The sequence below is a fragment of the Rhopilema esculentum genome, unplaced genomic scaffold (genome assembly GCF_057945365.1).
Source record: "Rhopilema esculentum isolate cy_ngs unplaced genomic scaffold, ASM5794536v1 HiC_scaffold_34, whole genome shotgun sequence".
NCBI lineage: Eukaryota > Metazoa > Cnidaria > Scyphozoa > Rhizostomeae > Rhizostomatidae > Rhopilema > Rhopilema esculentum.
Window position 1 is genome coordinate 1,447,164 of NW_028300845.1, and position 117,323 is coordinate 1,564,486.

Here is a 117,323-nt window from a genome sequence, read left to right on the forward strand (position 1 = left end):
TGCAGACCGATAAATTGCTTTTGATCCTACCATCCACGTTATCATAAATTGCTTTTGAAATGTGGGCTTAAAACTCCTTAATAAAGGCCTCGCTACTAGATTCAGGTCCCTTTGCTGCCTTCCATCGAATCTCCTCATCTTTACTTTCGAGGTTTTCCCTAAGCTTCCTTATCTTTTGAACCCATTTAGCGCTCTTATGAAGGTACTAGAACTACAAAATTGATTAACTTGATTTGAACAAAATTTTTGCTCTTTTAGATTTTGTAAGTATATTGAAAAACTGTCTAAAGATGATTGCTTGTCAGACTTATTACGTCTCAGATTGAATTCACGACTTAACATGAACAAAGAGTTTAGTTTAGGTTTGCAACAGACATCCCTTTTAAAGTAGCCTAATTGAGGATAATAATGATAATGCTAATGTTTAATATAATCATGAAAACTATAATGGCACATCCCTGTTACCCTGGATATTCCTATGAGTTGAGATAAAAAATAGGTATATACATATAAATGTAGAAGATAAACTGGCCCGATGCTTCGAACACTTCATATCAAATGCAGAAAACGTAAAATGCTTTTTATTTGGATCTGAACATGAATTGTTAAACTTTCTCGGTATGGATATGGTTTGAAATTACTATGTAATTGAGATTCATAGTTTTAATAGGGACAGTTTAATTACCACCAGCAGCCCCCTCTTTCCTTACGGCCCTTCAATGCCCCCTCTCGGTGAGCCTTTTTTGCCCCATAAGTTTTTTTACTAGATCATGTAAATTTACCCTCACGATGATAATGCCAAGTTTTCAAGCAAAAATTTATCGATTTGATACTTTGGTTAACAATCTAAAAAACAGAATTTCCCTTTTCGCTTCTTTCGCGTTTTGCGAAATTGCGGTGGACAATACAACGAAGGAAAATCTTCACTGCCTCCTGCACAGCGGATTCTGACATTCATTTAGGAAATCAAAATGGCGCGTTGATGGGCGACGATAAATCTAACATCAGATTGGATTTGTCATTTAGTACAGCGCCAAGTAAAGTCCAGGAAGTTTGTTATAATGTCAGGGCTTGGCTAAAGTGAGCTGGTGTTAATTCAAGTTGAAGGAGAAAATGGTAAGTTCATTAAACAACAGACTGTCTTCGAATGAATATATGAAACCTCCCGGAGGTACTCAAACACCAAGATTGGTACCGATTGTATTTTAGATTTGAACTTCAGCTATCGCATTTAGATAAGACGAGCAGAAATCACAACTATTTGAACAAGTGGACTATTTGAACACACAAAAGTATCAAGAATCTTTCTTAGTAAACTTGTCAACAGAAGAAATATTTTTCAATTGTAACGCTATCTATGCATGCAGATAAATGAACGAAATGTCATTGTATTGCCATCCTGTTTGTTTGCAATTAAGCCTCAAAACATCCTTACATGTGTCGAGAAAAGCAAAGCCATGATTCAGTTTTCTCAGTGTATTGAATTTGGTATACCTGTTTTGAGATGCACTGTTGATTTTTTGCAGCTAGTTTTTTATCACTAGGTTAAAGGTCTTGCCTGACATTTTTATTTTATGCAAATATCTTTTAGCTGTTGGACAAAAAAAACATAAATTTAGCTAAAGACACATAAATATAAAGCAAAGTTGTTTGAACTCACCTATTTAATCAACTTGGACTACTGCACACATGAAATCAAGACTCATCAATGCATTAAACAAAATTGTAATGGTGATTATCTATCCTTAATCATCAGGACGTCAAGAGGGGGCCAGAGGGAAAATTGCATCAGGGCCTTGAGGTCTAGAGGGCCTCGTAAGATACAGATTCTGTTTTAAAATGGAAATAACTAAAAGTAACCGAATTATGCCTAAAAATAGTAAAGTGTTTTAAACGATTGCAAGAAAATTAGTGAATTAAAGCTAAATCTTAAGGGCATGGTTGCAAATAGTTTATGCTTGCTTCCCTCACAGGGGGCCATGTCTTTTTGTTTTTCCCCAGGGCCTGCAAAACATGTCATCGACCCTGTTAATCCTGTCCAGTTTTATCATTTTGCATAATCTTCATTTATACCTTGCACAACATCTGCATGGTAAATAAGATCATAAAAACAACTTCACTTACAAAAATTCAAGAAAAATTTATAAGAAAACATCAACATAGTCTATAGATCCATAACACAGTGGTGTGCAACCTTTTTGGAGAATGAGCCAGATACTTCAAGCCTTTTCTTTAAGCAGGCCAAATGTAAGAAAAGGGAATATGATAGTCTTGTAATAATGATAATAATAATAATAATAAAAAATAATATTTTAATGCAATTACTACAATCAAAAACCTCCTTGTTACATAGGTACCTTTCAACTGGGTTTACAAGATATGACTATTACAGTGGAAGTGGAAAACTGATATTTTGTAGGGTTTGGAGAAAACATCCAAGGGAAGCATAGTACTATCCATCAATCAGCGTTTAGTCTTTTAGCCCAGGCTATTAATGTTCGTAAACTCTATATTATCCAGTATGGGCTCCATTAGGCTGAATATTAAGACATTGCAAAATCGTGAAAAATGTGATCCCTTTCATCTTTTAAAGGTAGGTATCCTGTCACTGTGTGCGAAAAATGCTGGTACTCTTAAAATGCTGTTGTAGACTCCCTCTGTTTTATGTGCTATAATCAGCCTTTTTTGATTAACTAATTTTTAGCTGGTTATTTTTCAGTTGGTTAAGCTATTAGCCTGAGATTAAATAACTTGGCTGTGAAAATCCTTTTCTGGGCTTTTGCTTTTTGAAGTCAAAACCATGAAAGATGCATAATGTGCACTTTATTGCCTTTGCAGTATTTCCTGGAAGCGTTCAGGATTCTGCTTGGGCCTTCATTAAATAGTCATCATCATTACTTGGCTGCAAGCAATATAAATTGGCACACTAATTACAGAGAAACAAGCATGCCTTGCATAGCAAAAACGTTACGGGAAAGAGTCTATATATGCATATTTTTTATAAACTTAGTTCTTCGTACACAAAAATGGAGCATAAAGAATATGTTGCAACGGATAACAACTAAATATTTCCTTGATTCCTGGTTTTGAAGATCATAATCTCATTATGAATCCATATGTTTCATTCAATTTTTGTGACCGCTCAGAATATCATCCTTGCTAACCAAAAAAATAATATGATCTTTCATCTTGTGGGCCACAAAAATTATCTTCATGGGCCAGATTTCTGCCTGCAGGCTGTAGGTTGCTCACCCTTGTTATAAATGGTGATCATTATGTGAAACATCACAGTATAAATATAATATTGATGATTTGCTCATATTTATGTTTTATGGGAAATGTAATAATCCCTTTTTTTGTCAGAATAAACTCAAAACGTCCCAAAAAGAAAAAGTAAGGCAGTTCATTGCTTTCACAAACACAGGAGAAAAAACTGCCATCCACTGTTTGAGTATGCATGAATGGCGTATGGATGTTTCTACTGATAGCTATTTCCAACATCCTGAAAAGTATTACAGGGAGTCAAAACCATCTGTAGATAAGAAGAAACTGAATGCACTTTTTGAGAAATATAAAGGTTTGTTTCAATATTTTTTAAATTGCAATATAAATTCCAAATCCCCATTTTAAGGCAGTTACATACAATGGTTTAAACATAGAAATGCCAATACTCTGGATTAAGCCTTTCAACCAATTGCAAGAAAATTAGTGAATTAAAGTCAATCTAAAAGGCATGGTGGCAAAATTGTTTGAAAGCATGAAAGTGAAAGTGTATTTTAGAACAAATTTTGTGGACGAGTCCAAGTGAAAATAAAGCAGCTTGTTTAAGTATTCCTGAATTTAGTTTAACTGCCAGTTGTTTTGGCATCAGTATTTTTTTTAAAAGAAATTTTACATTGACACAACATTGCTGCTTTATTAAGTAAACATATGAATATTCATAATCTACCAACAAACTTATATGGGTCAGTTCACATAGGTTGAAAACCAGAGGATTAAGGCCTATTTTGAAGATATCCAAAATACTGATACTGAGGTTTTACCATTGTTTTATAGATCCAAACGAGGAGAAAATTTTGGTAGAAGGAATCAGCAGATTTTGTGATGATCTAAGATTAGATCCAGCAAGCTTTGATATTCTTTTGATTTGTTGGAAGTTCAAGGCTGCTGTGCAGTGTGAATTTACTAGAAAAGAATTTACGGATGGCATGTTAGATTTAGGGTGAGTTAAGACAGTCATGTCATAGTGAAAAGTTTTTGATTTAGATTTAATGATGCTGTAGGTTGTTCAACTTTTGGAATGTTCTTTCCCCATCAAAATTACATTTGTCTTTAGGCTTTCAATTAAGCCTTTGTAAAATTATGTATTCTATCTATGTAGTTTAGTTATTTGCATGTACTGTAGAATTTTAAATTGTATGTGGAGAATTTTAAATTATAAATGAACTAAACTGAACTTTCTGTAACCTAGTGTAAAGTTGACTGTGTATATTACGGAATGTTAAGAGGACCAATAACAGAGGGAGATAACTTGGTGTGATTATTGTATTTCCTTAAAATGAGCTAAAATTTGTTTGTAGTGTCAAAAATTTGTTAAAAAATGAAGCAATAATGCTTTGTTTTCATTAGCAACTTGACCTTTCATTCAGGAATACCAGTGTTTGTAGGAGCTAACTTTTCAGTTAATGCTCTTGATGTGTCTTGAGGGTGAAACCTGTTTTTTTAAAGGTAGTCAATAGCTTGCATCAATGTTTCAATAATGGTGTTGGTGGGGGTGATTGCCTGCATGAAACAAAAAGGCTTTGTTTTAATTGAATGAAAAACTTGTAAACATTTTGTAATAAGTACATATTTTGTAAAGTTGAAAATCCTGAAATAATGACTTATTTTTCAGTACTGATTCTTTGGATGGTTTAAAAAGAACTCTTCCAAGAATAGACAAGGAACTGTCAGATAAAAACAAATTTAAAGATTTGTATCAATTTACATTCAATTTTGCAAAAAATGTGGAACAAAAAGGATTAGGTTAGTTGGCCAGTTGTGATTAGTTGCCAATTTTTTTCAATGATTTTGAATCATAAAACTGCAAATATTCATTAAATCTATGTAAGACTGTTATGTTAGTTTGAGAGTCAGTTACTCAGGTAACAGTAGCTCTCTGAAGGCTTGAAGATAGAATATTTATTGCCTTTGGCAACTTGTATTTTCAAAAGTTTTATCATTTTCTACCTGTTCACTTATGTTTCTGCCAAGAGTTGAGATACAATTTCTTATATGTTCAAATTTTATGTATTGCCAGCTCTTTTGTATTTGAATTCCAGAATTCAACTGCAGTAGTTTTATGATAACAGAAACAAATCTAAATGTGACTGCTTGGTAGGCTGTGTAATTAAAAAGTATTTGGCTGTTTTCTTTTTAGATTTGGAGATTGCTATTGCTTATTGGAACATTGTTTTAAAAGGCAGATTCAAGTTCTTGGACCTTTGGGTTCAATTTCTGACAGTAAGGCTTCATTCCCAATTTCTTTCTTTCTTTGTCAACAATAAGTGTAGTGAGTGACGTTTGTGCAACATTTATAGCAGACCTTTGCATTACTTCACCAATATTTAAACAAGTTTTTTGTACCCTGATATTTTTAATAACCTTTTATTTTTAGGAAAATGAAAAGCATTCAATACCAAGGGACACGTGGAACCTTCTCCTTGACTTTAGTAATATGATATCCGATGATATGAGCAATTATGACGAGGAAGGTAAGAAAAGATATGTTATTGTTTTATTTTGAAATGCTATTTGGTGCAGCATGTATTGAGGTATCTTGAAAAAGTTAACTGCTATGTTTTGCACAGCTTTCTAGTTGTCCTCAGTGGCGTACCCAAGGGGGGAATAGTGGGGTCCGGACCCCCCCCCCACTTTTCTAAAATATGGTAATCGAGTATTGTCCAAAAACGATGTAAAACTCATTGGGGGGGGGGGGGGTAGTATATTGTATGCTTGTGTCAATAACAATTGTAAAATACTTTGCTATTTACCGTAGCTAAAATGAATTAAATAATGGGGGAAAATTTGCAAAAAGGGCGTTTCCCCGCATTTGCGAGTGTTTGAAGGGCGTGGTCCATTCTTTTTTGGGGGCTACGCCCCAGACCCCCCCCCCCCCCCCCTCTGCTGGAGCCCTGGGTACGCCACTGGTTGTCCTGTTGTTGTTGGGAAGGAAGTAAGGATGTACTAGTAATGAGGAGCAGACACGCCTGCCCTGCACTACGCCGAAGAAGCTTTAAAGTAGGGGAATAATTTGTTCATTTGTTCATTTGTTCATTCAATCGGTTACTCTTTCTTAAGCACTTAGCGATGTAAGGTTTTGCCAAAATTTTACAGTCCTTCAAAGATATGACGCCACCCTGACAGTTTATGACTCTAAAGTTTAAAGTTCTTTTGAAAGACACTGATAAAGAATTCGCTTAAAATGGATAGACATTTATTTTTACAGGGGCCTGGCCGGTGCTGATAGATGATTTCGTCGAATGGGCAAAATCAAGGCTGAAGCGAACCACGTTGGTTTGAAATAAATGAAAGAGTTCGTAATTCGAAGAAGAAATCAAATAGAAGACTGCACAGTAACTCTTTGCTACAAAAATGTAATGATATTTTGATGAGGGTGTAGCACCGATATCTAGTTGAACTGTAGCGTGAGCAACCATAACTGCTTTGCTTGAAGACTACGAAACGCTTGCCATCATTGCTACTTTTATTAACAAAATTTGCCAGTTGATAGCAAGTATTGGTCTTTTCAGGATTCTGTTGTTCTTTTATTATTACTGATACGTCTGTTGTTTTTCACCAAGACAAGATTTATTGTATGGAAAGGTTTCCGAAAAAGATTAGATACACAATGCAAAGTATTCTCATTGTGAAGTTTTCAAGACATCACTTTGTAAAACAGGGGAGTTGCCCTAATGAAAATTGACGCCAAAAAATGAAAACTAGTTTAGTAGTTTTGAAAGCTAGAATGATTTTAGCTTTTTGAAGGGCTAGAAAGCTAGAAAGATTTAGAATTTATTCTATGTCTGCTAGATAGGAACTCACTAAAGCCCTGGCCCATTGGCATAAAACATCATCCTACAACGATGTTTCCGATGTTTTACCAGATTTGATGTCCATGAAACATTTCGTAAAACATCTCCTTTGTTCTCATTTTTGTTCTCATTCGTAAAGCATCTCTAAAACATGTTTGACTCACACAAGGGTTCTGCGACTGGGGGTGTGGAGAGTGGGGGTATGTTGCTCCCCCTCCCAATAGTATCTCAATAGGAAACTAAAGGTAAAATCTGCTCTGTGGAAGAAATAGTTGGGTAGTTCAGAGACCTTCATTTCTTGAAATCAATAAAGGATCAAGCAAAGGTAGTTGCTCTGCTGGTTAAATATGATATTCTTTTATATGAATGACGGCAAACAAACTAAGCGTTAATGTTTTCAAGATTTCTTGTTGGCACTTAATCGAAAAATCCAGGCCCTCCTTAGGTAAAATTGTGCCTTGTGTCTATTGCCCCTAAAGTTTCTCGGTAGAAGCGTCAACTGCAATTCACAATGAGCTCCAGATATTTTCACATTCAAAAGGACTGCCAAGATTGAAAGAGGGATCTAAATTTACAACCAGTGGTGTTTGTTACCTAGCTTTAGAAGTAACGTGACAACATGATATTTTTCAAGATCACAGCGAAATTGTACCAGTTGTTTTTATCTGCAGTTCAATTCGTACGCAAAAATCAAATAATTTTCAATGAGATTAGGAGGATTGCTTTAGTAAAACTTACTTAAAAGAGTGCATTTTCAGGGAACTGGAAGCATCAAAATTTGAAAATTTTCTAGTCCTCCGGTGGCAACCATGGTGCTGCCGCGGTTAGTAACTATATCCTTTGTCCTTCCCGATATACAGATTTGACAAAACTATTTTTAAAGTCCGTCAGTATCATATAAAAATGGAAGTGCGAATTAGTGCAATCCCACGGAGTGGATTGACAAAATTTGTTGCAGAGGTCAGTAAATTAAGAGTTTTAGGTAATTTTTTTGAGTCTGCTAAATTCGTAGCCCATACCCTCTCCCAACAAGGCTTGCCTCGCGACGACCCTGGACTCACACAAGAGCAGTAGTTAAAATTTGAAGAAAAAACAGAGTAACTGTAGAAGCTGTACGGCAGCGCTTGGTCATTTCAAATGTTCTGACACTTTATTATTCGTTTGGTCATGAAGCATCGTCCAACAATGACAATGTTGGGCAATCTTTTATAGTTGCTTGATTTTTTTGGCAAGGGCAAGGCAAGATTTTTGCATTGGGGTGACATTTGCAATCCCTTTGAGACAAAGTTTACTGCTTTCAATTTTTTCCTAAATTTCTGGGTTTTCCTTTTGCCCTCAAGACCCTTTTTCCCCGCTTGAAAAGTCTGGTTTTTGAGTCGTAAACTGATCTCCCAAAGTGCCTCGACAGGTGAAAGGTCATACTCTAAATGTCAAAGGTTTGACACTACGGAGCTCGGGACGGGAGTGCTTGTTTGTTTTGTTGTTTGTTTGATTCTTTAACATGTGATCAAGTTTCACAAAATTAGCCAATCGTTTCGCCATTTACCATAAACATGACACAGCGATTTTGCCTGTGTACTCGAGAGCAGGAGCAACGGACAGGTCCTCCGACAATCAAACTGTTATACATTATTTGCCAATTCACGTTTTTGCTGTTGGAAGATTGAAGAAAGAAGAAGGATGTCACTTTTAGCAGTTCTTTTGACAAGCTGGGAATTCTATGCAGCCCTTTGTGTGATTTTTGCTATTTCAAAGGTCATAAAATGGCTGACTGATCCTCTCAGAAAAATACCAGGCCCAACAGGATATCCAATCATTGGGAATACATTGAATTACTCTAATGTTGGCGACAGACATCGTATTTTGCTTGAGATGGGCAGAAAGTATGGGAAGATCTGCAAAGACTACTCTGTTTTCAGTAAGTAAAACTTGCCTCATTCATATTTACTTTGAATTCATATTCATATTTACATTCATATTTACATTTGAATTCATTTGAATTCATATTTACATTGAAAGGAATTTCCAAAAGGTGATAGTTCGCAGGAAGTGGGGCGCGACAACAGACAATAGAATTATCGAACCAGGTCGAGGCCCTGGTTATCACCATACTCATATTCAAAAAATTGATAAACTAAATTTTCTTTTTGACAAATGACACTGAGATCTGCAACAATAACTCTTGCAACTCTTTGCATGCGATTTAGGTGAAAATATTCAACATAAACAGATGCTGATTGACTTTCCAAATGGTTTGTTGACAAACAGCATGAAGCTAAAGGATGCAAAATCTCATTCTATGTTTTTGACTCTTCAGTAATTATTGGCACAACATACCCTTAAAAACTATTGACATGAAAGTATTAAGTTGAAAATATATGCCAAAAACATGTCAAAAACTTCATGCATTTGCAAGAGTTGCCAAATTCATTTAGCTAGAAAAGCTAAAGACAGTTAGGACTTATTTATGCTGTTTAGGAACCTTTTTATGCTATCTCTAGTTATGAACTATTGTTCTGTAAATTTTATGTTTCACGATAAAAAGGTTAACATTAAAATCAATAATTATCCAAGGAAGACGGTCGTTAAAAATTGCTTTCAAGGATGCATCACCAAATTTTAAATATCTAAAATAAAATCAGATTCTGTCACCATTCAACAAAGAAACCTACAGTTGCTTACAAAAATTTATGTAAGAGCAAACTTGATCTAAATCCTAAATTTGTTTGTAAAATTTTTGTTGAGAAGAAAATATAGACTCACTGAGAAGCAATGACCACTTTTAACTGTGCAATTGGTACTGGTTCCAATTCCACAGACAAATTTATTTGGAATAGAAACAGTCAGGTACACTGGACTAAACCTATGGCATTCGTTGCAGCTAGAAATAAAAGAGTCCCTACTCTGACTGAAGTTTAGTGAAAAAATAAAAAGCATTTATGAGTTTAGTAACTGTAACCAGATTGTGTAAGAAGTTTATAAGCAGCTAAAGGTTTTTAAAGATTATCATTTTATTGTAAAAAGTTTTGGGGCCCTGCCCCTGCATGCCCCCAATCTCAGGGTGCACAGCTCAGGGTGATCACTTGAATTTTTTGTATTCAGAGGGTCTATCAGATAATTTAGGTTAAGAATTTTCCTCGTGATCTGATACTTTTGGACACTTGATTTAACAATATATCTTGTGATCTGATACTTTTGGACACCTGATTTCAACTAGCACATTACAATATCAGAAACAGAAATTAAATAACTAACCTGGTTAGTGGTCTCTTATGTGTTCTCAACAACAAGATTTTGCATTTTGATACTTCTTGGCTGTATCAACACTTTTTAGCTGATAATTTTGTGTCAGCTAGATATTTTGGATACTTTTGGGTGAATTTCAATAACACACGAATGAACCTCCCTGTCTATAAAATCTACATTTCATACTGGATTATCCATGTATTCTCTAATTCTCAGATCTAGTTGAGCTCTTTCAGTTATGATGATGATGTTGATCATATCTCCACAAGTTGTTTTTTTATTTCTTTTCTAATGCAAATCTAATAAAATTATAAGAAGGGTCTAAGAGATATTCTGACCTATTTTTGTTTAGGATTCTTCAAAACATTTTCTATATATATATATAACAAACTTTTTTCTTGTTCCAAACCAAGTTTGTAATTGTGAGATTCCACTGTAAATTCCATTGACATGGTCTACTTTTCACTGTTCCGATCCTATTGCAGCAACATACTATAAGCATTTTGAGAAACCCCTCTCCCCCTTGACCCCTTTCTATATACACGTTGCATGTGAGATACGATCTTTAATCAGTTTATTTATTGGCTGTCCATTGCATTGATTAACTCATGCCACTCCATTTTTTTAAACTTAATGGTTCTAACTGTTCTTGTAGCTGGCACCACTGTCTTCATCAATGATCCAGAATTTGCAAAACAGATATTGGTGACAAACAGTAGCAGATACCGACGGGATGATGTAATTCTCAAAATTCTACCTGCACTTGGCACCGGCCTTTTAACAACTTCTGGAAAGGCGCATGCAACTCAGAGGAAAACACTTAACCCAGCGTTCTCTTTGTCAAGCGTGAGAAAATTTATCTCGATATTTAATGAAAAGGGCAGTGAATTGTTGCAGGTACGTAGGGTTTTCTATGGCTAGAGATTTATCGACTTCTTTGTTTAGAATAATGTTTTAAAAATTGCTGAATTCTAACAAATTAATTGGAGTGGCTTTTGTCAGTGGAAGGGCATCTAGCATCGATCAGCGAAAGTTTTCATGAAAACATCATTTGGAAAATGATTTCAAGATGTTGCCTGTCAGAGAAAAGGAGCGGCTGCCTCTGCCTATATGTTGTGGAAATTATAAACATTGGCTCTTTCAATGGTTTTTTCAATTGCTGCTCTTGTCTCAGACTATCATATCATTTGTATCAATTTTTTTTACTTTATTTAAGAGATTTTGTGATTTTCTAAGAAATATTGCGAGCTCTGAGATCGTACAGGAGAGACTCTTGTCCACCTTTTTGAAAAACCTGTTGTTTTTGGGCTTGTTTTCGAACATTATTATGCCTTTTCATGTCTACTGTCCTTCCAAAATTTGGTACATCTAACATACATATTGTGTTCTGAAGGGTTCTTCGGCCTTCTGCGCATGAACTAGACAACCATATTTCCTCTAAAGAACGTCGCGGCGTTTATTGCAAACTCCAAATTTTGGATGCGGCGTTCAGTAGAGAGTGGCGTTTATCAGAGGCGGCGTCAAATACAAAATGAAAATGTTTCAAATGAAAAAAGATAAAAGCAGACTTTTAACAATGTTTTCTTTTCCAAAAACACGAAATAAAGATTGTGTGAACAATTTTTGAAAGTTCACAAAAGATGTTTTCACGTTATGGAAATGTCAAGGAATGTCAATACCCCTGCCTTCGTCAGAGTTCTCGTCTCTATGAGATAAAAACTTTCACAGCTTTCGAATAGTGGTGTGTTTTCTAATGAACGCCGCTTTTCAAGATGCGGCGTTCAATAGAGGACGGCGTTTTTTCCAAATGGTTGGCTGAAGGTGCGGCGTTAAATAAAGGGCGGCGTTTATCAGAGGGCGGCGTTCATTAGAGGAAATACGGCGACCCCTTACGTTTAACTAAAGGCTCGAAACAAAAAAGCCTGGCTTCCTTTGGCATGCGGGTCTTCTGTCCATGTCCGATGTACAATGTGCCCGATCGGTCTATCCGCCCCTGTTAGACAACGATTTTTATGGCTTTTAAAGAAAAAGACGTTTTTTTTCATAACTAGTTCTGTTTAAAACAGTATTTGATCTTTAAATGTCGTTGTGATGACAGGGGCGTAGTGGCGAATGAATTCTAGAGGGGGCCAGAATGAAAAAATTTCCCACAAAATTTCTTTGGTTTATTTCAATCAAATGGAAGCATTTCATGTAAGTGCAAGAAGAGTGGATGGGACAGTAAAACTCATAAATTTTGCCTTAGCTGGAAAGATATTTGAAATGCACTTTTATCGGGTCTTAGTTGTCTTGTCTTTTAATCTAATGTTTTAACTTCACCGGAAATTGCAATAAGAGCTATTGAAATTTGAAGCAAATTTCAATAGCTCTTATTCTTGAATTGAGTATCCATTGGGGGAAAGCACAAAATTTTCAAAAATCTGGTTACAGGCACAAAATTGGCACTGTCCCGGTCTTCAATTTATGACCAATATTGAACAATTTCCATAACCAAATTTGGTACTTGAAAATTCGGATTTTAGCTAACAAAATCCGAGCAGCAAATCACTCTATGGTAGATAATGGTAAATCCCGAGAAATCATTTTGATTTGTGGAAATCTAGTATTTCCTTTACAAAAGTGAATTGTCTTTCGAAACTTACGGTAAGTACTTTAGTTCAAGTAATTTATATTGCTAAAAGTTTAGGAATCACCCACAGCTAAGTTATCGAGTTATCCGACAAATAAACGATTTTTCCGAAAATCCGTCAGCTTTTGTAAGCAGAGGGGGTCACGGCCCCCCTGTCCTCCCGGCCACAATGCCACTAAATGATGACTTGATTTCAGTCAACGTTAAATTCAGCTATCTCTGTTCGATCCAATGTTATTGAATGATTTTATTTCAGTTTTATGAAAAGGAAATCGAGCAAAACAAAGGAGAACCGATTGAAATGGAAATGATGAAGAAATTTACTGACATGACATTAGACGTGATTGGCCTCTCTGCATTTGGGTATGATTTCAACTGTGTGCTCAGGGGTGACAGCAAGGAAAGTGAAGCATCGAGCCACATCTTAGGTGGCAGCTTCAACATTTTGCGTAAATCATTTGAGGAGCTTTTTCCGCCTTTCAAGCTCGTGCCCTCCAAAGAGCGAGATATGCTGAGAGATGCCGAGAAAATATCCTATGGTTTAATTGAGAAGGTAAATCTTGATGATTCTTGAAAGTTCTCCTTTTGACAAAGAATCAGTGTTACATTTGAACTTCAGCCTTTGGGCTCTAAGTGTACGGGAAAACTAGTTCCAATAGTAATATTCTATTCATTTGCGTTTTAAAAGAAATTTTGAAGAGATACAACCTGTGCTACACCAACATGATCTAATGTCTGCTGCGGAATTTTGAGAGTTAAACATAATCCGTTCCAAATTGGAGTGAAAAAGCAGAGTCAGGAAAACATTACGGTCGCACGGCCACTGACCGGAGGAAGGTACATGAAAAATATTAGAAGCTCATACGACACACCCAAATCACGCCCACTTTATATTGTTTTGTGAGGAAATTTTGCCTTCTGGGATGTTTTTGTCTAGAGGAAGGTTAACGACTTTTCTTGACTCTGTCAAAAAGCGGTCCAAAAAGTAGTGTGGCCATGTACAAAAATTTTTAAGTGCCCGCCCGATGATGGGATCGGTGTTATCATAAAGATTTCTTCGGATAAATGGTTGATGTTGATCGTCAAAAGCTCATTTTTTCTATTGCAGGTTATTAAATCACGGAGGGAGGAGATGGCAACTCACCCAGGAGAAACACTTGACAAGAATGACCTCCTACAGATTCTGATCACAATGTATGAAGATGCAGGAACAACAATATCCAACAAGGATCTGTTTCATCAGTTGTTTACTTTCATGCTTGCTGGGCACGAGACAACAAGCTTGACATTTACATGGACTATCTTTCTCCTTGCCAAACACCAGGAATTTCAGGAAAGAGTGAAAAAAGAAGTAAGGGAAATCCTCAATGACGCCACTGATGTAACGTTTGATGATATTGACAAAATGAAAACCCTTGATGAATGTATCAAGGAGACGATGAGGCTTTATCCTGTTGTTATCTCCTATGGACGCTTGTCTGTGAAGGAAGATAAACTAGGACCATATACTATTCCTCCTGGCACCAATTTTCTGATTAATGTCAGTGCTCTGCATCAAAATCCAAAATATTGGGAAAATCCAGAAGAGTTCAACCCGGACAGATTTTCTAACCAAGGTTTGATTTTACATTTAATTCTTTAACAATTCAATGTTGATTAAGGCCTCTTGAACAAGTGCTACGTTTTAAGGGGCCAGTGGTTAAATGATAGTTTTTGGCCAATGGTCACTTTACCAGGTTTATGACAACCAGAACTCATTAATCATCATCCAAGCATGAAGACAATTTGTAAACATATCAGACAACGTGGCTACAATCACTGCGAAAAGTCCTTGGAATGCCCAGCAATATATGTTGTTTCGTATTTGTCAATTCTGTTCCCGAATGCTCCCACTTCCGCACCCCTTCCCCCCAGACTAATGTTTATGATTTGGAAAAATATCATAAACATACTTCTTGATCCCCTTCGTCATTTTGTCCTAAACTAACATTGTTCAAACGGTGGAGCGGAATGGCTAAATTTCCTCTTGAAAACAGACGTTAGTGTACCGAAACTTTTGGCAGGCATTGTACACGTACATCTACAGTCTCAAATCAGAAAGCTCTTCAGCGTGTTTATTTTTATTTTTGATCAAACCAATAACGTTGGGATTTGTGAAGATGATGATGAACGTTGGGAGTTCAGCCATGTTTTCTTCTGCATCCAGTTATTAATAACAATGTTGTGGAATAACAATGGTTGTTGTTTTTTCGCAGCTGAAAATGACCCTCTGTTCCCGTATTACTACTTACCGTTCTCACGTGGTCCTCGGATGTGCATTGGATATCGCTTCGCCTTGTTGGAACTGAAGATTGTATTGGCCCTTCTACTGAACAAGTTTTCATTCAAGCTTGGAAAGTCCCAACCGGCAGAAATCGGAGGACGGCAACTTTTAACATACAGGCCATGCCCACCTCCTGTAATCAACATCAGCAAGTCATAGTGATGAGGTGATTTTCTATTTCATAACAACTTTGATTTCGTATAATGAATAATAAGCTATGTTTAGCGACAAATGCCATTATATTCCACTGCATCATTCCTATTCATTGCGAGCTGTTACTGAGTTTGATTCATTTACTGAAATAGGGAACTGAAGCAATGTAACAGGGGTTTTTTTATAGAATTTTTATCACTGAGCATATTCATTATTTCTGAAAATTTGTGTGATGCCTTCTGGATATTTTCATGACCACACCCATCAGACTGTAGCGTACAACATTTTCTTATGTGCAATTATCGAATTACGCCACCACTCAACCCAGCTTTTGCAAGAGATTTATGTGAAGACTAACAATGTTCCAGGTTTAAACAATGAAAATAAAGATCTCAAAGGAGGAGATTTAGAATAAAACAAACCAAATAGTTTCTAGATACTGAAAACATACTAGAGAAATTTGATCATGACACATGTAATGCACGTTTTTAATATTGTAATGCACTTTTTTAAGCTGTATGGGTCGACTGGTAGTTGCTGCAATTTTCAATACCAAATCTCTTCATTTTAGTTTTATCACTGCACAAAATTTGAGTTTATCACTGCACAGTTACGACATATCACTGCACAGATTATTTATCACTGCACGCGATAATAAGCCCTGTGAGGTAAGATCGTGTTCTTATTTTTAACTTAAAGAGTAAAAGTTACCTTGCTTTTCCTTTTGTTTGTAAATGCATGATGACACACACTTAAAACAATCCTTGACAGCCTCGTTTCTGATTCATGGTCTTACAGTGGATAAGAATATTCAATAAAAAACGCATAGCTCCTTCTTATCTTCTTATGTAATGACCAGCGTAGACTTTGAACACCTCTTCTGAAAACCTCGCATAATTCTTGTCATAAAAGCTTGTATTCCTATAGAGTCAGGTTGTTCTTCAATTCAACACACTTCTTCATCTCTGCAAATCTCGCAATCATCCTTCTATTGAGTTTTCGTCCTTTGTTTGTGCTGGTGCTTCTATGTCTACTATTAGTATCTCGTTAAAAAAATTCTATGATAATATCCTATGACATTCTATGATATTCTCGTCATAATATTCCTTTAAGCAATGACTTAAAATTCATTAGAAAGTGTCATTGCCATTCTAACAACAAACGCTGTGTTTCTCTACTGTCTGTCTTATCTCTATGGTCATCTTTCAGGAGCTGATTACGTAGTAGCATGTCGGAGGCATACCCAGGATGATGTATTATTATACTTTGGCCAGCCCCATAATTATATTCTCAGTTTTGAGGTAATTGGCATAGTGCTCAATATGATCTTCTACAATCAGGGATGATGTACATTTTTCACTTTGCTGACTATACTTGAAGCTAAATTTAGGATTCTCCTCCAAAAATATGCTTCGGGCAGGCACTCAAAATAAGATTTGTTTTCTTCTTTTGTTAAGAACACACTATAAATAGGGTAGGAATCTGAGGACACCTCCGATAACGTGACTGCCCCTTCCCCTATTCGCTATTTTCAAAACTTTGGTACAAAATGGTGATATGTGGAAAACGATTTTAACAGTACATGCTAAATCTTCCTTGCGGACACTAACCATAACATCTAAGGCATTAGACAGTGTAATCCTGGGACCATCAAGTTACTGAATCTTAGATCTAGATTGACAATAGAAAAAGAAAAGAACAATTGCAAATTTACAGTCATCAGAGACGCATACCAAATCAGTCATATGAATCACAATTTGTAATTTGATGTAATACAAACACAGTTGTCTCGAATTTTACTGATAAAAAATCACAATAATCATTTCTCTAGTACATTAGAACAATCAATCTCTACAAAAATCACATTTTAATTCTGTTTCACTTCAAAATTTCCTCTACGCTTGCTGAAAAACGATTTGCAGTCCTTTTCTGTGAGATTCTCAGTTTTTGAGGTACTTGGCATGATGCTTAATATGATCTTCTACAAATGTCGATATGAAGTAGTAACTATGGTCGTATCCCTGTTGCAAAAAGAAGATTATATTGTCAAAAAGATTCTTTCATGACTTTGGTAGAAGAACCGCCCATGAATTTGATTTATCATATCTAAATGACTGAACATAATGAAAATTATTGTTTTAATAGTCTCATAGCGCTGATACCGTGTAGGCAGAGATACTCACCTTTTGGTGCGTAAAACCAGACAGTCTAAGATGGAATTCAAAGTCTTAAGTTGTGACCCTTTGTGAAGTTATGAATCATCAGGTATTTGTGATTTTATATAACGTTTGGAGCTGTTGCCCATATCATAATTATAATTAGCATTAAGTTTTTTCTATACAACAAAGCATGTTCAGCTCTGGTGACGAATGGGTAACAAAAAATTAGGTATGCTAAGAGATGATACCAAAAATGAGCATCTTCAAAATATATCAATCACTCCCTGAAAATAAGTGGATAGACATTAGTTCAAGATCAAGGGCAAACCATAGACTGATTTTATATTTAGAAGAATAAATGGGCATTTACCTCTTGCATTCGTACAGCCACACTGCAGGATGGATTTTCCTTGCATGCATTGACAAAGTTATCCGGAAGAAGTTGACCATCAACAAAGAAGTTGTCACTCTTTCCCTTTAAAACCCACAAATAACCTATATTGATATGTATAAATTCTTTTGCTCATATTTAGTTATATAAAAGAAATTCTGAAAAATTGGCAAGCCAAATTAGCTGCAGACATTTTCACGATGATGATAGTAGTAATGATTTGTTTTGATAATAAAATAATTTTCATTTAAGTGAAAGCTCACCTGATCTATTAAAATATCACATCTTGGTCCTGAATAGCTTTTAGCCAACTCACAGGCATCATATTCCTATAACGATATATTTAATAATTGATCAAGAAGAAATGGATTTCCATTACTAATACTATCATCAAAAACCAAAAAAAGACAATAGATTTATTTCAAAGGAAAAATTCTGAAGAAGACAAGGTAAAGTACCGAATAATCATCTTTGCCATATCACCAAAACTAATATCATGGACTAAAACAGTAAAAAAGCATATTTGTATTGTATTGTTTGCTACCTAGCTTTTGAAGGTAGTTTTAGGACACTGAAAAGCTATAATAACGATCAATGTAAGTAAATTGTATCAGGAAAAATTGTTTCTAAAATAATTAACGATGTTTCAAGCATAGCTGTTATCAAGTAAGATTGAAAAGCGATGATAGAACTGAAAAACGTTAAAGGAATATGGAATTTGACAAATGGAATAGGAAGACGGATATAAGAGCATGGAAAATATATATATATATATATACATATACGCAAATACAGAATTTATGTATATGTATGTATATGCACACCAATATGAAGAAAATAAAAACCAAAGAAAAAGGAGGGGGAGGGGGGTTTATTGAAGATACTTAAACTGTTTATCAAGTCCAGAAGGATATAAAGTTCCAAGTTTAAAAATTATCCGTTTTTCCAGTGACTTTCTCTTTTAGTATGCATTTTAGTATGTTTATGAAACTGAAAAGCTATGCTTATTGAGCAGTGTCCTGGTCTTTCAACTCTATGTGACCACACCTTGTGATTTCTATACCTGTAATTTCAGAGAGCTGGCAACTCTCCTCATTCTGAGAAAAACTTTGATCATGTCAGGGGCTCAAACCACAACCCTTGGATCTGTAGTCAGCAACCCTAACCACTATGCCATCATCATACCTCCATAAACATAAGTGGTATGGTATGGCCATTTAATAAGGTTACAGGAAGACACACTTGTAAAAGTTTAGCAACAGTGGAGCAATATTTCAAAGACAGTTACCTTCCATTTCTCTTGGTCAGTGCCTAAATATCCACCAAAGGCTTTCTTTCCCCATGGGCAGTTCATTGGGTTACAAATAGGCGCAAATGCTGATACAGACTAAAAAGAAGACATCCTAGTCACTATTACAAATATGATACAAATAAAGGTCGGGTGTTAGAAGAAGTATTTAATATTTGACTTGTTTAGTATATTAATGGTAGTGAAAATGGATGACACAATAAATGATAAACCTCTACTTCCAAAAAAATATACTTTCTTTTTCTAAAATAGTTTAATCACACAAACCTTATACATTCCAGGGTTCTTCAAGAAACATATCAATGAACCATGACCTCCCATACTAGAAGACATTGTACCATTGATTAAGCATTTATTTTTCACTTAGTTTTAAAAGTCATATATTGTCTATCTATACTTAATTGGACAGCTAAATAGATGGTTTTGCTTCTTTAACATCATGAAAATATTTATTACTTGTGGGAACAGACTTTGTTTAAATGCAAGAAACTACCATCTGGCATACTGTAATACCTTTCAAATTGGAATCTTGCTATAAAAACTGAGCTGGTCACAAGCCGAAAAACAGCAAGTCATTTTGCTCTTGGAGGCAAGAAGAACAAATTCACAGTGATATCCATTTCTTCGGATGATAGAAAATCGCACATTTTTCAAACCATACTATTTAAAATGTGAATAGGCCTCAGGGAACAATTTGAGAGTCTGGATTATACTAGTCTTTGTGCAGACAAACCTATAAACAAAGACATCATCTATTCTTGAACAGTTGATCTTCATAACCTTGGTCAAATTCTTCAACTAGTGACCACTATCAAGACTCTTGTCTTTTCATTTTGCTTTACAACTTATCTTACTAAACTTGAAAGTAACTTTGTTTCTTTTTATAAACAAAGCACACCTACCTATGACCAAATATTGACTGGTTTCCTACTTGAACTGAAAAGTTTGCATTTACAAGGGCTGGCAGTTCCTTTGTAATGTATGAATACATTCGATAATTTGTCTTCCATTTTTCTTCTGTTGCATCGACATAAAAACCAGCGCCGCTACCAAAATCATAACTGTCATCCTCACCTTCAATATTGCATCCTCCTGGCAAAAAAATCATCAAGTTTTTGAAAAGGGTTTTAAAGCTAGGGCTAAACAGGGCAGCATTTTTTGCAAAATTTACCCCAAAAATTTGTATCCCTGGAAATCCATTTCTGATAGCTTTTCCCATGAAGAGAGGTGTCCAACTGTTTGGTCTGTTGTCAATTATTGAGAAAATGTGAACTCATAGCAAGCCATTGAAAGCATTCACCTCTATTGATATTGGTATGACAAATTGTTGAAAAACTGCTGATTTCGATCCCATTTTGTCAATAAGTCAGTGCTTTAATTATTTTAACTATAAAATGTTTCATATAATGCAGAATTCAGGGCAATATTTGAACTCAATTGTATGAATAACCAAAAACAATATCTTGTAGGACATACTTGGGCTAGTGTCAGGCATTACAAGCATAATTCCATGATCTTCGGCCACTTTCTGTGCACCAGCTTTTGTTGTGAAATTTTGTTCAGTGCAGGTGAGACCTATGAAATAATTTGCAAAACATGTTCTGAAGAGCACCAACAGGGATCAATAACATCGCCATAAAATTATAGCAAAGTTACTGTTGAGGAAACAGGTTGCGAATGAAATAATATGACAAAAGTCTTAATGAACAAATATTATATACATCAAAATGTATTTCTGCAAATCTTTGTCTTCTGCTTCTTCCAAAATGTTATGTTGCACTGGAAGAAAACCTTATGTTGTCTCGTTAGGTAGCGGAAACATTTGAAGGTTACATAGATAGCGCTCAATGTAAAAATGTTTGAAAGGGGGAGTGCATTAATAAAAGCCCTTTAATTAATATAAATTATCTATTAACCCACAATTGTTTGCCAAAGGATCTTGATGTCAGCTGTGGCAAGAACAATTCAAACAAGCAGGTCAAGGATCTGAATTAGGAAAAATTTTAGCACATGATGAGGTGGGAGCTTATTCTGGCTCAAATCACAAGGACTGATGGGCATTCCACTTTCAATCAACAAACCTGCTCTTGAGTTAGGATCTAGTTTTCTGTCATATAAATGCACATCAAACTTCCGACAGAATCTCAGCACTAACCTGATAGCCAATACAACACTGGAACCTTTCCTTGTTCTGCTTGTGAAGGGATGAAAACAGCAAACTTCATGGGACACTTCAACTCATCACTAGAATTGTTTTAAATTCAATGTTTATTACAATAAGTCCAATGGTAGACAGAGGTCGTAAGGTAACCAGCAATTAGAGTGGACATGGTTAGTAAAGTAGAAGAAAACAAGGTTTGATAATTCTGGTAGCAATACACCAAAGTCTTGTGGCAGTGAAAAATATTTGTGGTAGTAAAAATTCATTGTGGTTTAAAAAATAGTCAACATTAATAAGTCAAGATGCTGGCGCAAAGTCTTAAAAAACCCAGATTAATAATAAACCCAGGAGAGCAACATCATAGAAACAATAAAAATTGCCTAATTTTTTTGCTACAAACTTGCAGGGGCATCATTTCAAGAAACAGTATTGCTTGCATTATCACATCTTTTAAGATACATATGGATACTTTAATTCTTCAAACCTGTTGTGAGAGAACACCTTAGTGCATCCACCGAAGCATTTGTTACTCGAAACTTCCTGCATCTCAAAGTTTTTGGGTTAGCGTAGCTGGTAGAGAAGTAGTCGGTATTGTCACTGATGCAGGCCAGTGATAAACAACTGCAAGAAAGGGACAGGAACAGGAACAGGAACACGAGAGACCAATTATGAGAGTGAGGCTGAAGCCAGCATGCACGAAAATGTGACGTCACAAAAACAATTTTTAGGATTTTACACTTTTGTTCGCATAACCTAAAAGGACCTTGGGGGGGGGGGGGGGGTGGAAGGGGGGGTGGAAGGGGGGGGGGTGGAAGGGGGGGTGGAAGGGGGGGGGTGGAAGGGGGGGGAGAGGTAAACCACTCCTTAAAAAACTTTTGTTGCTGGCCCTTTCCTTAATGAATTAGCTTTTGTTGTTGGCCATTTCCATTCCACAACTGACGTTAAAATTGTCTCTCACGTTTAAATTCTGTTGAGGTGTCAGTTGAGGAAGTGATTTTTGTTAAAACTGATTTTTCAAAGTCCTGAGCAAATGTTCAAGCTTATTTAATAAGATGTTCGAGCTTATATAAATATTTAAACAAGTATTCAAAAGTTCTAAACTAAGTTTATTTTCTTAGGAGCCAGATCTGCAAAACATTTCAGTATCTAGTTTTTTAAGACTACCCTATTCTACACACATTACCATAGACCTTTGGAGTCTCTCTTGTCCTAAATATTTGAGATTAGTCAATAAAATCAAAACGGCCTATTTGATGCGTTTGCTGAACATCTGTTGAAACTGAAATGCATCATTAATAGTTTGTGAATAACACGAGCCTTTTTTACTCTAAGCTTTAATTATCAAATGATTCTTAAGCAACACAACGTGTAAATTTGGAAAGAATCGACAAAGAAAGGTGACTTATCACCTGGAATTAGTGATATTAGGATAGGATAGAAGGATAGAAGAGACATGAAATAAATCAAATAGATGATATCAAAGATAGTCAGACAAAACAAAGTAGAAAATTAACGAAAGATGCCATTGTAATACAACAAAATTTTCTGGCTTTTCATTTTCCTTTAATGTAGCGTAGTGTGAGAAAAGAATACAGGAAGACAAACACATTTAAACATTCAATGCGAATATTGACATTTTTGATGCACAAAAATACATGAAAATATAACATTTCTTAGAATATATATTAGAAAATATAGATACATACTTTGTATTTACAACGCTTTTTCACAAATATAATGAATACAAACTTCCAAGGTGTAAAAAACGTTAGCAGTCTGGCTATTTTAAAGAAAGTTCTCATATGACTCAACGCTAAGTTTGCTCTCCCTCATCACATACAATTACGATGTTCAGGAGAATACAGAGCCACTCTGCATGTTTTTTCATTTCCAACTTTTTCTATGCATTAAAGCTACCTTTCTTAGAAATGTACAGATTGAAATGTTGCTCAAAGTTTCATATATCGAGAGGATTCAATCCAAATTCTAGCAAAAGCATCTTATTCTCCTCTTGAATCTTGGTGCTTTCTGCCTCCCATCTACCCTTGGCCTCTTCAATTTTGTCACCCATTGCATCTAGAGCGTCCTAAAAAGAAAGGGAGATGCTATTAAAACTAATGAAATTAAAGAGTCGAAAAGAAAGATGGAAGAGATGTTCGAAATTTAAATTGGTGTTTTAGGTTATGTTTGTATGTGATTGTAGACGTAGGAACAGGGGAAAAGGAGGCCACGTGCAACAGAAACAAGAGGCTTAGGGCCTATTCGTTGCATACGTTGGTGTTCTTTTTTCGCCTACATGTTCCCACCCCACTTTTGAAAGTCTCAATTCTTTGAATTTTATTTGCCATCCCTTGACTTTCTGTGCCATTTTAAGGAGCATACGGAACGTCAAGCACATTTGCAACAAAGAACTGCCATCTTGAGAACTGACACGATCGATAAATGTAATTTCGATAGCGCGATTTAGTAATTAAAACCTCTGCCCTATTTCTTGCACAGCATATCATAAATAGAACGAAAATATACTTTTCATACATGTAAAATATTTTCATATGCTGTTTCCATATTATCGATCTTAAATTGCAGATCTTGAATAATCATATCTTTCTGCTCGATTATCTGAGCTTTCTCCAACTTTTCTTTCTTCAGTTCTCTTTCCGTTGCATCTGTAATAAATAAAGACAAACTCAAAAAGAAATTAATTTGCAAGTGATTTAGTAATGAGAAGCTTCTAATATCAAAAGCATTTGTAAATATATTCGTTGGTAAAATCACTACCAAAACACGCATCCCTATTATATCCTTTTTTAGGCACTTCATAGACTATCATTAATTTCAATAGAATAACATATGTGAAATACAAAAAAACACATAAATGGTTGGCAACAGCATTACGAGGTGAGAAAAGCACCTAAACTTTCTGTTATAGTAGATTCACCAAACAGAACATTCCTAGAGTTGTTTAAGCTTTTCGGCTGCACCTAAGCAAAATACAGGATAGTAATAGCATGTTGTGTAGTTAAAAATAATTGGGATTCCTTTCTTTCTTAAGGTGAGAAGTTTCGATCCATCTTTTATTGTAGCACATTACATTTCCAATTTTTCTTTAATCTAGATATCATTTTTGGTTCATACATCTTGCGTGGACTGTGGTCGTATGCTTGCGCGCTATTCCGTACCCTGTTACAAATGACTTTATATCTCATCTAACAAACGTGATTAGGACATACTTTGCCAACCCCTCTGCTTATTTGAAGTTTAACGTATACAATTTTTGAATACATGTGTATACTTCAGATTATAGAATTGCAGACATATGAACTTTTATATCAGTCTAAAACATTATAAAAGTAAGCAACTTAAAAATGAATTACCGAGTTTGTCTTGAAGAAGAGCAACTCTCTTTTCCAAAGTGTGAACTCTCAACGTCAGTTCTGTCTGCATTGTTTTATATTGCCGAGTTAAATCTTTTAGAAAATAAATTCACTATTAGTGTTAAGTACATTCATTATTCAGAAAACAAAAAACATACTAGAATATTTAATTTCCTTTAACAAAGATTATTCATTTGGATTGAACTGCTTCAAAACTGCTGATATTCCTTAACTTACACCAGATGCAATCAAAAAGATAACTTCTGAGAAATGTGAACTCATATTAGACTAGCAAACTGACACAGGTTTAAGAAAATATCGAATCTGTTTGATATTCAACTCATGGCTCAAAATGTCTCATAAAAAAGTTACAACACATGTGAGGAAAACAGCTCATCATGATGGCTCATCACTTGCCTAGCAAAAATCCCATTTTGTAGACATTCCATTCAACTCAAGCCTTTGTTTTTGAGCCAGACAGACATCGAATCAAGACAAGTTGATATAAATTCCATTCTTTATCCCTCCTTTGCCGTATTGCTTCATACCCTCATTGTAGTTTCAGTTTAGCTCATGTTTTAAATAAAGGCAGTAATTTATAATGGTTTTGGCATGGCTCTATGCTAAGAAGATGGCTAATTATCTAGGTTAATTGATGACGTGATTTCAATGGAAAAAGGGATTACCTGCTGAAATCTCAAGCTTTATCTGCTTTTCAGACTGGATAGTCTCCTTTGCTTCTAGCATCTTTTCTTTCATATCCTCAGACTTTGACTGGGCTCTTCTGGCTATTTCTGTCTCATTGCTGTTGAGTGGATAAGTAAATTAAACATTCAGACAAAAAGATACCCAAAAAGAAAAAAAGCAAATTCTGTATCAGAATAAAAACTTTCATTGAAAATTTAAAGCTGAAAAAAAATTGACATTTTTTCTGTTTTTCACTTACCCAGGTGTTCTTTGAGTGATTCAATTTCAAACATTGTTTTCTTGTATTTGTCTTCAATAGATAACTCATCTTTGTCTATCCATGTAAAACAAAAACATAAATAGCTTAAATCAATAAAATTCTGGCTGCAGGGACATAGGTAAAGGAGTTGTTTAGTTCAAATAACCCTGTTTAACTCAAGTTGCCCCTCTTATTTAAGCAGATCTAGTAAATTGCTTTAAAGTCACGAAATGGCAAGGATATTTTCACCATGAATATGTTATATGTTAATGGGAGCTTAGACCCCACTGAGGGTCTCTAACAACAGGCAAGCAAGTGCTAGCCTGGAAAACTTGCATATGCTCGCAGCGACTCTAGACTTCTTGTGCTCACACCTCGCACCTCTAGTGACCCAAAATATCAAGATCTTCATATACCGTACTATAGTAATGTATATATGGGCATCATTCCTCGCAGCTCAAATGCTTCCACTCGCAGGTCGCAGCTGATAATTTGCTGTTGGTTGCATTGACGGGTCCCCAAAATCATATGTTTTCCAACTTGGAGCAAGTGAGCAACTGCAGTGCTCAAGTCCAAGTCATGCTTTGGACATAACTTGTATGATCTATTCTTATCAGTTTCTGACTCTATTTTGAAATTCAAGCCTTTAAAATGGCAGAACCTTGAAGTGCAATTTTCTGCAAATAATGTTTTACAAATAGAATAATAAATAAACCACCTGGTGGTTTGCGAAATCAATGAATATAGATCTTTCTGATTTCTTATGTGTATGAAGATTAATATCTAGCCTGCATATAACATAACATCCACAATGGAATATCATACAGTAAATTGTTCCATTGCACAAGCAAGTTGAAGGGGGTTGAGGATGGGGGTTGAGGAGGGCTATTGAGAAGGGGGTGAAGTGCACCATCTCCTATAAATCCTGAAAAGAGACAATATCTTTGAAATTTTCAGGTACTTCTTTGCTTTCAACATCTTTAGCCATCTGACCTCCAACTATTGCACCTTGTGGTCATGGATACAGCCTTGACTATGCAAGATTTTGCCTATGGGATCAAGGGTGGCAGGTGCTCTTGCAAATGGAAAGGCAGGCCTGGATACAGGCAATCATTCAACAGAGAAGGGTGATTACTGGTTTGCCTCTCTATTAGTTTTGAAGTTAATAGCTTCCCTAAGACTTTTCTTTCAGTGATGCTTATAAGATGTTTTAAAAACCTTTATTATTTTATGTAGTTACCGAAAAAGAAATTGAGTTCCTCAGTTTTTGTCTGTAAATCAGCAAGAAATCAGAGTAATAAAGAATGTCAGACTTATGAAGCCACAAATTTAAAATTTTTATCTGCATAGCCAAGCTCGAAACAACAGAAATATTACTATATTTTGCCATTGTTATTGTTTTTGCACTCTCAAAAAGTTACAATTCGATAAAGTTACATTTCGATAAAGTTACATAAATATTAATTTCGATAAAGTTACAAATGTGAGCTGTTCTTTATTTTCATAAAGCTAGCAAAGGACTCTTTAGGCCTACTCTTGAAAATGAATTTGTTGAAACAAAAAGGTTACATGCATAGAATAAATAAAATACAAGGCAATTGTTTCGCTGTGATTTTCAGGCTCATTTTCAGTTTTTTAATGTGCCATCCAGAACTTGCATTACTATTAATACATTGTATTTCAATGAATAAATACTAATGTTAAGCATATTAATTAATATTATCATTTGATTGATACAAATTCGCAACGTAACGTTACCCAGTTTCTGTACAACCATAGAGAAATCACACTTACCATCCTTTTTCTTCTTTTTTCCTTTTCCTTTCTTAGCCTTTGGAGGCATTTTGTTGCTCAGATTGCGAAAAAAATAAGCATAAAAATAGGGCTTTCTTGAAGTTTACAGAAACGTAAAAAGAGCAATCCTGTTTACCGTTGCCGTGGTTGAATTGCATTTGTGAAAACATTAGATAGCCTCGAGTGCAAGCTGAGGCCGGAGGAAAGGAGCAGCCATGTTGAATTATTCGACGACCAGGACCAGGACAGATGATTGTGGAATCTGTTTGCGGTCGTAGAGCGTCATTATCTGAGCTTCAAGGAAAGGTAGGTTTTATCACAGTCTAAGGGTTTTTCTTAAACTTTTTCTACTCGCTAACATTGCTTGTGCGGGGAACAAATCCAGAGAATTTCTGTTTGGTATTTTCGATAAAAGAGCATTTAAGCAATTCTAGCAAACTTATAAAAATTTATCAAATCTTTATAATTTGGCAATTGTATATCTTTGACTTTAATTCAGATGTTCGGTTCTTAGCTAATAAAAATATTTCACTGAGGGCATATGGCTCGAAAGCTCTACACAGAGTTATTTTCATATGTCCATCGGCTCTTCTTGTTAAATAATCTTTTATGAAAATTGTAAATTATTTTCTTAAAACCGTATCTTAAATTTGCATCTTTTATTCACTAAGTATTATTGTAATAAATTGCTGAGAATTTTTAATTAAGTGAAATGAAATGAAATGATAAATTTATATGACTTTGCACTCTGGGACACGCATTCCAGTCAAGACTATTAATGCCATTATTGAATTTAAGATTATTATAATTAAACTTGTCTTAAAATTTGTTTGACTACATTGGATTCTCCTCGTTGTGTTGCTTTGTTCCTGACCATTATTTGTATTGTATTAATGCAACCCCATGGGAAAAAAGAAGAATTCTCTGTTTTTATACCTGTTGCAAATTGTAATCTCACTGTCAAATAATCAAAGATTGTATGTATACAGTTAGTTGATCAAATTAATACTACTAGGAAACATAAATAAGTAAAATGGATCACAATTGAACAGAGTAGCAATTTTTTAAAGACAACAGGATTTTTGAAGATAATGAATAGAGAGTGCGGGAAAATAACCGACCCGAGCGAGGCTCGAACTCACGACCCCTGACTTTGTACGTCAAGTACAGAGTAGCAATTCAAGATCAAGACCATATTAAATTATTGTATTTTTATGCGTGGGGAATTATTTTCTGTCGCTTGCGCTTGGGTGGCAACAAATAATGTTGCAATATAGCAGGTTAAAAGTTATAGGTTTTTATTTTTAAATAACATTTGCAAGGCTTATGGTAAGTCTATGCGTGGGATTGGACGCTAGACTCTTTGAAAACGAGCCAGTATGAAAAGTACGGCATTTTTTATGATTACATAAAAAATTCAAATGTGCAGTGTGCAACTGTCTGCAAGTGTGCACTTCAAGTATGCACTTCCTTAAGCTGTTCGAATAAAAATGCCTGAAGTCCTTTTTTAAGAGATTGTTGATTCATTGTTTGCAATTGCTAGTGCTCATTGCTGAATTTCTTTCTTTGAACCTTTGCCTGATTATTATAAGACAGAAATTGGATGATTTAAACTTAAAAATTTATCTATGTAAAAATCCGTTTTTACTAAAAAACTGTCTTTTTAAATTTACTTTATTACAATTTTAGGTAGCCTGCATGCAGACTTTCCTTTCTGTTGCAAAGGAGAACCAATACCGTACTTGTAAAGTCTGCAAATTAGCATCCACTTTTGAGTTCTGAGACCTTGCACAATAAATTTTGTCTTTTTCTAAGTATGGTCTTTTAGCCAATCAGTATCTGGTTTGAGGTTCAAAGGACCCAATCAAATTCAAGCACAATCATTGCATGCTGATAAATCTGCAAGAAACGAAACTACACAATCGTTCTAGAAATAGGAAAAACAATGGCCTTATTTTCATTCCTTGGGCCCAGTCAACAGATATAGCAACTGGGGGCTCAACTTTGCTTTTACACTGGTCATGATCACAAAATTGGGATTTTTTTGTAGAATGTTTGTCAGCATGACTTGGAGGGGAACAAATTATCAGTGAGCATGGGCCTATCACCTCTGCAGGCTTTGAATTCCAGCAATCCACCTTGAATGACTTCTTTAAATTTTTTTCCTTTGCTTCAAAACATTGACACAGTTTTTGCAAATACGTTTTGATAATGGAACCAAAAATTGAGAATCAAGGCTCAAAATTTCTGCTTTTGGATTGAAAATGCCGAATCCATCCACTGAATTTTGATCGCACTTCAAAATAGTTTCTTCATAGAAAGCATACACTTAGTCTAAATCAATATTGCCTGTGATGCTTTGTGTTTGCAGGTCAACTTATTGCGCAAGATTGCGCTCCTCTTCACAAAAGAGCTTTTGCTCGCAGAACTCAACAACGGGCACTAATACGCTGACTTTACAAGTTCTGTCCTGGCTCTCCTTTGCAACAGAAAGTAAAGTTTGCACGCAGGCTAAGTTTTAGGGTGACAAAAATTCCTGAATCTGATTTCTGATCACACCTATTATGTTTGAGAAACAACCATTTTATCAAGTACTCCGTGAAAATTTTCAAAAATTATCCCAGCTGTGCAGCTGCCATGCTTCCCATACTGGATAGCAAGTACAGTTGTGGAATGCATGTCCTTTTATTTTGATGTATTTATTTGAATGCACCAGGCTGTCCAACGGATGGTTCTTAAATTAGTATAAATTGCAAAAACATTGACCAATTAAGGTTTCCTCTTATTTTAATGGAAATGTAATAACATCTTAAGGCTACCAGTTACATACTGGACATTAACTACACTGGCATTTGTAGAGTTTTTACACAGTTAGTTCTGCTCGTGTAGGAGAAAAAAATTTGCAAACTCATAATGCTCTGTTGATGGTTGACAGCAAAAGGCCCAGGGTCACCAGAAGCAGAGATCTATAACACAAATAATTGCCATACTTTGTTTTTTGTTTTCTTTTTTACATAGAACTGGATGGGAAGCAACAAAATGGGTAGCCTTCCATATGAATTCATTCTGATAACACTTTGTAGTCATTCTGATAGCACTTGATATTGTATAATTATTTTGTTGCTGTTCTGTTAGCTGGTATTAATTAGCTCATTGTTCTTTTTTATAATTAAGCTAGAACATGTATTTCAACTTTTGATATGGTAAAGAGAAAAATCATTCAAATTCCAAAAGTATGCAAGAAGTTGTTGTTGTTTGATCTTGAATATGGACACTTCACCTCTGGCATTACTTGTATTTTTTTTAAAATAGATGTGATTTAGATTATTTCAATCTTAGGATCATTAGAATTTGAAAATGGCTTTGAAAAAAGCAAACATTTTACAACATACTTAAAGCTTTTTCGTCTGACACTCCTCAGAGCATAAAACGTCAGAATAGGTTCCGAAAAACATGTTTGAAAAATATATACCCAGTTGTGGATCGAAATAGGCCAATCAGAAAAACGCAAGCACAAGACCGGTATAGTTGACCAATCAGTGCCGCGAGCCTAAAGAAAAATTACCAATGGAGTCCAAGAGAGAAAACGAACTCCTTTTGTCTACACAATGGCGGCTTTTTCGTTTTTATGTAGATTGACTCCAAAACTGCTAGATGGAAGGACGACCGGGCTCTGCCAATTATCCGAAACATGTCGTCATTATAGAGTTTTGCACAATCTGGGTTGTCCAAAAGATGTTGACCAATGGCAGAATCACTTGTTTTAACAGTGTTTCTCGACCTACAAGATCGAGGAGGCTGTTCTCTTTGAGGGGCAGTTTTGTTTCGTATGTTGGAAGGAACATGCTGTTTTATCCTATCCCCCAATCTTTGGGTTGTGCGCCCTACGTAGCCAGAATCACACTGGCACGTAAATTCATAAATGACGGAACTTTTTTGGTTGGTAGGGACGCAATCCTTTTGAATGGATGGAAGGGCTCTCCTAGTGCTGTAAACAATCCGAGGATTGACAGCAAAGAAACAATTGGTTATGGCTTGCCTAATCTGACTCTCGAATCGCAAGGAAGTGTTACCAATCCATGGTAGTTTCAAATAAACTGGGCACTTTTGCGGACCAAACTTTTGAACAGCCGAAAAACTTGCGATCTTCTCCTTAGTATAAGATAAAATGACGTCTTCAGGATAGCCGTTGTCCAAGAAGATCGTTTTGAGTTTTTCCAGTTCAGCGTGCAGTTTAGATTTCGAGCAGATCATAAGTGCCCTATGTACTAATGTTTTGACAAGGTTGACTTTGCGTTGTTTTGGGCAAAATGAATTCCAGCGTATGTACTGACCGGTAAAAGTAGGCTTGCGATATACACTGGTAAGAAATCCAGTGTTAGACTTTTCGACCAAAACATCTAAAAATGGTAAGGAATCATTTTCTTCCTTTTCAAACGTAAACTGGAGGGCTGGGTGTAGGCTATTTAGGTGTTTTAGAAAAATATCACACTCAGCCTCTGTTTTGAAAATGGTATATGTGTCATCCACATACCGAAAATAGACACCTGGCTTTTGGTCGTAGTCGAACAAACGCTCTTCATGAAAGCCAACAAAGATATTGGCCAAGGCAGGTCCCAGAGGGCTACCCATAGCGACACCATCCTTTTGTTGGTACATTTCATTGTTAAAACTGAATTCAACTGAACGTGTTGCAGTTTCCATCAGTTCAATGAATACTTCCTCTGGGAATGGTGGGCTATTAAGCTCGCTCCGGTACAAAGCGTCGGCACATATTTTGATGGTCTCACTCAAAGGAACATTTGTGAAAAGACTACTAATGTCAAAAGAACACATGAAAGATGTTTCGTTTTCGATGTTCAAGTTTTGCATGAACTCAGCGAACGTAAAAGAATCCTTGATGCAATGTTTTGAATATTTTTGAAGAACAGGGTCCAAAACTTCAGAAAGCCACTTAGCCAGTTCGTGTTGTGCTGAGCCAATCATAGACAAGATAGGTCTAAGTGGGACGTTCGGCTTGTGTATTTTAGGGAGGCCATACATTTGTGGTCGTTGAGAGCCCGTGGGTCTTATCCTATCATAAATTTCTGTAGCCAACATTTTTGAGTTGACCAGTTCCAACAAACGTTTTTGGAGTTTCCGCTCTAGTTTGGCCGTTTTGTCATGTGTTTCGACATCACCCAATTTAGCAAATTTTTCTTTGTCGTGGAGAATTACCTCCATTTTATTGATGTAGTCCTTTTTGTTTAAAATGACCACTCCAGACCCTTTATCAGGTTTTGTAATAAAGATGTCATTGTTAGCCCGTAGAGATTTTAGTGCTTGGAAATGTTCTCTATGCAAAAGAAAATCTGAGTGGTCGATGGGAGAGCCGCTGTAAGCGTACGCCAAATCGCTTAGTCGTGCTCGTAATTTGTTAAACTCCAAAATTGAGCGCGCTTTTCTCCATGATGAGATTCAGAAAAGAAAAACCAATGTTCTGAACTTAAAATGCCTGTATACACGCCAATGGTCTAAAACGCGTCCATTTCTTTCATTCCTTGACAATTTTCGACTTTGCCGCTACATTTCTGAAATTGACCAGCGGACACTAAAACATACCACGGAAAAACACAATAGGAATATTGGCTTGCTAGTAAGGAAACGTTTCGGTGGCATGTTGAGCGACACCAAAAAACATATTTTTAATTTCTCGGATTATTCTCTCTCTGATACTGAAACATTTGTCTTAGGTAATGGACTTGAATTTTGTATCCCACCCCTAACTATCAACAGAGAGGAACTCTTTGCTGAATTCGAAATTTTACACGCTCAACTTGCTAAGCACGAGATTTCTAACCCTTTGGAGTTTAACAAATTACGAGCACGACTAAGCGATTTGGCGTACGCTTACAGCGGCTCTCCCATCGACCACTCAGATTTTCTTTTGCATAGAGAACATTTCCAAGCACTAAAATCTCTACGGGCTAACAATGACATCTTTATTACAAAACCTGATAAAGGGTCTGGAGTGGTCATTTTAAACAAAAAGGACTACATCAATAAAATGGAGGTAATTCTCCACGACAAAGAAAAATTTGCTAAATTGGGTGATGTCGAAACACATGACAAAACGGCCAAACTAGAGCGGAAACTCCAAAAACGTTTGTTGGAACTGGTCAACTCAAAAATGTTGGCTACAGAAATTTATGATAGGATAAGACCCACGGGCTCTCAACGACCACAAATGTATGGCCTCCCTAAAATACACAAGCCGAACGTCCCACTTAGACCTATCTTGTCTATGATTGGCTCAGCACAACACGAACTGGCTAAGTGGCTTTCTGAAGTTTTGGACCCTGTTCTTCAAAAATATTCAAAACATTGCATCAAGGATTCTTTTACGTTCGCTGAGTTCATGCAAAACTTGAACATCGAAAACGAAACATCTTTCATGTGTTCTTTTGACATTAGTAGTCTTTTCACAAATGTTCCTTTGAGTGAGACCATCAAAATATGTGCCGACGCTTTGTACCGGAGCGAGCTTAATAGCCCACCATTCCCAGAGGAAGTATTCATTGAACTGATGGAAACTGCAACACGTTCAGTTGAATTCAGTTTTAACAATGAAATGTACCAACAAAAGGATGGTGTCGCTATGGGTAGCCCTCTGGGACCTGCCTTGGCCAATATCTTTGTTGGCTTTCATGAAGAGCGTTTGTTCGACTACGACCAAAAGCCAGGTGTCTATTTTCGGTATGTGGATGACACATATACCATTTTCAAAACAGAGGCTGAGTGTGATATTTTTCTAAAACACCTAAATAGCCTACACCCAGCCCTCCAGTTTACGTTTGAAAAGGAAGAAAATGATTCCTTACCATTTTTAGATGTTTTGGTCGAAAAGTCTAACACTGGATTTCTTACCAGTGTATATCGCAAGCCTACTTTTACCGGTCAGTACATACGCTGGAATTCATTTTGCCCAAAACAACGCAAAGTCAACCTTGTCAAAACATTAGTACATAGGGCACTTATGATCTGCTCGAAATCTAAACTGCACGCTGAACTGGAAAAACTCAAAACGATCTTCTTGGACAACGGCTATCCTGAAGACGTCATTTTATCTTATACTAAGGAGAAGATCGCAAGTTTTTCGGCTGTTCAAAAGTTTGGTCCGCAAAAGTGCCCAGTTTATTTGAAACTACCATGGATTGGTAACACTTCCTTGCGATTCGAGAGTCAGATTAGGCAAGCCATAACCAATTGTTTCTTTGCTGTCAATCCTCGGATTGTTTACAGCACTAGGAGAGCCCTTCCATCCATTCAAAAGGAGTGCGTCCCTACCAACCAAAAAAGTTCCGTCATTTATGAATTTACGTGCCAGTGTGATTCTGGCTACGTAGGGCGCACAACCCAAAGATTGGGGGATAGGATAAAACAGCATGTTCCTTCCAACATACGAAACAAAACTGCCCCTCAAAGAGAACAGCCTCCTCGATCTTGTAGGTCGAGAAACACTGTTAAAACAAGTGATTCTGCCATTGGTCAACATCTTTTGGACAACCCAGATTGTGCAAAACTCTATAATGACGACATGTTTCGGATAATTGGCAGAGCCCGGTCGTCCTTCCATCTAGCAGTTTTGGAGTCAATCTACATAAAAACGAAAAAGCCGCCATTGTGTAGACAAAAGGAGTTCGTTTTCTCTCTTGGACTCCATTGGTAATTTTTCTTTAGGCTCGCGGCACTGATTGGTCAACTATACCGGTCTTGTGCTTGCGTTTTTCTGATTGGCCTATTTCGATCCACAACTGGGTATATATTTTTCAAACATGTTTTTCGGAACCTATTCTGACGTTTTATGCTCTGAGGAGTGTCAGACGAAAAAGCTTTAAGTATGTTGTAAAATGTTTGCTTTTTTCAAAGCCATTTTCAAATTCTGTACCGCAAAAAAACTGTTCATCATTAGAATTATTATTTTGGTAGTTTGCAAGTCAGGCAGGATTTTTCACAAAGAGTTTAGAGAAGTTTAATGGAATGTAAAACACTCCATATTGATTGATTTGACCAGAAAAAATTTCTGGCTTTATCAAATCACTTTGGACACATTTTGCTTATAATTTGTGCTAATTCAAAAATTTAAAAGGTTTTTCTTTAAATCTATTGTAATGGGCTGCATCTATTAAGATTTGTGTCTGTTCATTGTTTCTGAACAAACCATTTGATGGCAAGCACTAAAGAGTGTAAATAAGCAATTTTTTTAATTGTGTTTATATCTTTTAAGTAAGATTTGGTATGATTAAAAATAAAACTTAGTATTGGCATTTGCTAAAAGTTGACACAGATGCATATGCTTCTAACAATGCATTAATTCTTTACATACATTTTACAATGTCATTTATGCTTTTTAATGCTTTCAGCATATCCTGTGCCTATCAGCTTAATTATTTCTTATCTTTAAAACACCTTTGCAGATGTATTTAAACTACCAATTGGTATTATTTTGCTTAGTGGGGCCTAAAATTGAAGCTTAAATGTCACTCTGGTAGTTTTTAGTATGTTTGTGAAAACTTAGATTTAGGAAAATATCACTTTGAGTATAAACCTATGCAAGAAATCTAGCTGATTTTTTCAAAAATGATTGATTGATAGATTCATAAGCATATATCCTACTTATCCCTTCTCTGACAGGTTACCAGATCACCATGGATCACCAGCTATCTGTTGTGTTGAATGAAGAAACAATAGATATCCCATCAGATCTAATTGAAAATGTAAGTACTGTTTAAGCATGTTGCATTTTTACTCTGTTTTTGTATGTTGTTGGGTTTTCTACAACATGTGATTATTGTGTGTATTTTGTATTAAACAGAAGATGAAACAAAAACAAGTCCAGGCAGTTAAAATAGTTGCTTTTTTATTTTTTCACTGGTGAGCCACATGAAGCAGCAAAGCAAGGATTTGGTTTCGAATACTAGTTTAGGAAAAAAACAGCTTTTTGCAGAAAATTGTTTCAAATTACTTGTTGGCTCAGTAACTTGACATGAAATGGACCAAAGGGTTTTAATAGTGTGATTCTTTATATCTCTGACAGGAAAGTGTTTTCAAGAGTGTACTGAGCTACCATACTTGGCAAAGCCTGTCCCCTGTTGAGAAAGCACATTTGCAGGTTTGGATATGTTTCTAGTATTATTTTAACCAATTCTTATTGTAACAATAAACATGAAAGCTATTTTAGTCATTTTTATAAACCTGTTATTAAAACTTGGGGCAAATGATCACAGTCTTAACTTATTAATACATACCTTGCTATGTTTGTCTCACCACAACTCCAAAGCATTAAAAGTGCTTTACTTGGTCCATAATACATGTCTTAATTATTTTCATTACTGATCCATGTCAACTTTATAACAAATCTATCATTTTTTCAGAAATATTTGCCACCTTCCAAAGTTCAGCGTTCCCAAGAAGAAACAATAAGGTATGAGGAGACTAGTTGAAACTCATCGACTAGTTGAAAAAACTGTTTTAAATTATGTTGTCACTCTCACAATGTGTCACACAGTTTTACACTAACTGTGTTAAGTGGGAGACAATAGTGGAAGGCAATGAGTTGTGGCTACTACCCTAAAAACTGAAAAAAGCAAGACAATTTTTCTTGCATAGCAACAATCCACAATTAACTGGTTTCTTGTCTTTTTAGGTTATTATTCAGTGAAGATCCAAACTTTAAACATGGAAATGCAGTTGATGTCTTGTATAAGAACTTGAAAGGTAGGTGGCTTGTTTTTTGTCTTGAAAATTAATATTTCAACAAAGGAAAACTTTTGCAAATCCATAGTTGGCTTTTTGTTCTTAGTACATGTTTTAATAAAAATGACAAAATTAGGTATCTTCAAGATATTTACTATCTTCTAATCAGCATCATAAGGGGCTAGAAAAAATTTGTTTTATATTTGCTTATTGAATATTCGTAGGTGGTGTCAAATTATATGTATTTGAAAACAGTCTTAATATTTTCACTATACCCTAACTTTACTATTTGTAAAGATTTCTAGTCTGGAAGTTTCAACATTCAATTGAAAAATAGCCTAAAAGAAGGGAAAATTTCAAGACATGCTTAAGTTTTACTTCTATCGGTGTTCAAAGTATAAAACACCCGAACAATGATAAACAATTTTAAGTTAGGAAGTAGCTACCCAGTTTTGAATCAAAGTAGATCTATCAGAAACTCGAGCAAATTGTTGTTAATGTTGCTCGATCTGTACCACTTAACTGTAGAAAACTTAACCAAAAGAGTCCAAGGATAGAGGCAAACTCTTTCTGCTTGCACAAACCTTAAATTGCAACTGTAGTGTTAAAATAGATGGATGGATGCAGTGTTAATATAGATACAATTATTTTAATTGGTGTGGAAGTGTAGAATTATGAGACCCTTTTTATTCTCCAAGTAAGGATAACCTTCTTAAATCTTTCACTTCAGCTGGTCGCTGCTCTCCAAGCATTGCAAGAAAGTTAAAGAAATGCAGATCACTCAAGTATAAAGATTACAAGGTTAGTAAATCAATGTACTTAACAGCATAATTTGATTCATTTTAATCAAGAATCTATGTTTCAAAGAAAAGGTTTCACCTTCAAATCACATGTAAATCACAATGTAGATAGCGGGTCTCTAGAAATTAAAAAAGAAAGCAGTTATTGCTCCGAAAATCGATAGTTTCATTTGAAAATGTAATGACTTCTTATAAAAGCCCTTTTTGTTCTTTTGGTGCACTCTTGTTCTAATCAGTAATTTTTTAAAATGTTTCAAGAATCGTTTCCCAGCATTCTAGTATTATTTCAGCTCAGGGAAAAACAAAGATATCGCAAGCTCTTAAAGGATGTTCTTGTTTCAAGACAGGTATAACTTTAAGAATATTCTCCATCGAATTTAATTCCGAATGTTTCAAGTTTTTTTAACTTTTCTTGTTGATGGATTATTACTTTTGGTACTTTGCTGTTATTTTCATTAACTTAGTATAAGTATTTTGTGTAACTTTCGCCACTTGCAGAGAATATTGGACCAGCTTGCAAGACATGGACCAGGACAGCCAATTCAGACAACAAGGTTTAATCTTAGTCTTTTATTTGTTGATATAGTTCTTTTGATGTTAATCTTTATGCTTATTTGCTACATTCCGATAAATGATGCTTTGTCTCTAGTTCATTGACTATCTTGAAATATCTTTGGAAACATTGGTGATGAAAAAAGCACATGGTATTCTTAAATTAATAGAAGTGTCATGCAGTAAAATTTTTTTCTGATACTCGGCAAGAGTATTTGTTCGTGACGTTTTATTCTTCAACACCCTGTTTAACCTCCTATGATGTTGTTGTCACAGATTATTTCCCAAAAGAGTCTTCGAATACTACTGCCACATAAAGCATTTTTGTTTTTATACGGTGTTTTCTGTCGTTTTATTGATTTGACATTTTGATTAATGAAAGTTACTGTTTACTGTTACTTGTCTGTCAGTGAGTGCTCGATGCCGTAGGCAGAGCTATACACGCTATTTGGTGTATAGAACAGGTAGGTTCTAAGTTGCTACTCCGAGTTTTACGCTTAATGCTATTGGTGCATAGAACAGGAAGGTTCTAAGTTGCTACTCCGAGTTTCACGTTTAACGCAATCATTAGGAAACTGTTCTGATATTTTGATTAAATTAAGTACTTTATGATTATATGATATTTGTGCTTATTTTATAAACTTTACATACCCAGTATGATAATCTTATGGTATTGCGTTCAAATTTTTTTGTTAAAGAGCAGAAATTAAGTTTATTATTTCTAAATTGTTTCTTTTTTTTATCTTTCTCTCATATTGTCGTAGGCCTGAGCCAATTGACACCTCTGCAACAATAGATGAGCGAGTTCACAAAAAACTTCAAAAGTAAGTTCTTTTGTAACATTTCTCGTTTTTTTCTCCAAACCTCATGATAACAACACGTTCAAAGTTTTATAAGTGTGGCGAGCAGGTTTGCCACACTATATACACTATCATTTCTTATAATGTCGCAAGCTGTTATTAACCTCTACATATATATATTAATAGATATATTTATAGATATAGAAATTTGTCTTTTGATACTTCCGTAGCACAGTGCTCAATACGTTAGCACGTAGAGCGTGATATATCATAGATTGAAGAAAGTAAAACTACATGGTTTATCTCTACAAGCCTGTTTCGTGAGTAACTCACTCTTCAGGAGATGTATTTATAGATATATATATATATATATACACGCAACATTATGCTGAAAATTTTTACTCCATCTTTGCATTTGCTTTGCAGGGTTTTGAAGGACGTAAAGACTGAATGTAATGTATGTCATTTAGCAAATAAGATGTTTTTTTGGTGGGGGGGGGGGGAAGGGGGGCATGAACAACGACTCTACGATAACCCGTTATGATTGGCTATAACTATTCTTATATTTATAACGATAATATTATTCATTGTTTGTTTTTTGCAAGGCATTGACTTAAGTTTATCTTTTATTTTATTACCAAGAACATGCTTAACCTGTCACTGAAAGCAATTTCTATACACCATCAGATTATTATCTGTGTATGCTACTCTCTTACCAAAGCCCCCCAAGTGTCCATGTATGGTTGTTATAACGGTCACTCCCTTCTCTCAAACGCTATTTCTAATTTTGTCTGTATGAATGTCAGTAGTAAGGGTATTGAAATTGTGCTTTGAGTAGATGCAAAATGGCAGCATCGCCTGACTAGTATTGTTACCAATTTATTTATTTAATATGGAATTTCAATCATAATATTGTTTGTAACTATTTGAAAAACCACCAGTTTTAGTTATACGATTGGAGGCAAATCTAATTTAATGCATTCGAACGTTTTCTTCTCAACAATATAGTTATGAAATTTTTGATAAACTTTTTTGTTATTTGATTTTTATTGTAGGATGACACTATTTCTTCTGATGAAGAGGAATTTGATGCACGGAAATATGAACGTGAGTAATGTTCTTGCCACTTTTTAAAAAAAAGATTAGCTTTATCTTAAAGCTCCTGTTTACAGCTGCACTAAATTTCCATGTAACTATCTATCACTGCATTTTCATTTTGCGATGCCTTGTCTACAAGACTTTATTTTTTATCTCATTTTTTCATAAGGCCATTGTCAATGGTTATTTTGATATTAAGAAATAACAGGTTTGCAACCCGTAGTCCATATTTTTACCGGACAAAGGAGCCTTTGACTTTAATTGGAGGACAAAGAATCTTTCGAGCCTTTTTTGACTCCTTTCGTTAGCCAATATTATGATCGGTTTTTTCAAAGAAAGTCATACAGTATGTATCTAGGTGTTAGAGGTCCGCCATTAAATGTCAGTCTTTTCATCAAAAGTAACGATGACGTCATTAGATGCATCATCTCGGTTGTCTACTTTGAGTCCCGTACTGGCTATCGACAGGCTTATCTAGCTGTAAACTAAAGGAAAAAGTTGCACAAACATATACAGAACTGAGTTTATGTTACCTCTTCGTTCTAGACATTCCTTTTTACCCTAATGAAAATCAGTTTCCACACCATTTATTCAATTCCCCAATGCGACCGAGGATGTTTTCTCCACCAAATCCTGCGTACGGATTTCCACCGTACCGTTTGCCAAATACGGGAACTGAAATACCTGAAGAAATCTATAGATCGATGCTTGACAGGCATCGAAAACGAAGACTTTGCAGCGAGGTTTGTTAACTATGGTTAAAATTACTTTTCCAGTGTAAAAGTCTCAAGTTTAATAACAAACCTCTCAGTTACTTGGAATGTCTTGGAAAACAAATTCTTTGAAGCTTTGTACTTCAGACACAACCGTGCAATGGATGATAATTCTGATTCTTATGATAAAAGGTGTCTATTATGGAGACTTCATTATGAATAACTCAGTCAATCTATCAAATCACTGGTGTTCTTGATGTCGCTTTATCAGAGCCATGTCGCTTGATCACTACCAAAGTCGCTTAATGAAAATTCATTGAAAAAATCTGAACTGCATTAAAATGCAAAATCTGACTTGGATTTTTTGAAACTGATTTATTTTCTTCCTTTTCATTTTTTTTCTACGTCTTTAAAGGGTCTATGGAATGTAAATTTTATTGACATTAATTTGTTTTTGCGTCTGTAATCTCCAATAATGTTTTTCAGACTCACCCAGAACTTGATGTGTCAGCAATAAGTCTAGCAGATATAATTATGAGAGCAAACCCAGCAAAGAAAGGTACCGCGTTCTTCTTTGTTTTTTGTTCTTTATCCCTCTCGCAATTTCAGGTTTCCAATTTTCCAATCTTGAGACATTTTTGTACCCCTTGTTAGGGGTTTGGTTTTTGACAACCTGTTAAATTTTGTCAACTGGAAAATTATTTAATGCATAGTTTTATTGAATATTGCTTTTAACTTTCAAATAATTAAATGAAATCATAATGTTATGTAGAGCAACGAAGAATTTTTTCTGAATGTGTTTGAATTTTATTTTTTGAGGTTATCGGCAGACAAAATTATATAATACAATTCAGAGCCAATATAGAAGGATATTTCGCAACGCTAATTAGTTGCTTGGATAACGTGGACATGTTTCAATTTTTGATTTTTGTTAACAAAATAAGACTTTCAACAACAGATAGTGTCTTTGCTCCAGAAGTTACTACGAAGATTTCTTGGTTTTTGCAGGTGTTAAAAAGTCTAAGAAAGTTAAGAAACTAAGAAAGAATCGCGACGAAAAGGTGAAAATGAAAAAACGATACAGATCACAACTGCCCCCTCTGAGTGAAAAGGAGATCATAAGAATCAAACAGCTATCGTCAAAGCAAGGAGGTCCTGATAAAGATAGGATCACACGAGATATTAAGACAGAGGACCCTCATGAGTAAGTTTTGCTCAAAGGCAATCGACAGATACGTAGGATGTCAATCAAGAATTGACCAATCAGTAAATGTGATTCCAATCACGCACTTATTGATTGGCTAATATTGATTGGTAGATCGATTAAGCAACTTTTGTATCTCTCGATTGCTTTTAAAAGCATTTAGTGCAGTCTGGTCAAGAAAGACCCCCGTGTCCTTAAAAATTCCATACTTGTTTAGAATGGTAATTAGATAATGGTTTGTCACCCCATCTCCCAATTCGTCGATGTCTCTGCTATTAAAGGGACTACATTTAATCTTTAATGGGGAGAAGAGGGTGTTGTCTCAACAGCAGTGTCCAAGATTGCTATGTCTATTTTTGTTATACACCTGGGTCCGAGGTGGCTGCCGTAGGTTTTGCTCAAATTCAGGTTTATATGGTGTTCAGTAAGTCACACAAATCGTATGGTTGTTCAATACAGATTGTCAATAATTTTCAGAATTGCGGTCAAATAATTCGCCAAAAACGTTGTACTTTTGTTTTTATTTTGAAAATTTTTAAAATTCTACTGAAAATGCCAGTTTTCTTGTTTCAACTCTTTTTCTTTTATTTGTAAAATTTTATATTGTTGTTAAAAATCACCACTGAAAGCTATGTATAATCAAAGTTGTAGGAGTAATAAAAATTATAGAAACTTTAGGTCTTTATGATAATACATTGATATAGTTAAGAAATGGTTGGAAAGATGCGAAGAACAGCTTATAAGTATGATTGCTAAGATAGAAAGGTTGAATGTCCGTTGAAAACATTATGATAAAATATTATAAATCATTGCTTAGACTGCCTTTGGTTAAAACAGAAACTGCGAAAAGGTCCCTTTACTTTCAAGGACAGTACTGGTTTAACGAACTTCCACGAGCCATACGTTCCCTGAAATCGCTTGTTGTTTTTAAATCAAGTTGAGAGAGCATTTTTTATCGTAAGAGAGATCGTCAAGTAGAGAATAATTTTAAAGCTTTATTTTCAAGATTCTGATTGTAAGTAACTCCTTTTTAAAGTTTAGGTTTTTCTTACATTGTATATGTTCAAAACAGGGCCCTTATTGATAACAGCACCTTTGTTGCTGAAAAGGCAACCCTGTATAAATAATTATACTATTTTTATTATTATTATTATTATTATTATTATTATTATTATTATAACGTTATATGCTAAAGTTATTCTTTTTCACAGCACTTCGAGTGAAAATGATGAGGATCAAGGAGAACAATGCTTCTTTACTTTAATTAGAGGATTCTTTTTAGAGCGCGAAGATTTGCAGTGCTCTGCACTTGAGGTGGGTTAAACTTATGTAGTGTTGACTAATGTAACAAAGCGATAAGATCTTTTCAGGAAAGCTTTATAGGGGTCTTCTTTGGCTTCTCTTCATTTGCACGTGAAGCCATCAGATTCTAAAACACAGATTCTAAGATTCTAAGACAACATTTTTCTCATATTACAAATTTGATAAAAGATACACATGTGGTTGATCTAGAGCCGGCGGCAAGATGACTTTAATGTTCAAATATATGCGAGCAGACCGGGCAAATATATACTACGTGCGTCATCGAAACACGAGACAGATGGAACGAGAGCAACCTCGTGACAGAACCTACCCGCTTTTTTTATTCGAAATTTATCCAGGAAAAGTACTTGACTATTTCGCTGATTTTAGTACTATTTGTTTCATAAATACAAGATGCTAAAAAGCTGCATTTCAGAACAAAGAATAACAAACAGAAGAAAGCAAAGCAAAAAGCAGAAAATCTAATGAAAATAGGTCTTAAAGAATCATTTCCACTACGTCTTCTACACAGTCATTTTGGAACAGTTTCATAAGGTTAAAGGGTATCAGTGCTTTGGTTTCTAAACCTTTTTATCATCTTGAGGTACATGTATCATGAAACTGCGGTTTACGGGCATCTCCCAATAACGGTCACCTCAAAACAATGGACAAACAGTTTTGTTCCTTCTTGGTGTCCATGGACGGTACAAGAAATCTTTAGAACTGAAACTTCCTTTCAATGGACATCTGCTCTGATCTTAAAGTTTCCGCAATATGAGGCTCTCACTGAAGTACAAACAACAGATTTCACTAGACTTAGCTTCGGTTTCTATGATTTCAAAAGAGGCTTTATGGAGAGTTTAGGGATAGTTAGGATTTGCATTAACCAAGGTCACAACTCCAACAATATGATTCAGGTCAATTACAGTTCAGGCCCCAAAATACTGCACCACCACAGTATTATGCAATATCACAGTATGATGATATTATGCAATATATTATGCAATATCAATGCAACATATAGATTTAACCTAGTAAAACATTTAAGGTTGTTTACGGGGCATTTCTTTAAGCAATAAACATTTTTATAAGAATACCAAATTATAAGCCTAAGATTGTTCTTAAACGACCCTAGATGTAACTGAGTCGCATTCTAGTATTAATAATAACTTTAAGGCCGGGTATGTCCATTTCAAGACATTTAGACGTATTTCCAGACATTTAGACGTGAAATAAGTAAGAAACATAATTCTTGATGAAGCTTGAGCCTTGCTTGCTTGCTTGAGCCTATTCTTGAATTATACTTTAATTTCAGCGATTTTGAGCCTTATTATTTTTATAGACTATATTCTTATAAGTTTGCAACTCTCCAACTAGGATGCTAATCGAGGAGAGCATCCCTTTAGTTGAAGTAACAATTTGGTCTTTTTACTGACAATAAGACTGGCACTGACAAGGACAGATAAAGCAGTGTCAGTGCCCACCACCCCCAAACAACACGCCCTTACCGATCAACCGATGATTGAAGGCAAAGCAATACTTAGCCGGATGGTCAACGCACAGTTTGGGTGTAGTTTTAAGTAACGTTTTGCTCCTATTCATTCAAAGGGCTTTTTTCAATATAGATGGCTCAGTTGCCAATCAGTTGCATACATTCAATATCGTTAGGAAGATGTTTAACTATGTATTTCTTACGTTTTGTGCCAGAATTTTAACTTTCATGTGGCTCTCAATAAATGACATTTTTGCAGAATTTTCCAAAAATACTATTGGCTTTAATCAGAAGCTTGCGATCTATAGTTGTATCTAATCATTTGTAAGATAGTCGTACGCAACATCATGCGAAGTTGAAACTCTATTCTAGAAATACATTATTTTGATATTGTCTAAGTCAAAAACGATAGTCAACAAGATGTACTCTTCAATGTAATGGCATATGGATGCGGATGTCTTTCTCACGAGGTTCATCTAATACTGGAGTTTGAAGTCCCTGAAATAAATCAAAATCCATTTTCCTTAATATATAGTTCAAGGGTATTTGAGAAACTGAATAAGATAACGGAAGTAATTGGAGTTTTGACGGATTAGGTGTGGTAGGAGCCAATGGGCCTTCCAAATCGGTTTGATCAGGTGTTAATTCAAATGCTCAATTCCCCTTTGAGTTTAGCCATAACCATCAAGTTCCGGGTTTCAAATATCTATTTACGTGAATTGTAGCCATATTTCCCGTTTTTTCCAAATTGATTATCGTCCTTTGGCAACCAAACTTTATAAACATTAATCCCTATACAACTATAATCTGAATCCTTGCAAGCTTTCTGGACCTCCAAGTTTTTGAATGCTAACGGCTAATTTCCTATGTTTAAGTTTACTTATATGGCTGTGTAAAAACTTATTATACGGTTATTTTTTCAATTACCTGTGGGAAAATGTTCTAAAGCTGGCCCTTAATACTAATTTGCTGAAATTGAATCAAAATATTATTCGTCTAAAAACCCCACTCATATCTAAACAGGAGTAAAAATCAAAGAAATGATTTGTGTATCAAAAACCTTTCGTTACTTAAAATGTTGCGATGGCTTGTTTTCTCGCCTCCTACGCGTAAGGCCATGCAGTCGAGCCCACTTATCGCCTATTCAGGGATCAACTCCAAAGGCTAGCTTTGGGTCTAGGGTGTTAATAGCTCTTATTTTCTTTGCTTTTGGAAGATGAAGGGGCGCTCCCTTGACAATTTTAAGTACTCTGTGAAGGAATCTAGCTGCACATCAGAAAATGTTGGAAGCAAACATTACTTGAATCGATGTATTGTAGCAACCCAGAACTGATGAATCATAATTTTATCTTTTAATTACACTGGTCTGACAGAGTTTTAATAACACTGGTCTGGTGACATTGAATGATATTCCAACATACATTAGAGGATCGGACACACTCACCCAGTTTAAGAATGGGCTAAGAAATCATGTTTTAAGCTGAGAAATCATGTTTTAAGCTGAGGAAATGAAAATTTTTGTACACAAATCCATGAAAGAACAGTATTGGTTTTAAAGTTGATAATTTTTTCATATTTTTTATTTATCCTCCATTTTATAAATATATTCTTAACTAGGATTAATAATAAATTAATATCGTGGATAGATAAGATCAAATGAAAATGACAAATGTGTTTTTCATTGTGCAACCTTGACGTGCGATCAAAAACTGTGGATTTTGATTATTAAGCGTTGTCTACACTGAAAATTATTGATTTTTTAAAATGTTTTCTAGCTTCAACAAGAAATTGCTGCCTGGGAGGTGAGTCTTCTTGGAATTTTAACAAAACATTAGGAACTTTTATTCAGAAAACATTGTTTTTTTGAAGTTATAAATTAATCAAGTTAAGAGCGTTTCTTCTAATGCAGCTTTAGTTGTATGGTGATGAACTCCTTCATGATGGCGTTAATTGAACGTACTTGAACTAACTCTTAATTTTATCCACTCTAAATCTTAGGCCTTTTTAATTAAGGAATGTTTAATTAAATAGAAAAAGAGTTCACCTGTGTAAGTGAATGATTTTCGATTAAACTGCTCTGTTTGGTGAGAATTTGGCTCCTTTTGAAATATACACAATTTTTAGTAGAATGACAAGGAATAGGTCCCAGTCAATTTGCAATCAAACTTGTCCTGACCGTTTACCTTTTAATTTTCATTATTTTCAAAGGTTTAAGCAGATGCAGCCGAGATATTTCGTAAAATTTCTTCCGATTTCTTTCGATTGATATTCCGTGAGGTTTCACTAAAGTTTACTAAATTAAATGGTCATTAATTTATTTATAAAAATGATTACAAGCGTGATTGCGGAGTACCAACCTTGCTTCCAGAGACAAGAAGCAAATGGGATGGTGGTAATGCAGTGACGTAGACAGCTGTTCCGGTCTAAGAAATAAAGAGCTTCTGATATTGTATTTTCTCATTGCTTCTTACACAATATATGTAATAAACATCTAAAAATTAGCTTGAAAAAAATTTTAGTACGAGCAAGAAAATGTTTTTCTAAAATATTCCTATATTTTAAGAGTAGACAGAAAAATTTGAATTACCGAGCTTTAAATGTTGAATGCGATTAAGTCTCGTAATCAACTTTTTCTCAAGAAGCTGTTATTAAATTATCATTTTGGATGCAACTGGATATTTTAGAATTAATTGAAAATCGTCGATGTGAATTAAGCCCTTTCTCTGTTTGACTACGTTAGTTTGAATCATTTTTACAGAATTCCGATGAAGCTGCGGATGTTTCTTGGATAGGAGAAAGCTCTTCATGGCCTGGCCTGGTTCTTTCATCGCTGAACTTTCTTGCTGGAAGTAATAATGGTAGGTCTCACGCAAAACATATTTGCTTATAAGAATAGAAGGTTGAATGGTTACATTATGAGAAATCTGCGTTTAAAAGTTTTGAATAATAACTAAACTAGGTCGACCTGTGATGTTTACAAAGAATTTGCTGGCTAAAATATAACCGTACGAGACTCTTTCTTTGTCAACCCATATTTCAATTGTCAAATTTCGATGGAGACATTTCAATCTTGGTCAAATTTCATTAAGTTTGAATAGGATTTGAGCTGTACTTAAAGGCATATGTAACAGAATGTCTTGTTACAAGCAGTCATTTCATTACCAATTGTTTGTCTATTTATTTATTGTCACTTGTTTGTATGTTTGTTGTTTAGTAATGTTTGTCCTATCTCAAGCATGCACCTTGATGTGCTAAAATCAACAGCATTTTGATCTACAACATAACGTCTATAACATTTTGATCTACAAAAAATTTAGCCTTTCCGTCTCCATTCGCTCGTTCTTTCTTTCAGTGTTAGTTTTTCCTTCTTATTCTTTCCTTTGTAACTGGCAAAATGTTTCACAGAGCTTTAAACGCATTCTAGAAATTTCCATTTCTTCTAAGCATCTTGTTATTTTTGTTTGTAGCTGGTTTGTCCCTAGACTTTGTGCCTCTTGTTACGTTTATTCAGGAGACCAACACATGGAAGTGGACAGGTAAAAATAAATCTATAATATCTCTTTTTCAGAATTATTTTTATGAAAAAGATTCGAAGTTCTTGTCTTCCCAATTAGATAATGTATTGTATTCGAGTGAGATTACTTTCGTATTTTTTTTACAATCATTTTTCCTACTTTCTTTCCATTTTCTTCGCATGTTTTTTGCGAAAATTGGCACAAAGGCTGTCTAACTGATAAACAAAGCATCACCGCATAACATTTATATCAACGCTTATCAATTGCAAACAGTTGGCTTAAGTTAAATAGCAAAGGTTTTCTATGATATGATCAGTGAACAGAATCTATTCATCTTTTATATAACTGGAAATATGATGATGATATTTGAAGAAGATCTAACTTGTATTGAGAAAGTTATTCCAATAGAAAGTTGAAACGACATAGCCAAATAATTAGGACATACATAGTCAGAATCACTCGTATAGATATTCTCATCTCAATCTAGCTTTATTATAAAAAAATAGAATTTTAATTGGCTTTATAGAGATAAGGCAGCTAAGCATATTATATGAAGGTGATGGCTGCTTTAGATATCAATGGGTTATGTTTCTTGTTAAGAGAATCATCAGCAGATAAAGAATAAGAAAATGATTGCAAAGTATTGTCTGAAGAGGTTATGAAATTTTGAATATTAGGGACGTTTTGGAGAAATTATAGCAACTGAAATAGTAAATTGAAACATATCACAGTGGTGATATTCGTAATAAGCATTGCCTATGCTGTCTGTAACGGAAGCTTTTCAACCATCAGAAAACTTTGTGCTTATCAACAGCAGGTATAAAACAGACACTTCGATCAGGGTGGAGAAGAGACATTTGAAGAACCAAAGGACGAAAACAATGACGTTAAAAGTCATAAACGTCTTAATTGTCGTAAACGAAGAAGACATATTGCCTAGAAGGAGAAAATTCTATAGTTTGACCTAAGCATAAGCATTATGGAAACTGGAGTTTCTTCTTTACCGAAACGCACTTAAATCCCTTTCAAGTTCCTAATTTTGTTAAGTTCTTTCTCTATTATAGTTCAATTCATTGCCTTTCAGGGATAAGTCATGATGATGATAATACATTGACACAGATTTGCAGATATTGGCTTGATTCTCTACAGCAGGATGAGGTAAATAAATCGCGCAAGAGCTGAACAAAATCGAATTAAAATTATACTAGCCCTTAAAGGATTTAAAATTATACCTCTACCTTACGAAAAGCTCAGTCCTATCAAAGACCCTTAAAATAAAGGGTCTTTGATATACTCTTACAAGCTCTTACAAAAGTTTTTTTCAACCTTTTTATTTTGTATTGTTTTGCGACCTAACATCTGAAGCTAGTTTCAGGACACTTAAAAGCTGTGCCCTTTTAGCAGTGTCCAGGTTTTTCCGTCCTATGTGACCACACTACGTGATTCCTACGCCTGGAACTATAGAGAGCTGATGACTCGCCTCGCTTTGAATGAAGGTTTGGTCATGTCAGGGGCTCGAACCACGGACCCTTGGGTCTGTAGTTAGCGACCCTTCCTTTGGTATCAAATCGTAGCAATGCTCATGTCAAAAACTTTCTTAGCTCGTATTTTACAAGCGGGCTTAGAGCTTATGGATTATATCACCCAGCCTTTTGCCTAATGCTGTCTGTATAAATTACGTGTTGATTGGCCTATTCGAGTCGTGTTGAAGGCTCAAATTTCAAAATCAACATTGGTTATTAGCATTTTATTGTATGGAGTGCCAGAAAGTGCGATTGCAGACCAAATAGTGTATTTGTGTTTTTGGGAAAACAAAGAAATACAGCAGATTATTTATAAATTCTATAGAAGCTTTTATGTTCAACACTCGCTCGTAGTACGACTTCTCGATTTATAGTGGGTTAATGGGCTTTCTTTGGAAGAGTGCTATGGGTGTCATCAGAAAACTGGTGTACCCTGCAGGCTATATTATATTACAGTATTTTGATGAATGGTGCTGTTTTACCGGTCTTTCATATAGTGCTTAATGCGGTATAGGGAGGGTTATGCACGCTTTGGTGGATGTAAACAGACGGTTCGAAGTTGCAACTCCGATAAGTAGTAGGATACATAGATGCGAAAAGGATCCGGTCCTGAATTTTTCTTATACAAGAGCTTTAATTTCTACATTAAAGCGCTGTTTAAGTTTTCTTAAAAGTCTATTTATAATGTTTAAGTGAATTCAAGGAATAGGCGAAAATCATATGGAATCCACGATTGGAATATTTTCTACTGTCCATTTTACGACCAATGAAACCTTACTGGAAAATTGACTCGGTACCATGTTCTCATTCAGTTCCTTTTCCAATCTGTGTTTAAAGTTAAGGAGAATGTCATCATATGGGTGTTGCAAGTTCCATAAAACTATAAGCGGAATTATTTTTGGGGTGATTTGAAGCCTTTCAAACCACCCACGCAGCCAAGCAAACATTTGTACGACCTCATCTAAATATTATAAACTTCGAGTATTTACATGTACGCACAATATTTCTTTATCTGTTATTCAATTTAACAGAGTGAGCAACTTTCGTTTGATCAACAAGAAATTCTTAGCCCAAATACAAGCATTGGCCAACAAAAGTAAGTAGTTTTGTTTACCAAACTTTCTTATAACTTCCATAATGCCAAAACGTACGTGAAAGAATTGTTTGAGGGTTCATTAAATTTTTTCAAAGTGAGTCACAATGAAATTGGCTTGCAGAACAGAAAGCATACTTGAAGGGCGTGAGGTCATGGTCTTCTGACTTAGTCTTCTGAGTAATGGGTGGGGGTTTAATCGAAATTCAGAAATTTTGATGTAACTTGAACTTTGTCAGTCGAAATCAGAACACTTTCTTTCGTAACCTCTACATATGCAATTGCTAAGGCATTCCCAGCATATGCAATTTTTAAGGTTCCAATATATTATTTGAGTCTAACAGGAAACTGACAAGTATTTGTAATAATATGAGCTTAATGGGTACAGTAAAAGATATAAAGATGTAAAGAAGGCAGGGACGTAACCAGATACTGCCACTTGATTGTAGAGTGATTGACAAGATGGGCTCAGAAAATGCTTTAAACCTCTAAATCAATTATTATCCTTGATGTAAAGCTAACCAAAGGCAATTATGAGAATCCCTTACTGCTATCAAATAGCAGTGCAAGCCCGACTTAATGCTTATTTAGCAACTACTTTGTTTTATGAATGGGGTATTGCATCTTATATCATGATTCAAGGACATTGTGTATCAGAATGATGCTTGAGTAATGTGATTTGAAATATATTTTAATTTTTATGCAGAACTGAAGAAATACAAAATAAAGTACACTGTTTTTTATGTCTACCCTAAAGCGTGTCCAGCTTTAATTCCCAGCATTTTTCGTACTTTAATGCAAGGGTAAACCAAGAGTTAATAGCAACCCCTTATTTCAGTCTCGTTCATGTTTAGCTGTTTTCAATTATTCCACTTGATGCAATTATTTCTTGTGGCAGATTGTAGATTATTGTATCTCTTACGCAAAACCCTAACAAAAAATGGATTAGGAGATTTAGATAATCATTATCTCTAAATTAGTTATGGCTTTGACCCACAATCTTTTTAGATTAATTGTTATGTAAGAGTGCGTACAGTGCCATTATTGCCATTAGAAAACAAGGTAACTGTATTTGATGGCGTTTCTCGCGAAGATTGTTCGTATTAAAAAAAACTTGTATTACTGATGCTAATCACGGCCCATAAATTACAGTTCAGCTGTTCAAAATTTGGCAAAATTAAGAGCTAATTAGGCAAATTTCTTATAAAGAATCCGCCTGATTATGTATCTGGATGTCTGACTTGATGGTTTTAGAGCAGCATTTGTCATAGAAATTTTGTATTACGTTTTCTAAAAGGCTATCATACACAAAGCATTAAAGCATCTTTGAACGTCTCCAGGTTTACCGTCTAAAGGTCTCATTCTCACGTTTCTGTATTTACAAATTTGCATTTTCACACATTCATTTAGTTTTTTAATCATTTTGTTACAGGACCGATTTCGTTGTTCGACCTAGTACAGATCAGGAAAAGCTGGCTTTTCAGCTGCAGGTCTGTTTGCCCTTGTTTCAATTTATCATCACCATCTTAAATTACCTTTGTACCGAAGACTTTTAAATTCTTAGTGTTGACTGACGGTGGACAAACCTTCAAAAGTAAATAGAAATTCACTGCTCATTTCTGTTGGCAAAACATCGTTTTGTGTAAAGGCAGGCCTTCCTGAAGACACATAAACTACCTGTTTCAATACATTAAAACCCTGAAACAACGAACCTTGCATTTCTCCCACAAAATTAATTACTGCCTCCGACGAAGAAAAAAAATTAGTTTTCGACAAGGGTTTCTTGTAGGGATGATATTATCACTGGTAGTGTCTCGTTTGCCGTGTGTGGTTGATTAGCCTTTTTTCAATTAGCACTTGGTTCAGGATTGCTTGCTAACCAAAAAGGCTTGGGCAACCAGAAATGGTATGATAAATTCTATAATTGTGGCATTTCCCCGTGACCCTTTGTGGGTAGTTTTCAATACGCAATGCCCACTTGATTCACCAATCAGATCTTCTGTTTGCTTTTACGTCATTTAGATGACCACCTTCTCTTTGATCTCTAATCTAATTTCTGATGATATTGTCCTTTTCTCTGCAGGAAAGGAAGCGTTATGAAAATCCTCACAAGCCATTCATTTACAAAATGCATGGCTTTTCTTCAATCGTTGGACCTGTTAAGGTAAAATTTCGCTTCGGTTAAGTGACACAGTATGTCCGTTTGTATTTCTGGTGACAAAAACGATTACAGTGGATGTTCATGAAAGAAAATTCATGAAAGAAGATAACTACCAAGGTGTAAAAATGGTGTTTGATAATTCTGTTGCATGAATGTTCGATTAATAATAAACTTCAGTAGACTTGAGATTTCTTCTCAAACTAATCTTAAATGTTTGTCTGTGTATACCGAAGAAACATGTTCATTAAACAAAGATAAGCAATCAAAATTATGTGCTAGTAAACCAGACTTAAATTATCTTATTTTACTTAGAATTTCCAAACGTCGTCTCTTTTCAAGAATGTTTAAATTAATCTACAATTACGCTTAATTTTTTGCTGTATGAAGAATATAATTTATAAAATTCAATCTGTTTTAAGTTTTCATACCTTGGAGAAAAGAACTAGTCGCATCAAATATTGTTGGTCTCAATCGAAGACACCTATTGCAGTACCATTAAAAGGACAGGACCATTTTACTTTAGATGTAGCTAAATCTAAAGTCAATTAACACATATTTCTACTTTACTAGGGTGTTTTTAATAAAGATACCGGCACGAGCAAAGCCAGAGAACATGCACTTCTCATTTCAAATCGTCCTGCTTACGTCACAATTTTGTCTCTTGTTCGCGATGCTGTTGCCAGGTTACCGAACGGTGAAGGGACTAGAGCTGAGGTCTGTCAGGACTTTATTACACTAGTTAATATGGCATAAAATTGTTTGCAAAAACATTCTTATGGGGGAGACATTTCTGGCTGAACCAATATATTTTACCTAGAAAATCACATTTCTATTGAAGTCAGCTGCATTTTCAGAAATGGGTACAATACATGAAATGTTTCTTCAGCTTATTTACGAGGAGCTCTGTTTGTTTCACAGAACCTTTTATCGCATCTTCTTAAAAACCTTCGCGAATTTTGCTTATATGTATGCTCTTCGGGTACGTACTTTTGCAGTATTTGAACCTTTAGTAGCATCATGAACAAAACATTTTACACAATGATGTCTAATGAAAGACTGTTCGTAGCCAGTTTTTCATGAAAAAAGATACTTTACGATGGATCTTTTTATATTATTTATATTATCATACAATGCAATACAATTGTAAAATTCTTCAGTTTTTCCCGTGATGTCCTTTCTCTTCCCGTAGGTATGCCAGCTGCTGAAAGATTCCGCCTACATCAATCCAGAGGCTACAGATGCACAGGTAGGACAAAATTTTGCGATAGCACATGCGGTGCATATGCGATTGAAATCTATAATAGCGTCGTGCCAAAGCGATTGTAATTACTTTGTGCCAAAGCGATTGTAATGGATTCTTGCAAATGCCATGGTATCGGTTTTGTGCCACGGCGACTGTAATGCCAATGCGATTGCAATAGCTCCATGTTAGTGCCACTGTAATGGATTCGTACCAGCACCATGATCTACCACCGCATTTCTTACTAGAGCAAAGGAACACAAATAATTGGAACACAAATTTCAAATTGCAACACGACGAGAGTCTTTCAATGTATTCACCTAAGCATGTTTTTTAATTATTTGCTTAAATTCTTTGCGAAACCAAAGTATCGAAACTAATGTAATCTCCCTAAGTTAACAATAAAAACCAGGTCAGAGTTCATTTGCAGAAGCATTAGATTTTTTGTTTGTTTGAGCAAAGCAAAGTAAGGAATAAATTTGCACGTCATTGAGGTTTAACGTGGCTACCATGCGAACGTTGTATCTGAATTCGATCTTACAAGTTCAAGAAGGAATGACGTGATCTCTGGTGAAAGATACAAAACAACCATTTACGTTATATCTTGTGGTTGTTTTCCCGAAACTAATTGGCTTTTTGGAACAAAATGAACTCAATAATGTGATCATGTTAATTGAACAGGGCCTAGGGAATCTTATTTCTGAGACAATGTGATGATAATAATAAGTTGATAGCCATGTTCACGGGCTGTAACACTGACGTGAATCGTTTGTAACTGTTTAAAAAGAACTTAACATGACTTTTAGAAACTGCTAACTTGGTATGAAAAATCCATCTGAGTAGATGGGATATTAAGCAGGGCAGGGCATTTTTTAACATACTCAGGGTGGGGGAATTGCCCCAACAGGCCCTACGACTTCCCCCACCACTGACGAGTGAAATGCTACTTTCCTGCGATTGTTGGGCCCTTTCAAAGGAACAAAAAATAGTGCAAATATGCCGGCAAGTAAGAACAGAATATTGTCTTTTTTCAATTGTCACGATGTTTCTGTGAAATAGCTCTACTACTGCAATTGCTTAAGGGCAGTGCAGGTGTAAGTCAAAAGTCACACATCTTAACAAAATAGTTGTTTTCAAGATACGTATACGTGCGAAACAACCCATCTAGCCCTTGCAATAAGCCAGGATTTTTAGCGTAAGCGGGGTGTATAAACCCTAGATAATTCCTGATGGCGAGCGTTGGCCCTTTTGAGAAATGCCCAACCACTCAAAAATCCTTAAAAATGACCTGACGTTAAGAAGGGCGTTAAGGTTAAACTTTTTATGATGTCAAGATAGAAAAGACCAGGGGGCGCAAGGACTAGTGTAGATAGCCAACAGTAACGTAACCAGGTTGTGCTTAAATGTGTCAGTACCCCCTGATAACTCAATGGCAGAATGCTTTGGCCAGGAAAAGAACAGAAAGCACTGCATTCCTCACTCTCGCCCCCTATTAATTGATTGTCCATACAGCTACACTTGCTAAAGATAATAAGAATGCCATGCTCACGTTGAAATCATGATGTCCCACGTCTACTTCAGAACTATTCAATGTACACCCCTTAGAAAATGAATTTGGTGTATTTTCCTTGTTCAGAGCCTTTTTAAGCGTTCAAAAATCCCTCAAGTATGTTTTTAGGCGTATACGTCAGGCAATTATAACTGATCGAGCAATTGATCATGAATGGAAAGGGTTCTCAAAGTGTTCCTTTTTTGTTGCGTTTAGGACCTCAGTTTGCTTTCTTTCACACACTTGCATGCTGAATGGATTGGAATGGAATATTTTTATATTTTTTTGGTGACTTTGATTTTTCGTCACCCTTTAGCCAGAGAGGCAAGATGATAGTGGCCTTCCATAGTGAATACAGTTAGGCTCACCGACTGCGGTTGATTCTGCGTTTGTTTTTCTTGTTCTTCAATCTTTCTTTTTAAGAATAATAAAGCACGATTTATTCTTGATAGTGAACGATCTATCTTTATGAGTGCTAGGACTATTTCTGGCAGAGACGACTTAGCTAGCAGACCTGATTTGTGTATATTTTGAAGATCTTTTTGTGATTCCTTTGATCGTCTTAATCCGTAGATCCATGCAGTCGTCAGTGGGGCGCTAGATAGATTACACGCTGAAAAGGACCCATGTGTTAAATATGACATTACCAGAAAGCTGTGGGTGTATCTTCATAGAATCCGATCTGTAGAAGAATTTGGTGAGATACTTAAAATATACTGCTAGCAAAATGGGATTATACTTTCAAATGTCATCAAATAAACCGAATGCTCTGTTAAACAGAGCAACGTCTCTAATGAATGAATCTCCAAGCTTTCTAATTTATCACTTCAACAAAGATTCTAGATCGTCCGAAACAGGGCTATTTTGCTAACACATCAGCAGCTACAACTCCAAATGCTCATTAGATAGAATGCTGAATCACACACAACCCAAAAATTGTTACCACCTGTAAACAGCCACGGATTGAAAAGAGGCAATAGCTCGACCAGTGGCAGAAAAATTGTCGTCTGATTGGCTTTTTTGACAAAAGAACCTTCTCTTCCCGCTGAAATTATAAAAGAGTTAAAAAGCACCCTTCTTCTACGTTAATTGCTGCGTTACATTGATGTGGAGCCACATAAAAAGTTTTGCCAATCTTTAAAGCCTGCCCCACATTTAAATCAAGGTTATAGAAAACAGTCACTTGAGTATGCCTCTTTGGTTTTTGGGAGGTATCTGATACCTTTCTTTTAATACATTAACTCTGCCGAAAATTCACACTCGATAATAAAAGAAGGGTTTTGAAACCTTATCTTGTTAGCCAAATTATTTTTACCCCAGCCCACATTTGGGTACTTAACTTCTGCAAATTTGACTTTGCATTTTATAGATATTTTCGACTACTAATGCTTCTTGGCTTCAAAACTTCATCAGTATTTAAACTTTACATCTTCAGAGAGAATTCACCAAGCCAGTGCTGCCGCTGCGATGGCAAAAAAGCAGCTCAATCAAAAACAGAAAGGCCCCAGCAAGGTGAGGGTAACTCAAGTAATGCAGACATAAATCAGCTTTACCACGAGTATGCCACAGCACAAGCAAATGCTTTTTCTTCTCTAAAGTTCCTTGCGGGTTTATAAACAAAATGCATTTGTGTTCTTTAAGGCTTCTCGCGGTCATTGCAAATAGCTTCTGTACGATGGCCTTTTAAAGACAGCATGCCTATTAATTATTGTATTTTCTTGCATAACAAAAAACTGTGCACACCATAGGATGATCATGGTTTGAGGTAATTGAAAACTATGTAAAGCTAAAGCTGCCCTCTAACCTTTAAACCAAAACAGCTTTATTTTGCTATTGCGAAATGACAAACAAATGGTATTCATTTCACATTTAATGGGCTCACGGCGTAATTCGCCATTTTTGTTACATCATAGCACAAATCTTTTCTCTGATCCAGGTTGTCAATTTGTATCTTCACATTTGCTGAAAAAAGATCATAGAATTGGAATATTCATGTTTAAATTAGGCTGTGCCGAAAATTTCATGTTGTTTGGCAGTGAAATACCCCATTTTCAAAATTTGGTTTTTCCTAAACATTTCACTGAAGCCGCAATTTCTGGTCAAATCTTAAGAAAAACGTAAATATTCCAAACGAAGTAACTTGAGGCTGAACAGTCAAAATAACATTAAGTTTTCAGCATTGACTAACTTTGACATTAATACTTCGAAGCTGAGGTCCATTTTCGACAAAGGTATGTGGATAGCGAAATACTAAATTGATGACGTCAACCTGAGATCAAGATTTTTCTTCTTCTGCTCCATGTTGCTGATGCTGTATCCGTAAAGGGTTCAATTTTGTTTGCTTCCTTATCATGATACACAACACTTACAGCAATGCCCATACATAGCACTGAAGTTATAACATTTCAGCTAAACGCACACAAATGGAGTATTAGATCTAGATTTATAATTTTCTGTCGCACAGAAACGCCAAAGCCAAGAACAGGGGGATTCAGGCGAAAGCCCAAAGATCAAGCCCAAATCGAGTAAAACCTCGAACGAAAAGCCCAAAAAGAGCAGCAAAAAGTCGAAACCAAATGTGACGTCATCGCCTGCAACAGAATCGGCAATCAGTGCGGAACCGTCGGACTCGCAAAGTACGACGTCGTCGGGTCAGCTGCCATCACAATCTGAACGAGCAGCCGAAAAAGAGGAGACAGCAATTCCCTCAGCAGCCACAACAGCAACAACAAAACCAAGCCATTTCCCAGACCATTTAACGTATTTTGCTCATGTGCGGGGCGCACTTCCTGTCTCAAGCCAAAGTTTGAATCTGCAAAACGCTGTTCCGTTGAAGATAACGTTTCCACGTGGTGCACTGGGGTCATTCCAGTCAAATTCTATGACACTTCATATCCCCAAACCTGCGGAGCAACGGCTAATGCTAGGAGCTAATCGACAAGAACCTGCACGTCATTTAAATCTAACTGAACATTTAATGATAAATCGGAACGCTGGTGAGTTTTTGCCACAGATGGACTCATCTTTTGATGAAAATTTACAGTAACTGTCACCTTTTCTGTCGTCCAATTTTTTGAAATGTATATTCAAATATATAAATCTTTGCTGATAAATGGATGTTTTTCTTGATTGACTAGAGTCCGTCTACCAATCATTTGCTCTATATATCTTACTAAGCGTTTGCTAATGTTTCTTCTAGAAGGTTTCATCGCTCAAACCTAGACCAAGGTGTAAGATGGGGTCTAGCCAATGCCCTCTACATCACTATTAAAGGCATTGAGTCATGATAAAATGGATTGGGTATAAATAACTAAGTACCAAAATCCGCTGAGTCATGATTTTCATGACTGCGATGCTATTGGTTGACCTGGTACTGGTCACATGAACTCACCTCGTACTGATTGACAAAACCATTTTCATCAATAGCAAGTTGTCAACAACGGATGCAAATATCACATGAAACAGCAGCGATCACGCCGAAACCAAATGACCCCCTATAGAGAAGGTGATGACGTCACAAAAATCTGTTTTTAGAATTTTTTAATTTGGACCCCATAACCTGAAAGAGCATCATGAAATACCTCTAAATGTGCAAAATTAGGCAAGTGTATTACGAAATGGCAGAGATATGGCCACATGTTTATTGGTTCTCTCCCCATCAAACCTCTCTATTTTGGTCTCTGTTCATAACTTTATGAACAGAGCCAAAATAACAGTGATTCGTTAGCAAACTTCAAATCTTTTATTAGCCATATCTCAACCGATTTTAGACATATTCGGCCAATTTTGCGTATTTGAAAGTATTTCATAGTGATCTTTTACACTATGTGGTTAAAATTCAAAAATTCTAAAAATAGGTTTTTGATGACATCACAATTCAGAACTCTATGCCTTTAAGTATTACAGTCCCCCTATAAGATAAACCCATCTTTAAGCGGTGTAAAATTTCTTATAGGCAGTAGAAAAGACCACCTGAATAGAATTTTTTTAATTTTCAACCATGGAGTACCAAGGTGTGGCTCATCAAAAACCTCTTTGTAGGATTTTTCAATTTTGACCTAAAAGACCTGAAAGACATAACCTGAAAGAACAATTTTAAGTACTCCTAAATTTGCAAAATTTGTTAGATATGCCGAAAATTCGGAAGTTAAAGATTACAAGTGTGCCAAACCAACGGATTACTGTTATTTTGACCGAATTACAAGGGCTTTTATATAAATACTTATTTTAGTTTATTGCGAAGTATCGGATTGTTGTCAAATAAAAGATACTTAAAGTCGTCCTCCAGTATATTCAAAATATATATTCAAAATACACTAAAGTTTAAAATGTATTGTCCTCTGTTTGTGCCGCAAAGTACGTCTGATATTTGAACAGAAAAATTAATTTTGATTGCTAGCTACATGGAAAACTTCTGCAAATTCGGTAAAGAATTGATTCAATATATTGATCTTACAGCTAGAACTAGACAAAAATTTTGGATCGGAGTTTTCAGGTCGGCTAGGCCATCTTACGCGTGCGTGTTTCGAAAATAGTGAAACAAGTTTTAATGTGGACGTTTCTGTTTTCAAAATCGCCTTTGTACTGCCCGCTTGGAAGACGTTTGCCTGAAAACGGAAGCCCAATATACGGAATTAGTATTTCGTGGATTTTCAAATGAAAACGGTATAACGGGGAATCTGAAAACAATGAGATGCTGATTTTTAACTTTGATAAGAAACATTAGTCATCTGCTTCCGTTTGGTTTTGCATCTTGTGAACAGATTTTAACGGAAATCACACGTTTGGATTATTTGGTCGGCGGGGAAATTGCACAAATCTGACATGCAATAACACACATCAAGGAATATTTATAGAACATTAGCAATTGCGGCGCCAGCCGCTAAATATTGGGGAGGATTTGCGGTAGGGGCGAAGCCCCTGAAAAACTCTGGGGGTCTGGAATTTTTTTTGGATCACGCCCCCTACTCTCTCTGAGACAGAAGCTGATTAATTTAATACATGAGGAAACTACACTAAAAATCACTTTATTTTATACGAATCTTCAATTCTAAAAACGTAAACAATTCCTTAATTTGAGAAAAGCATATTAAGAAGCATTTTGAACTTTAAAAAGGCTCAGAAGAGGAGCCGGTTCTCGCTAGCCTGCACGCAGACTCGACTGGTTTTCCCAGAAATTAATTTAGTTTAATGGAAGATTTAGGGTTGCTCTTCCAATAGAGTCTGCGAATCAGACTGGGAGAGAAAACCCAATTTTTCCAATCAACTAAATTTATCTCTGGGTAAACCAGTCGAGTTATAAGAACACGAGCCGCAAAACTGGTCAAAAGTTATAAATGAATTAAGAACATGCTGAGGCTGAAGTATTGTAAAATGTAATTTTAAACCAAATTATAAAACCTTTAAGATTATTTAATCTGTAAAAGGAGGAGTTTTTCCATACAAGGGTGTCTTGTTGATGAATTTTCAAATTGTCGACAAAAAAGAATGGCTCATTCACTTTCTTGGGAAATGGGGCCTAAACGCTTCCCTTGAACACAATGTTTGGGGTTTGCACAACTTACAATGTAATAATATGAAAACATTCCCGCCCGAATAGTTTTGGAAGATTAAGAACAGCCAGCCCGAACTTTAATCTACTGGTTCTAAAAGGAGAGCGTATTTGACGAAAATTGCACTACAGAATTACAGCTGCCACAGGTTTTACTACTGTAGTCAGGTTATTAAAAAAGGGGGGGGGGGGAGGTTGTTTTCATCAACATGAAACATTTTATTGACTGGCTTTGTTGCCAAGAAGTAGTCTAATTTTTGTAATGACCAAAGGTGTCGTTGACAAAAACAGACTGGACTGCCAGCGATTTAGTTAGTAAAAATTGAAAACTTGCCTTCGTCAGTCTGTACCTTTGTCGTATTGAATAACACCAGTGACAACGTCTATGAGGAAGGTCACGAATCGCCGTTGATACTTTGTAACTCATTGTCACAAAACTGAAAGCACGTAAGTTGTTATGTACCATTGTTGCCGACCAAGGAGATTTTCACTTTTGATTTTACCATATTCAAAAACGCTTCGCCGAACCCCTTCTGGTACGAACGGAATTTTCAAAACAGTTGAAACAGAAGTGTTTCAAAATTATAGCTTGTATCCTAACCGGGTCTATACCGAGTTTCCAAGAAGGTTGAGGGGCGTAGCTTGCGTAGCCTAACATTTTTTCATCCAAGACTTTTAGAGCTGACCACGCCCCCGGACAATCCTGATAGGGTGTGGCGTCTGTAGGCTTGTATAGAGTGAAGTTAATGGTCCAAGTTTTTTGAATTTATACTGTTCTGCGCCCCTAGTAGGCAACATTTCTGCACAAAAATATAGTTCTGGTTACCGTAAATCTTCGGATTGGCCCCCCCTCCTCGAATAAGCCCCCACTGCTACCGTAAATTCTCGAATTGGACTCCCCCATTTGATGATTGTTGCCATCTGAGGATGCCTCTATGGCGTTTTTTCGAATGACCACAACGAATTCATACTTTTGGTAGTAATTAATTAAATGCTCATAAAGAAATTCCTACTAAAATAAACGAGGTCTTTTAAAACTGTCTTCTTAATGTCTACAATAATTATATAAGTCCCCCCTCGAATAGGCCCCCATCCAAAAAATATCAAAAATAAATAAGCCCCCAGGGGGCTAATTCGATGATTTACGGTAGTTATGTTGGGGAACTGAAAGACCAAAAGGAAGCATCATTAAATCGTGCTCTGGGAGTTTTGTTCTCGCTCCATTTATCAAGAAGCTGCAGAAAATTAATAGAGTAAAAATGCTAGCCTTGATTAAGTAAGTTGACATTCAAGAATAAGAACAAGAATTAGATCAACGAATCTTTAGTTATTTGTGATTTCTGATTGTCAAACTTGCTTGCATTACTTTTTTATAGGTGTGCATTGGGAACTCGTGTCCTTTACGTGTAATTTATTTATAACGACAGAGTCACACTAGATTTTTGGAAATAAACCACTTGCTTGAGAAAGCTGTATTATAAAAATTGTTAAAATCACAGAAAGCCTATCTGATAGACAATAAATCAGAATTCAATAAGTAATTGTGTTTCAAATACCCCATCGCCTAGTAAAGCATTTATTTTCCATTTTATACACTGGACATACACACATGCTGTGAAATTTAACAATACATGTTTGTACACTCTTCTATATGAACCAGTAAATTTTAGTTCAGGCTGGCTGTCCTTGATTATTCTAAAAATCTGAGGCTGGATTGTTCTTAATTTGTTTGAAATTATTAGGGTGTAAGCAGTGCAACTGCTAGCTATTGCGCTTTAGGAAGGTGTTCAGGTTGTTCTTAATTTTGACCAATTTTGAGGCTGGAATTCTTATAAAATTGCTCTTATAAAATAATGTAGTGGGAAAATGTCAATTTAGTCGCCTCTGATAAAAAATAATCATTTCTCTGTTACCGATGAATTCAATAACTACGCCATATGTTAGCTCTTTTAGATCCTTTCAACAACTTGGGTTTTAAGGGGTAGGGGCCTTTTCCTGGAAAAAAGCCTCTTCTTTTTCAAATGGCACTGTAGTTTTTGTTGTTAATAGCTAAATTTTCACTTATTTAATCAAAATTCCGTCCCCTATTTGCAAATCTAATACCAGTATCATTCATTTGGTAAATGAATTGCATCAGAGGTAGATAATTACCCTCGTGACGACATTCATTATTGTTTGTGTGACACACCCAATGGAGTTAGTTACGTCATATGACGAAGAGCTTCCTTGTCGGGAGGCAGGAAGCCTGTGTCTCTATTGTCTTACTTCCGAGTGATTGATACAAATGACCGCGCAAGGACACTAGACTTACACAATAAAAATATTGTGAGAACGGAGCTGCGAAACCCAACGATTTGGCAACTAGTTCGCATAAAGCTTGCAGTTTGAACTTAAATACTAAGTTGACGGTTCAAGTGATAGTTTCGTGGATTTAGATGAAGTTGTGAAAATAAGAAGAGAAGAGCAGCCAAAATTACGTGACCAGACATTGAGCCAAGTAAGTATCACACTTTTCTCGTATCCAAGTATGGTAGGATGCCATTGCTCCATGTTCCAAGTCACATTTTCTGTCATTTGTCCTTCTCGACTGGCTAACGGGTTTTCTGTAAAATTCTGCCTCCCATATCCACCAGTCTATCATAATTTCCGGATTAAGGTTTGCCCAGTACTTAGCACTATCAGGCTTTTAAGTATCTTTGTGTGACCATTAAGTTTCAGGATCAAAGCTTATTGTTTACATTCAAAATCTGAGAGTCCTGACAGCGAAGCTGGTTTGCAACCGTCCCCGCCGTTCTTGCCAGTTTTATATAGACAACATTGAATTCATATGCGAAGACAGTTGAATTACGGTTGAGAAAGTAACTAGAGAGCCTCTGCAGCGTTATAAATGTTCGGGGATAATGCGTTGTAGCTTTCCTAATGCTGCCCCTTAACATAAGGCTTAAAAACAGTTCCCAAAAATCATAGTATCCTTTTGACAGCGATTCTTAGCAATGAACATTTGCCAATTGTCCTCTCGAACTGTGGGGAAGGGCTGGTGGTTTGTCGAAAAAGTGCCTCGTTTCACATTTGGAAAAGCTTTCTCGTGGAAAGTGTGCTCCTTTTGTTTGTCTTTTCAGAGATCGCGAAGCATAATATTTAGTGTTAAAAATTATAAGTAGATGCCGAAGGAGTTTGAAATGTTTTCACTTTCAGCTAAGAACCAAGAGCGTCACGAATCAGATTACTTGTCCGAAATTTTTAGGTTCTGGGGGGGCTAAATGCCCCTATGATCCCTGCCCCCTTCGGTGCGTTCGATTCACGATTGATGGTATCCTATGATTTTCACATTGGAATTTGATACAGAGTAAATGTAGAGTTATAAGTTTGGAGACCTGAACTTAACTCTTACCAAAGTTGTTGTCAACCGCAATTTCGTAGAAGGAAATACTTAAAACCGCACGCTCTTTGCTCCATTAATCCCGGCGTCCGGGGCAAAGCATAGAAGGCTAGAGAGGAATTAGAAAAGTGCATGCATAAAACAAAATGGAACGGGCTTTTTCAGGAATCTGGAATTTGTAAGTGCTTAGACAGTTCATGGACATTGGAACAGCTCTCGGTTAGCATACACATTTTTTTTAAGAACAGTTTTATTAGAACACGACCCTCAAGATTGGCCAAAAGTTTAGAACAAAGAACAAGCTAAGGGTGAGCTGCTGTAAAGCGCAATTTTTATGCAACGTTTTATCTAAAAAACAAGGAATGTGTGGGTGCTTTTTCGGTGAATGTTGAAACTTGTCAGCAAATGAAGGTTGTCTCACTCACTTTGTTGGCAAATGAGGCCTGAACACCTCCTTAGAGCGAAAAAGCTAGCAATCGCACTGCTTACACCCTATTAGATTAAAAACAAATTAAGAAAAATCTAGCCTCAGATTTTCGAAAAAATAAGAACAGTCAGCCTGAACTTGAATTTACTGGTTTGTATAAAAAAGAGAGCGTAACTGCAAAATATCGAGCCCCGCGTTTAATCAAACACTCAAGCTGTTTTGTATTTCCCTCGAACCTTCCCAACTTCGTTCAAACGCCCGATATGATAACACGCTAGCTCGAACCACTTTCGAGTTGTTAATAAACTCTCAAAATTGGCAGAGAGGAAGAAACAGACAGAAAAATCAGAGATTTATGCTTTGAATGAATTGTTCCTAAAGGTGGTTTGAGTAATCTTTAGAATGCGTTATTTTTCATTTGCTAGTCTCTTTTGCAGAATGAAACAACAATATTTACAGTCTTTATTACTCAACATATTCCTTCCGTGGAAATCGGGACACTTCTAGTTCCCATTTGAATTACAAAGATTCTCCGCTTAAGTTCTAAAAGCAGTCCTACTTCTTAGTTGGGTGACCGTAGATAACGCAATTGAGCTTACTTCATTAGGGAAATATGCAAAAATTTATTTTGTAAGAGGACAATACTTGGTCTGTGAAAAGTTTGCAAATTATATTTGAGTTCTTTTTTATTCTTTGAGAATTAAAATAGCACCAGTCTTTCTGAGACTTTCGTCTTACTTTTTCATCTTTGAAGCCAATGGGAAATTAACTCCTTTAAATAATTTTTAGTGATAGCCAAACTAAACAATAGGATTTCCACCAAAGGTGCATGGGATTTCATGAAGTGATTTCCCCACGTTTTAAACAAGAGGTTAAATTTATCAGATATTAAACAACTGATATTATTGTGTCGTGTTCATTTTTCTGTATGAAACAAGTTGCATTGTAGGCCAGTAGTAACATTGATTTTCTCTCGAAGCAATCCATTGAAGACTTGGTTTGGTGAGACCTCTGGTTGACTGCCTTTTTTTCGCCATCGTTCCCCTTTCATTGTATTCAATTTCAATTCTAGAGAAATGGCAAATTTGGTGATTATTGCGTTATTGGCAACAACGGTCGCAGGGATGCCCCCTTTAAAGCAAGGTAACCTTGACTGCGACTGCGCTGCGAGAATCTGTGTCCCAGTTTTAAAGTGTGAGGATGGATTCATTGGAAAAGATGAGTGCAAATGTTGCGACATTTGCATTAAGAAAAAAGAAATGTCAAAGTGTGGTGGTATCGATAACATGGGTGGAGCATGCGACAAGGGGATGATTTGCCGGATTCGGCACCCAAATTCAGGCGAAAACATTCATTTGCCAATAGAGGCAAAATATGGCAGATGTGAAAAAGGTATGTCACCTGCAAGGGTAGTAAGCAAATTTAGTTATGCAAATGATTATTTGCATCATTGGAGTAGTAAATACGAACAGACCCCAAAAGGATGTTTGTTGCACCTCAAAGGGGTCGTGTCAGTAGGGTTACCTATAGGACATTTAATAATAAACTACACAATTTTTCCAAATAATTTAATTCTCCTCTCTTAAGATTTGAAAAAAGCAGCTGTATATTTAGAAAAATGAAGTGCCCCTTACTGTGAAGGAACAAAGTGGTGGTGTTATTTCACAAAGTTTTTTGTCTCCTTTAGCGGCATGCAGAGATGTAACCTGTGGAAAGCATCAATGGTGTTCCGTTATTAACGGCAAGCCTACTTGCAGCTGTCATTTAAAATGCAATGAGCGTAAAAAGGAGCCAGTTTGTGGATTGAAAGACGGGAAGAACTACCCTAACCACTGCGTCGTCAGAAAGCACGAATGTGAAACACAGAAAGATATCGGCTACCTGCCAGGCCCATGTGTCCGTAAGTGACCATTATGTCTCTCTGATTATATTGCGCAAAGCTAATGATTGTTGTTCCATATTTTTTAAGTAAGTGCACTGTGAGTATATTTAAAAGACTGATCCGATCCTTTACGTACTACCAGACAAAACGGTTGTGATACAGGCTGTCCCTATAGAAGCCAGCTTTGTGAACATGTCACTGTAGAACTATTATTTTTCTGATTCAGGCCTTTCTGCAACGCTATACAGAAACCAACGTTTTTAATATGGTAAGCGCATATAGACGCCTAGAAAAGGGTCTGTTGTACCGGTTGTATACCACGTGCGCAGTGATAGCAAAACGTTAATGTCAGTTTTCCTTGAGGAACTTTGAAAACTGTTTCTATTTGTAAATGTATGAATATAGCCGTAGTTGATGAAGATATGCTAACGAAAAAAATATTTTGTGACAACTTTGAAGTCGTCTTGTCATAAAGTCATTTTTTGAAGATATACACAATCCATGAGTAATAATAAGCATAGATTATTTGTCAGTATCTATTCAAAGTGTCCTAGGGTCATTTTTTCTGCACCTCCCTTTTTTATATGATTTCACCTTTCCTCGTGATTGATGCTTGTGAATGGTCACGCAAGCATACTTTAAACAATAATATTTCACCTTTCTAGCATGCCAACTAAACAATAAAGAATACAAGTTTGGAGATGTTGTTCCTTCTGGCGAACAGTGTGAAAGTTGGTACGCGTCTTTTTGCAGAAAAATTTATTTGCAAATAAATGTAATACCTTTTTATCATTTTGAACGCCCATGTGAGGACTTTATTTGAGTTAGGAACAAGGAATTATTTTCAAGACTTTCTTGTCCTGTCAGAAACATTTTGAAAAACTCCTCCTTTTTATCGTAATAATCCCGATGATACAAGCGCATCAGCAATGTCCCTATTTTGTTGTGCCGCTCCACCTTTCAGCAAGCTCCTTCGGCCTAACAGTCTAGAAAATTCGTATCCCTTGATTGGCCTTATATGAAAATACAGCTTTACTCAAGATCCGATTTCAACAATATTCTAAGCTTGCATACGTTTTTTTCCCAGCACTTGTAGACACGGTAGATGGATATGCTCTTTTAGCCTGTCTTGTTTGAAAAAGGAAGTTTACAAGGGCTACGAATGCACTGGATATACTAAGTTGCACGACGAAATACTATGTGGTGACGGGTTTAAGTGCAAGTTCACAAAGATGAGCGATGGAAAAGCTGGCCTACCAGACCTCGGTGTCTGCGAGAGACTGAACCCAGGTACTTCTTGCCTACGTCATTCTTAGAACTGCCTATAGGTTTTCTAATACTTTGAATTTTTGGCTGCGATTTTTCACATTACATGTATCTTTTCTTGTTTTGCTGAAAATATAAAATTTGAGGCGTTTATCTACCTAGTACACTGTGAAATAGCAGCATTTAGCAAAGATGCTCTGCCAAAAAACTTAGGCCATATTGAAAAGTAATCATAAAGAATCGGGGTTTTGAAACGTTTATTGTTATTAATCTGTCCCGGGGTTGACTAAAAATTTTAGCTCGTTTGTGCAATGGCTAACAAATTTTGCCTGTTTATGTTTCAGCCAAGACATGCGGGCTCCCTTCAGAGTCTGGAAGCTGCTACGGCTATTTTAAAAGATGGTATTTTGACGTCAAAAGCAGGGCTTGTAAGAAATTTATCTATGGAGGCTGTGAGGGAAACGACAACAGATTTAAATCTCTTGGTGTATGTAAACAAATTTGCAGTGGATACACGGGTTTGTTCATATATCTTTTTTAATTTACAGCTCATGCTACTTATAGTTAATTCATTGCTTAAACATCCAGCAATTCACTTGAGTTTTCTAGCTTTGCTTCACATAGCAAACTGTGTAACAATGCACTCACTTTTCATCGAAACATAAACTTTAAAGCTTCTTAATTATGACGTCATCAATTTTAACATTCGGGGTCCTATATTCAATTTTCATGCTAGGATATTTTCCAACAAAAACCTGTTGGGGGGGGGGTCTGTTGGGGGGATGTTCGTAGCTGTGAACAATGAGACTCGTCAATGTTTCTATTGTTTTCCATTGCTTATGGCGCTTCTGTCAATATATTCAATTTTCATGCTAGGATATTTTCCAACAAAAACCTGTTGGGGGGGGGGGGTCTGTTGGGGGGATGTTCGTAGCTGTGAACAATGAGACTCGTCAATGTTTCTATTGTTTTCCATTGCTTATGGCGCTTCTGTCAATATATTTGTTCCGGTTCTAATGCTGTGCATATATAATAATGATGATGAATATAAACAATTTATTTAAAGTTGACACTAGCGTTAAGCTGAATGAGGCTAACTATGCAAAAATGAATTCAAAAGTCTAACAACAAACGCCTAAATTTGAAATAAAAATTCTACACAACTTACAGCTGCAGTCAAAAGTTTTGATGGACTTGATATTTCTTTTAAAACTCGCTAAATATTGCTAATGATTGCTTTGATGAGAAAAGTATTTTTATCCTCTGTGCAAAAGTTTTTTGCCAACCAGCCAACCATATTGATGGAATATCATGAAATTTCGAAGTTTGGATTTCTTTCGAAAATCGATCGTTTCTTAATTCTTTTGCTTCAAATATATACTTATGTTTCTTAACTTTTTCTGATTGTTCAGTTATAGTTTCTTTTAGCAGGTTTATTATAAAGAATGAATGTAGATAGAAGGAGATACAGCTTTAGTATTTTTGTGGTTTTTTAGACGTACGAGGTTATTTTGCAACATTTGGTAGGAATTTTTCAAGGTTTACTAAACATTTCGTTTTTTACCATCAGGACCTGAAATAAATCCCGACATAATCATAAAGGATGAAACAGAAATTCCAGTTGTGCCAGAGAAGCCCCTTGTACCTGTAAAACCTGATGTAAAACCGGACATAAAACCGGATAGAAAACCGGATTTACCTGACGTCCCATCAAAACCGGATGTCCCAAAAGTGCCAGTGAAACCTGATGTCCCAAAAGTGCCAATGAAACCTGATGTCCCAAAAGTGCCAATGAAACCTGATATCCCAAAAGTGCCAGTGAAGCCTGATTTCCCAAAAGTGCCAGTGAAACCTGATGTCCCAGAAGTGCCAGAAAAACCTGATATCCCAGAAAACCCCAAAATGCCAGAAAAGCCCAGCGTTACCGAAATCCCTCCAATCGCGGCATTTGAATTATCTAAAAAAACAAAAATTGGCAATATTGGCAAATTTTCTGTGGAGTCGCCAGACGCTCCCATTCAAGTAAGACGGTCTGCACCTGCCATAAAAGTATCAGTCAAAAAGGGTTGGTTTTTTTAATTATTTTGCATTGTCATGTTGCTCATATTGTCATTTTTCTCTCAGAGTACAGAAATATCTATAACTCTATCTTTTGCCTCTTTTTCGACAATTTCTAGAAAGGATAACCTAGTTTTTAGCCCACAAGGGGACTTGGCACCAGAAAATCTCGTCCCTCGTCCTGTTTTGCAACACCATACAAAGTTGCTAATATAGAAGACCTGAAAATGTAACATAATCCGAGAATGTGAATCAGCATGAAAAGTGATCGAGAAATGTGGAAGGAAACAGTACTTATGAAGCATCAGAAGTAAGGAAGATGTATTCTCAAGTTTCTAATTGTAGGGGGGGATCTAATAAGGAGGGGGGTTGGCATTTTTCAAAAAACCCTAAGATAGGGGGCCATAATAGATTGGAATGCTTGGATTTTCCGAAATTATTTTTGGGGGGGTTTTAATAGGAATTTTGCATGAAATGCATATTTAGGGGGTGTTAATAAATGGAAATGGGTATGCAAAATTTGTGAAAAATGGAGTTTACCCCCCTACAATTAGGAACTTGAGAGTAAAGACAAAATAGAAGATGCTTGAATGATATAGAGTAAAGCCCTGTTTTTGAGTCAACTTTGGAGAATTACACCTTACAATGAAGCCTTATCAATTTTCTTAACAATGGTATCTCTAGACATGTTTTATCTTTTATTAGAACCACTTTCGGGATGCAAATTCCAGAACAATACTTACAAGGCAGGAGAGGAGTTTATTTCTGGAGACTGCAGAGGAAAGTGCAAATGTTATGGCGACAATAATTTGGGATGTGTATCGTTATGCCCCCCAGAGCAAGTTGTCTGTGGACCGAACGAAAAGCGTGTTCAAGTTAAAGTGCCTGTTGGCTCATCAAAGTGTACATGCACAAGAGACAGATGTGTTAAATCAGGTGCGTTTAAAACACGTCATTAACAGCTTCCAATCTCTGAATTTCTTTGGACAGTATACTCTTTTATGGATTGGAAATCAATTTGAAGCTTTAATTGTTTCTGCATAAAGCCGATATTTCATACATATATTATTTTGATTTTTGCCTTTGGACTGTACTGTCTGAAAGAAAATATTAGAGTTCTTCTTTCCATGTTAAATCAGTTTATGGGGCCGTACAAAATACAATACGGGCTCTCTGTGTGGAACCGCGTGGCGTGGTAACATTGGTGTTAAGGCTAAACACAGTTTGACAATAGTAATTAAGCAGTGTACCTGGAAAAACCCCGTAATTGACACTTTTATGGACACATAGATTTTGTAGCAAAGAATTATTTGAAGTACAGAAAGTACAGAACTTTTTCTGGAGATTTGGCAGAAAACTAGTATATAGTCAGTATACAATTTACAATTGAAAAGGTATATTTGATGATCTACCTTAAAAAGGGGCTTTAATAATTTTGTCGCTTTATCTCAGCCAGTTTTTGATACCTTCAGCAGTTTTTGCTTTTTCGTAATGCTTTTTTCACATAATTTTGGTCTAAATTCAAAGTTTCTTATGATAGCATCACGTTTTTATTCTATGTTCGCAATAGTTATTAAGTCAACTATAGTTAACGTTTGCTTACTGTGAACGCTATCCTATTTTCTTTTCTCTCTTTTTGATATTTCGTATTCTAGGAGCCTTTTGTGCTGATGCGAAATGCCAGGGACTCCTGCATATAGCGAACGAGATTTCCACCAAAGCAAAATGATTTGAGGGGATTTTCAGATATAGCAATGGGATTTCCACAAGATATACGATTACGATTAATTGAATTGCGATGATGTTTTCATCGAGTGATTTAGCCCCTCGGCGAAATATTAGATTTTTCTGCCTATAAGGTTCCGATCTCCATCTTGAAAAGTCAAAAGAATCTTCCATGTGATCCTTTTATTCAATCTAAAAGTGCGACTTACCACCCATCGCTTCCGTTAAGCTAGATTTTTATACAATATTCTCGTTATACAAACTTTCTATTTTTTTAATGCAGAGCTTGAACCAATGCCGTTTACCAAAGATCAAGGTAAGATCAGTTTGAGATCTGATGAATTGTCAAATATCATTTAATATTTCCTCGATCTTAGTAGACCCCGGAGTCAACTCTTTTATCGGCCTCGTTTCCCTATACAAATCGATATTATATGGTGAATCTCGTCACATTTTTTTAGCTCGTTTTCTATCTCACTTTATAGATAAACCACAAGATGTTACGAAGCCAGAGTATTGTACGTGAAGTTTTTCTTGATTTTTTTATTTTCTTGTGAAATCTTTTCCTTTTTCTGATAACTTTTTATAAGACAGAAAAAATCCTGAAAATTATTTATTCCCCCAAAACACAATTGTATTTTCGTTTTCTGATATTGAACTCATGTGGTTATGTGTATCTATTTTTTTCTAAATTGGTTTTCTTTAGACCTGAAATCATTTCATCTGTTTATCAAAGACATCAGTCCAATTACCCTGTAAGGAAAACTCGTAATTAGCTGCACATCTGATGAATTTTTAGAAAATTGTTGTGTTGAATTGATTGTTTTATATTTCATATTTACGTTTTTCTCCGATCGTTTCACAGCTGACGAAGTTATCACAATCCGTGGCAAAGTTACTTTCGAGAAATCACCGGGAAAGCTGCCTACACCATCATGTCTTCGTGTTGTCTTTGAAGACGTATCGGTACAAGATGACGAATCTGTCGTGTACAAAACCGAGGAATTCAACGTATCAAATTCAGACATCAGCGCCCATTATGACTACAAGTTCAAGACAAAAAAGCCAAAGACACACCATGAATTCTATGCTGTAAGTGCTGTTCTAAATGTAGGCTGGTGTGCCTCCCCAGACTCGAATGACTGGATCAGGAATTTTGATTTTCTGTCCGATTCAACAATTTATGTTCCTTTACGTGATGGTACAACAGATTATGAAGTCGACGTGCCAGTAATATATTATTGTAAGTGCTGATTTCTTTTTTCAAAACTGCAATATAATGATGGCCATAATTTCTATCAATACGTATTATTTTTCTGAATTTTGCAAATGTTTATCTGACGATTATGGTTTTTTGGAATGGAAAAATCGTTATGCAAGAAAGCAGGCCTAAAGCTTCACGCTCTTTCACGTATTTCCTATTTACTAGACAATGAAAAGCTCAAGCATATCATGCAGGCTTTTTTACGATCCCAGTTTGGCTACTGCCCCTCAGTGTGGATGTCCTGTGGCAGAAATCTTGATAACAAGATCAACCACATTCACAAAAAGGCACTGAGCATCGCTTACAAGGATAGTGTTTCTGACTTTGATACACTTTTGACCAGAGATAATTCTGTATCTGTACATATTATCGGAATCTGCAGTTGCTGATGGCAGAGATTTACAAAACTAAATCAATTATCACTTCAAGCTTTATGAGTGAAATTTTCATTGAGCAAAATCCCCTCTATCATCTAAGAAGCAAAAATCTTCTACAAAAGCCCAAGGCCCGGATAGTTTGGTTAATAGAGAGCGTTTCTTGCTTGGGATGTACACTGTGGCATGGAATCTCAACTGACATCAAACAGTCACTTAATATTTCCATCTTTATAAAACGTATAAAGGAGTGAAAGGGTGATGAATGCAACTGCCGATTATGCAAGACTTTCTTAGCACAGGTTGGGTTCTTTAATTAACCTTGTTTTTATCTAAATTCGAAACTCACCTGTAAATATGTAACATATGTATGTATATATAAAGATCATTTTATGTTGGATATAATTTAATAGCTAGATTTGTTAGATTTATTTTATTTTTTGCTTTTGTTTTAGTAGCCTTCAATTAGCAGTAATTTTGCTACCTCTTTAAGCGCCTACTATAAAGAAATTAATAATAATAATAACAATGATAATGAAAGCCCAATAATCAGTCCCCTTTACTCGTTTGTTTACAATCTTTTGAAATAGCCCAAAATCTTGTTCATGGCTGCGATGCCACTGTAAACACATTTTTACAAAATGTATAAAAAAATTCATTTTTAATAGCAAGTTTTAGAGAGTTTCCCAAGCATAACATGATAAAATTGCTCATGCGTCCTGTGTGATCAATCTTAGCAAATATTTGCATTAAGGAAGAGATATCAGTATTAATGTACTTTTTTGTTGTGTTGAAACCTATTTTATATTTGCAGACTGGGCAAACTATCTTTAGGCTCCACTTATTCAACGCTATTGTACGTACATATCATTTGGTATACAGATATATTTCAAGATTACATAGCATCATTTACCAGGAGAACCCTTATATTCAATACAGAAGTATATTCTGATTCGTCTTTACTTTAATTGTAGGTAGGGGAAAGAAATGTCCTGCAACGAACGAAAAAGCACAACCTGAAGCCAAAAGTGAGATTCTTGGGGAAACACCCCCCATACCTGATCTTCTAATAGGTAACTTTCACTTATATCTTCAGAACTTTTGAATGAATCTTTTAAGAGGCGCAATCGCTTTTTTATTGTAGCTAGAAATAAAATGAAATAACGAAAAAGCAAAATAGAAGTTTAAATCGAGAGAAACTGTCTATGCATTTTTAGAAGATAAGTACGAACTGGCCAGGCGTGTAATTATATTCGGCCCGCGAGATCATTTGATGTTTATCTGATTCGGCCCGCGACCTTAAGTGTGCAATTGAGTTTGACACCCCTGTTTTAGAGGATGAAAAGTCTTTTTTTTGTGTCTGCTTGGTTTCTGAGTCAAACATTTTGTGAAATTATCCCTTACCTGTCGAATCAGCATGGGGTTGGGAGTTTCATGTCAGAAAGTACGGGGTAAATTTATAGTCTTTCTTCAACACAATAAATAGATCATCTTATTATCATCTCTTCAGATCCCTATGAAAGCCCTGAACCTCCTCATGGAATTCTTGGAGATCCAACGGAAGGTGAGAACCTCTTATAGCTTTTTTATGTGCTTGACGTCTGGTTAGCCAGTTTAATTACCTTTTGAAAAACATCAATCCCAAAATGGAACATTACATCAAGATAGCCAATTGAATTTGCTCATGATTTGGTGTATCCAAGAATTACTTGTATTCAGCTTTTGAAAGATTCTAAAACAGAAGGTGTCATACTGAAATAACGTGGCATCCTAATGTTGCTCTCAACAAGAGCCTTTGAAGCCACTGTTTAGATTTTTTGCAATGATAAAAGCATCCAAGTTTAACGGAGCATTAAAGACATTTGTAACCTGAAATACAACGATCTTTTTCTATGCCGTTTACCGGGAATTGAAAATCCCAATAACCCTTGTATATTGGTACTGAAATATTGCCGAAATAACGAAAACACCTCACCATGTGATGAAGTCAAGTAAGGATGATTTGGAATGAAAGTACCTGAAAAATTTATGGTATCTCCAAGGCTATCTTTCGCGGTAATTTGGTTTGATTTACTTTGTCAATATAGTAATATAACAATTTTGCCCTTTGATATTAATTTGTATATATATGTATGATAATTATTTTGATGTGAATCATTGTGCATCTTTCATAGCGGACTGGGTAGATGATTATGTTCGGGCTCCAGAATACGGTAAGATTTTCTTTGAATGACTTAGTCGAAAAATTTCTTCTAATTTTGATAGGCCATTAAAAGAGTTTTGTTGCGCTGAAATTTTTGTTCAATGGGATAGTTACTTGTGGGCCCTTCGACGAAAAAAGCCAAAACCATTCACGAACTTAAGTTCAGTGACAATGATAGCTACATCTTACTAAGCAGCATTCTGGTAAAAAATCCATGCTCACCGTTGTGTATTTTGATTTTCGAAGAGTATTTCAAGAGAAAGCGTTTCCAGAGACCCAAATGAAAGTGGTGCGAAATGTTTTCCTTGCGACTCCGTTCTACGCCCTTTCAACTTTGATACCGTCTTATCTCTCGCAATTTGTTTAGCTAGAAAGTTAAGTATCACCCGATCGAAAGTTCTAAGTTCATGGTAAAATGAATTTTTTTCAGGGCCTGGGAATATAACTATCCATGGAAAGTTAAAATTCAACAAATCTCCTGGCAAGCTTCCTAAAAAGTCCTGTTTACGTATCAGTTTCCAAGATACTGGATTGGCTGATACTTCAAGTGTACCATACAAGGAAGATGTACTGGATCTCTCTGGTGTTGAAATTGGAAATGTCTATGAATACAAGCTTATATCCAGGAGACCACAGAAAACGTTTGGATTCAGTGTTAGCGCTACTCTCAATGTTGGCTGGTGTCCGGATAAGGACTCGAAACAATGGCTGAAAAATAAAGACTTCCTTACTGACACTATGTTTAACGTTAAGTTAAAACCAGATTCGGTTAATTATGAAAAGGACCTGAACCTGGTGTATTACTGTAAGTACCATGTCACTATAAAGTCATTATGTGCAATAAAAAGCTTTAGAATTTCCATGAGAACGAATGTGTTAATAGCACCGTGAAATATTAAATGCATAGGGATTTATTAGACAGGAAATTGTGAGCTGGCTTTGTTTACAGGACAGTATTCCCTTAAAAATAATCTTTATTCATAAAGGCTTATAGGGAAAATACTTTGGTATCAGGTCAAATTTTACGTAAAACCTTGTGTCTTTCATTTTCTTAGTTTTTGTATGTACATAATTTCTACAAGAAATTTTTGTGGCACTTCCAATTTTCTTTTAATGTTGACAGGATAAATGTTTTGTCATGTCACTTGCAATGGCAAGATTTTGTTCAGAACCCATAGATAAATAAAAGATTGCCACTTCAATTACAGTGTCTTTTTCCTCCTTTTTTCCACATCTGCCAGTACTCAAAGTGCATTACGAAAGTACCCAGACGAATTATGGTTTTTCTCGTGGCTTTCTTCAAAAGCCCCCATATTTTGTAAATCAGATGTTAAGATTCTCAATTTTCTATCCTTGTTTCAGGTTATGGAGCTGATTGCCCTGTAAAGAAGCCTAAGAAGTTACCTAGCAAGATTGAGTCAAAGGCAGACTTGAAAGACCAACTAAATATGCCACCAATTCAGTTTTCGAGTGAGATTTCAGAGAAGCCAGAATACCCGAAGACAGGTACGGAATGAGAGAACTGACCTTTAATTGTTGGCTGATACTTGCTAAATTTCATATCTGATTCTTTAGGCAACTTTGTGAGATAGAGTATGAATTGCCTTTTGTCATAGTTAAGTCGAAATTTTGAAATGGATATAAAGGGGATTATTCAACTAGCCTACTTTTGGTACTGAGCGTCATGGAGTTAAAGTAATCGGGTATGTTTCTCATAAATGCAGACTCCTTTGAATGGGGATCTTTCTCCTCCAGAGAAAGAGTATCAAGAAACTTTTTGCATCAGAAATTTTTTACAAACTCTTGATTAAAGAGTCAATTTCTTTTATGACTAACAATGTGTCACTAATGATGACATCACTCGTTTGTCTTCTTGACTCTCGAGTCGCTTACTAAGTTATTTGGAACTCGTAGAGGTATATACATATATTGGTAGATTATTGCTTTTCAGTAGCACTTAGCAGAATGATAACCAGAGCATGAATAAAATTGCTGAGTTTTTTCTGCCTAATTACCTGCACTGCACTTTGGTTTTCATGCACTTTGAGAAAAATTTCCAATGAGTTTTAAGACCCGAAACTTGTAAGAGCCATAAAAGTCAGCCAAGGTGTGAGGCTTTTTTGTTTACGCGGCATTACATCTAGTGGTCGATTGTAAATAGTGTTTTTCCGGCGTTGGGATGTTTCAACTTTATTTTCGTGCTCTAGGAGCTGACTTCCAAGATGATGCATTTTTTTCGATAGAATGCCTAATCAAAACAAAGCTGAGAAAAGTGGATTTATGTTTTCAAGATGATCGTCATAACGCTAAAGTCCCATTAAGCCATCTCACATTAAAGTCTCTGCAAACAACGCCGCAATGGTATCGAAGTCGCCCATATTTTTGTTCTTCCGACCTGTTCAGTATTGCGTTTGCAAAATAAACTACTAGCTTTAAAACAGAATAACAAGTTTGAAGCTCTTTAGTTTTGATCTGCTACAATTTTTTTTTAAATAGACCGTAAACTTTTTTTGAACCTCGTTTAAGATTCGCGATACTTTTGAGCTTCGAGATGGTAAAAAGATTCACATAATTTCCATCAACACAATTTTAGATAAAGATTGAAGGTATCAAAACGAAACGTTCTTTTCAATATCTATATAACAGTATGCAGTTTTGTTTTATTCTAAACTATGCCATATTGTGTCATATCATAAAATCTCCTATACCACGCCATGCCATATCATATACGATACCAAATCATATCATACCGATGCCAATAAATTACCAATGCAAAACCTTACCATACTATACAATACCATACCATAGAATACCATACAATACCATACCATGCAATGCCATGCCAGACCATGCCATGCCATACCATACCATACTATACCATACCATAACATGCCTTGCCATACCATACAATACCATGCCATACCATAACATACCATCCCATACAATACCATACCATACTATACCATACCATACCATACCATACCATACCATACCATACCATACCATACCATACCATACCATACCATACCATACCATACCATACTGTAACATGCCTTGCCATACCATACCATACCATACCATACAATACCATGCCATACCTACCATAAAATACCATAACATACCATTTCACGCAATACCATACCATGTCATGCAATACCATGCTACGCCATAACATACCACGCCATACCATTCCATATCATACCACGCAATACCATATAATACCATACAATACCATGCCATAACATACCATACCATACCATACCATACCATACCATACCATGCCATTTCACACCATACCATGTCATGCAATACCATGCTACGCCATAACATACCACGCCATACCATTCCATACCATACCACGCAATACCATATCATACCATACCATACTATACCATACCATACCATACCATAACATACCTTGCTATACCATGCCATACCATAACATACAACACCATACCATACCATGACATACCATGCCATGCCATGCCATACCATACCATACCATACATACCATACCATACCATACCATACCATACCATACCATACCATACCATACCATACCATTTCATGCAACACCATACCATGTCACGCAATACCTCCTACGCCATAACATACCACGCCATACCATTCCATACCATTCCTAATTCTGTACTGTGCATGATACCATGTCAGGTGGCCATGAAAAATACTCCTCATTAATTTTGTTTCCCTATAACGTTTGAGAGAATCGGCAATCTTACAAAATCTAGAGGTATTACAGACTATCACCTGAAAAGCAGATTCTTTCACTCAACCAGTTCGAATGAATCACCTTTATTCATTGTTCAACCAAACTTTGCTATCTGAGTAGCAAGAAAAGAAAGTTACTGTTTACCGCTCGATGTCGTATAGGCAGAGCTGTAAACGCTCAACCGAGTAGCTAGAAACGTGGATGCATAAAATCACATATCAAGGCAATGAAAAAAGGATTTCATTGACTGTCAATATCAGGGTTTGTTCCCTCTGACTCCGGGATGCTTTTGAAGCAACTTTGGTAGCATCGTGATAAGTGTATTGCCTGATTGGGGCAACAGTCAAGGAGACAGATTTGTTCCAGAGCAGAGTCTATTTAAAGTGCATGTTTTTCAAGGCTACATTTCTTGATTATTCTATTTGGTGCCTGACAACTTTCATTGCTTAATCAAATTCAGCATGTCTGTATAATGAGGAATCATACCTTTTGCAAGACTTCTTTTCAAAATGTTCTATTGTGAAATTGTCATTACCAAGGACACTCGATACATTCATTTAAAATACCAAGCGACTATTGACTTTGTAGCTCAATCCTTTAAAATTTCAGTCTAATCCTCATATCAACTTGATCAAAGGTCAGATCATAAAGATCATTTAGCCTCTTATTGGAGCTACCCTTAATTCAACAAAAATAATGTCTCAAAAGCAGTAAAGCTAATGTGTCTTTCTCGTTTTTTTAGGTTCTTCTGACGCGTGGAGTGTTAATGGTAAACTTAGGTCCATTCCAGTTTCTGAAATGAAGAGCGGTATGTACATGTAACCACGTACCCTTTTTTTGTTTTTTGTTTGCACAGATTATTCTCTGCATTTACTTCAAAAAAGAGCAATTTTTCAACAGTTAAGTCTTTTGCTATTATATTAAGTGTGTTATGCTTCCTCATCTTCTATGCCAACAGCGAACCTTTTCATCTATGAATTATCGATCTTTTTCAGAGACTTTGAAGAAAATGGATGAAATGGACGAAAGTATGACAAATTTGATCGATTGCTAGCATATTTAAGGGTCCTGAAAGTGAAAGTGCTGCATTGGATGTAGAACTTCTAACTCAGCCCTCTTTATTCTGTTTATTTTAACTTAGGTTCGATCAGACAAACACTTCCTTAAAGCAGATTACTTCTTTAAGAAAGACTCTTCGAGGCTATCTTAGTATCTCTTTGGTAGCTTGCAAGGATAAAGCTTAAATATTGAGTATACAATTGACAGTCTAACAATTTTTTGAGTCTCAATAGTTTATTATATACGAGGACATCATGATCGCTGTGTATTAAACTCTTTTTCATTCCTAGCAAGTTTTTTTGTCAATGTAAATTTTGAAGTTGACTTCTTTATCTTTGTTAGCTGGCAAAAAAACTGGTTATTCACACGACAGAAAACCTGTGTATGGTAAGATTTGATTTTACACCTAACATATCAATAACTGTGTAACGATAGGTGACTGTGTATTTGTGAAATTAACTGACTTTCTGTGGATCAAATAAAATATCTGCGTAATATTAAGAATTAAATTATTGTCATTAAGAATATAACCCTTTCACGACAAAATTATTAAGCTGGCAGTTAAGTTGACTTTAATTTTGACAAATGAAGGCATTTACGCATAGAGTTGGAACCAGGGGACAGTAGGCCTGGTCATCCCCACATTTCTCAAAGATGCCGCATTTTTCCAAGGACTCTTCTTTTTTCATAGTTGCTTTGTGATTGAAATTTACTGAAGAAGGGGTCTGATTGAGATAATGAAGTTACCCTGGCGTCGCTGTGCCAACGCTTCTAATGTTTCTCCTTTGATAACATCTTTAACTGAAATGGAAAAAACACTGTGGTAGCGTAAATTCAGGGCTACTCTAAATTTCAAACTCGAAGCATCATGATGATAAGATTTTGAAACTAATTTTATTCTTTGACCGAATGTTGTATCGATAGAGTAAAACTGTGATGTACAAAAGTAAGTACTCTTCCAAGTTTGATATTCCTGGTTTTAGTTTGGTTTTAGCGTCTTCTCAGTGATCTTTTGTACAACAATTGAATAATAAAATAAGAAATTTATGCTCGCTTTGTGCAGCTGCTGTGCGTTTGTCGCGAAGAAGTCCAAATCTGACTAGTCTTGTCTTCTTACAAATTTCCTTGACAGAAATTACTTTTGGGAAACTATCATTAAATAAGAATACAGATACAAAAGGATATCATTGGCATGGAGGGTAGCTAGGAATCTATTATTCTTGAAAGTTGAAGACTCATTGCAAATATCGTTTGTATTTGATATATAAAGTTTAAATTAAGACCCGCCATTGAATCATTTATTCGTAAGTCAATCTCAGAAAAAGACCTTCCACCGCAAGACTCACACAAATCTAGTTCTTGTCTACGTTTCCATTCTAGAAACAAATTTTTAGGGCCCCGTTAAATAGCTAAGGGAAAATCTGTCAATAGTAATTTGAAATTATCTATCGAGATTTCCTTTTTTTAAATATGTATATGACTTTAAATTTTTTGAAATTATATTTTTTCAAGGGAGCAAAAATATGACAATTCAAGGTGTGATGATGTTCAACAAAATTCCTGGAAAACTACCAGCGCCATCATGTTTAAAGCTGTTTTTTGAGGACATCTCATTTCAAGATATTAAGTCTGTTCTATATGCAGCAGAGACGTGGGATATGTCAGGCATCGAGTTGCAGCAGAAATTTAAATACTCATTTCTGACCAAAAAGCCAAAAGACTTGAAATCTGTGTACAGCGTAGGCATTGTTCTCAATGTTGGTTGGTGCCCTGGTAACGAAACAACTTCTTGGATTCGAAACAATGATTATCTTTCGGATAGTTCACTCAAAGTCCCATTGAAAGAAGATGAAGACACATATATAAGAGATATTCCCATTGTCTTTTATTGTGAGTCCCATTGGTATTGTTCTTTTGTATTATAACAAAGCAAACCCATTCAAACCGTATCATACTAATATCGATATTTATAGCTTTTAAAACCTAGTATAGCATAGCATAGCATAGCATAGCATAGCATAGCATAGCATAGCATAGCATAGCATAGCATAGTATCGGATAGTATGGTATAGTATAGTATCGTATAGTATCGTATAGTATCGCATAGTATCGCATAGGATATTATAGTATAGTATAGTATAGTATAGTATAGTATAGTATAGTATAGTATAGTATAGTATAGTATAGTATAGTATAGTATAGTATAGTATAGTATAGTATAGTATAGTATAGTATAGTATAGTATAGTATAATATAGTATAGTGTAGTATAGTATAGTATAGTATAATATAGTATAGTATAGTATAGTTTCCTATCCTACTATACCTATCGTATCATATCCTACTATACCATACTAAACCTTGGAATTGTCTACAATAATGAAAAGTACATAACCATATCATATATAGCAATCGAATAAACCAAATATAGAAAACTATGATGCATCGACATTTGTACCTTTACTGCCCGATACAGATCATACCAAAGATTCATCTTTAAATGTTCATTACACCTAGGGTTGAACGTTTTGCTTTTACTATAGGCAGAGGACCAACATGCACAGAAAAGGGACTGCCTGTTCCTGCTACTACTGAAGCCCCTCCTTCTACCGAAAACCCAGACATTGTGGCTCCCATCAGGCAGCTTGATGATTCGTCTGGTAAGGGAGAATCCGGCAAAAAGGATCCAAAAACTGAAGGGGAAACGAAGAAGGTGTCAACAGAAGAGAAGCCAAAACCTTTGCCAGTATCGCCTCCCTTGATAGAGCCAATTAAGCCAAGGCGTCACAGCAAGTGCATCGATTACGAAACTAAAATTGAGTATAACATTGGTGATGAATGGTACGGTTCTGATGATTGCATCCACTGCACTTGTAGTAGAGACGGCTATCCAGTGTGTTCGTCGCCCATGTGTGCACTGCCGTTTTGTAGAACCGGGCCTGCAAGGCCTCAAAAGGGAAGATGCTGCCCTGTGTGTCCCGAACATCACGTCTGTAAGAAGTCAAACGGAAGGGTGGTGGTTGAACACGAGAGGTGGCAGGAAAACAATTGCAGTGTATGTGAATGCACTACAAAAGGCATCGTTTGTGTGGATCCAAGCTCAGTGAAACAGAACTGCAAACGGCGTCAGCGGTGGAATGGGAAATGCGAGCCGATCTGTATTGATGATATAAGTGAGTTTTGTTTCCGGCTTTAATTTGCTGAAACTGACATACTGGTACACTTTTACACTGTGCGGCTTTGAAATTTTGAAGACAAAGTAAGATCATTAGAGAATTCATGGTACTTAATAACGGTTCATGAGCTTAAGAGAGTACTGTAAATGAGGAACAAGCTCCTCTTGTTTTCAAGTACTTATTTTCAAGTTCTCGTGTTTGAAGTATCCCGGCTTGATGAGCACCAGCAACTCCCTTGCACTGTAATTGCAATGGAACCAACTATGATAATAACATTGTATATGAATCGGTACATTGTAAATAAGGAGGGGGGTAATGACTAATCAGAAGACCATTGTTTTCGAACGCAATACCATTACGACCTCTCACAAGGAGCTAGGCACTTTATAACCATAGCCTTGTTTAAATGCATCCCCCATCCTTATCTACCTTTAACGTCCTGTGAACCTGGAAGATTTGAAATATGCTGTTGTTGAAAATGTCCTGATAAGTTATATTGTTGGATTTCTACCAAAAACCAACAAGGTTATAGCAATGGAAATAAGAGACTCAAAAATATAGCTGCATGTGGCATTGGGAATACGTATATTGATCAATCGTGATTATTTTGCGTTTTTTAGTTCCACCCCGCAAACTGGAGAAGCCCAAGTTTTGCAATAAACCTGATGGAACAGCTGTTTCATTTGCCTCTGAATGGAATATTGACAACTGTACGGCATGTAGATGCACGCGGTCTTATGGTGTCCTATGCAGATCTCCGGATTGCGATTTCACTGATAACAATTGCCAGAAACTGGTGGATGTACCTGGAGAATGCTGTCCGGCTTGCCAGTTAAAAAGTATGTAGAGTAACGCCTGGTAAACGTTTTCATTTTAGTTGACAGGGATTTCAGATAATTGGCAACGTCTTCAGAGGCAGATTCATTCATGTAGTGAACTTGCAATTATTTGGCATTTCACGCTTTTCTCTAATCATGTACGCAAAAAGGAGTAGATGGAGACAAAACGAGCAACCTGGGTACACTTGTGAATGTTTTGTTCCTTCATTCTCTCCTATTTTGGGTGATTCCGTGCAAAATAATTAATTCCGTACAAAATTTGGGAGCAAAATTCCTGCGCTCACCGTATTCTGATCACATCTCTCTTTTCTTGTCTGTCGACTTTTAGTCTCTGATCCAGCGTTATGATGAAAGTCAAATGCATTAAAAACCTTTTTGCACAGAAAACCTCCATAGTTGTGCTTCTATGCTCTATACCGCTATAATGTGATTGGCTTTTGGACGTAATTTTTAGATGTAGTATTCTGGATAAAGCAAGGTAGCTTTCTTTTATGCAGTTGTATTTTCGAAGTTGTGTGAATTTCGTAATCAGAGTAGTTTGTCCGTAAACTATAGAGCTGTGTATATAATACATATATATATGTATATATACAATTGATTTAGGTTTTAGAAAGTGGTGAAAAACTAGTTTGCAATTTTCCACACTCGTTACTCGTACCTGTTTGCCGCTAGGCTCTTTATTGTTTTATTAATACTCTCTTAATACTATATATGTTGAAAGACGACAACTGAGTGCTTCCCTTTTGCAGAATGTCATCATCGCTACCGTTACTACTCTGAAGGCGAAAAAGTAATCAAAGACGACCGCCGTACCGTATGGTAAGTTCGATTTTCTTTGCTATAAAACTTATGGTTATTCATCTTGCATCTACAAACTTTTGTTGCAACAGAGAAGCCACAGCGGAACAAAATATCTATGTCGAGATATTAACGAGAATGGTTATGCCATTTTAAAACCTGTTACTTTTTGGTCGTAATCAATTGCTCCATATCTCAATCAATGAAAAAATCATAAGCAGGCTTCACCATGCTTTTTTTTAATAGTATCGTCTCTCTTGAAATAGAAACGACGATTATTAGATTCATATGTATGAGCCCAAAATATCCGAAATTAAAGTTTTAAGACATTCTCGAGACGCATTTGTAATTAAGACATGACTCCGAGTCTGCTCTGAAGCTCGGAGGTTAATATTCAAAATACTGCCTGTATACAGCTTTAAGCCGTTAGGGTTATGCGACTTGAAACTGTGATTTTGTAGAAACAATGTTCTGCTGTAAAATATTTTATGCTAAAACAAATAAAAATAATGAGGATAAACTATTTACGAATTAACGTTTCATCACTTAAATTCGCCATTTAACAAAACATACTGTATTTACTAGAAAACACAATGTCTTATGAATCGAGTCATAGATGTTTAGAACAAATAATACCTGGGCTAGTTTCGTTTGTTTTGTACATTAATTCCTCGATATTTTTGTATTTTATGTCTAATGCCGTCCCCTTGAAGATTCTTATTGTATTTTCTAGTGAGTGCAAAGAGGGTGATTGGTCTTGTGACGACCCACCAACCGGTAAGAATGCTTTACCATTTTTTACTAATTGACCAACTTTTAAATTCCACATATACAAATCTTTTCCTGCAATTTTTTTCTGTTTTCATTTGTAATTTGCATGATCAAACCATGTATACATGCTTGTGAAACTATCTGGTCTTTGAAAGCATCCTGTTATTTCATAAAAGGGCTTGTCTGAACCTAAAAAGATCCCAAAAAATGAAATAAAATTTGATGATACTCAAAGATTATTATTTAAACTTTAGTTAACTTTATGTCCTTATATGACTTGTGCATCTTGTTACATAATTTGTTTTGTAATTTACATAATTTACATTTTTGTATCGTAAACTCTGTTTAAAGGATGAGTTTGAGTAGATACCAAGAATGCTTGAGCATTCAGACCGAAAGAAGAACTATTCAAAGATATGATATCTATATAATTGTAAAAAACAATTATTATCATTATTAATATTATTATTATTATTATCATTATTATTATTAATATTATTATTATTATTATTATTATTATTGTTACTATTATTATGGTTATTATATATGAATGGCAAAAATTTGTACTTTCAGATGAAAAAGAATTGGCATGATGACTGACATTCAGAATTATTAGACATTTTGTGAAGATTTTCATTTTTATCACCGTAGTGGTTAAATTTTTACTATTGACAGTGTAAGTCAGAATAAATGTCCTCGCGACTACTAAGGACATTTTTTTCTGTCATACGTCGATCACGCTTTTCGTGTTATAAGGAAAAATATATTAGGCCTGCCTTTTTCTGTTTTTGTCAAAATGTTATGTTTCAAAATGACAGCATGCGTCTCAAAAAAAAGAAACCTTTCAAAAGAATGATCAAGTGAAGACTGGATTTTTTTAAAAGAAATAACAACGGGACCTTAAGCAGCACTGTTAAAATTTTGCGTACCCTTGCAAAAACCTCGAACTTTAATTTACCTAATATTTTAAAGTGTCTTAAACTTTGGTAAAACTCGATCTTTGCTTATTATCGTAACATAAGCATATCCTCAAGCTGTTTGTTTTTTTATACCTAGATTATTGGAGATCTGTATAATAATTTTTCTATTCATTTAGAATGAATTAAACTATTTGCGACAAAAGTTGTGATTTTTACTGTTTTAACTGTACCATTACCTAGACGGGGCTTAAAACCATTTAAACAGAAAATCGAATTTTAGCAAATTCGTCACCATTCTTGTTAATATGTGTCCAGTCACAGTTAGTTTTATATATTAAAAATTATACTCACTATATTGTTTCATGTCTGGAAGTGACATTTACAGGTCTTTCTTTGAGATTTTACGTAAATTTAGTTCTTTTATACAGAAAAGGCTGTAAGTATATTACGTGATTGATATTCACATACATTAGCGCTAGAAAGTAATATCCTCTTTCCTTGTTGCGAATTCCATGTATTTGTTATTCAAGAGTCTTTCGTCATCATCTTTTTTGTAAGAAATATTTCTAGGAAAGTTGTTCGCAATTCCAAAAGGTTTGCTCGTTGTTGATACTTAAGATATACTCCCAATTTTTGCTTGTTTTCTATAATCTTTACGCTTTATTTCATGCCAAATAAGCTCATTAAAAACCTTATTTTTCGTGAAACAACCGTTAGAATTAAACAAAATATCTCCAGTTTTGTTTGAATTTCCAGCAGATAACTTTACTTCATAGATGCGGTTTTCATGCTGGGTTGAGAAATTTTGATCCAAAATTCATCATTTCTGAAAATTTTTTAGCTTACACCTTGAAGGAGAATTAGTTCACATAGCTCTTCAAAATTACCTGTTTGATCACCGATTTTCGTTCACGATTTTTTTTCTAATAATTTGATTTTATAAAAGCCTCAAGGCCATGGATTTGAGATTAGACTACAACCATCATTATAGAAATGTGTTGTATTCTTTACAGAATATTCAATTAAGCATTTCGTTTGCTTTCTTTCTACTTGTATTTTATTCTAAATACAAGAAAATGAAATATAAGAGACTCCTAAAGATATTCCTTTGGTCACTCTTTTTGTATTGTAACCAGCATAAAACGAACATTGCCTGAGAACTGAATAAATGCTTTTTGTTTCTTCTTGCAATTGTTTTATGTTTAAATAATTTTGTAGACAAAATAGTTTCTCAGTAAATTTTTTATTGCTTTTTAAGACCATATATTATTTTGAAGCTAAATCGATAGTACACAATGGGATTCTGTCTGCCCATATTGTAACTATGACTTAGTATTTTCTTCCCTCCAACTTTTTTCATTTTATTAAATTTTTAATTGATAATTTTTTCAATAAATTTAAGCTGATTCTATAGCCTGAACATTTAGCTGAATCAAACATCATAGAAAGATTGTCGTTGAATTTCATTCGAGCCGGATAGAAATTCCGAGAAAATCACGAAAATGTATAGAATTGAGTTAATTCAAAGTGAAAAAATGAGGTCTGAACAACCCTCAATGTTTTCTTTGTATAAGATTAAATGAAAAATGTACAAAACGTTAGTCGGAGCCTTTTTCATAGAAATAAGTCAGCTAGACAAATGTTTGAGATGAACGCTCAGAAAAGTTAAGATACAAAGGTTCTTGATTTTAAATACGCAATCAACTTTTGAACTGCAGTGAAAAAATCTAGTTATCGATTTGTATTGAAATTAACCTAGAAAATTGTGCAATACAATGTTTTTAAAAGATTTTGAGATTTTTTATATCAAATAAAGTTTCGACCTGAAAATGTGCAAAAGGATTCTTGAATATATTTTGACAAAAATTATAAATGGCCAGTTTTTTTAAAAAATATTTTTCATAGAATTCTGCTTGAATTGACCCAAAATAGCATGAAATACAGTTTAAACCATATTCTTAACTTTTTGAGATCAGTTTAGACTGAAAATGTGCACAAATATCTTGGATAAAATTTGACAAAAAGTAAGGCTATAGACTTGGAAAAAAAGCTACTTTTGTTTGAATGTATTTTTTATAGAATTCTACTTGAATTGACCTAAAGTAGCATGAAATATAGTTTTGACCATTATCTTGCTTTTTAAATCAGTTTAGACTGAAAATGTGCACAAAATTCTTGGATAAATTTTGACAAAATGTAAGGCTATAGACTTGGAAAAATAGCTACTTTTGTTTGAATTTATTTTTTATAGAATTCTACTTGAATTGACATAAAGTAGCATGAAATATAGTTTTGACCATCATCTTTGCTTTTTAAATCAGTTTAGACTGAAAATGTGCAGAAAATTCTTGGATAAATTTTGACAAAATGTAAGGGTATAGACTTGGAAAAATAGCTACTTTTGTTTGAATGTATTTTTTTATAGAATTCTACTTGAATTGACATAAAGTAGCATGAAATATAGTTTTGACCATTATCTTTGCTTTTTAAATCAGTTTAGACTGAAAATGTGCACAAAATTCTTGGATAAATTTTGACAAAAAGTAAGGCTATAGACTTGGAAAAATAGCTACTTTTGTTTGAATGTATTTTCCTTAGAATTCTACTTGAATTGACCTAAAGTAGCATGAAATATAGTTTTGACCATTATCTATGCTTTTTAAATCAGTTTAGACTGAAAATGTGCACAAAATTCTTGGATAAATTTTGACAAAAAGTAAGGCTATAGACTTGGAAAAATAGCTATTTTTGTTTAAATGTATTTTTTATAGAATTCTACTTGAATTGACCTAAAGTAGCATGAAATATAGTTTTGACCATTATCTCGGCTTTTTAAATCAGTTTAGACTGAAAATGTGCAGAAAATTCTTGGAAAAAATTTGACAAAAAGTAAGGCTATAGACTTGGAAAAATAGCTACCTTTGTTTGAATGTATTTTCCTTAGAATTCTACTCGAATTGACCTAAAGTAGCATGAAATATAGTTTTGACCATTATCTTTGCTTTTTAAATCAGTTTAGACTGAAAATGTGCACAAAATTCTTGGATAAATTTTGACAAAAAGTAAGGCTATAGACTTGGAAAAATAGCTATTTTTGTTTGAATGTATTTTCCTTAGAATTCTACTCGAATTGACCTAAAGTAGCATGAAATATAGTTTTGACCATTATCTCGGCTTTTTAAATCAGTTTAGACTGAAAATGTGCACAAAATTCTTGGATAAATTTTGACAAAAAGTAAGGCTATAGACTTGGAAAAATAGCTATTTTTGTTTAAATGTATTTTTTATAGAATTCTACTTGAATTGACCTAAAGTAGCATGAAATATAGTCTTGACCATTATCTCGGCTTTTTAAATCAGTTTAGACTGAAATGTGCAGAAAATTCTTGGAAAAAATTTGACAAAAAGTAAGGCTATAGACTTGGAAAAATAGCTACTTTTGTTTGAATGTATTTTTTATAGAATTCTACTTGAATTGACCTAAAGTAGCATGAAATAAAGTTTTGACCATTATCTCGGCTTTTTTATATCAGTTATGACTGAAAAAGTACAACAAGATTCTTGAATATATTTTGACAAAAAGTAAGACCTAAGACTTGAAAAATATATATTTTTGTGTAAAAAAGTTTCATAGATTTCCACTTGGATTGACCTAAAGCAGCATGAAATATATTTAAGAACAAGGTAGGTATTTTTGGGTAAAATCTTCATCCAGAGATTTTCACTTTAATCGACCTTAAGCAGCATGAAATATAGTTAGGACCATTATCTTAAACTTCTTAAGTGAATTTAGACTGTAAATGTGCACAAAAATACTTGAATGTTTAACTGTCTCCTTGAACGTTGATTTCTTTTGTACAGGGACACTGGAGAGGGGGTGCTGGGGTCAACTGCCCCTGTTGCCTTTTGATAGGAGGTGCCCTTCTCATAAAAGTGCCCTTGACATCAGTCATTTGTAACTTTCAAAAGATTTATATGAAATTCTGAGTGTACTGGGACATTTCTCAAAACTTATTTTTTTCTCAAAACTTATAAATACATTTTTTTATGCAAAAAGCTTTCCCAATTTCAAGAAAGCTATAGATGATCAAAAGTTAGTTATGAAAGAATTGTTAGCAGCTAGGAACTATTTTTCTATTACTCTCTTACTCAAGCCTGCCACCTTGCCCTTTGGTCGTTTGGGCATCCCTGTTGTTGACTCTTTTCTAAGATACTTAGAGCGGACTTGATAGAAATTTTTATAACAAGTATTCACAGGTTTTGACAAAAAATGCTTTAGGCTTGCAAAATGGTCAGTTTTCATAAACAATGTTCTTTCATGCATCATTGCATGAAATAATTTGAAGGTCAAGCAACATTTGTTTTTTCAAAATCGTTGGGTTCAATTTCAAAGGGAAATCTATAAAAAAGGTTGGTTAAGATTTTTGGCAAAAAGTAAGTCTTTACAATCTTTTATATGGAAAATACTTTATAGATTGCTGTTCAAAGGATCCATCTGGCAACATTTCTCTCTGACATCTTGAAGTTTTTTCCTTTCAAATGAATTTTTTGACAGAAAAATTTTTCAACACATTTTCAACATTTCTACCTTTCCTTAAGTTTTCATCACAAGACATATAATATTAAACTATTTAGCAGCTTTTGGCATCTGGAAATGAATGTTTTTTGGGGAGTAAAAAGCCTGATCTTTATCCTAAATTCAGATCACTATGGAAATGTCTTCTTAAACTTCTTTGGCAATATCCTTTCCTAAATATGAATTAATTCATGATAACGACTAGAAATAAAAGGATGTCATACCAAATAAAGACTGAGCTCTCTCATATGCTACTGACGTTCATAATCAAACATACTTTATGCATGAATAAAATTGAAAACCAGGCTACCTTTAAACCTAAAATAAAACAGTGATCATTACGGAATAAAACGATGTTCTTCAAATGCAAACGTTTCTGCATCTACTATCACTTTCCATATTTATTAAAACACTGTTACATATAACATATAACAATAAATCTGTATATCTCTAGATACAACTTTGTATTATTCTACGTGTTAAGGATATCGTCTCTCCCTCTAAATTTTATGAGCAGATGAATATTAAAAATGGGAACTAATTCCCTTTTCTGTTATCTCTGTTTTCTGTTGCTAAACTAAACCACACAAAATAATTACCAATTTACTCACAACAGGAAAATTACCTTAACTTATCACCACAAAATCAATTACTAAGACCATTTTACAGTACAAATGAAACTTTAACTATTGAGGGACTTGAAAGTGTAGCCAAAATTTTGCTTCTTTGAAGGCAGTTCTAGCTATAATGCACTTAAAAGCATACTGGCTAAAAGGTGTTGATTTTGACAGCTTTCAACATGAAATCTAACTTGAACTAATGCTCCTTGAAAATCTAATCACAAACAAGATTGTTCTTCTGTTGGCACCGGACAGGAGGTTTCTTTCAGGGCTTGAAATTCTGAAACTGTTTTGTCAATTGTTTGTGTTATATAATTTTTAAAGTTTTGTAGGAACGATTTTGAAAAAGCTTTAATTCCATAACAAAACTCAGCAAACAGTGTTTTGGAGAGAAGCATGATGAGCAAATGTATGATTAAATTTTTGTCAGTTAGCTACATTGGTCAATTTAAGAAGTGCAAATCAGTAAGCATGAAAGAAGCAAAGTATTTGAACCTGTATCTGTTAAAGGGAAAGCTAAAGCAAGCAGCTCTGCAGGGTTTTCAGAAACAAGTGACTTTTCATATCATCGCCCCAGCCATTACTGTTGTTCTGTTTATCCACCCTGCTGCAAGATTAGCTTTTCATATTAGCAGTTTTGCATCACAAGAACACTGACCAATTACAAGACATTATTTTGATGTTACTTGACAGGTTGGGTATATGCAGTCCTTTAATATGGACACATTACCTTTAAGGTTTCAAGCCTTTTGCACAAAGTAGACAAGATGCTGTATATTTCTTTCTAGAGCCAGAGGGGAGAAAATAGGGGAGGTCATTGATAATTTGTGTAAAAAGTATAGGACTTTATAGGTTTGAGCCAAATCACCTTCAAAAAATCAAATGAAAAGCTTGTCATTTCAACTTGAAGTATTCTTAAACCTCACAAGATTGGTGATAGCCCAAACAATCTTTAATCATTATTATTTATGAGCACATTCACATGAAAGCAAAACTTAAAGACTCATTACTAACAATGAGCCTTTGCTAGGGTGGCAAATTTTCTGGTCGACAATCAAAACAATGGCAGTAAACTTCTACATATTAACCATAATTGATTTCAGACTTTCTGAAAATGCATTCTGGGATGCTTGCATAGCGCCATGGCTCATTGTTAACAATGAGTCTTTAAGAAAAACTACAGTATATTTTATCCTATGTTTTAGCTGCAGTGTAGATGTAGCTTTTTGCTACCTGTCCTTTCTGCTTTTCCAGGTAACTCAACAAAGGCAAAGTTGTGGATATAAATAGGACTTAAAATAATCAAATGTGCTTGGCTGCAAAATGTTGGTTTGAGTTTTTTTTGCAGTCCTTTGTAGCAAACGGCCTTGATGAAAAGTAATCAATTTGTAAACTGATGCTGTTAAAGATAAAGGATAAGACCAAATACAATTATCCTTCAGTAGTTAACTGCTAAAATAAACATATGTCTGAAAAAGTGAAAAAAAGAAATATACTTAGCTATCATTACAAATTAATCATATCTCACCTAAAATTAGGAAAGTATCAAAAGTGATTATCATGGTTTTCTACACACTGGGAGGCTGAGCTGAGGAATGTTGCAAGGCAAGGTTTAAAGTGCCTAAGGATAAGGCATGGGCAGCTGTATGCACCATAATAAACTTTTAAAAAAGAGTTTATATTGAAAACACTTCTAGAAGATATATCATACCCATCTTGTGGTTCTATTAAGTGAATGAGTCTAAGTCCCTTGTTTACAAATATATTTGAACATTCAAAGGGATAAAAAGTGGGGAAATAGGTGTCCCACTTTTAGTTCCCTGTGTATGAAATTAGATTTGAAAAAATGTCGAATAAACTTGATACTTGATAATGAATTGTACTTTGGACACTACCTAGTTAATCGATGGGGGTTATGAAAAATAATTCCCTAACAGTGGTAGGGGTAATACCTCATTTGAATTATTGTAGGCCGGAAACCACATTCAATAATTAATAGGCTCTATCAATTATAGAATGGAGCAACAACCGTTTTGTTTTTGTAAAGTATGTTCAGCAAGGTTTATCCTCCTAACAATTTCTGCAAACACTTCGTTTACATTTTCCCTCGTCTTTGCTGAAGTTTCGAAGAATGGGCAGTGATTCCACTCATTTGCTTTTGATTGACCTTCCTCTGGACGAACATCTCTTTCATCGTGCATATCCTTTTTATTTCCTACTAGAATAATTGGTACCTTTTCTGTTCCCTTAACTCTTGTTATTTGATCTCTCATTGGTGCTAAATCTTGTAATGTCTGCATATTTGTAATAGAGTAGACGAGAAGAAATCCTTGGCCATTCTTTATGTACAGGTCGCGCATTGATGCAAACTGTTCGGTTCCTGCTGTGTCGAGTATCTCGAGCACCGACGGTATTTCATCTACCTCGATTTCTTTACGATAAAAATCCTCGATAGTGGGATCATATTTTTCAAGAAATTGGTTTGAGACGAACTGAACTGTTAAGGCACTCTTGCCAACGCCTCCTGATCCCAACACAACCACTTTATACTCCCTCATGTTGTTATGCGTTCGTTAGGCCAAATAAAGAAGTCATACAATATTTTCGATCCTCTCCCTGCTGAAAAGATATTTAAATCTTTCAGATTACTTGTCAAACCAATCCAAGTACCATGTTATGTAAACCTGTGCACCCCTAATAAAACATAATCTCATATTTTGATACACAACGTTCACCAGGACAGATGACGAGCACAAAAGCGGAAAGGGTGGCCAAGACTTTTTGCCAAGTACCGGTCTAAAATCGCTCTTGAACAATCTGCGGCATAATGATAACCAATCAAAATCGATATCCAAGGAGGAGGAAGCCCTTCTTTGAATTGCTCGATAACAATCAAGTTCCGTTGACAAAGAGGGGAAATTTTCCGGCCGTTTGTGGTTAGGGCCTTACAGTTTTCAACATTGTAAATACAATTATTGAAGGCAGGGAAAAATTTAGCAAAAATTGACATTGCATGTTTTGACATTACATGTTTTATCAATCTGCAAAAATTGACAGATATTCTATAATGGCTTCATTCAAAAGTGTCGAACATGGTGTAGACACACCCTTTCTCCTTTGGGTTTATATTCCTTACCGCGACCCCCTGTGCCGCTTACGGGTATGAGCGACGAGGTCCTCGAAAAGTCCCCACCCAACAGCAATTTTTGTGAAATTAACCCCACATGGGCTGAGGTATTGATCCAATAACAAAAGGTTTATCCAATATTTCTGAGCACACTGACCAGCCTTAACAAATAGTGGAAGAAAATTTTTCCTGGTAATAATTTGGCTGCTGTTAATAAGCCCCAACCTTTGAAAAAGCCCCCCTCCTCGAAAAGGCCCCCACCCTAAAGCAATTTTTGTGAAATTAACCCCACATGGGCTGAGGCATTGCTCAGATAGCAAAAGGTTTATCAAATGGTTTTAAGCACCAAAATTTATTCAGGTAATAATTTTGCTGCTGCTAATTAGCCCCCACCTTCAAATAAGCCCCCTTCCTCGAAAAGGCCCCCAACCTAAGGCAGCCTTTCCACTAGCCCGGGTTAAAACAAAAACGGGTTAAAAGTTATCCATTCCTGCGTCGCGTTGCCACTAACCCACTTGAAAAACGGACAAGTTTGAAAACAGGTCTCAGAGTGGGTCAGTTTTAACCCGGGTAAGTATCTTTTGACCCACCTGTGGATAACGGAAACGCCGAAACCCGAACAACTTCTGACCCGCTTGCAACAACAGCAACGTTTAAGAATTGAGATGGTGCCAAAAATCAAAAACAAAATCCTCCATGTCGATGTTGCTTCCATTGGCCTACAACGATGGGAATTGAAGGATTATTGATGCAAATACTGATTTCTCTTACAACTTTCACCCTGCATACATTTTAACCCCGCTTAGTGGGAACGTTAAAAAACGGATTAAAAACGATTCGAAGAAAAATGCCGTTTCCACTGACTCACTTTAAAAATGGATAACTTTTAACCCGGTTTTGTCTTAACCCGGGCTAGTGGAAAGGCTGGTTAATTTTTTTGCAAAATAAGCCCTCGGGGGGTTATCCGAGGACTTAACGGTATCGAAAAGTGACGTTTATTTATATACATTTCATGAACCAAAAAGGAACTACTATCTTTAACGTTTTATTCCTTATGATGTATTTTACTCTATTAATGTTGGTATTTTGCTTTTATTTTCGTTAATTCATTACTTTAATTTTCATACCTTGCTATCTTTGGTGAATTCTTGAAAAATATTCTTGTAAATATAAAGATAAATCAATTTTTCTCCAAAAAAATGAGACGAAAGCATGTTGTGTTGATTAGTTTCCGCATGGCTCTCTATATTTATGCATTCAAAGCAAGACAGCTATGTCGCAGAAAATGGAACACTTAAATGGTGTAAAGTGTAGGGAGTGCTATAGGAGGATTTAATGTATTTTGTGGATTCTAGCATTTTACTGGCATTCTGAGTGCAACAGGGACATTCGTTAATGGATACATAGACTAATGTGCGTAGTGTAATACCTGTTAGAGTAACGAAGAAAAATTCACCAACGTAAGCAGAATCGCTTTGCAAGCTCGCCTTGTCAATGCCAAAATCAAAAATAAAGATGGGAGTAGACATTACAACATCATAAACAAGTTAAATGGTTGGTTTACCCCTAAAAAAGGCCTTAGAATAAACATAAAATGGTACGCAGTAGCCCCTTTCTTACCACAGTCTCTACGTTTGAATGTAGTTTATTAGGAATTGCTTGGCCATTAGACAATTAGGAAAATTACCTTCGCCTTCTATCATCTCCTCCGCAGTTTAGATGTGCCCTCGCAGTAGAACGATTGCCTTACGGGTTTAACACAAAATAGACTTTGGGAAAGTCTACTTGGCCATCGGATAACATAAATGTGTTTTATCGTCAGTTTAGCGATAAACAGAGCCGCTTTTTATAACTATTAATTCAAAACCATTTGAGTAAGCGAAGTTTTAAATCGTCAAACATACAAAGTTTATTTGTCAAATACATCCATTTACCCATTCTCTAAATCTTTTAAATGTTTGAAGTGGCTTAATTTTTCATCAAATCACTGTGGCTATATCAAGTGTCGGCTTCATTGAGAACTGAAAAATTAATTGATCAACGTCGAGGAATAAATTGATTTTGATGATGGAAAATCAAAGATACATAATTCTAATAAAATAGTGTTTACCAAAATTAAATACATTTATCACATTTTAGCTCGGAGTAAAATAACATATATTGCATAAACAAATAAACCCAGTCGAAGTGAAAATGTGACCAGAAACACACTATCTATGATTACTAACCGAGTTGCCAGCTAAAATAGCCATAGTTATAGGAAACTAAACTTAATGTTTGATAGCTTTACTGCGGGTTGAGTTTATCAGCAAAGTAGACCGTTCAGTGTTCAAAGGCTTGATTTACGATTGAGAACAGACTTGGGCCGACTAAACTGTCATTGAACTTGATGTATGCGACATTAAACCACATACGTTCCGACATGAATATAACGGTGTCGTTCTACGTCACACCCAAATGGAAAGAAATTCAACAACTTAAACATTTGCTTATGCAATCTCGAGCTTGGAACCATAACGATAAACTTACTTTTATTCGAGACTTGACGACTGGTTTTACAAAATGTTTAAAGCAAATTGCATATTAAAATTCCATTTATATTCTGTCTCCCATTATACTAATTCTCCTTTGGGTATTCAGAATTCCTCCAGACCTCTGAATGCTTGCTGCATTTGGTCATGCAATTCCCGATAATCATTTAGTATCTTATTCTTTCCATCTTTGACTGGATCCTGCAAAGACGAAAATTTATCATTACTCGAAAAAAAATTTGATAAAACCATATAAACACTGAGAATCAGAGAAGCCAGTTAATACTGTAAAAACATAAAAGTGCAACTTTCCAAATAAATGAATTCATAATCAAAATAAGTAGAACAGTTGGTGTATTTGACAGTGCAATTAAAAATAATTTCAGAGCAGTTCTAAACTAAGCTGCAGAAGAGGATGATATTTCAAGGCAGTCGACTGATATAAATTGGCTTAAGCTATACATCAATCAATATTAGCCAATCAAGAGCATGTGAGTGAAATCACACACACTGATTGGTCAATTTTTGATTGAAAGATGCCTTAAGCCCCTTTAGTACTGGACTTGCTACAAGTCTCTCTCTTTAAAGAAAGGGAAAAAGGAAAAAATGGGAGGGAACGAGTGTCTCCTCCCCTTCCATTTTTCCCTTTCCCCTTTCTTTAAAGAGAGAGACTTGTAGCAAGTCCACTTTAGTACCTGTCGATTGCCTTTAAAATAACGACATTGATATCACAACTTGTCACCATCGATCCATTCTCTTTAGAACATTGACAAAGACACAAGAATGTCATATCTTCTATATGTAAAGCCAATAAATATCTAGTTTCTCTTTTCCTAAAAACCGAGGTGCTACATCAGTAATACCCGCGGTATAATTTTCCCCTCAAAATTTTGACAAAAGGTTGCAAAGACTGTAAAATGTTTCCAATATTGCTATCTACTAGCCCGGTACTTCCGATGCAGGACTGATTTAGTCACCATTCTGAAGATAGCCCAGAAAAGCGTGAACATGGCAAACTAAAGTACTTTAGAGCACTTCATAACATAAACTTTGGAGTGTTGGGGAATAAGAACTGCTTGCTTCTACCTTTTCTTGCTATATTCAAATTACTCTTTAAATCATTTGTGCGAATAATTAAGTATATATTAGTGTACAAAAGGATTATTTGGTTACTTCACCTATTTATTTGTGGCTTATGAAAAATGATTGAAGCATATTACAGAAAAGTATCACACTTCATGAACACTTCACAAAATTGTTGGTTTCCAGCTTAACTTGTCTGGGTTGAAAACGTTTTTAATAAAACCAACATTTGTCTGTTAAAGGGCAGCAAAATGTTTCAGGGACCGATAACTTTGTCCGGTTTACTTGGTTAGCAATGCTCCGGGTATACGCATCAATAAGTCAAATTAATCCTGTTCTAACAGCTGTATAACACATGTTGAGCAGTGCTATCATTTCTGAGTTTAGCAAAGCTGCAATTATTCAATGTTTCCATGGCAAAATAAAGAGGCAATGCACGAATTGCAGGTAGTTCATAAACGAATCCTAAACGGTTCGTTTGTGCCGTTTGTCATCATTTGGTCTTCACGTGCACTTTTTTCAAATCGTCGCGACTAGATCTCAATACATTTCTGATAACAGTTGAAGAGTTTTATGTTCCTGTCACTGCCACCAGTCTATAAAATCTTGTTTGGTTTAAGACACCTCATTTTCCCACAATATGCAACTTAGTGGTTAGGCCTAAAGGAGCACTAACGATCTTGGCGACATATCCAGCAAAGTTGCTCAGAGTGTAATTCTGTTACTTTTCGGTTTGCTAATTTCAAACATGGAGGGATGACTTGCAGACTTCGCAAAAGCCAGGCTATAAAAGGAAACATTAGGCAAACGATTCTCTATAAACGAAATATTATGTTAAGGTTCGAGGAAAAATATCTTTAAACACTCATCCTTAATGAAACCACCAGCAAATATGTTTTTCAAGGTTCTATTACGTGGAAATATAGGGGGCATCTTACCTTGAATTTCATACTGCTTAACTGATAAAGAATGTTGTCACCCATCTGCTCTTTGATGATAGCCCACGTGATCTTGTTATCAGAATGTACCGTCGTTTCAACAGCATGTCTTGCGGCGTCATAAAAAGCGCAAATATTCGTCAACATCCCAACAGTTTTGTAAAAAGGGCAGTATCTATCATAAGGTGAATAGCCATTTTGTTGTAGGAAGTCATCTTTGATCAGTTTGGCAACTTCCAAGGTAATCTTATCAGCTTCTGCCAATGAGCTCTGTTGCAACAGATGAAAGAAATGTATATACATATTTGCTACCTTTGCCTTAAATAAAACTTTCAAGAAGTATACTGTTGAAACAGTAAGATAAAGCCAAATCGTATACACACTTTTTTTATCAGAACCGGTGAATTGAAGTTTAGGCTGCCTCGTTCTTAATTTGTTCTTACATTATTAGGGTGTAAACAGTCTAGTCAGGTATCGTGTTCAAGGGGTTTGTTTGCCGACACCCTTCATTTGCCGACAAGTCTGAAAACTCACCGAAAAAGGCACCCCTAAATGAAAAAAAATTCCTCGCTTTAGAGATAAAACATTGTTCACAAGAACACTTACAATAGCTCGGCCTTACAATAGCTTGTTCTTAATGTTTTCTTAATTTGAGAGCAACTTTGAGATCCGTGTTCTTATAAAAAGAGTCTATAGGCCCTCTCTAGAGGGTCATTTGGTTTCGGCGTGATCGCTGCTGTTTCATGTGATATTGGCTTTCGTTGTTGACAACTTGCTATTGATAGAAATTGTTTTGTTAATCAGTACGAGGTGAGTTCATGTGACCAGTTTAAGGTCAACCAATAGCATCGCAGTGATGAAAACCATGACTCAGCGGATTTTGGCACTTAGGGTATACCCAATATTTTATCATGACTCATTGCCTTTAACGATGAATATCCCGACAAAAATGACAAAGTTTCTTTATCCTGTGAATGATTCTTTCTTTATTTTTCACGCATCCTGAGAGCGCCGCAACTATGTGGCCTAATTATCAATTTTTGACTCGTTCGTTACAGCCACTCTGATGAAAGCCTTCCACAAGTATTCATTACATTTAATTTTTTTCAAATTCTATTAAACAAAATTAGATTCTCATCTTCGTTTTGCTTTGTTTCTGACTATTACGTTCTTATTTATATCAGTTGTTGTTTATAACAGTTATGTAGAAACACTAATTTTTTACCAAAAAACGTTTTTTACGTGCCCTCTCAAAATATGTTGTACAATCTGAGAAAAATATAACACGTAGGCTCGTATTAAAGTTTAAAAGTGCACGTTTTCTCGAATCTAAGGTATGGCATGTAATGCCATCTTCCACTAAAGAGTCCCAGCCAATGTATATTTTCAAGAAAAGAATTAAACCTACGATGATATCTGTAAATTATGTATGCAATATGTAGAGAATTTAGGGTTTCTTTAAGGTTTATATTCTCATAAGCTACTTTTTATCTCATTATTAACATGCATTTTGATTATGGTTGGCGTTAGTTAGCATAAGCTAGCATATAAGCCAACCACAAATTATTTGATTATTATTACTTAATTCCTTAAGCAGGCATCAACCAAAACAAATAGATAAAGGACGCGACTGTTACGAAAATCTAAAATGAAGCAAAAAACTACCTTTCCGACTAGCTGTACAATTTCTGACAAGTCTTCTTCCTCTTGCAATATTTCTTTAACCTTAAAAAAAATCGAAGTATCATCATTACTAGATACTAGAGAGATACTAACAATTGACAAATTAAGTAAGAGTAGAAGGGTACTGAGGAACATATTAATGTCTTGATACTTTGCATATACTTGTCATTAATTATTCAGCACTGCATAGTTGCTTATGTTAATTATGCAGCCTGTTGCGCCTTGGTTCTTTAAACTCAAATTTTGTTGAAACTTCATTTATAAGCTTTTATTTTAATTCAACTGGGTTTCACACAATAAGTTAAAGGAAAGACTTCCGGGAGTTGACTCTTGATACACTGAATTATATATATTTACCAAACAATCCTGAATAGTGCTATTTCTATTCAAGTCATATGTTAAGTTGGCAAAAAACCAAACAGAGACGACTTAGAAAATGGGAAACCGAAATGAAACGAAAATAACCTTGGTCCTGAGTGGAACAAACTCTGGGTAACTTTTCTCGTAGTATTCATCAAGTGCACGCATGTATTTGCTGTAGCTAATCAGCCAGTTAATAGATGGGAAATGTTTTCGTTGGGCAAGCTTCTTGTCCAGCCCCCAAAAGACCTAGCCAAGAATAAAATATTGAAGATTATGGAATATAAAAAAATTCTTCTAAAAATAGCATTAAAGCTACAGGGGTAACAGCAGAGAGAATAGAAATACTTTGCTACCTTCCAGCCTAGCAATCAATAATTAGGGACGAGTTGATCAGAAATAAAATAGACAACAGTTTTATGTTTATATATAAAGAACAGGAGAAAAGCGATTGACGTATCTTAAAGGCCTTAGCAAATGGATGACAGAACATGTGGATGAAACAGAAAAACCGCAAGTAGCAAGATTGAAGATCCTGAGAACAGCAAAGGGCAGAGAGTTTTGGAGGACTATGGTCGCCAACATTCGTAGAGAATATGGCACAAAGAGAAGAAGAAGATATGAAACATCTCTATGATGAATCTTACACAAAATACGATCTATTTTTGAACTGCAAAGTCTACAATTCAAAGATCTACAGTTGTCAAATTGAAACGCAGAAAAATTAGAAAGGGGAATAACTTCTAGCTTATTTGCGTTCCGTTAGAGTATTGGTTAAATTAGAAAAGCTTCAGCAAACACTCTCTCTTGACCGAAACGATAAGCTATAGTTCTTGTAAAAACAGCAACGTGCCATTCAAAACATAGTCAAACCGATACTGTAGCATAGAAGTTAATGTGTGCAATGCTGAAAAATTGCTCGAAAAACAACTCTCTGTTCTTCAATTTAAATAAGACAAGCCTGGTGCTTACCTGAACAATACCCAAAGTTGCTGAAGTGACAGGATCTGCAAAGTCACCGCCAGGTGGGGACACAGCACCAACAATGCTGACGCTGCCTTCCCTTTCTGGGTTTCCTAGGCACTTCACTCTTCCTGCACGCTCATAAAACGAGGCAAGCCTGGCAGCTAAATAAGCTGGGTAGCCACTGTCTGCAAAGCAATGTCATTCCTTTAAGGTCATGATCACAAATAAAAATAAGTGTCAGACACTCATAAATATCATATTAGACCTATATCAAATGAAGTCGCAAAATCAGATAATAATACTGCTGTTTCGACGGTTCCTGATACTGTATTTTAGCTGAAATCGGTCAAAAAGGCCAGGTTTTATTGGTAAGTGTGAAATCTTAATACCAAGCGTGAATTTTAGATTTTGATGGGTCCAAAAGTGCAAAGAGCCTTCAAAAGTAGCAAATAATAGTCCTCCTTTTCTGCAATGAAAGATAAGTTTTTATCCTTTGTTTCATTGTTCCCTCTACCGATACTTAAAGTCGACAAACCTGCAGGCATTTCTGCAAGACGACCAGAGATTTCTCTCAGTGCTTCAGCCCATCGTGAGGTAGAATCTGCCATCATACTCACATTGTAACCCATATCACGGAAATATTCAGATAATGTAATTCCTAGAATAAGAGTCAGAGAATATATTAATCAAATATTAACTAAGAAAGGTAATTCTAAAAAGCAAAAAACAGTTAATGAACGTTCTCCAAGCTGTAAGCAAGCAGGAATCCTACCTCAGCTCTTTGAAAATTTTATGAAAGTACAAACTAAAAACAGCACTTTGTATGTTACAGGTTTTGATCTTATGAGACCGGTTACTTAAGTATACTCTAAAGACTACCCTTTCTTATCAAGTACTTCTTGCTACAAAACATGACAATGATGGGAATGACGCAATGAATGATACCTCAGCAGAAGTAATATTTGTCAAAGTTCTCTAAAAATGTTACACATTCATATTAGTCGTTTCCTGCACTCTTAAAAGGCAATCGAATGATACTAAAGTGACTTGAGCCGCCTGTCAAACAACTATAGGCCAATCCACAAACGTGTCGGTAGTATTCCGCTTATTAATTGGCCAATGTTGATGAACAGATGGGCTGAGGGGACTTGAGTATCACCCAAGTGCCTTTGAACTCTGTTGAATAAGAATTTAAAACTTATTCATATATACCTGTGTAAATCGAAGCTTCTCTTGCTGCCACAGGCATGTTTGATGTGTTTGCAACTAAGGCCGTACGTTTCATGATGGACTCGACAACACCACCGATTTCAACAGATAACTGAGGAAGACATTAATAGAACTAGATATTAAATTTTGCTTGCGGCAGGAATTATGCTCAAAAAACGAGATCCTAAATTAACCAGCTAGGGTTATATTCCAATAATGCATAAACAGACAAAAGCGATTATAGAGGAGTAAAAAAAACAAAGTAGATCGCAACCATTACTAAAAAATAAGTTCTGCGCTTGAGACTAAGGAGCCAAATAACGAGGATAGCTTGTGAGGGTCAATTCTAGAAATAATTGGGCTTGTCGATTAAAAACAGCCTGGTCCTGTAAAAAAGCCTGTTTCAATGGCCGCTTACCGTATTTCCTCTAAAGAACGCCGCGGCGTTTAATACAAAACTCCAAATTTTGGGTGCGGCGTTCAAAAAGAGGGCGGCGTTTATCAGAGGGCGGCGTTCAATACAATACAAAATGAAAAGTTTTTCAAATGAAAAATGCAATGAAAAAAGATAAAAACAGATTTTAAATAATGTTTTCTTTTCCCAAAACACGTAATAAAGATTGTGTGAACAATTTTTTAAAGTTCACAAAAGATGTCTTCACGTTATGGAAATGTCAAGGAATGTCAATACTCCTGCCTCCGTCAGAGTCCTCGTCTCAATGACATAAAAACTTTCATAGCTTTCAAATAGTGGTTTGTTTTTTAATGAACGCAGCATTTCAAGATGCGGCGTTCAATAGAGGGCGGCGTTTATCGAGGGCGGCGTTCATTAGAGGAAATACGGTAGACCTAGTGTTTTGAGATTAACTTACACCAAACGATGATAAACAAGAATAGCTAATCGTGTCGTACAACAGACAATTGTCAAGAGTATTGCAGAAGGTTTCTTTCAAAATGGGTCTCTTGAGTTGAAAAAATTTACTAAATTAAGTTAAAATTCCTCTGAAGGTTGATGACCAGCGTAAATTTAATGCGTCATTAGAAATAAAACTGACATTACAAGATGAGAATAAATAAACATTTGCTTGCACCTCAGGAAAATCTCTAAGTACTTCTGACATTTCGTTTCCTCTCTCGCCACACCCGACATAAATAATAACATCTGAATTGGAATATTTTGACAATGACTGCGAGATGACAGTCTTACCACAGCCGAAAGCACCTGGAATAGCTGTAGTTCCACCCTGGACACAACTGGGAAGAAAAAAGTAAGAAAATTCAAAACCTTTGCGAATTGGGAAGAGCAGGCCTATGAGAAAAAAACTTTATCCCGAAAAAAAACATACTGAAAGCTAAAAACAAAAATCTGATCATTGGACTTCAGCGAATTAGTATACATAAGTAAACAATAGATAAAGTAAATTCAACTTCCTGGTAACATGCAAAAGAATTAGGCAAAACACAGGGCAAAAGGACACTACTTATCAAAAATTATATCCAAATAAAAGCCAAATACTATCGAGAACCCTAAGGAAAGGTACTTCAAGCTGTTGCCCAAGGCTAAAGTTTTTGCTGCCTTCTCCCCAATCTGCTCAGTATTGAAAATATACCTCCTGACTCTTACGAAGAAAATGCAGTAGTAGTATTGCTGTCATGATTGTACCTTAACTCAAAGTTTATCTATTCTCCCTTTACAAGAAAAGAAAATTTATACATATTTGCCTCCAGCAGAGTTACTCCAAAGCACAAAAGGACATTTAGAGAAGCTTAGTTATGTTACACCAATAAATCTGTAACAGGACAGGATCACTTTAAAATAAAGGCATCATAGTTTGCAGTGACAAGACTTTGAATTAGATTGTAACATTTATACTAACACTCATTTAATCCTCACTAATACTTTCCCAATTATTTGATTAGAGAAAAATTCGAGAGAACGTTTAATCAACAAACTCCTTAAACGCTGTATAAATAAATTATTTAAATACAGTCCCTGGGAAGTCAATATTCTGCAAATTTATAAGAAAACTCGGAGCTCTACATTAAAAATTTTTATAGTAGTAAACTTACGGAAACAATGCATCTAAGACTCGTTGACCAGTGAGAAGAGGATGGTTTCCTGCCAGTTTTTCAGTACATGGTCTCATCTGACGGACCGGCCAAATCTGGAGCAAAAAAAATTAGCAGGGTATAATCTTATTTCCACGCCGTTTTACAATTTAATGATAAATACTGCAAATGGTTTTGCGGGCAAACATTTATTGAAGCTGTGGTGACATACCTGTAACATAGTGTGTTTTGTCTTCTCTCCTTCAAATTCAGTTTCTAATATTACATCCTAAAAGAAGAATGCAATTTATAATTACAAAAAGTGGTCAAAAAGAAATCAAACTTCAGCTAAGAACATAAACTACAAATATAGAACCAACTAAATATAATGATAACTTCAAAACTCACATCGATATTATAACTTCCGGCTTCTGCAACATAAGTGACCGTCCCTCGAGCCTTTGGGTGGAGCATTATCTTATGTTTAATTAAAGAATTTTCATGAACAGTTCCAAAAATATCGCCACCGGTTACATGAGTGCCAACCTGAAAGAAATAGGGTTGATCTTTAGCAGGGTCAACAAAAAAGGTCTTTTTCAAATATCCGAAAAGTAGAATATTCTTGCAGTCAAAGAAAAATCAATATGCAAAACAGAAGCTTTGCAAAAAATTGTAATCGAAATGACTTAAAATCCAGAAAATATATTAACAATAGTAAGAATAAAATAAGGTTCAAAGCAAACAGAAAAGTTTTCCTCAGCTTTCTCATCTGTTTAAGAAACAACAAGGAATAGGTTCTGTCTAAATGAGCTCCAAAGATAATCTTTCTATGCACCAATGAACCAAAATATTTTATTATTAAATTAAAAATAAAATTAATTTTGGAGACAGATATTTATATATTAGATTCAGAAAAAGTTTCTGAAATGAATGCACTACAACAATAATCAACCCTCTGTTATGACCCAGCCAGAAATAGCATGATTTCTACATATTGTATTTAGAGTCAATCTCTTTGAGAAAAAGAGCCTGCAGATCATTTTGGAAGCCTTGTAATTGAGTTAAACTCAATATTAATAATAACTCACATAGATAAAGTAGTTAGAGAAGATTGTGTTGAAAAACACACCAATATTCGGGATTAGGATTTCTCAAGCAGGAAAACTTTGCTTACATTAAGTAACTAGTACAGGAAATCAGCAAGTAGGGTTAGTTAAATTGGGTGGCAAAAGAAACTTCCATTAGCTTTTAAAACAGCAGTAGTGGCTATGGAGCTTCCAATCTTACACAGGCAGTTTAATATTTGGGGTCTGCAATATCAGATTATCAGCTACTTTCAAATGTTTGCCCATGTTTGATTAATGTCCTATCTTTAAAATCAAAACATGAATCAAATGCAAATGAAAGATTTATGCTTGATCATACCAACCTTAAGCTGCATAGGGCTGAAATCCCACTGTGTAGCTTTGCTTAAACTGTCTGTGTTCACACCACGAGGAATGTAAATACTTTGAGTCATTTCACAAATATCCTTTTGGAAAAGAAGAATTGATGAAAATGTTATTCTACCAGCACAGCTGTTGGAAGCACAGCAAAGAGGGCATTTTCTAAAACTATCTGCAGATCTATATCAAGCTACAAAACTGTACCAGCAGACTTTTAGTAGAAGAAGTGAAATGGCTAAAAAAGATAATTGCAGTTTCAACAGAAATATGATGACCACACCAATGTATTGCAAAATTGAGCTAAGCAAGCACAAATGTTTAAACTCTTGTCAGTTTGAAAAAAGTTTTACAAACTAAAAAATCATAACAAAATTAATTGTTGTAAGTATAAGAACATAAATTATGCTTCACCTTTAGGGGCCGCTGGATCCCGTCAAAAATGCTACCCATTATACCTGAAAAAAGAAAATTACACATTTGTCCTTTGAAAGTCAGCACTAGCTTAAGTGATTCTATCTATACATATGGAATTCTTAGACAAAAATTAAAACTTCAGCCGAGTAAAACGAAAATACTTTCTTCTTGTGAACAATATTGCTTTTTAATAAAGGGTTCTGTCAAAAAGTCTTGGAAAAAATCTATAAGAAAGAAACTTTTACAAACTTTACAAATAAAGGTAGTTGTAAAGTCTGTGCAAGATCAATGATCTTTTGAAAGATTCTTGTTCTGTTTTTATTGCAGATGAGATGTTTTAAGGGATTTTCAGGAAAACATTACAATGAAATCTCCATGACTGTATGCCTTCGTAAACGCATTTGTATGTCAGTTATTGAACCAGTTCTATCATGTTAGACTAGATAGTGTCATTATTTCAATCTATTGTGCAAAAAATTATCTCTTAAGATATTGTTGCATAGTGGTTACAAGAAAATCATTGCTATGGTCAGAGTTCATTATTTGCTTGGTGTGCATGCAGAGAATGAAAGTCCTATAAACAACACAAAAGAACTTTAAAACTAAATCCACAATGTGCTGCTGAGGCTACATTCAATTTCAAGGTTAGTATTAATTTGGAACTTAGCACGTTTCACTTCAATTGATAAGAAAAAAGATGTACCTGGTCCTAATTCTACTGACAATGGCTTCCCAGTCCTTAATACAGGATCACCAACAGTGACACCAGCTGATGATTGTCAAGGTTATCAACAATGTTAGACTGAATAAAATACAAAAAACTTTTACAGGTAGACGAAAAGCTCAAAAAAAACAATTATAAAGCTGGGGAGGAAAACATTTCAAATCAAGTTAAAAAACAACAGTACTGCACTGATAGCTGCATTATACTTGGTACATAAATCATACTCAAGAAATCACTTAATTGCATTTTCATATGCCATATTATAGGGCATTATATTGTGGCATTAAAATGCAGCATTTTGTTTGACTTTTTATTATGGATAAATGAATGATAAGCAGTGCATTTCTCACACTCAAAAATTTGCTTCCCCGTCAAAGTATAGAAAGCAACCAGTCTCTATTGACAAAACATTGATGACTTCTTTGATGCAATAACATCACAACCATCAAACCAGAAAAATTGATTATGTCAGATTTCTGCAACAGGTGATTTAAATTCTGAGATATAAATCATCTTGATAAATTTTTTGAGCTTTTAATTGGCATAATCTGTTTTAGTGGGGGTATACCAAATTCACCTGCAGTTAAATATACATATACGAAAAATTCCTACCTCGATAAGTTGCCTAATTATAGCATTAAGCGTAGAAACTTAGAACAAGTCCATACCATATGCCAAAAGCATATATTTCTATAAGGATAACTTAATTTATAAAGGGACAAAGGGAGCATAGGTTCCAAACCTTTGATAGGCTGGCAACCAAAATTCTCCACACCCCATTAGCCAATCAGAATTCAAGATTTCAAGAATATGACAACAACTGGCCTTGCAGCTAGCTTTAGGCCTATTTTGGACATTTTTACCACCACCCACAAAAAAATAAACCTGTAAAATGTGCTGAAAGATAACCTAAACTTTTTTTTAAAAGTTGAATCTTTGATAAACTTATGAAAAAATTGCGGTTGTACTCAGTAAAAATTTTTTTGCGATCGTTAGTTAGGAAGGCTTGAAACTATCTCTTTCAATCCCTTATAACAATTAGGGAGGGGGAGCTTTCAATTCCTTATAATAATTAGGGGAGAGAGAACAGAAAAACTACAGTTAAACCTTAAAAGTTGTTTTATCATTTAATTATCAAATATGAACTTACCTTTACAAGCCAATGTTAAAATTTTTCTTGTTGGCATTGATGCTTGTGTTACCGACAGAAAAATTGCTAAATTCCACTGAGAGAAAATGCCTATGCTGACAAAGGGCAAGTTTACAACATTTAAAATACATCAGATTTAATGCATCATTTTTAAAAGTTTTAAAAGGATACATGTTTCTTCATATACTTGAATTGTAGCCATATCTCCTTCAAGCCGAATAATTTCTCCCACAAGTTCACCATGACCAACTCTAACCTGCATGAAGAATTTGTTTCAAATTTAGAATAATAAACAGGTACAGGTGACAAATTTGTCCATGCCAAAATGTTAAACCAAACGGCAAGCACTGGAAAGGAAGACAACATGACACTTTGGCAGCAACAAATTTTAATTACCTTGAACACAAAACACATAAATTGCCTGATGGCTACTCAACTTTGATGAACATAATTATCAAAGCATGACAAAAGTAACTGAAGCTGAGTTTATAATTCCATATAAACCAAGCCATTTATGATTCTATGGCAAATGTGTTATGTAACTCACACAACTCAATGGCAGATAAATTCTGCAAAGAAAGAATTCTGAATGGTGCATTAAACTTGGATAACCAAAAAATCTATTTGCCATCAAATGCTTTGATAAACCAGACAACCTTTGATTTTTACATACAAGTTTTGTGCCTAAAAAGGTTGGTTATTCTTAGATCCCAGGACCGTAAATCCCGGGGGGGGGGGGGGGACGGGGGGGACTGGACCCCCCCAAAAATCTGGAGCAAAATGATTTTTTTGATAAATTATCAAAATTTTCTTTGAAAGAAACAAATCTCTGGTTAACGCAGTTTGAGCCAAACTACGTTTTTCTTTGTTATTGCAACAAAACTCAGCTACTAAGTCATGGTGTCAAGTGCAAGTTGACTTATGCTGATAGCCGCTATTTTTGTAAGCAGAGTGGTTTTTATCTGTTTTTTACCGTTTTTTACCGTTTTATTTTTGAAAACAGAATATGAAATAAGAAGAAAGCAAACTGATATTTTATTTGACCTATTTACCAACTTATTTACGCATATTTCTATTATTTGTTTGTTATTTGCTTTTATTTAGTAAATCACTTTCTGTATCATTAGAATGTATTCATTTTTTATGTGTATACATGGCCTACTTAAAACACTCAAAAATAAGGAAGACGCACATTTCTGTTCAGGAAGTAAAATTCTACCAATCAATGCAACATCATCCCTACTTTCCCCAACGTCTGTCACTAAAGTTTAAGCAAAGCTCTTCCCCTACACAATTTTGCTCAATAAACAATAATCTGTGTTCTACTGAGAAACGTTGAATTTTCTATCCTGAGTTATCTAGTATTTTATTAAATTTAGTCTGGGAAATGCTTTCTTAGCCTTTCTAGAAGGTATAATTTCAAAAATTTTCTTTTGCGTCAGACCCAACCATGGTGGGTCCTCCTACATCACTAAACTTGATTCTCGCCCCCAAGGTTCAATTTCGTGGGCCGTCTCTGAAAAATTTTATCTATCAAACTATACACACAAGTCAGATGTACTAAGTTTTAAGAAATCCCAAAATCTTGACTTTTGTTTTTCAAGTCATTCGCCCCTCAACTGTTTTCATAACCCATACCATAAATTGCTTGGTGGTGCCATGAACCACGGCACACTTTAAATTGATTTGCTCTGCTGACCCCCCCCCCCCCCCCTGTTCTCATGACAGATTTACGGCCCTGTTAGATCCACTGTCTACTTAAGCATAGAACAGACCTGGATTCCAAAAAAACAATGAAGTTTTTAGCTGCAAGTAACATTTATTAATTGCCAATCAGTGTAGGGACTTTAATGTGAAATAAGCTGCAATAAATGAAATATGTAACTGCACAATAACATCCTTTGTTTGCCAAAAGTCTTACAAATTTATTAGCAGAACACTGCATGCATTTAGAATATCAATTGAAATCACTTTAAAAAATTTATCAAGCACTTACAAGCTCGTACATAGCAGCGCCACTCATCCTTTCAGCAATAACCACTAGAGCAATGAAATACATAATTTTCATCAGTTAACTGGAAAAGCTTATAAACTTAACTGCTAAATTATTGCCAAACCATTATCATTGAAATTGGCAAAAAGAACAGAGAATTTTCACAAATGATATAAAAATTAATTTGTTATTTATTTATTTAAAATGTACAGTTGTTTAATTACAATAATTAGTGTAGGTGTGGGGGAAAAGATAGTTAAGGTAAACAACATAAATCTTTTACTAGTAAATTAGCAACAGAAATTTTTTACTAGTAAATTATTTTTACTAGTAAACCCATGTGCCAAGTCAGCTGTGGCTTTCAATGAGAAAGCAGTTGCGATTTCCTTTTCAATGTACATTTACCTACAATTTGCAGAATAGATTCAAATAATACTGAAACTGTATTAAAGAGGCTGTATGATCTTTGCTCTTGATTGATGGAAGCCCCCACCCACATGAGGCTCGTCTTAGACATAAACTTCGATCGAAGTGGTTATTATCAAATTAATAAGAAAATTTAAAAAGATCACATGAATTTGTGCCTAAAAGTAATACAACAACAAATTAATTTTTCACATGATCACAGACTTTTCACATGATCACAAATACAAGGCTAGGCCCATCTTACCGGGTCCAGAGACGCCGTGAACATAGCCAAATTTACTCTCTTTCTCTTCATCGGCAATTCTTGCAGCTTTCATAGCGAGATCCATTGCCCCTGCCTAGACAAAATAATTGAAATCTTAAAACCTAAATGAAACGCATATTGAAAAAAATGAAAGAATACACTGCAAAAACAACCCTTACCATGTTGGAATTTTTGACCTAGGACAATCACGGCAGGTAGAACCCAGTCCCTAAGAGATAGCATCATCCGGATAACTTGCTGTTTACGGTCACCTGACACGGGCAACCTTCTTCCTCTTGGTTTCGGATATTCGAAGAATCCTTGCAGGGGCATGCAGGGGCGCCGGAAGCACAGGGTCAGCGGGGGCAGCTGCCCCCCTGCCCTGACTCTATGGGGGCAGCAGGGGCAGCACTTTGCCCTGGTGAAAATGGCACTGTGTTTATGCGAATGGAATGAATATGTAAAATTTCAAGTTCTTGGGTGAGTTAAAACATTAGTGCGGTTAGGAACAAAATGAAAGCAATTAAAACATTGGATGCATTTGTTATGAACTTACATGCAATAATGCTATTTCTTTCGGCAACATTCTAAAATTTAGGAAATTACTGTAGAATAAGTTGAGTAGCATAACTGAGGCATCTGGGGTTCTAAGCGAAAACTAAGATGGGGCCCAGAGAATGTCAAACACTAATGCAATACGTAACACTAATCCAAGTTAACTAGTAGAAGCCTCAATTGAAATAATCTAAAAGCTTTTAAAAATTAGATGAACTTTAGCAAAGTCATCAGAATTTTTAAAAAAGAAGATGTCATACCAATAAAGAAGGTAACAAAGATGGAAACCCTTTGATAAATCATGACTTCAATTGAATGCCATAAAGATTGCCTGCCATAGCTCACAAGTCATTGTAATTGTACAATTCATTTGCACTTTCATCTGCAACTGCAGAACGTACTTTTAGCATCGTCGCATCAACGTACTTTTAGCACAATGCAGCGTGATACGACACGACAGTCAACATTTAACTAAGCCTAATTTTGAACGGAGAATTTGGACCCATAATTCCGCACATGTATGAAAAATTGTGAGATTTTTCATTCTGCAAACATGATGCAAACTATGCCCATAATTCCGCAAAGCAAATAACATTTTTATAGCACAACAAAATCATCAAACAAATTTTGCATATCCTTTGCCAAAAATCTCAATATTGCACATATTTCATACTTTCATTTCTAACTGGACATTCATTTTGTTAATGCTCAATCTCCCTCCTAATAATTTTGCAATATTTTTCGAAAATGGTACCCATAGTTCTGCTCAAATTTCAAAAACTGATACCGATAATTCTGCACTTTTCAGAAAAATGTACCCCTGAAAAATGGCACGTCCCCTCCAGCAAATGCCTAAACAACAGAAAGGGAAACTTTCAGATTAAACGTTTTATCGGTACAAAAGTATTATGTTATATCATTTTTTTTGTTATAATGCTAATATTAGTCATTGAAAATGTCCCCTTTTTGAGTAGCTGCCCCCGCCGCCTCAAAATGCTTCCGGCGCCCCTGGGGGCATGACTAGCTTTTGTCCACAAGGGGCTGCCCAGGGCCTAAAATAAGCGTGGATCTGACTCACTTTGTTGAGTTGTAAATAAAAGTTGTGGAACTGTAATTGTAGAAAGTGTGGATTTTCAAATAGTTCATTTTCTTAAAAGTGCAGCATAAAATACCAATCGAAAAGCCTAAGATAGAATTAGGAAATTTTAATCAATGCGAAGTGAATGCCCAATCCCACCCTAATTTTTTTTTATTTTTTTTTCATTTCCAAAGCAGGTGGGGAGCTTGAAACATAGTGTTGACGTGGATAGTGTTGATGAGTGCAATACCCTTATGCATTACATTCATTTCTTATGAGCAATGGACATGATATAAGAATTAAGAAATTTTAGAACTTGAAGCTTCAGTACATGCGGAGGAAAATCAATTGCACTTTATGAGATTGTCGTACTGCTTTGAAGAAAGGTGGACTCAGCATACAACTTCAAATTCAAGACATCATCTCAAGTTAGTTTGCCTTTATGACTCACTTGAAAAAAGACACTGAGTCTAAAGACCAAGTTTTTTTGGGAAATCTGCAAGATTATGATTTCCTGCCTGTAATGTGTTTTAGGGTTTATGTGACATCTTTCTGTAGATCTCTGAAAAAGTTACAAAGCAAATCAGCTAAGGTTACTTAAATTGGCTTTGAAAAAAGCAAACAATTGAGTAAACTAAAGCTTTTCGCCTGACACTCTTCAGTGTTTAAAACGTCAGAACATAGATCGAAAACTCTACGCTATGAAAGATTGTTTGTTATTTAAATTTGATAAGCATTGAAAAAATTCCTCTCAAGGCTACAGCAGCTGAACGATTATACGCTTCTCGGTGGTAGCTGGGAGGAACATTTAATTGGAAATGTTACATACCAGGGACTATAGCCCTCCCAACTTTTTTGCAATAATAGGTCAGGAAACGTTTTGAAAGTTTATGCTAATGAACCCATTAGTAGCAGTTCTTCGTGACTGGGAACCCGTTTTTGTTCGTTTTCATGTTTTATCTTGTTTGATCGAAGATAAATTTGTATATTATCTAACACGGTTTTGAAATTGAAATCTTCTCTGAATCATTATGTTGATGAATAAGGACAGAAAAAAGAAAATATTTTCTGAAAGAGGTGTTTTCTGATGTTTCAAAGGGCGTTGCGTAAAAAAATTTAGGGACAACTCCCTAGCTCCGTTCCAGCCACTCCCTTTTGGGCTGGTGCGTGGTGTCTGCGGTACAAACAAGATGGGGGTAAAGATCAAGCTTTCAAACTACGCGAAAATAGAAGAAGAAGAGACAACCACAATTTGTACATCAGTGAGAGAAGATATTATTTGCCATCCGTAACGACGTTTCCGTTAGTATTGAACCTTTTTGAAGCAAAGATTTCATGAAAAAGAATTTGATGTGCTGAATGCAATTAAAAACCTTCCATAAGCCAAAAGAGACTTAAGAAAGCTTCATCACGCTTTTGTCTCAGGAAGTTTGAGAAGTGAATGACTTCGATCACAGAGATCTGAGACTTGTTCTCAGAGGAATTCTACCAGGCGAGACAATGGCTCGGATTCCCTGCTGATGTAGAGAGGCTGACACCCACCTACAACAAAATAGAAACAGGCGAGGATAGCAGCATAGCTCCAGAAGCACTCAGCAAACATATAAATATTGCAATAAATTTTCTTGATCTCGTAAGTTTCTAGTTCCGTGAACAGCTGCAAAACTATACCTCCAAAAACCAAAAACACTAAAGTATGGGAAGCAAGACTGATTTAAGGGGTTTTTAAAGGTGAAAGGAAAGAAAAAATTGCTTTGAAGGAGATCCGAACAAACCATGTAAAAGAATTGACTTTCGACAACTTTTTGCTGACAAGTTAAGACATCACTATATGTTGCTAATTTTCTTTTTAACCAAATCCATATAATGTAAAGAAACAGCTTTTTTTACTTATACTTCATTCATTTAGGACATGCTATTTGCACTCTGGTGGTAGTTTCTATATTTGCCACCCTGTTCGGGCCAATCCCAGCAAAGTAACACGCCGAATTTTTATCAAAAAATGTGGATCTGTAAAAATTTCTTATTTCAGGCCCTGACCCAATCCTATTTGCCGACAAAGTAGGTGAGCCATCCTTTATTTGCCAACATATCCGATATATTTTCAGAAGAAGCACCACTAAATGCCTAAAATGTCACACCCAACACCTCCTGTAGCGACAGCCCTAAACTCTTGAAACAAAAATGGGTCACTTTCATTTTTTGTTTAAGGGGAGAGGGTTCCATCCAATAATTATGGGTAAGAATTTTCTTTCCTGTATGATACTTTCAGATCTGTTTAATTCTATTTGATAATTTTAGTAACTTTGGATAATTGCGGATGGAACCCTGCATATAAAAAAACTCAAGTGAGCCCTCATGGGCCCTGAAAAAGATGCTTATTAAGGGGAAACCAG

General features: G+C 35.5%; 9 protein-coding genes across 10 annotated transcripts; 4 read left to right on the forward strand and 5 right to left on the reverse strand.

The window, feature by feature from the left end:
• The first annotated feature begins 940 nt into the window (after positions 1 to 940).
• LOC135684496 (DCN1-like protein 1) lies at positions 941 to 6,793 on the forward strand. Its single transcript, XM_065200077.2, has 7 exons — positions 941 to 1,116; positions 3,364 to 3,577; positions 4,057 to 4,222; positions 4,895 to 5,025; positions 5,420 to 5,502; positions 5,657 to 5,753; positions 6,488 to 6,793. The coding sequence occupies exons 1-7, from the start codon at positions 1,114 to 1,116 to the stop codon at positions 6,559 to 6,561; spliced, it is 768 nt and encodes a 255-aa protein (XP_065056149.1). The 5' UTR covers positions 941 to 1,113; the 3' UTR covers positions 6,562 to 6,793.
• A 735-nt stretch (positions 6,794 to 7,528) lies between these two features.
• LOC148957341 (cytochrome P450 4c21-like) lies at positions 7,529 to 16,187 on the forward strand. 2 transcript variants are annotated; one of them, XM_089115580.1, is made up of 6 exons: positions 7,529 to 8,991; positions 10,975 to 11,216; positions 13,205 to 13,501; positions 14,057 to 14,564; positions 15,204 to 15,437; positions 15,996 to 16,187. In XM_089115580.1, the coding sequence occupies exons 1-5, from the start codon at positions 8,754 to 8,756 to the stop codon at positions 15,428 to 15,430; spliced, it is 1,512 nt and encodes a 503-aa protein (XP_088971706.1). In that variant the 5' UTR covers positions 7,529 to 8,753; the 3' UTR covers positions 15,431 to 15,437; positions 15,996 to 16,187. The 2 variants fall into 2 exon arrangements, with proteins under 2 accessions (XP_088971706.1, XP_088971705.1); XM_089115579.1 differs by having other exon boundaries at positions 15,204 to 16,187.
• A 946-nt stretch (positions 16,188 to 17,133) lies between these two features.
• On the reverse strand, positions 17,134 to 22,096 carry LOC135684521 (S-formylglutathione hydrolase-like). Its single transcript, XM_089115581.1, has 9 exons — positions 21,929 to 22,096; positions 21,439 to 21,527; positions 20,760 to 20,858; positions 20,186 to 20,375; positions 19,551 to 19,605; positions 19,263 to 19,361; positions 18,238 to 18,303; positions 17,954 to 18,058; positions 17,134 to 17,445 (listed from the first exon to the last, which is right to left on the reverse strand). The coding sequence occupies exons 1-9, from the start codon at positions 21,988 to 21,990 to the stop codon at positions 17,365 to 17,367; spliced, it is 846 nt and encodes a 281-aa protein (XP_088971707.1). The 5' UTR covers positions 21,991 to 22,096; the 3' UTR covers positions 17,134 to 17,364.
• Positions 22,097 to 23,052: 956 nt separating this feature from the next.
• Positions 23,053 to 27,651, reverse strand: LOC148957342 (dynein regulatory complex protein 12-like). The gene is made up of 6 exons (XM_089115584.1): positions 27,559 to 27,651; positions 25,761 to 25,839; positions 25,505 to 25,623; positions 24,819 to 24,911; positions 23,980 to 24,110; positions 23,053 to 23,530 (listed from the first exon to the last, which is right to left on the reverse strand). The coding sequence occupies exons 1-6, from the start codon at positions 27,605 to 27,607 to the stop codon at positions 23,402 to 23,404; spliced, it is 600 nt and encodes a 199-aa protein (XP_088971710.1). The 5' UTR covers positions 27,608 to 27,651; the 3' UTR covers positions 23,053 to 23,401.
• A 43-nt stretch (positions 27,652 to 27,694) lies between these two features.
• LOC135684403 (nuclear factor related to kappa-B-binding protein) lies at positions 27,695 to 59,508 on the forward strand. Its single transcript, XM_089115576.1, has 27 exons — positions 27,695 to 27,864; positions 36,232 to 36,314; positions 36,635 to 36,709; positions 36,972 to 37,021; positions 37,244 to 37,314; positions 38,024 to 38,094; positions 38,384 to 38,440; positions 38,592 to 38,647; positions 39,410 to 39,469; positions 39,872 to 39,902; positions 40,501 to 40,552; positions 41,090 to 41,286; positions 41,743 to 41,815; positions 42,265 to 42,460; positions 43,672 to 43,774; positions 47,030 to 47,056; positions 48,013 to 48,112; positions 48,722 to 48,790; positions 49,854 to 49,927; positions 51,324 to 51,388; positions 52,818 to 52,875; positions 53,469 to 53,549; positions 54,117 to 54,260; positions 54,736 to 54,792; positions 56,909 to 57,032; positions 57,771 to 57,847; positions 58,800 to 59,508. Exons 2-27 carry the CDS (start codon positions 36,246 to 36,248, stop codon positions 59,379 to 59,381), a joined length of 2,619 nt encoding a protein of 872 aa, XP_088971702.1. The 5' UTR covers positions 27,695 to 27,864; positions 36,232 to 36,245; the 3' UTR covers positions 59,382 to 59,508.
• Positions 30,911 to 32,953, reverse strand: LOC148957343 (uncharacterized). Its single transcript, XM_089115578.1, has one exon. It carries the CDS (start codon positions 32,779 to 32,781, stop codon positions 31,120 to 31,122), a length of 1,662 nt encoding a protein of 553 aa, XP_088971704.1. The 5' UTR covers positions 32,782 to 32,953; the 3' UTR covers positions 30,911 to 31,119.
• A 4,682-nt stretch (positions 59,509 to 64,190) lies between the features above and the next one.
• Positions 64,191 to 87,958, forward strand: LOC148957344 (uncharacterized). The gene is made up of 25 exons (XM_089115575.1): positions 64,191 to 64,383; positions 66,767 to 67,084; positions 67,380 to 67,592; positions 68,240 to 68,309; positions 68,662 to 68,864; positions 69,185 to 69,358; positions 70,411 to 70,905; positions 71,604 to 71,834; positions 72,907 to 72,939; positions 73,109 to 73,141; positions 73,489 to 73,866; positions 75,236 to 75,334; positions 75,772 to 75,825; positions 76,436 to 76,474; positions 76,895 to 77,269; positions 77,827 to 77,970; positions 80,937 to 81,002; positions 81,190 to 81,222; positions 81,596 to 81,640; positions 82,766 to 83,143; positions 83,796 to 84,425; positions 85,049 to 85,267; positions 86,017 to 86,086; positions 86,799 to 86,842; positions 87,410 to 87,958. The coding sequence occupies exons 2-25, from the start codon at positions 66,769 to 66,771 to the stop codon at positions 87,427 to 87,429; spliced, it is 4,362 nt and encodes a 1,453-aa protein (XP_088971701.1). The 5' UTR covers positions 64,191 to 64,383; positions 66,767 to 66,768; the 3' UTR covers positions 87,430 to 87,958.
• A 4,614-nt stretch (positions 87,959 to 92,572) lies between these two features.
• Positions 92,573 to 95,735, reverse strand: LOC148957345 (ras-related protein Rap-2c-like). Its single transcript, XM_089115583.1, has one exon. The coding sequence runs from the start codon at positions 95,508 to 95,510 to the stop codon at positions 94,962 to 94,964; it is 549 nt and encodes a 182-aa protein (XP_088971709.1). The 5' UTR covers positions 95,511 to 95,735; the 3' UTR covers positions 92,573 to 94,961.
• Positions 95,736 to 98,122: 2,387 nt separating this feature from the next.
• On the reverse strand, positions 98,123 to 113,538 carry LOC135684663 (V-type proton ATPase catalytic subunit A). Its single transcript, XM_089115577.1, has 18 exons — positions 113,474 to 113,538; positions 113,295 to 113,388; positions 112,628 to 112,671; positions 110,803 to 110,887; positions 109,461 to 109,526; positions 108,755 to 108,798; positions 108,328 to 108,429; positions 107,307 to 107,444; positions 107,131 to 107,187; positions 106,920 to 107,014; positions 105,941 to 106,103; positions 104,853 to 104,961; positions 104,176 to 104,298; positions 103,647 to 103,825; positions 102,780 to 102,923; positions 102,297 to 102,356; positions 100,632 to 100,901; positions 98,123 to 98,811 (listed from the first exon to the last, which is right to left on the reverse strand). Exons 1-18 carry the CDS (start codon positions 113,474 to 113,476, stop codon positions 98,716 to 98,718), a joined length of 1,872 nt encoding a protein of 623 aa, XP_088971703.1. The 5' UTR covers positions 113,477 to 113,538; the 3' UTR covers positions 98,123 to 98,715.
• Between the last annotated feature and the right edge of the window lie 3,785 nt (positions 113,539 to 117,323).

Coding starts and splice junctions, on each gene's coding strand:
- LOC135684496 (XM_065200077.2), top strand. Junction 4,223..4,894: donor GATGGCATGTTAGATTTAGG/GTGAGTTAAGAC, acceptor CTTATTTTTCAG/TACTGATTCTTTGGATGGTT. Junction 5,503..5,656: donor TTTGGGTTCAATTTCTGACA/GTAAGGCTTCAT, acceptor TTTTATTTTTAG/GAAAATGAAAAGCATTCAAT.
- LOC148957341 (XM_089115579.1), top strand. CDS start 8,754: ATGTCACTTTTAGCAGTTCTTTTGACAAGCTGGGAATTCTATGCAGCC. Junction 11,217..13,204: donor AGGGCAGTGAATTGTTGCAG/GTACGTAGGGTT, acceptor ATTTTATTTCAG/TTTTATGAAAAGGAAATCGA. Junction 13,502..14,056: donor CCTATGGTTTAATTGAGAAG/GTAAATCTTGAT, acceptor TTTCTATTGCAG/GTTATTAAATCACGGAGGGA.
- LOC135684521 (XM_089115581.1), bottom strand. CDS start 21,990: ATGCAGGAAGTTTCGAGTAACAAATGCTTCGGTGGATGCACTAAGGTG. Junction 21,528..21,928: donor AAGGTGTTCTCTCACAACAG/GTTTGAAGAATT, acceptor AAACAATTCTAG/TGATGAGTTGAAGTGTCCCA. Junction 20,859..21,438: donor AGTGTTGTATTGGCTATCAG/GTTAGTGCTGAG, acceptor ATTATTTCATAG/GTCTCACCTGCACTGAACAA.
- LOC148957342 (XM_089115584.1), bottom strand. CDS start 27,607: ATGCCTCCAAAGGCTAAGAAAGGAAAAGGAAAAAAGAAGAAAAAGGAT. Junction 25,840..27,558: donor AAAAAAGAAGAAAAAGGATG/GTAAGTGTGATT, acceptor TTACATGGATAG/ACAAAGATGAGTTATCTATT. Junction 25,624..25,760: donor CTCAAAGAACACCTGGGTAA/GTGAAAAACAGA, acceptor TCCACTCAACAG/CAATGAGACAGAAATAGCCA.
- LOC148957343 (XM_089115578.1), bottom strand. CDS start 32,781: ATGGAGGTAATTCTCCACGACAAAGAAAAATTTGCTAAATTGGGTGAT.
- LOC135684403 (XM_089115576.1), top strand. CDS start 36,246: ATGGATCACCAGCTATCTGTTGTGTTGAATGAAGAAACAATAGATATC. Junction 36,315..36,634: donor CATCAGATCTAATTGAAAAT/GTAAGTACTGTT, acceptor TATCTCTGACAG/GAAAGTGTTTTCAAGAGTGT. Junction 54,793..56,908: donor CAGAGGCTACAGATGCACAG/GTAGGACAAAAT, acceptor CTTAATCCGTAG/ATCCATGCAGTCGTCAGTGG.
- LOC148957344 (XM_089115575.1), top strand. CDS start 66,769: ATGGCAAATTTGGTGATTATTGCGTTATTGGCAACAACGGTCGCAGGG. Junction 67,085..67,379: donor ATATGGCAGATGTGAAAAAG/GTATGTCACCTG, acceptor TGTCTCCTTTAG/CGGCATGCAGAGATGTAACC. Junction 85,268..86,016: donor TCCGGCTTGCCAGTTAAAAA/GTATGTAGAGTA, acceptor TCCCTTTTGCAG/AATGTCATCATCGCTACCGT.
- LOC148957345 (XM_089115583.1), bottom strand. CDS start 95,510: ATGAGGGAGTATAAAGTGGTTGTGTTGGGATCAGGAGGCGTTGGCAAG.
- LOC135684663 (XM_089115577.1), bottom strand. Junction 112,672..113,294: donor TCACGGCGTCTCTGGACCCG/GTAAGATGGGCC, acceptor TCATTGCTCTAG/TGGTTATTGCTGAAAGGATG. Junction 98,812..100,631: donor TAAGCAGTATGAAATTCAAG/GTAAGATGCCCC, acceptor TCGTCTTTGCAG/GATCCAGTCAAAGATGGAAA.